The sequence below is a fragment of the Carica papaya genome, chromosome 1 (genome assembly GCF_054855325.1).
Source record: "Carica papaya isolate Zhongbai chromosome 1, ASM5485532v1, whole genome shotgun sequence".
Taxonomy (NCBI): domain Eukaryota; kingdom Viridiplantae; phylum Streptophyta; class Magnoliopsida; order Brassicales; family Caricaceae; genus Carica; species Carica papaya.
This window is the reverse complement of record NC_142309.1, coordinates 26,687,025-26,827,551: the sequence shown is the minus strand read 5'-3', so window position 1 is coordinate 26,827,551 and position 140,527 is coordinate 26,687,025. Positions and strand designations below refer to the sequence as shown.

The 140,527-nt window shown below is 34.1% G+C and overlaps 16 protein-coding genes and 1 long non-coding RNA gene across 26 annotated transcripts in view; 10 read left to right on the top strand and 7 right to left on the bottom strand.

Annotated features, from left to right (window-relative positions):
- LOC148270490 (uncharacterized) overlaps positions 1–7,765 on the top strand; it is a 13,421-nt gene extending 5,656 nt beyond the window's left edge. Inside the window, exons 2-3 of one of the 3 annotated variants that reach the window (XR_015813003.1) lie at positions 1–6,476; positions 6,688–7,765. The exon at positions 1–6,476 is cut by the window's left edge and continues 2,998 nt beyond it. This is a non-coding gene — a long non-coding RNA (uncharacterized LOC148270490). Of the gene's footprint in view, positions 6,477–6,687 lie in introns of those variants that run through there. The other 2 variants (XR_015813013.1, XR_015813009.1) reach the window with 2 other exon arrangements.
- A 32,395-nt stretch (positions 7,766–40,160) lies between these two features.
- HO2 (heme oxygenase 2) lies at positions 40,161–42,871 on the bottom strand. The gene is made up of 4 exons (XM_022056300.2): positions 42,228–42,871; positions 41,585–41,808; positions 40,796–40,903; positions 40,161–40,699 (listed from the first exon to the last, which is right to left on the bottom strand). The coding sequence occupies exons 1-4, from the start codon at positions 42,694–42,696 to the stop codon at positions 40,604–40,606; spliced, it is 897 nt and encodes a 298-aa protein (XP_021911992.1). The 5' UTR covers positions 42,697–42,871; the 3' UTR covers positions 40,161–40,603.
- A 509-nt stretch (positions 42,872–43,380) lies between these two features.
- Positions 43,381–52,986, bottom strand: LOC110825790 (alpha/beta-Hydrolases superfamily protein). Of its 3 annotated transcripts, none has more exons than XM_022056284.2 (10): positions 52,057–52,983; positions 50,258–51,391; positions 48,940–50,052; positions 48,720–48,761; positions 48,230–48,306; positions 47,903–47,987; positions 45,000–45,083; positions 44,818–44,919; positions 44,591–44,689; positions 43,381–43,854 (listed from the first exon to the last, which is right to left on the bottom strand). In XM_022056284.2, the coding sequence occupies exons 1-10, from the start codon at positions 52,813–52,815 to the stop codon at positions 43,741–43,743; spliced, it is 3,609 nt and encodes a 1,202-aa protein (XP_021911976.1). In that variant the 5' UTR covers positions 52,816–52,983; the 3' UTR covers positions 43,381–43,740. The 3 variants fall into 3 exon arrangements, with proteins under 3 accessions (XP_021911976.1, XP_021911978.1, XP_021911977.1); XM_022056286.2 differs by having other exon boundaries at positions 50,258–51,408; positions 52,057–52,197; XM_022056285.2 differs by lacking the exons at positions 43,381–43,854; positions 44,591–44,689; positions 44,818–44,919; ... (1 more) ...; positions 47,903–47,987; positions 48,230–48,306 and having other exon boundaries at positions 48,725–48,862; positions 52,057–52,986.
- Positions 52,987–57,383: 4,397 nt separating this feature from the next.
- Positions 57,384–59,745, top strand: LOC110825796 (patatin-like protein 2). 2 transcript variants are annotated; one of them, XM_022056296.2, is made up of 7 exons: positions 57,384–57,675; positions 57,861–58,063; positions 58,196–58,382; positions 58,485–58,646; positions 58,734–59,036; positions 59,166–59,338; positions 59,526–59,745. In XM_022056296.2, exons 1-7 carry the CDS (start codon positions 57,541–57,543, stop codon positions 59,608–59,610), a joined length of 1,248 nt encoding a protein of 415 aa, XP_021911988.2. In that variant the 5' UTR covers positions 57,384–57,540; the 3' UTR covers positions 59,611–59,745. The 2 variants fall into 2 exon arrangements, with proteins under 2 accessions (XP_021911988.2, XP_021911989.2); XM_022056297.2 differs by having other exon boundaries at positions 57,387–57,675; positions 57,882–58,063.
- Positions 59,746–65,727: 5,982 nt separating this feature from the next.
- Positions 65,728–67,942, top strand: LOC110825799 (patatin-like protein 2). The gene is made up of 7 exons (XM_022056299.2): positions 65,728–65,966; positions 66,109–66,290; positions 66,423–66,609; positions 66,712–66,873; positions 66,954–67,256; positions 67,378–67,550; positions 67,680–67,942. The coding sequence occupies exons 1-7, from the start codon at positions 65,832–65,834 to the stop codon at positions 67,762–67,764; spliced, it is 1,227 nt and encodes a 408-aa protein (XP_021911991.2). The 5' UTR covers positions 65,728–65,831; the 3' UTR covers positions 67,765–67,942.
- Positions 67,943–69,025: 1,083 nt separating this feature from the next.
- On the bottom strand, positions 69,026–71,373 carry LOC110825797 (patatin-like protein 2). Its single transcript, XM_022056298.2, has 7 exons — positions 71,163–71,373; positions 70,868–71,049; positions 70,485–70,671; positions 70,187–70,351; positions 69,787–70,092; positions 69,463–69,641; positions 69,026–69,362 (listed from the first exon to the last, which is right to left on the bottom strand). The coding sequence occupies exons 1-7, from the start codon at positions 71,292–71,294 to the stop codon at positions 69,272–69,274; spliced, it is 1,242 nt and encodes a 413-aa protein (XP_021911990.1). The 5' UTR covers positions 71,295–71,373; the 3' UTR covers positions 69,026–69,271.
- A 2,293-nt stretch (positions 71,374–73,666) lies between these two features.
- LOC110825793 (Mov34/MPN/PAD-1 family protein) lies at positions 73,667–78,671 on the top strand. The gene is made up of 6 exons (XM_022056289.2): positions 73,667–73,916; positions 74,614–74,791; positions 76,059–76,140; positions 77,272–77,448; positions 77,543–77,710; positions 78,231–78,671. Exons 1-6 carry the CDS (start codon positions 73,775–73,777, stop codon positions 78,420–78,422), a joined length of 939 nt encoding a protein of 312 aa, XP_021911981.1. The 5' UTR covers positions 73,667–73,774; the 3' UTR covers positions 78,423–78,671.
- A 786-nt stretch (positions 78,672–79,457) lies between these two features.
- On the bottom strand, positions 79,458–80,751 carry LOC110825792 (alpha/beta-Hydrolases superfamily protein). The gene has a single exon (XM_022056288.2). The coding sequence runs from the start codon at positions 80,560–80,562 to the stop codon at positions 79,591–79,593; it is 972 nt and encodes a 323-aa protein (XP_021911980.2). The 5' UTR covers positions 80,563–80,751; the 3' UTR covers positions 79,458–79,590.
- Positions 80,752–82,702: 1,951 nt separating this feature from the next.
- On the bottom strand, positions 82,703–86,734 carry LOC110825795 (uncharacterized). Its single transcript, XM_088206757.1, has 4 exons — positions 86,269–86,734; positions 84,855–85,834; positions 83,283–83,473; positions 82,703–83,199 (listed from the first exon to the last, which is right to left on the bottom strand). Exons 3-4 carry the CDS (start codon positions 83,448–83,450, stop codon positions 82,747–82,749), a joined length of 621 nt encoding a protein of 206 aa, XP_088062883.1. The 5' UTR covers positions 83,451–83,473; positions 84,855–85,834; positions 86,269–86,734; the 3' UTR covers positions 82,703–82,746.
- An 818-nt stretch (positions 86,735–87,552) lies between these two features.
- On the top strand, positions 87,553–90,534 carry LOC110825798 (DNAJ heat shock N-terminal domain-containing protein). The gene is made up of 2 exons (XM_088206753.1): positions 87,553–87,693; positions 89,958–90,534. The coding sequence occupies exon 2, from the start codon at positions 89,972–89,974 to the stop codon at positions 90,518–90,520; it is 549 nt and encodes a 182-aa protein (XP_088062879.1). The 5' UTR covers positions 87,553–87,693; positions 89,958–89,971; the 3' UTR covers positions 90,521–90,534.
- Positions 90,535–91,582: 1,048 nt separating this feature from the next.
- Positions 91,583–98,574, bottom strand: LOC110825791 (dimethylallyl, adenosine tRNA methylthiotransferase). Its single transcript, XM_088206746.1, has 7 exons — positions 98,277–98,574; positions 98,074–98,162; positions 97,758–97,896; positions 92,937–93,035; positions 92,684–92,806; positions 92,230–92,489; positions 91,583–92,092 (listed from the first exon to the last, which is right to left on the bottom strand). The coding sequence occupies exons 1-7, from the start codon at positions 98,431–98,433 to the stop codon at positions 91,982–91,984; spliced, it is 978 nt and encodes a 325-aa protein (XP_088062872.1). The 5' UTR covers positions 98,434–98,574; the 3' UTR covers positions 91,583–91,981.
- Positions 98,575–101,943: 3,369 nt separating this feature from the next.
- LOC110815238 (peptidase, S9A/B/C family, catalytic domain protein (Protein of unknown function DUF829, transmembrane 53)) lies at positions 101,944–106,823 on the top strand. The gene is made up of 7 exons (XM_022042922.2): positions 101,944–102,335; positions 103,677–103,734; positions 104,458–104,538; positions 104,702–104,737; positions 104,969–105,208; positions 105,287–105,428; positions 106,169–106,823. The coding sequence occupies exons 1-7, from the start codon at positions 102,154–102,156 to the stop codon at positions 106,648–106,650; spliced, it is 1,221 nt and encodes a 406-aa protein (XP_021898614.2). The 5' UTR covers positions 101,944–102,153; the 3' UTR covers positions 106,651–106,823.
- A 941-nt stretch (positions 106,824–107,764) lies between these two features.
- On the top strand, positions 107,765–109,789 carry FLDH (NAD(P)-binding Rossmann-fold superfamily protein). Its single transcript, XM_022042981.2, has 5 exons — positions 107,765–108,111; positions 108,203–108,331; positions 108,444–108,608; positions 109,162–109,467; positions 109,575–109,789. Exons 1-5 carry the CDS (start codon positions 107,857–107,859, stop codon positions 109,713–109,715), a joined length of 996 nt encoding a protein of 331 aa, XP_021898673.2. The 5' UTR covers positions 107,765–107,856; the 3' UTR covers positions 109,716–109,789.
- A 1,525-nt stretch (positions 109,790–111,314) lies between these two features.
- Positions 111,315–117,611, top strand: LOC110815222 (Protein phosphatase 2C family protein). 3 transcript variants are annotated; one of them, XM_022042901.2, is made up of 10 exons: positions 111,315–111,469; positions 112,012–112,293; positions 112,940–113,111; positions 113,374–113,527; positions 113,642–113,705; positions 113,884–113,991; positions 115,852–115,977; positions 116,214–116,449; positions 116,611–116,813; positions 116,924–117,611. In XM_022042901.2, the coding sequence occupies exons 2-10, from the start codon at positions 112,096–112,098 to the stop codon at positions 116,947–116,949; spliced, it is 1,287 nt and encodes a 428-aa protein (XP_021898593.2). In that variant the 5' UTR covers positions 111,315–111,469; positions 112,012–112,095; the 3' UTR covers positions 116,950–117,611. The 3 variants fall into 3 exon arrangements, with proteins under 3 accessions (XP_021898593.2, XP_021898591.2, XP_088062851.1); XM_022042899.2 differs by having other exon boundaries at positions 111,339–111,506; XM_088206725.1 differs by lacking the exon at positions 111,315–111,469 and adding an exon at positions 111,526–111,913.
- Positions 117,612–121,107: 3,496 nt separating this feature from the next.
- Positions 121,108–122,396, top strand: BKI1 (BRI1 kinase inhibitor 1). Its single transcript, XM_022042803.2, has one exon. The coding sequence runs from the start codon at positions 121,380–121,382 to the stop codon at positions 122,232–122,234; it is 855 nt and encodes a 284-aa protein (XP_021898495.1). The 5' UTR covers positions 121,108–121,379; the 3' UTR covers positions 122,235–122,396.
- Positions 122,397–125,472: 3,076 nt separating this feature from the next.
- PAH2 (phosphatidic acid phosphohydrolase 2) lies at positions 125,473–136,634 on the top strand. Of its 3 annotated transcripts, none has more exons than XM_088206684.1 (13): positions 125,476–125,846; positions 126,071–127,893; positions 128,113–128,965; positions 129,172–129,749; positions 129,983–130,056; positions 131,311–131,395; positions 131,980–132,066; positions 132,178–132,250; positions 134,672–134,715; positions 135,240–135,368; positions 135,465–135,563; positions 135,809–135,938; positions 136,243–136,634. In XM_088206684.1, the coding sequence occupies exons 2-12, from the start codon at positions 126,652–126,654 to the stop codon at positions 135,863–135,865; spliced, it is 3,321 nt and encodes a 1,106-aa protein (XP_088062810.1). In that variant the 5' UTR covers positions 125,476–125,846; positions 126,071–126,651; the 3' UTR covers positions 135,866–135,938; positions 136,243–136,634. The 3 variants fall into 3 exon arrangements, with proteins under 3 accessions (XP_088062818.1, XP_088062810.1, XP_088062801.1); XM_088206675.1 differs by having other exon boundaries at positions 135,809–135,942; XM_088206692.1 differs by lacking the exon at positions 136,243–136,634 and having other exon boundaries at positions 125,473–125,846; positions 135,240–135,372; positions 135,809–135,841.
- Positions 136,635–138,329: 1,695 nt separating this feature from the next.
- On the bottom strand, positions 138,330–139,058 carry LOC148270489 (uncharacterized). Its single transcript, XM_088206701.1, has one exon. It carries the CDS (start codon positions 138,978–138,980, stop codon positions 138,702–138,704), a length of 279 nt encoding a protein of 92 aa, XP_088062827.1. The 5' UTR covers positions 138,981–139,058; the 3' UTR covers positions 138,330–138,701.
- Positions 139,059–140,527: the final 1,469 nt, after the last annotated feature.

Here is a 140,527-nt window from a genome sequence, read left to right as displayed (position 1 = left end):
AGGTAGTTTATAAGATGACATCACTAGTAGAACATGAAGAAGAGTTTGGAGCATCGGAGTTAAGCAGCAGGTTAATATACCTTGCGATAAATATACTCATTTGCTGCATTAAGTGTGTGTATTAGACCCTAATAGTTTATGTAATGTGGCCTCCGAACGTATTGCAAAATGCCGCAATGAAAAAATAAATTTTTTTGGCACCCGAACTAAATCTACTGCAAGATTATATTCATGAATTTTTCAACTACATAATTTAATCAAAAAAATGCGAAATGTAGATGGAGAGCCAAGTTTTCTTACTTCATTAAAAAACTAATAGTTTTTAAAATACATAAAATTTTGCGATAGAGAAATTCTAATTTAAAGATTTATCACATGTTACCTTTACTTTAGATTTAGATTGGAGGATTATTTTATTTTAAAAGTTTAATTTTTAGAAACCTATAATTTAGAGTTATCGTTCATTTTCTTATTTTGAAGATCTTAGAAACCTAATAGTTTTTAAACCAAAACAAAAATTACATTTAGCTCTTTAACTTTTTTAGCAAACAAGCATCTCAAACACAAACGACAAACTTACAACAAACAAATTACAACTACCTTTACAAACTGACAAGGAAAAAGAGTAAACTTCAAGTATCAACCCAAAAATTGAATATCCCGTTTTTAACATTTTCATGAGTTGAAATGATTATAAATTGAAACAATTTAATATTATTTCGTCAATGAATTTCTTTGTGTACATTAATGTAGCAATACTTGAGGCTGTTTTTAATGTCATGCAAAGGACAACAAAATTGTCCTCTTTTAATGGTCGTTTTTAATGTCCATGTCAAATTGTGCATATGTTATATTTAATTGCTATTGATTCTCTTCTGATTTGAATTACAACATAAAAGAGTCTTGATCATTTATAAACTGATATACTTACTTTTGTGTAGTTGTTGTAGATTTCAAATAGCAAAAATCATGTAAATAAACATATATTCAATAGTATGTTTTTTCTTTAACTAGTTAAAATTTTCTTTAATTGTTATAATGAAGATCTTTAGGTAAAAAGTTGAAAGGAATCAATCATATGTTATCTCTGTTTTGTTCTCTTTTCTGGGTAACACTGCTGGAGAAATGTTGGGTTATGATATATTCGTGAAATAAAAGGTTTATTTTTCAATGCTTATGACATAAATTTTATTTTTTTATTACATATATTTTTTTCTATTTATAATTATTTACTTAACAATATTCTTTTTGTTTACTTTAATATAGGACTACCGAAAGTTATTATCAATTTTAGGAGCACTTTTAACGTAATAAACGTGTGTTTTTATCTTTTTGGGTAGCTAATATTTTAATATTTTGTTAGTGTATAATTCTTCGGCAAAAAGTTTAAGATGGTCCAGACGTATCATTTGTGTATTATTCTTTTTTGTTGGTAGCACTCTTTTAGACGAGAATTATAAGGTATCCGTGGAATAAGAGGTTTGGCTTCTTTCTTTTATAATATTTTTCAGTTTAGTTTTACTTTTTTTAAGCCTAATTTATTTTTCAAAATTCAATTGATGGAGTTGGGGAGAGTTAGAACACTTTCTATTTCTGCATCATCTATCACATTAAGTTTTAAAAAGGTTTCATTTGGAGCTACAAAGAGATATGCTCTATGATTACTTTAGTGAAAAAGATTTGTGGTTCGATTTGAAGGCAGATACTAGTGATGGCGGAAACTCATCTTCTTCGGTTGCAGGAGTACTTGGTTAGCGATTTTTTTTTATTTTTATTTTTTTAATGTTTCTAATAAGGTTGCATTTACTGAATTGGTAATCAGGATATTTGAACTGGTCTATTATACAGTCGTTTGGTACTATGAGCTGCTGTGTTTTATAAGGTATCTCTTTCTTCTTGTGTATCACATTATATTTCTTGAGTTTTGGTATGTTCGTCTTTTTTCTCGCGTCGCTATCAAAAGGAAGGAGATCCTATAAATGATGAAAATTCAATTTTTATTTTAATGATTTTGTATAATTACTTATTATAGCAAACCTGCGAATAGTGGCTGTCTTACTTACGCTGGCAGGTTCTCGGTATAGCCTGCGGCGTGCTTTACGATATGTGAGCGACAAAAGAGGGAGAGTGTGTACGAAGAAGAGAACCAGAGCAACAAAAGAAGCGAGTTCGTATGAAATTTTACCTCATTATTTTAGTATCTGATTAGTCAATTATTTTTATTTTTTACTAACTAATCAAATAATAATTTTTAAATTATGGTACCATAACTTAGTTGAACACTAAAAAGCTACAAAGCTACATGGATTTGAACACTAAAAAGCTACATGACGATAGATCGATATGAACAATGTAAAGCAAATAAATTATAATTAGAAACTGAAATTGGAAAAAAAATACAAACAAACTCAAATACAGTTACAAATCCAAGTATACCGAAAGAAAAATTCAATTGATTTTTTTTTTAATTCCAAATAAATGAAACAAACAACTAAGTTGGCACTGAAACTCTAGTACAATTACAAACAAACTCAAATATAATCACAAACTTAAGTAAATCAAAACAATAATTATATTTAGCTCTTCAACTTTTCCAGATAACAAACATCTCAAACACAATAACGAGAAACTACAACAAACAAATTACATTTACCCTTACAAACAAACTCAAATACAATTACAAAGTCAAATAAACAAAAACAAAAATTACATTTAGTTCTTCAACTTGCCAAGAAAAAAACATCTCAAAAACAATAACGACAAACCATAATAAACAAATTACAACTACCCTTACAAACTTACAAGGAAAAAGAGCAAAACCCAAGTATCAGTCCTGAAAATAAATATCTCATTTTTTATATTTGTATGAGTTGAAATGATTATAAATGGAAACAATTTAGCATTATTTCGTTAGTGAATTTTTTTATGTGTACATTGACATAGCAATACATGAGGCTGTTTTTAATGTTATGCAGAAGACAACAGAAGTGTCCTCTTTTAATGACTTTTCTTCTTGATTTTAGTCGGTTTTTTTTTTTAATTTGAAGTTTTGATATCCGTCCATGCCTGCATTTGTTACATTTAATTGCTATTGGTTTTCTTCTTATTTTAGTTACAACGTAAAAGAGTCTTGATCATTTATATATGCTCACTTTTGTGTAATTGTTGTAGATTTCAAACGCCAAAAATCAGGTAAATAAACACGTATTCAATATTATATTTTTTCTATAATTAGTTAAAATTTTCTTTCTTTGATACTATGAAGATCTTTAGGTAAAAAGTTAAAGAGAGTTTAATCATATATTATCTCTTTTTTGTTCTCTTTTGTGGGTAATACTACTGGAAACATTTTGGGTTATAAGATATTCGTGGAACAAAAGGTTTATTTTGTTTTGCTTATGATATAAGTTTTATTTTCTATTTAGAATCATTTATTTAGCAATATTCTTTATGTTTACTTTAATATAGGACTACCATAGGTTATTATCAATCTTAGGGAGCACTTTTAAGGTAAATAAGCATGTGTTTTTATTTTTTTGGGTAGTTAAAATTTTTATGTTTTGTTAGTATGTAACTCTTTAGGCAAAAAGTTTATGGTCCAGACGTGTCACTTGTGTTTTATTTTTTTTTGTTGGTAGCACCCTTTTAGACGTGGATTATGAGGTATCTGTAGAATAAGAGGTTTGTTTTTCTTCTTTTATCATATTTTTCAGTTTAGTTTTACTTTTTTTAATCCTAATTTATTTTTTAAAATTCAATTGATGGAGTTGGGGAGAGTTACAACGCTATCTATTTCTGCATCATCTATCACATTAAGTTTTAAAAAGGTTTCATTTGGAGCTACAAAGAGATCTGCTCTATGATCACTTTAGTGAAAAAGAAGATATGTGGTTCGATTTGAAGGCAGATACTGGTGATGGCAGAAACTCGTCTTCTTCGGTTGTAGGAGTACTTGGTCAGCGATTTTTTTTTTCTAATGTTTCTAATAAGGTTGCATTTACTGAATTGGTAATCAGGATATTTGAGCTGGTCTATTATACAGTCGTTTGGTACTATGAGGTGCTGTGTTTTATGAGGTATCTCTTTCTTCTTGTCTATCACATTATATTTCCTGGGTTTTGGTATGTTTTTCTTTTTTCTTGCATCGCTGGCAAAAGGAAGGAGATCCTGACCATTCTTCAAAATTGTGCTGTAAGTGATGAAAATTCAAATTTTATTTTAATGATTTTGTGTAATTACTTATTATAGCAAACCTGCGAATAGTGGCTGTCTTACTTATGCTGTCAGGTTCTCGGTATAGCCTGCGGCGTGCTTTACGGTCTGTGAGCGACAAAAGAAGGAGAGTGTGTACGAAGAAGAGAACCAGAGCGACAGAGGAAGCGAGTTCGTATGAAATTTTACCTCATTGTTTTATTATCTGATTAGTCAATTATTTTTATTTTTTACTAACTAATCAAATAATAATTTTTAAATTATGGTACCATAACTTAGTTGAACACTAAAAAGCTACAAAGCTACATGGATTTGAACACTAAAAAGCTACATGACAATAGATCGATATGAACAATGCAAAACAAACAAATTATAATTAGAAACCGAAATTGGAAAAACAATACAAACAAACTCAAATACAGTTACAAATCCAAGTACACCGAAAAAAAGATTCAATTGATATTTTTTTCAATTCCAAATAAATGAAACAAACAACTAACTCGAGTGAAATTACAAGAAACTAAAATAACAAATTTCAACAACAAGTAGGCACTGAAATTCTAGTACAAACATTTCAAACACAAACTCAAGTAAACCAAAACAATAATTACATTTAGCTCTTCAACTTTCCCAGATAACAAACATCTCAAACACAAATAACGAGAAATTACAACAAACAAATTACATCTACCTTTACAAACAAACTTAAGTAAACCAAAACAAAAATTACATTTAGCTTTTCAACTTTCCCAGCAAACAAACATCTCAAACACAATAATGACAAATTACCACAAACAAATTACAAACTACCCTTACAAACAAACTCAAACAATCACAAAGTCAAGTGAACCAAAAGAAAAATTACATTTGGCTCTTCAACTTTTCCTGCAAACAAACAATTACAATTACCCTTACAAACCTACAAGGAGAAAGAGTAAACCCAACTATCAGCCCTGAAAACGAGTATCTCGTTTTTAACATTTGCAGGAGTTGAAATGATTAAAAATTAAAACAACTTAGCATTAGTTTCTCAGTGAATTTCTTTATGTGTACATTAACATAACAATACTTAAGACTGTTTTTAATGTTATGTTGATGACAACAAAATTGTCCTATTTTAATGTCTGTTCTTCTTGATTTCAGTCGTCTTTTTTTTTTTTAATTTGAAGTTTTGATATACGTCCATGCCAAGCTGTGCATATGTTATATTTAATTGCTATTGATTTTCTTCTTATTTTAATTACAAGGTAAAAGAGTCTTGATTATTTATAAATTGATATGCTCATTTTTGTGTAGTTGTTGTAGATTTCAAACGATAAAAATCAGGTAAATAAACACATATTTAATATTATGTTTTTTTTATAACTAGTTAAAATTCTTTTTCTTTGTTAGTATGAAAATCTTTAGGCAAAAAGTTAAAAGAGAGCCCAATCATATATTATCTCTATTTTGTTCTCTTTTGTGGGTAACATTGCTTGAAATATGTTGGGTTATAAGATATTCGTAGAATAAAAAGTTTATTTTTCTATGCTTATGACATAAAATTTATTTTCTATTACATATTTTCTTCTCTATTTAGGATTATTTATTTGTAATATTTATCTCAAAAAAAATATTTACTTAGCAGTATTATTTTTGTTTTCTTTAATGTAGGATTACCGAAGGTTATTATAAATATTAGTGAGCACTTTTAAGGTAAATGAACATATTTTTTTTATCTTTTTGGTAGATAAAATTTTTTAAACTTGTTAGTGTGTAACTCTTTAGGCAAAAAGTTTAAAATGGTCCAGGCGTGTCGCTTGTGTTTTATTCTTTTTTGCTGGTAACACTCTTTTAAACGTGAATTATGAGGCATCCATGAAATAAGAGGTTTGTCTTCTTTTATCGTATTTTTCATTTTAATTTTGCTTTTTTTAGTCCTAATTTATTTTTTAAAATTTTCTGATGAAATTGGAGAGAGTTACAACGTTATTTATTTCTGCATCATCTATCACAGTAAATTTTAAAAAGGTTTTATTTGGAGCTACAAGGAGATCTACTCCATGATCACTTTAGTGAAAAAGAAGATCTGTGGTTCGATTTGATGGTAAATACTAGTGATGGCGGGTACTCATCTTCTTCGATTGCAGGAGTACTTGGTCAGTGTTTTTTTTTTTGTTTTTTCAATGTTTCTAATAAGGTTGCATTTACTGAATTGGTAATCAGAATATTGGAGCTGGTCTATTATACAGTGGTTTGTATTATGAGCTGATGTGTTTTATGAGGTATCTCTTTCTTCTTGTCTTTCAGATTATATTTCATAGATTTTAGTTTGTTTGTCTTGTTTCTCGCGTCGCTGGCAAAAGGAAGGAGGTCCTGACCATTCTTTAAAATTGTGCCGTAAATGATAAAAATTTAATTTTTATTTTAATGATTTTGCACAATTACTTGTTGTAGCAAACTTGCGAATACTGGCTCTCTTACTTACGTTGGCAGGTTCTCAATATAGCCTATGGCGTGCTTTACGGTATGTGATCAACAAAAAAGGGAGAGTGTGTACGAAGAAGAGAACCAGAATGGCAGAGGAAGAGAGGTCGTATGAAATTTTACCTCATGATTTTATTATCTGATTAGTCAATTATTTTTATTTTTTTTACTAACTAATCAAACGATAATTTTTGAATTATGCTAACATAACTTAGTTGAAGGATGGACTTGGACACTAAAAACCTACATGACGCTAGATCGATATGAACAATGCAAAGCAAATAAATTCTAATTAGAAACTGAAATTGGAATAAAAATGCAAATAAACTCAAATACAGTAACAAATCCAAGTATACTGAAAGAAAAATCCAATTGATTTTTTTACAGTTCCAAACAAATAACACAAACAACTAAGTCGAGTGAAATTACAACAAACTAAAATAAGTAAGCGCTGAAATTCTGATACAATTATAAATAAACTCAAATACAATCACAAACTCAAGTAAACCAAAACAAAAATTACATTTATTTCTTCAACTTTCCCAGATAACAAACATCTCAAACACAATAACGAGAAACTACAACAAAAAAATTATATCTACCCTTACAAACAAACTCAAATACAAGTACAAAGTCAAGTAAACCAAAACAAAAATTATATTTAGCTCTTCAACTTTCTCTGCAAACAAATATCTCAAACACAATAACGACAAATTACTGCAAACAAATTACAACTTTCCTTACAAACTGACAAGGAAAAAGAGTAAAACCCAAGTATTAGCCCTGAAAACGAATATCTCGTTTTAATATTTGTATGAGTTGAAATGATTATAAATTGAAACAATTTAGAATTATTTCGTCAGTGAATTTCTTGATGTGTACATTAACGTAGCAATACTTGAGGCTATTTTTAATGTTATGCAGAAGACAACAAAATTGTCCTCTTTTAATGTCTTTTCTTTTTTATTTTAGTCGTTTTTTAATTTAAAGTTTTGATATCCGTCCATGCCTGCATTTGTTACATTTAATTGCTATTGGTTTTCTTTTGATTTTAAAAGAGTCTTAATCATTTATAAATTGACTTTTGTGTAATTGTTGTAGATTTCAAACACCAAACATCAGGTAAATAAACACGTATTCAATATTATATTTTTTCTATAACTAGTTAAAATTTTCTTTCTTTGTTACTATGAAGATCTTTAGGTAAAAAGTTAAAGAGAGTCTAATCATATATTATCTCTTTTTTGTTTTCTTTTGTGGGTAACACTGCTGGAAACATGTTGAGTTATAAGATATTCGTGGAACAAAAGGTTTATTTTGCTTTACTTATGATATAAATTTTATTTTCTATATATATATATTTTTTTTTTCTATTTAGAATTATTTACTCAGCAATATTCTTTATGTTTACTTTAATGTAGGACTAGCGAATGTTATTATCAATCTTAGGGAGCACTTTTAAGGTAAATAAGCATGTGTTTTTATCTTTTTGGGTAGTTAAAATTTTTATATTTTGTTAGTATGTAACTCTTTAGATAAAAAATTTGAGATGGTCCAGGCGTGTCACTCGTATTTTATTTTCTTTTGTTGGTAGCACACTTTTAGACGTGGATTATGAGGTACCCATGGAATAAGAGGTTTGTCTTTCTTATTTTATCATATTTTTCAGTTTAGTTTTGCTTTCTTTAAGCCTAATTTATTTTTTAAATTTTTTTGAAATAGTTGGAGAGAGTTACAACGCTATCTATTTCTGCATCATCTATCACATTAAGTTTTAAAAAGTTTTCATTTGGAGCTAAAAGGAGATCTACTCTATGATCACTTTAGTGGAAAAGAAGAAACGTGGTTCGATTTAATGGTGGGAACTCATCTTCTTCGGCTGCAGGAGTGCTTGGTCGGCGGTTTTTTTTTTATTTCTTTAATGTTTCTAATAAGGTTGCATTTACTGAATTGGTAATCAAGATATTGGAGCTGGTCTATTAAACAGTCGTTTGGTACTATGAGCTGCTGTGTTTTATGAGGTATCTCTTTCTTCTTGTCTTTCACATTCTATTTCCTGGGTTTTGGTATGTTTTTCTTTTTTCTTGCATCGCTGGCAAAAGGAAGGAGATCCTGACCATTCTTCAAAATTGTGCTGTAAGTGATGAAAATTCAATTTTTATTTTAATGATTTTGTATAATTACTTGTTATAGCAAACCTGCGAATAGTGGCTGTCTTACTTACGCTGGCAGGTTCTCGGTATAGCCTGCGACATGCTTTACGGTTTGTGAGCGACAAAAGAGGGAGAGTGTGTACGAAGAAGAGAACCAGAGCAACAGAGGAAATGAGTTCGTATGAAATTTTGCCTCGTGATTTTACAACAACAAGTAGGTGCTCAAATTCTAATACAATTACAACAAAACTCAAATACAATCACAAACTCAAGTAAACCAAAACAAAAATTACATTTAGTTCTTCAACTTTCTCTGCAAACAAACATCTCAGACATAATAACGATAAAGTACCGGTAAAAAATTACAACTACCCTTACAAACTGATAAGAAAAATGAGTAAAACCCAAGTATCAGCCCTGAAAACGAATATCTCATTTTAATATTTGCATGAGGTTAAATGATTATAAATTGAAATAATTTAGCATTATTTCGTAAGTAAATTTCTTTGTGTACATTAACATAGCAATACCTGAGACTGTTTTTAATGTTATGCAGAAGACAACAAAATTGTCCTCTTTTAATATTTGTTCTTCTTGATTTTAGTCGTTCTTTTTTAATTTGAAGTTTTGATATCTGTCCATGCCAAGCTGTGCACATATGTTACATTTAATTGCTATTGGTTTTCTTTTTATTTTAATTACGATGTAAAAAGGCCTTGATCATTTATAAATTGATATGCTTACTTTTGTGTAGTTGTTGTAGATTTCAAACGGCAAAAATCAGGTAAATAAACACGTATTTAAAATTATATTTTTTCTATAACTAGTTAAAATTTTCTTTCTTTGCTGTTATGAAAATCTTTAGGCAAAATGTTGAACAGAGACCAATAATATATTATCTTTGTTTTGTTCTCTTTTGTGGGTAACGCTGCTTGAAACATGTTGGGTTATAAGATATACGTGGAATAAGAAGTTTATTTTCCTATGCTTATGACAAATTTTATTTTCTATTTAGGATTATTTACTTAGCAATATTATTTTTGTTTACTTTAATATAAGACTACCGAAGGTTATTATCAATCTTAGTTAGCACTTTTAAGGTCAATAAGCATATATTTTTATCTTTTTAGGTAGATAAAATTTTTATATCTTGTTAGTGTGTAAATCTTTAGGAAAAACGTTTAAGATGGTCCAGATGTGTCACTTGTATTTTATTTTCTTTGTTGGTAGCACTCTTTTAGACGTGAATTATGAGGTATCTGTGGAATAAGAGGTTTGTCTTCCTTCTTTTATCATATTTTTCTATTTTTTTGCTTTTTTAGCCTAATTGTTTTTTAAATTTTTTTGATGGAGTTGGTGAGATTTACAACGCTATCTATTTCAGCATCATCTATCACATTTAGTTTTAAAAAGTTAGTTGATGGAGCTTAACATGGAGATCTACTGCATGATCATTTTAGTCGAAAAGTAGATCTGTGGTTCGATTTGATGGCAGATACTGTGATGGCGGGAACTTGTTTTCTTCGGTTGCAGGAGTGGTCAGTAGTTTCTTTTGATTCTTCAATGTTTTTAATAAGGTTGCATTTACTGAATTGGTACGAGGAGCTATTGTGTTTTATGTGGTATTTCTTTCTTATTGTCTTTCACATTATATTTTTTGGGTTTTGATATGTTTGTCATTTTTCTCGCTCGCTGGCAAGAGGACGGAGGTCCTGACCATTCTTCAAAATTGCGCTGTAAGTGGTGAAAATTAAATTTTCATTTTAATGATTTTGCATGTTGATTGGTTGTAGCAAACATGAGAATACTGGCTCTCTTACTTACGCTGGCAAGTTCTCAGTACAGTCTGCTGCATGTTTTACGGTCTGTGAGCAACAAAAGAGGGAGAGTGTGTACGAAGAAGAGAGCCAGAGCGGCAGAGGAAGAGAGTGCGTATGAAATTTTACCTCGTTATTTTATTATCTGTGTTGCATACTTCTCATTTATTCTTTCAATTGTTGCAACATTTGCATCTTCAGTATGATGAAATGTTTCCTTCACTATTCAGTGATCATCCTGATATATTTCCTCCACACCTGTCCACAGACGGGAAGCTGAGAACTTGCTCAATTCTGGTTGGTGGCTTCCTAAAACACTCAGTATCTCTTCTCTTTCTCTCTCTCTCTTTCTTTAATCATTCTTAAACTTAATCTTCAATCTTAAAATGTGATTTCTTCAGTTGGAGCTACAAGGAGATCTACTCTATGATCACTTTAGTGGAAAAGAAGATATGTGGTTCGATTTAATGGCAGATACTGGTGATGACGGGAACTCGTCTTCTTCGGTTGCAGGAGTACTTGGTCAGTGGTTATTTTTTATTTTTTTAATGTTTCTAATAAGGTTGCATTTACTGAATTGGTAATCAGGATATTGGAGCTGGTCTATTACACAGCTGTTTGGTACTATGAGCTGCTGTATTTTATGAGATATCTCTTTCTTCTTATCTTTCACATTATATTTTCTGAGTTTTGGTATTTTTGTCTTGTTTCTCGCATCGCTGGCAAAAGGAAGGAGGTCCTGACAATTCTTCAAAATTGTGCTGTAAGTGATGAAAATTCAAATTTCATTTTAATGATTTTGCATATTTACTGATTGTAGCAAACCTGCGAATAGTGGCTGTCTTAGTTACGCTGGCAGGTTCTCGGTATAGCCTGCGGCGTGCTTTATGGTCTGTGAGCGACAAAAGAGGGAGAGTGTGTACGAAGAAGAGAACCAGAGCGACAGAGGAAGCGAGTTCGTATGAAATTTTACCTCATGATTTTATTATTTGATTAGTCGATTATTTTTAATTTTTTACTGACTAATCAAACAATAATTTTTAAATTATGCTACTAAAGCTTAGTTAAAGGATGGATTTGAACACTAAAAAGCTGCACGAAGATAGATCGATATGAACAATGCAAAGCAAACAAATTAAAATTAGAAACCGATATTGGAACAAATATACAAAAAAACTCGAATACAGTTAGTAATCCAAGTACACTGAAAGAAAAATCCAATTGATTTTTTTGTAATTCCTAATAAATGAAACAAAGAGCTAACTCGAGTGAAATTACAACAAACTAAAATAACAAATTTTAACAACAAATAGGCGCTAAAATTCTAATACAATTACAAACAAACTCAAAAATCCAATTGATTTTTTTGTAATTCCTAATAAATGAACCAAACAGCGAACTCGAGTGAAATTACAACAAACTAAAATAACAAATTTTAACAATAAGTAGGCGCTAAAATTCTAATACAATTACAAACAAACTCCAATACAATCACAAACTCAAGTAAACCAAAACAAAAATTATATTTAGCTCTTCAACTTTTCCAGATAACAAAAATCTCAAACACAATAACGAGAAACTACAACAAACAAAATACATCTACCCTTACAAACAAACTCAAATACAATTACAAAGTCAAGTAAACCAAAATAAAAATTACATTTGACTCTTCAACTTTCCCTGCAAAGAAACATCTCAAACACAATAACGACAAATTACCGCAAACAAATTACAACTTCCCTTACAAACTGACAAGGAAAAAGGGTAAAACCTAAGTATTAGCCCTGAAAACGAATATCTCGTTTTAATATTTGCATGAGTAGAAATGATTATAAATTAAAACAACTTAGCATTATTTTGTCAGGGAATTTCTTTATGTGTACACTAACATAGTAATACTTAAGGCTGTTTTTAATGTTATGTAGAAGTCAACAAAATTGTCCTCTTTTAATGTCTTTTCTTTTTTATTTTAGTCGTTTTTTTAATTTAAAGTTTTGATATCCGTCCATGCCTGCATTTGTTACATTTAATTGCTATTAGTTTTCTTCTGATTTTAAAAGAGTCTTGATCATTTATAAATTGATATGCTCACTTTTGTGTAATTGTTGTAGATTTCAAATGCCAAAAATCAAGTAAATAATTACGTATTGAATATTATATTTTTTCTATAACTAGTTAGAATTTTCTTTCTTTGTTACTATAAAGATCTTTAAGCAAAAAGTTAAAAAGAGTCCAATCATATATTATCTATTTTTTGTTCTCTTTTGTGGGTAACACTACTGGAAACATGTTGGGTTATAAAATATTCGTAGAACAAAATGTTTATTTTGCTTTGCTTACGATATAAATTTTATTTTCTATTATATATATATATATATATATATTTAGAATTATTTATTTAGCAATATTCTTTATGTTTACTTTAATGTATGACTACCGAAGGTTATTATCAATCTTACGGAGCACTTTTAAGGTAAATAAGCATGTGTTTTTATCTTTTAGGGTAGTCAAAATTTTTATATTTTGTTAGTATGTAACTCTTTCGGCAAAAAGTTTAAGATGGTCGAGACGTGTCACTTGTGTTTTATTCTTTTTTGTTGGTAGCACTCTTTTAGACGTGGATTATGAGGTATCCGTAGAATAAGAGGTTTGTCTTCCTTCTTTTATCATATTTTTCAGTTTAGTTTTACTTTTTTTAAGCCTAATTTATTTTTTAAAATTTTTTGATGGAGTTGGGAAGAGTTACAACGCTATCTATTTCTGCATCATCGATCACATTAAGTTTTAAAAAGGTTTCATTTGGAGCTACAAAGAGATCTGCTCTATGATCACTTTAGTGAAAAAGAAGATCTGTGGTTTGATTTGAAGGCAGATACTGGTGATGGCGGAAACTCGTCTTCTTCGGTTGCAGGAGTACTTGGTCAGCGGTTTTTTTTTTTTTCTAATGTTTCTAATAAGGTTGCATTTACTAAATTGGTAATCAGGATATTTGAGCTGGTCTATTATACAGTCGTTTGGTACTATGAGCTGCTGTGTTTTATGAGGTATCTCTTTCTTCTTGTCTATCACATTATATTTCCTGGGTTTTGGTATGTTTTTCTTTTTTCTCGCGTCGCTGGCAAAAGGAAGGAGATCCTGACCATTCTTCAAAATTGTGCTGTAAGTGAAGAAAATTCAATTTTTATTTTAATGATTTTGTATAATTACTTGTTATAGCAAACCTGCGAATAGTGGCTGTCTTACTTACGCTGGCAGGTTCTCGGTATAGCTTGCGGCGTGCTTTACGGTTTGTGAGCGAGAAAAGAGGGAGAGTGTGTACGAAGAAGAGAACCAGAGCGACAGAGGAAGCGAGAACGTATGAAATTTTACCTCATTATTTTATTATCTGATTAGTCAATTATTTTTATTTTTTACTAACTAATCAAATAATAATTTTTAAAGTATGCTACCATAACTTAGTTGAACACTAAAAAGCTACAAAGCTACATGGATTTGAACACTAAAAAGCTACATGACGATAGATCGATTAGTCAATTATTTTTATTTTTTACTAACTAATCAAATAATAATTTTCAAATTATGCTACCATAACCTAGTTGAAGGATGGATTTGAATACTAAAAAGCTACATGACGATAGATCGATATGAACAATGCAAAGCAAACAAATTATAATTAGAAACCAAAATTGGAACAAAAATACAAACAAACTCAAATACAGTTACAAATCCAAGTACACTGAAAGAAAAATCCAATTGATTTTTTTTGCAATTCCAAACAAATGAAACAAACAACTAACTCGAGCAAAATTATAACAAGTAGGCGCTCAAATTCTAATACAATTACGAACAAACTCAAATACAATCACAAACTCAAGTAAACCAAAACAAAAATTACATTTAGCTCTTCAACTTTTCCAGCAAACAAAAATCTCAAACAAATTAACGACAAAGTACCGGTAAAAAATTACAACTACCCTTACAAACTGACAAGAAAAAAGAGTAAAACCCAAGTATCAACCCTGAAAAAGAATATCTCATTTTAATATTTGCGTGAGGTTAAATGATTATAAATTGAAACAATTTAGCATTATTTCGTCAGTGAATTTCTTTATGTGTACATTAACATAGCAATACTTGAGGCTGTTTTTAATGTTATGCAGCAGACAACAAAATTATCCTCTTTTAATATCTGTTCTTCTTGATTTAAATCGTTCTTTTTTAATTTGAAGTTTTGATATCCGATCATGCCAAGCTGTGCACATATGTTATATTTAATTGGTATTGGTTTTCTTCTTATTTTAATTAAAACGTAAAAGGGTCTTGATCATTTATAAATTGATATGCTCAGTTTTGGGTAGTTGTTGTAGATTTCAAATGGCAAAAATCAGGTAAATAAATACGTATTTAATATTATGTTTTTTTTTATAATTAGTTAAAATTTTCTTTCTTTATTCTTATGAAAATTTTTAGGCAAAATATTGAACAAAGACCAATCATATATTATCTCTGTTTTGTTCTCTTTTGTGGGCAACACTGTTTGAAACTTGTTGGGTTATAAGATATACGTGGAATAAAATGTTTATTTTCCTATGCTTATGACATAAATTTTATTTTTTATTACATATTTTCTTTTCTATTTAGGATTATATACTTAGTAATATTTATCCAAAAAAAATTATTTACTTAGCAATATTATTTTTGTTTACTTTAATATAGGACTACCGAAGGTTATTATCAATCTTAGTGAGTACTTTTAAGGTAAATAAGCATATGTTTTTATCTTTTTGGGTAGATAAATTTTTTATATTTTGTTAGCGTGTAACTCTTTAGAAAAAATGTTTAAGATGGTCAAGATGTGTCATTTGTGTTTTGTTTTCTTTTGTTGGTAGCACTCTTTTAGACGTGAATTATGAGGTATCTGTGGAATAAGAGGTTTGTCTTCCTTCTTTTATCATATTTTTCTATTTTTTTTTTTTTTTTGCTTTTTTTAGCCTAATTTTTTTTTTATTTTTTTGATGGAATTGGAGAGATTTACAACGCTATCTATTTCTGCATCATCTATCACATTAAGTTTTAAAAAGTTACCAGATGGAGCTTAACATGGAGATCTACTGCATGATCATTTTAGTGAAAAAGTAGATCTATGGTTCGATTTGATGGCAGATACTAGTGACGGCGGAAACTTGTTTTCTTCGGTTGCAGGAGTGGTCAGTAGTTTCTTTTGATTCTTTAATTTTTTTAATAAGGTTGCATTTACTGAATTGGTACGAAGAACTACTGTGTTTTATGTGGTATTTCTTTTTTCTTGTCTTTCACATTATATTTTTTTGGGTTTTGATATGTTTGTCTTTTTTCTCGCTCGTTGGCAAGAGAATGGAGATCCTGAGCATTCTTTAAAATTGCACTGTAAGTGATGAAAATTAAATTTTCATTTTAATGATTTTGCATGTTGATTTGTTGTAGCAAACATGAGACTACTGGCTCTCTTACTTATGCTAACAAGTTCTCAGTATAGTCTGCTGCATGTTTTACGATCTTTGAGCGACAAAAGAGAGAGAGTGTGTACGAAGAAGAGAACCAGAGCAACAGAGGAAGAAAGTGGGTATAAAATTTTATCTCATTATTTTATTATCTATGTTGCATACTTCTCATTTATTTTTTCAATTGTTGCAACATTTGCATCTTCAGTATGATGAAATGTTCCCTTCACTATTCAGTGATCATCCTGATATATTTCCTCCACACCTATCCACAGATGGGAAGCTGAGAACTTGCTCAATTTTGGTTGGTGGCTTCCTAAAACACTCAGTATCTCTTCTCTCTCTCTCTCTCTCTCTCTCTCTCTCTTTAATCATTCTTAAACTTAATCTTCAATCCTAAAATGCGATTGAATGATTTCGTCAGTTGCTTGAAAGTAACTCGTTTACCATTTGCAAAATAATATGCACTCGTTATAACTTTGACTTTTAGCTCACAGATAATGGTTGATCAATATTATTTTTAAGAAATGCAATGCAATTAATATTTTTAGGGTAACTTGAATAAGCTAATAATTTTTTTAAGATAATTTACTTTTCTCTGTATGGTCTGTTGGTTTTTTTCCTTTGAATCATGGTTAGTAAACAGAATGAGTTGTGGTTGTTGGCAAATATATGATATCATCCTTAGAGATATATTTAAAATTAGATAGCTAGAATTGCTATTTTCAAATAAGATTAGGAATTGAATGTTGATTAACTTTAATGTCTTTTATGAGGTATCTCTTTCTTCTTGTCTTTCACATTATATTTCATAGATTTTAGTCGCTAGCAAAAGGAAGGAGGTCCTAACTATTCTTTAAAATTGTGTTGTAAGTGATGAAAATTCAAATTTTATTTTAATGATTTTACATAATTATTTGTTGTAGTAAACTTGCGAATACTGGCTCTCTTACTTACGCTGGCAGGTTCTCAGTATAGCCTACGGCATGCTTTACGGTATGTGAGCAATAAAAGAGGGAGAGAGTGTGTACGAAGAAGAGAACTAGAACGGCAGAGGAAGAGAGTTCATATGAAATTTTACCTAATAATTTTATTATATGATTAGTCAATTATTTTTATTTTTTACTAACTAATCAAACAATAATTTTTAAATTATGCTACCATAACTTAGTTGAAGGATGGATTTGAGCACTAAAAATCTATATGACGCTAGATCGATATGAACAATGCAAAGCAAACAAATTGTAATTAGAAACTGAAATTAGAATAAAAATACAAATAAACTCAAATACAATAACAAATCCAAGTATACCGAAAGAAAAATCCAATTCATTTTTTTGCAATTCCAAACAAATAACACAAACAACTAAGTCGAATGAAATTACAACAAACTAAAATAAGTAGGCACTGAAATTGTGAGACAATTACAAATAAACTCAAATACAATCACAAACTCAAGTAAACCAAAACAAAAATTACATTTAGCTCTTCAACTTTCCCAGATAGCAAACATCTCAAACACAATAACGAGAAACTACAACAAAAAAATTACATCTACCATTAAAAACAAATTCAAATACAATTACTCTGTCAAGTAAACCAAAATAAAAATTACAATTGACTCTTCAACTTTCCCTGCAAACAAACATCTCAAACACAATAACAACAAATTACCGCAAATAAATTACAACTTCTCTTACAAACTGACAAGGAAAAAGAGTAAAACCCAAGTATCAGCCCTGAAAACAAATATCTCGTTTTAATATTTGCATGAGTGGAAATAATTATAAATTGAAATAATTTAGCATTATTTCGTCAGTGAGTTTCTTTATTTGTACATTAACATAGCAATACCTTAGACTGTTTTTAATGTTATGCAGAAGACAACAAAATTGTCTTCTTTCAATGTATGTTCTTCTTGATTTTAGTCCATTTTTTTTTTAATTTGAAGTTTTGATATCCGTCCATGCTTGCATTTGTTACATTTAATTGATATTGGTTGTCTTCTGATTTTAAAAGAGTCTTGATCATTTATAAATTGATATACTCACTTTTGTGTAATTGTTGTAGATTTCAAACAGCAAAAATCAGGTAAATAAACACGTATTCAATATTATTTTTTTCTATAACTAGTTAAAATTTTCTTTCTTTGTTACTATGAAGATCTTTAGGCAAAAAGTTAAAGAGAGTTCAATCATATATTATCTCTTTTGTGGGTAACACTGCTGGAAAAATGTTGGGTTATAATATATTTGTGGAACAAAAGGTTTATTTTGCTTTGCTTACGATATAAATTTTATTTTTTATTTTATATATATATAAAATATATTATCTCTTTTTTGTTCTTTTTTGTGGGTAACACTGCTGGAAACATATTGGGTTATAATATATTCGTGGAACAAAAGGTTTATTTTACTTTGCTTTCGATATAAATTTTATTTTTTATTTTTTATATATATATAATATATTATCTCTTTTTTGTTCTCTTTTGTGGGCAACATTGCTGGAAACATGTTGAGTTATAAGATATTCGTGGAACAAAAAGTTTATTTTGCTTTGCTTACGATATAAATTTTATTTTCTATTATATATATATATATATATATTTTCTATTTAGAATTATTTACTCAACAATATTCTTTATGTTTACTTTAATGTAAGACTAACGAATGTTATTACCAACCTTAGGGAGCACTTTCAAAGTAAATAAGCATGTGTTTTTATCTTTTTGGGTAGTTAAAATTTTTATATTTTGTTAGTCTGTAACTCTTTAGGCAAAAAGTTTAAGATGGTCCAGACGTGTCACTTGTGTTTTATTTTCTTTTGTTGATAGCACTCTTTTAGACATTGATTATGAGGTATCCGTGGAATAAGAGGTTTGTCTTCCTTCTTTTATCATATTTTTTAGTTTTGTTTTGTTTTTTCTAAGCTTAATTTATTTTTTAAATTTTTTTGATGGAGTTGGAGAGAGTTACAACGCTATCTATTTCTGCATCATCTATCACATTAAGTTTTAAAAAGGTTTTATTTGGAGCTACAAGGATATCTACTCTATGATCACTTTAGTGAAAAAGGAGATATGTGGTTTGATTTGATGGCAGATACTAGTGATGTAGGGTACTCGTCTTCTTCAGTTGCAGGAGTACTTGGTCAACGATTATTTTTTGTTTCTTCAATATTTTTAATAAGGTTGCATTTTTTGAATTGGTAATCAGGATATTGGAGCTGAAATCTTATACAGTGGTTTGGTACTATGAGCTACTGCATTTATGAGGAATCTTTTTCTTCTTGTCTTTCACATTATATTTCCTAGGTTTTGGTATGTTTGTCTTGATTCTCGCATCGCTGGCAAAAGAAAGGAGGCCCTGACCATTCTTTAAAATTGTGCTGTAAGTGATGAAAATTCAATTTTTATTTTAATGATTATGCATAATTACTTGTTGTAGCAAACCTACGAATAGTGGCTTTCTTACTTACGCTGGCAGGTTCTCGGTATAGCTTGTGGCGTGCTTTATTGTCTGTGAGCGACAAAAAAGCGAAAGTGTGTATGAAGAAGAGAACCAGAGCGATAGAGGAAGTGAGTTCATATGAAATTTTACCTCATTATTTTATTATCTGATTAGTCAATTATTTTTATTTTTTTGCTAACTAATCAAACAATAATTTTAAATTATGCTACCATAACTTAGTTGAAGGATGAATTTGAACACTAAAAACCTACATGATAATAGATCGATATGAACAATGCAAAGCAAACAAATTATAATTAGAAACTGAAATTGGAATAAAAATACAAAAAAACTCGAATACAATTACGAATCTAAGTACACTGAAAGAAAAATCCAATTGATTTTTTTGCAATTATAAACAAATGAAACAAACAACTAACTCGAGTGAAATTACAACAAATTAAGACAATAAATTTAAAAAACAAGTAGGCGTTGAAATTCTATTACAATTATAAACAAACTCAAAAACAATCACAAATTCAAGTAAACTATAATAAAAATTACATTTAGCTTTTCAAATTTTCCAGCAAACAAACATCTCAAACACAATAACGACAAACTACAACAAAAAAATTACAACTACCCTTACAAACAAACTCAAACACAATTACCAAGTCAAGTAAACCAAAACAAAAATTACATTTAGCTCTTCAACTTGTCCAGCAAAAAACATCTCAAAAACAATAACAGCAAACTACAACAAACAAATTACAATTACCCTTACAAACTGATAAGGAAAAAGAGCAAAATGCAAGTATTAGTCCTGAAAACGAATATCTCCTTTTTTATATTTGCATGAGTTAAAATGATTATAAATTGAAATAGTTTAGCATTATTTCGTTAGTGAATTTCTTTATGTGTACATTGACATCGCAATACATGAGCCTATTTTTAATGTTATGCAGAAGACAACAAAATAGTCCTCTTTTAATGTTTGTTCTTCTTGATTTTAGTCGTTTTTTTTTAATTTGAAGTTTTGCTATCCGTCAATGCCTGCATTTGTTACATTTAATTGCTATTGATTTTTTTCTTATTTTAGTTACAACGTAAAAGAGTCTTGATCATTTATAAATTTATATGCTCACTTTTGTGTAATTATTGTAGTTTTCAAACGCCAAAAATCAGGTAAATAAATACGTATTCAATATTATGTTTTTTCTATAATTAGTTAAAATTTTCTTTATTTGTTACTATGAAAATCTTTAGGTAAAAAGTTAAAGAGAGTCCAATCATATATTATCTTTTTTTTGTTCTCTTTTATAGGTAGCACTATTGGAAACATGTTGGTTTATAAGATATTCGTGGAACAAAAAGTTTATTTTACTTTGGATATGATATAAATTTTATTTTCTATTTAGAATCATTTATTTAGCAATATTCTTTATGCTTACTTTAATGTAGGACTACCGAAGGTTATTATCAATCTTAGGGAGCACTTTTAAGATAAATAAGCATGTGTTTTTTATTTTTTTTTTTGGTAGTTAAAATTTTTATATTTTATTAGTATGTAACTCTTTAGGCAAAAAGTTTAAGATGGTCCAGACATGTCACTTGTGTTTTATTCTTTTTTTTTTGTAGCACTCTTTTAGACGTGGATTATGAGGTATCCGTAGAATAAGACGTTTGTCTTCCTTCTTTTATCATATTTTTCAGTTTAATTTTGCTTTTTTAAAACTTAATTTATTTTTTTTTTAATTTTTTGATGGAGTTGGGGAGAATTACAATGCTATTTAATTCTGCATCATCCATCACATTAAGTTTTAAAAAGGTTTCATTTGGACCAAAAATTCTTATGACTTTTCGAAATGTAATGACTAGAAGAGCTACTGATAATAATGATCCACATAACAGAGCGGCGTAGCCTAATACCATCATACTTACGTGCATCATTAACCACTAGGATTGGAGAGCAGGTACTAATATTACGGATTGAGACATTTTGCTACAAAGATATCTACTCTATTATCACTTTAGTGAAAAAAAAGATCTGTGGTTCGATTTGATGGCAGATACTGGTGATGGCGGAAACTCATCTTCTTCGGTTGTAAGAGTACTTGGTCAGCAGTTTTTTTTTATTTTTTTAATGTTTCTAATAAGGTTGCATTTACTGAATTGGTAATCAGGATATTGGAGGTGGTCTATTATACAGTCGTTTGGTACTATGAGCTGCTATGTTTTATGATATATCTCTTTTTTCTTGTCTTTCGCATTATATTTCTTGGGTTTTGGTATGTTTGTCTTGTTTCTCGCGTCGTTGGCAAAAGGAATGAGGTCCTGACCATTCTTAAAAATTGTACTGTAAGTGATGAAAATTCAATTTTTATTTTAATGATTTTGCATAATTACTTGTTATAGCAAACCTACGAATAGTGGCTCTCTTACTTACGCTGGCAGGTTCTCGATATAGCTTACGGTGTGCTTTACAGTCTGTGAGCGACAAAAGAGGGAGAGTGTGTACGAAGAAAATAACCAGAGCGACAGAGGAAGTGAATCCGTATGAAATTTTACCTCATTATTTTATTATCTGATTAGTCAATTATTTTTTTTTACTAACTAATCAAATAATAATTTTTAAATCATGCTACCATAACTTAGTTGAAGGATGGATTTGAACACTAAAAACCTACACAACACTAGATCGATATGAATAATATATATTTAATATTTATTTCTTTCACTAATTGAAAATATTGTGCTAACTCTGTACCCACCAAAATTAGAGTTCAGGATGTTACACTAAAATTTTTATATTTTGTTAGTGTGCAACTCTTTAGGCAAAAAGTTTAAGATGGTCCATGTGTGTCACTTGTGTTTTGTTTTCTTTTATTGGTAGCACTCTTTTAGACGTGTATTATGAGGTATCCGTGGAATAAGAGATTTATCTTCTTTTTTTATCATATTTTTCAATTTAATTTTTCTTTTTTTAAGCCTAATTTATTTTTTAAATTTTTTTGATGGAGTTGGAGAGAGTTACACCGCTATCTATTTCTGCATTATCTATCACATTAAGTTTTAAAAAAATTTCAGATGTGGCTCAACAAATTGATCTTCCTCATGATCATTTTAGTGGAAAAGAAGATCTGTGGTTCGATTTGATGGCAGATATTGGTAATGGTGGGAACTCGTCTTCTTCGGTTGCACGACTTCTTCGTCAACGGTTTCTTTTGTTTCTTCAATGTTTCTAAAAAAGTTTCCTTTACTGAATTGGTAATCAGGATATTGGTGTTGGTCTATACAGTGGTTTGGTACTATGAGCTGTTGTGTTTTATGAGGCATTCTTGAATAAACAGTTTGATTTTCTTCTTTTATGATATAAATTTTATTTTCTAATATATATTTTTCAGTTTGATTGCACTTTTTCTATCCCATTATATTTTTTTCTTTTAATTTTTTGATGGAGTCTGAGAGAATTAGGGTGTAATCTCTCTGTACCATCGATCACATTAGGTTTTAAAAAGTTTTAATATTATCCTACTTTAACATAGTTGAGCCATAGATTTATAGAAATGCATTACAATTAACAAAAATAATTTAGGAGTTAACAAATTTAACTCAAAATCTCCTACAACATTAACCAAACAAATGTAAACACAAAAAGAACCAAAACTTGCATCAAACTAGATCGATATGAACATATCAAAAGAAACAAATTACAATTAGACACTGAAATTAGAATACAGTTCCAAATCCACTCAAGCAGGACTAGAAATCTAAATGAGCTAAAAGAAAGGTCCAATTCAATTTTTTATCATTCCAAACAAATATGCATACAACCAACATGAGTGAAATTATGCAAATTAAACTAAACAAATTTTAACAACGACCGCATACTACAAAATTCAAATACATTTACAAATAAACTCAAATAAAATTACAAATTCAAGTAAGATAAAATAAAAATCACAGTTAACTCTTCAACTTTCCCATCAAAGAACCACCTCAAACGCGATAACGAAAATTTGCAACAAACGAACTATTAAAAACCGATGAGCAAAAAGAGTAAATCCTAAATATTTGCCCACAAAAAGAATATGCCATATTTAACATTGGGAAGAACAAGAAAAGCAGTATTATGTTTGTGTGAGCTGAAATGATTAAAAATTGAAAAAATTAGTATAAGGTCATTTTTAATGTTAAGCAAAGAAAAATAAAATTATCCTCTTTTAATGTTTGTTCTTCTTGATTTTAGTCATTTTTTTTTTCATTTTAAGTTTTGATATCCATTGTTCAATGTGAAACTATGCATATGCTACATATAATTTTTCATGGTTCTCTTTCATTTGAATTATAACGTAGAAAAATCAGGATTGTTTGTAAATTGATATGCTCACTTTTGTTTAGTTTCTATAGATTTCAAATGACGAAAATTAGGTATATAATCTCGCATTCAATATTTAGTTTTTTCTTTAACTAGTAAAAATATTAATATTTTATTACTATGAAACACATTAGACATAAAGTTAAGGAAAACCAACTCTTATTATTTGTATTTTGTTCTTTTTTTATAGGTAACATTGCTAAAGACATATTAGGTTATAAGATATTCGTGAAATGCAAGGTTTGTTTTTCTTGGCTTATGACATTAATTTTATTTTTCATTACATTTTTTTTTTTGTTTAGTGTTATGATACAATATTTTGTTTTTGCTCAGTTAGCTAAAATAATTAGCTTTTATTATTATGTAACTCTTTAGGAAAAAAAAATTAACTTTTTTTATAGATAGCATTGTTTTCTTACTTAAGTGGTCTGGACTCCTCTACATTTTCATCTTTTTTTTTTTTGCTCCATTTTTAATTGGCATGCAGTGGTTTATGTCCATATTCATCATATGAAATTTCTTCCAATTACTCGTTATGGGCAACATTTTTGGTCTTCACATTGCAAATTATGTAGTGGGGGAGGTCAACAGGGCGAATGATGATTTCTGGCTTAAATTTAATGGATAATATGTTGTTGATTATAAGATGTTTGCAAGATTGTTAACATAAATGCACTTGTTTTGTCCAAGGTGTAGATTATAATGCTTGGCCATTTATTTCGATGGTCTCTATTGCCTTCATTGATGTTTCTTACATTTTTTTTATGTCTTGTTATTTCATTTCTTCTTTTGATGTTCTCTTTTCTTGATTTCGTTTTTTTTTTTTAAATTTGGGGAGTGGGATAGGGATTGCATTAAGAAATAATGTCAAAAAGATATTATCAGCAAACTAAAACAACAAATTTCAATAACTACACTTTAAAATTCTAATACAATTATAAACAAACTTAAATACAATTACAAACTCAAGTAAAACAAAATAAAAATTACATTTAGCTCTTCAACTTTCCTAACAAACAAACATCTTAAGTACAATAACAACAAATTACAATAAACAAATCACAACTAACCTTACAAACTGACAGAGAAAAAGAGTAAACCGCAAGTATCAGCCCAGAAAATGAGTATGTCATTTTTAACATTTTCATGAGTTGAAATGATTATAAATTGAAAAAATTTAGCATTATTTTGCTCAATGAATTTCTTTGTATACATTAACATAGCAATACTTGAGGTTGTTTTCAATGTTATGCAGAGGACAATAAAATTATCCTCTTTTAATGTCTGTTCTTCTTGATTTTGAGTCATTTTTTTAATTTGAAATTTTAATATCTGTTGTTCCATGTCAAGCTATGCATGTAACGCCCAGAAAATTGGAAAATTTTGTTATTTTATTATTAATTATTATTATTAAGTTTTTTGAAGAAAAAAAAAAAGAGCGCCATATCAGCAGCCACGTCAGTAGACCCAGTCATCAGTCCTGGCCAACCAGGACCTGCCACGTGGCAAGACCATGTCGACCGGGGACGAGCCACGTTGGCGATCCGCGTACGCACGATCGGACGGCCCAGATCAAGCGTGCGCACGGACGGCCCAGATGCAATCGCACGGATGGCCCAGATTCAATCAAAAACGGACGGCCCAGATTAAATCAAAATGGACGGCTGAGATCAAAAGGCAAAATGGTATATAGAGAACCCCCACACCTGACCACAAAAACTCTAGCCGCCTGCCCTCGCCGGAGAAGACGAACCAGAAGCCGGCCGCCGCCACCCGCCGCCGCATCGAGGAGATTTTCGACCGCCGATCGAGGTAAATTTCATACCCCCGACTCGTTTTTCCACACTGATTTCTCCTATGGCCAAATCGGAGCCAAAATCCCAGCCAAACGGCAGAAAAACACGGCCGAAACCCAGCGCCGCCGCCACGCCCCTCCTCAGTTTTTGCCTCCGATGAGGCCCTTCCCGGCCTCCGTTTGATGCAATTTTTATATCACCATGATCACCATTCTTTTCTCTATAGGTTGATCGGAGCCGAATCACCAAAACACGAACCTCACCGGAGAGCCGCTGCACCCAAGAGCACCGCCGCCGGTAAGCTTCGGTTTTCCGTAATTTTTTGGCCCCCCGAGGGCCCTAGGGTTGTTTTATCGCAAGGACCGATGCAAGTGTGGCCGAATTCAGCTGAAAACGGCCAACTCGAGGCGAATCGCCGCCGCTTGCGCCGGAGCATGGCGGAGCCGCCATGCCGGAATTGCGATATTGGCCAAAAAGGGGCCCTGGGCCTAATTTGGGATTTTTTGGAACACGTGCAGGTACCAGTAGTGCGTTTCAGTTCCCCGGGAAAAATTCAGGAAAAATTAGGGACAACCTGTAGGCGCACTGTGAAGCCATGTTCGGACCCCGAAACGAGTAAGGACCCCTCACCCTATTTCCTATCACGGTATTAAAGTTCAATAATGATAAAATGGTATTTCTTGAATCAACGAATGTATAAAATTGCTTAAGGTCGCTAATGGAGCCCGAGTCTAGTGTGTTTGTCGGTTAACTGTTATTTGGCCTATTTTACAGTTTTAAATGCAGTATAAGGTTTGATGTTTTCATTTCATAGTTTCGTGTGCATATTTTACTGTTTTATTGATTATGGGTTGAATGACTGAGAAACCGAGGCTGTATGTTGTCTTGTTTGGCATAAATTACTGTTCTGCTTGTTGGTATGTGAATTGATGATGCTGACTGAGGAAAAGAGAATGAAAGATTATGTAGATTGATAATTGTACAATGTGGCCAGCCTGACTAGATATCCTGGGAGATGGTGGACGGACCGGGTCCGTAGGGAACCCTACCGGGATTGTGGTCTCTCATACCAGACGGGGTATGGAGACCTTATGTGTTTTGGCGCCCATACCGGACGGAGTATGGGGACGGCCCGTTTCACCCTCATACCGGACGGGGTATTGAGGTTTATAGTTTTGGCGCCCATACCGGACGGGGTATGGGGACGGCCCTAGAATCTGATTACAAGTGTTAAGGGTTAACGGGTAGCGGGACCCCTATGGATCCCCATGGATACTAGTAGGCTGGTAAATGAGGAAAATATGTTGTGTAATGATTGAATTACAAAAGGCGTGATAAGTATTATGTTATACAGTTTATATGATTTCATGATGATGATAATGTTATTGCTTTCGTATATTGTTTTATGAATTTCACCGAGGTAAGTGAATGGTAAAGGTTTTATTATTAATAAAAGGATTTGTTGTAAATCATGCTCCATTGGTCTTTTTGTATTTTCTACCCACCTTTACCTCCGTGACGGTGAGATAGTGTGATGTCTTTACTGGGCTAGTGTAGCTCATCCCTTATTTAATCATTTCAAATCAGGAAGACATTGTTCCCGAGCCCGTCCCGCAGGAAGATGACGAAGGGGACGCCTAAAGACTCCATAGTCATATTCAAAGCTTTTACTTTCGAGTCTCTCTTTTAGTTAGTTTGATCTTTTATATTTTGAGCACGTTTTTGGTTTTAGTGTAAGGGATGTTAATCGAAATTTTGACTTCGCTTCCGCATTTGACATTTTTAATACACATATTTCATTTTAAATTTCCGGGGCCGTTACAATGCATATGTTATATTTAATTACTATTGGTTCTCTTCTTATTTGAATTATAACGTAAAAAAATCTTAGTTATTTATAAATTGATATGCTTACTTTTGTTTGATTGTTATAGATTTCAAATGACAAAAATTAGATAAATAAATATGTACTCAATATTATGTTTTTTCTTTAACTAGTTAAATTTTTTTTTTTTTTTGTTATTACTAAGATTTTTAGATAAAAAGTTAAAGATAATCCAATTATATGTTATCTCTCTTTTATTCTCTTTTGTTCTTTTTTTATTTTTTTAGGTAGCTAAGGTTGCATTTACTGAATTGGTAATTAAGATATTGGAGCTAGTCTATACAATGGTTTGGTATTATAAGCTGCTGTGTTTTATGAAGTATTCGTGCATAAACAGTTTGATATCCTTCTCTTATGATATAATTTTTATTTTCTAATATATACTTTTCAATTTGATTTCACTTTTTCTCTCCCTTCATAGTTTTTTCTTTTAATTTTTTGATAGAGTATGAGAGAGTTAGGGTGTTATCTCTCTATATACCATTTTGCCTTTTGATCTCAGCCGTCCATTTTGATTTAATCTGGGCCGTCCGTTTTTGATTGAATCTGGGCCATCCGTGCGATTGCATCTGGGCCGTCCGTGCGCACGCTTGATCTGGACCGTCCGATCGCGCCCACGCGGATCACCAACGTGGCCCATTCTGGAGTGATGTGGTCTTGCCACGTGGCAGGCCCCGGTTGGCCGGGATTGCTGACCGGGCCTGCTGACGTGGCTGCCGACGTGGCTTTTTTTTTTTTTTTCGGCCCCTTTTCTCCGGGCGCTACAACTCTCCCCCCCTTAAAGAAATTTGGTCCCCAAATTTGCCTCATTACTCTTGATCAAACAGATGGGGATATTGTGTCCTAAATTCTGATTTCAGTTCCCAAGTCGCCTCCCTAGGCGTGTGGTTCTGCCACATGACTTTTACAAATGATATTTCCCGGTTGCGGAGTATTCTGCTTTCTCGGTCCGTGATACTGACCGGTACTTCTTCATAAGACAAGTCCTCTCGGAGTGAAAGCGGTTCATGAGCCACGACATGAGAAGGGTCCGGATTGTACTTGCGTAGCATAGATACATGAAACACATTATGAACCCGGGAGAGCTCAGGGGGCAGTGCAAGTCTGTAGGCAGTGGTACCAATCTTGTCTAAGATTTCAAAGGGTCCAATGTATCTGGGGTTTAATTTTCCCCTCCTGCCGAACCTACTAATTCCCTTGAAGGGGGTGACTTTAAGAAACACCCGGTCACCTTTCTCAAAGGCCAGGTCTCTCCTCCGGGTATCAGCATAACTCTTCTGCCTACTCTGAGCTGTCTGGATGTTCTTCTTGATCTTAACTATCTTGGACGTGGTTTCTTCCACCAAATCCGGGCCAAACAATCTTCTATCGCCCACTTCCTCCCAACAAATCGGTGACCTGCACGGACGCCCGTATAGCGCCTCGTATGGGGCCATGCCGATACTTGCTTGGTAACTGTTGTTGTAGGCAAACTCTATCAGGGGTAGATGGTCGTCCCAATGGCCCCCGGACTCAAGGACACAAGCTCGGAGCATATCCTCCAGCGTACGGATTGTCCTCTCTGATTGTCCATCTGTTTGGGGGTGGAAGGCAGTACTAAGGGACAGCTTTGTTCCCATAGCTTGCTGGAAACTATTCCAAAATCGAGAAGTGAATCTGGGATCCCTGTCGGATACCACTGTTACTGGGACTCCATGCAGTCTGACTATTTCCCGGACATACATTCTTGCCAACTTGTCCAAAGAATCAGTCATTCTGATGGCCAGGAAGTGGGAAGACTTAGTGAGTCGGTCAACAATTACCCATATGGCATCGTGTCCCGATCGTGCCTTGGGTAGTCCCGATACGAAGTCCATGGTGATGTGTTCCCACTTCCACTCTGGAATCGGTAAAGGCTGAAGCAACCCCCCTGGGCGTTGATGTTCTGCTTTGACCTGCTGACATACCAAGCACTTAGATACAAAGTCGGCTATATCTCTCTTCATCCCATTCCACCAGAATCGAGGTCGCATAGTTTGGTACATTTTTGTACTTCCTGGATGCATGGCGAACCTTGAACTACGGGACTCTGTCATGATGTCTCTTTTTAATTCACTGTCGTATGGGACACACATTCTGTCCTTGAAACGAATCAATCCGTCGGCAGAGATCTAAAATTCTGAGTTCACTCCCTGTTCTGCATCCTTCTTGCGGGTTACTAAGGCGGGGTCGATTGACTGGGCTTCCTTTATTCTTTGGATTAACTCGGGTTGGACTGCTAGGTGGCTCAAACATGTGGCCCTCTTCAGATCTCGCAGTCGAACCTGCTGCGTAGCCCCAATGGACCTGCATTCTGAAACCATCAGATGGGCTAGGGTGCCTGCACTCTTCCTGCTGAGGGCATCGGCTACTACGTTGCCCTTACCTTGATGGTATAGGATGTCACAATCATAGTCCTTGAGGAGTTCCATCTACCTTCTCTGACGCATGTTGAGATCCTTCTGAGTGAAGATGTGCTTCAAGCTCTTATGATCGGTGTAGATCTGAAAGGTCTCTCCATACAAATAATGGCGCCAGATTTTCAAGGCGTGTATGATTGCGGCAAGCTCCAAGTCATGGGTAGGATAGTTCTTCTCATGATTCTTTAGCTGTCTAGACCCATATGCTATAACCTTTCCATGCTGCATCAGGACACAACCCAGGCCCAGATAGGAGGCATCACTATAAACTGTATACCCTCCTGATCCACTCGGTAGAGCCAGCACGGGTGCAGTAGTCAGTCGCTTCTTCAATTCTGAAAAACTCCTTTCGCAGTTCTCATTCCAATCAAACTTTGCATTCTTCTTTGTGAGTCGGGTTAGAGGGGCCGCTAGACTGGAGAACCCTTCGACAAACCGGCGGTAATAACCCGCCATCCCTAGGAAACTACGAATTTCCTTAACTGTTGTCAGCCTTTCCCAACCAAGTACCGCTTCAACCTTTTCGGGGTTCACCGACACCCCTTCCTTCGATATAACATGTCCTAGGAAGGCGGTTTGCTCGAGTCAAAATCCACACTTGCTCAACTTTGCATACAACTTCTTTTCCCTGAGTACCTGGAGGACTTGGGCAAGATGATGAGCATGTTCTTCTCTACTTTTTGAGTAGACTAAGATATCATCGATGAACACGATGACAAATTTATCCAAAAACTCTCTGAAGATTCTGTTCATTAGATCCATAAAGATGGCCGGGGCGTTGGTTAGCCCAAACGGCATAACTAGGAACTCATAGTGTCCGTACCTGGTTCGGAATGTCGTCTTGGGGATGTCTTCTGCTCTCACTTTTACCTGATGGTAGCCTGATCGTAGATCTATTTTAGAAAAGACCTGTGCACCCTGCAACTGATCGAAAAGGTCATCAATCCGGGGAAGAGGGTACTTGTTTTTAATTGTTACCTTATTTATCCTTCTATAATCAATACACAGTCTCAACGTTCCATCCCCTTTCTTTGCAAAAGTAACCCCGGCACCCCATGGGGAAATGCTGTGTCTAATGAAGCCATTGTTTTGTAGCTCAGTGATTTGTTTCCTGAGCTCTTCCATCTCGATGCGGCTCATTCGGTAAGGAGCTACCGAGATGGGTTGGGTTCCTGGCTGTAAGTCTATGGTGAACTCGACCTCTCTGTCCCCTGGTAGACCGGGCAGTTCATCCGAAAATACGTCTGGAAAGTCTCGGACTACTGGAATCTCTTGGATACAAACTTCCTTCTTGGGTTTACCTAGTTAGGGAAAATATAATATCAAGGCACTGGGAATTAAGAAGAAAAGAATTTGTCATTAGGGAAAAAATCAGTACCGAATAATTTTATTAACTGGTAAATGGCTCCTCGTTGGGAGGATTAAATACAATCTTTTTATTAAAGCAGTCTATGGTGGCGTGATACGCCGCTAGCCAATCCATTCCTAGGATTACATCAAAATCCCCTGTGTCTAACCCTATCAGGTCTACCCTCAATTTCCTATCTGCTATCTCCACGGCACATGCCCTGTAGACAACCTCTCCTAGCAATGTCCCCCCCCCCCCCCCCGCGGTAGATACAAACAATAATGAATCAAGTCTATCAGGTGATACACAAATTTTGGAAGCAAGAACATGTGAAATAAAAGAATGTGATGCACCAGTATCAAACAAAATATGAGCAATGTGGCCAGAGATAGTATACATACCATGTACCACGTCCGGGTCTGCGTCGGCATCCTTCTGGGTAAGGTTGTAAACTCTGCTCTGGATTGGAGGCCTCCATTGATTCTGGTTCCTAGGGCACTCCCTCGCGTAGTGCTGGGCACTGCCGCATATGCGACAGGTGTTGTTGAGGCGGTAGCAGGGTCGGTCCCCATGATCCCTGCCGCAGTACTGGCAGATCTTCCCACGTGCTGTCCCCATAGCATGAGGAGGGCCCTGAACGGCAGGCCTGGGCCTCTTACTGGGTTGGACAGGCATGGTAGGCGCCGGCCTGCGGAGCGAGGCTGAGGGTCAGGAACTTCCCGCTAGCTGAGGGCGGGTGTCGAAGCTCCTTTCTATGATCTGCGCCTTTGCCAGGACTGCCGAATATGTCTCGAGCTCCATCACCAATAAGTGCTGTCTGATCGCCGGGCGGAGGCCCCACTGGAATTTCCTGGCCTTTCGGCCCTCATCCAACAATGTCTCCAGGGCATGTCGGCCCAGCTCCAGGAACTTGCGGGCATACTCCGACACTGTCATATTACCCTGGACCAATTGAGCAAATTCCATTTCCTTTAAATGTTGGATGTGTTTAGGGAGATACTCCGCATGGAAAGCCGCTAGGAACTGCTCCCAAGTAACTGGTACAGGCAGGGTGGCCCGCTTGAGCTCCCACCAGCGTACCGCTTCCCCTACCAGCATGTAGGAGGCAATGGTAGCCCTCTGCTCAGGAATTACTCCCAAGGTCTCAAAGGCTCTCTCAGTCTCTGCCAGCCAGTATTGGGCCTCTTCGAAAGAGGATCCCCCTGAAAAAGTGAAAGGGTTCAGTCTCCTGTACCTCTCTATGAAGCCGGGGTCGATCAAGGAGGGAGCGGGGTCCCGAGGTAGAGGGACTGGGGTCGGCTGAGGGTGAACTGGGGGACCCTGTGGTGGCACCTGCTGATGTGGTGGGGGCACTGGAATGTGCTGTGGCGGCACCTGTTGGTACTGTGGCTGTGGTACCGGATCGTACCGCGGCTGTGGTGCCGGGTGGTATCGTGGAGGAACAGGCTCCTGCCGGGGTGGCTCGGGATCAGCCTGCTGTAGCGGGGGCTCAACCTGCGCTAGCGGAGGAGGTCCCGGTAACTCCCTTCTCTCCTCTTGCCTTCGCTGGGCAGCTGCGAGAGCCTCCACCATCTCGAATAGTCTATCTAAATCCTCCCGAATTGAATTATCTGGGGCCGCTCGGTTTAGTGGGGGCCTTCCTCTCCTCATTCCTGTGTACCTGCATTCACAAGGAATGATTGAGTAACAATATGTCGGTGAGTATTTCTCTAAGGCACATTAGTGTAAGGGATGGGTCCGAGGAAATGCGGCTCTGATACCAACTGTAACGGCCCCGGAAATATTAAAATGAAATGAGTATTTAAATATATCAAATGCGGAAGCGAGATCAAAATTTCAGTTAACATCCCTTACACGAAAACCAAAAACGTACTTAAATTATAAAAGGTTAAACTAACTAAAAGAGAAACTCGAAAACAAAGCTATGAGCATGACTACAGAGTCTCTAGGCATCCCTTTCGTCGTCCTCCTACGGAACGGGCTCGGGAACCATGTCTTCCTGATCTGAAATGGTTAAATAAGGAGTGAGCTACACTAGCCCAGTAAGAACATCACGATATCTCACCGTCACGGAGGTAAATGTGGGTAAAAAACACAAAAAGACCAATGGAGCACAATTTACAATAAACTCGCTTATTAACATAAAAACCTTTACCATCCACTTACCTCGGTGGAATTTATGAAAACAATATAAGAAAAACAATAACATTATCATAATCATGGAATAATATAAGCTGTAAAACATAACACTTATCACGCCTCTTGTAATTCAATCATTGTACAACATATCTTTTTCTCATTTACCAGCCTACTAGTATCCGTGGGGGTCCATAGGGGTCCCGCTACCCGTTAACCTTTAACATTCATAATCAGTTTCCAGGGCCGTCCCCATACCCCATCCGGTATGGGCGCCAAAACCATAAACCTCAATACCCCGTCCGGTATGAGGGTGAAACGGGCCGTCCCCATACCCCGTCCGGTATGGGCGCCAAAACCATAAGATCTCCATACCCCGTCCGGCATGTGAGATCACAATCCCGGTAGGGTTCCCTACGGACCCGGTCCGTCCACCATCTCTCAGGATATCTAGTCAGGCTGACCCCCATAATACAATTATCAGTCTACACAATCTTTTATTTTCCTTTTCCTCAGTCAGCATCATCAATTCACATTTAAACAAGCAAATCGTAATTCATGCCAAACAGACAACATACAGTATCAGTTTTTCAGTCATTCAACCCATAATTAATAAAAACGTAGTATATGCACACAAAACTGTAAAATGAACACATCAAACCTCATTTTGCATTTAAAGCTGTAAACAGGCCAAATAACAGTAAATCACCAATCACACTAGACTCGGGCTCCATTAGCCACCTTAAGCAATTTCACACATTCGTTAATTCAAGAAATACCGTTTTATCATTTTGAACTTTAATACCGTGATAGGAAATAGGGTGAGGGGTCCTTACTCGTTTCGGGGTCCGAACACGGCTTCACAGTACGCCTACAAGCTATCCCTAATTTTCCCTGAATTTTTTCCGGGGAACTGAAACGCACTACTGGCACCTGCACGTGTTCCAAAAAAATCCCAAATTAGGCCCAGGGCCCCTTTCGGCCCAAATTGCAACTCCGGCATGGCGGCTCCGCCGTGCTCCGGCGACGGCGCCGCCGCTGGCGGCGGCGATTCACCTCGGGTTGGCTGTTTTTGGCCGTTTCCGGCCGAATTCGGCCACACTCGCATCGGTCCCTACGAGAAAACAACCCTAGGGCCCTCGGGGGGCCAAAAAATCACGGAAAAAAGGAGCTTACCGGCGGCGGCGCTCTTGGGTGCGGCGGCTCTCCGGCGAGGTTCGTGTTTTGGTGATTCAGCTCCGGTCAACCTGTAGAGAAAAGAATGGTGATCACGGTGATATAAAAATTGAATCAAACGGAGGCCGGGAAGGGCCTCGTCGGAGGCAAAAACCGAGAAGGGGCGCGGCGGCGCCGCTGGTCTTTGGCCGCGTATTCCAGCCGGTTGGCCGGGATTTTGGCTCCAATTTGGCCACAGGAGGAATCAGCGTGGAAGAACGAGTCGGGGGTATGAAATTTACCTCGATCGCCAGTCGAAAATTTCCCCGGCGCGGCGGCGGGTGGCGGCGGCCGGCTTCTGGTTTGTCTTCTCCGGCGAGCGGCAGGCGGCTAGGGTTTGTGGTCTGGTGTGGGGGTTCTATTTATAACCCCTTGCCTTTTGATCTCAGCCGTCCATTTTGTTTTAATCTGGGCCGTTCGTTTTTTATTGAATCTGGGCTGTCCGTGCGATTGCATCTGGACCGTCCGATCGCGCGATTGATCTGGGCTGTCCGATCGCACCCACACAGATCGCCAACGTGGCCCATTCCGGAGTGATGTGGTCTTGCCACGTGGCAGGCCCGGTTGGCCGGGATTGCTGACCGGGCCTGTTGACGTGGCTGCCGACGTGGCTTTTTTATTTTTTTTTTTCGGCCCCTTTTCTCCGGGCGCTACATGAACTATAGATTTATAAGAGTGCGATTACAATTAACAAAAATAATTTAGGAGTCAATAAATTTAACTCGAACTTTCTAAAACATTAACCAGACAAATCTAAACACAAAAAAGAATCAAAACTTACATCAAACTAGATCGATATGAACATACCAAAAAAAAAACAAATTACAATTAGAAACTAAAATTAGAATACAATTCCAACCCACTCAAGTACGACTAGAAATTCAAATAACCTAAAAAAAAAGATCCAATTCTCGATATGAACATACCAAAAAAACAAATTACAATTAGAAATTGAAATTAGAATACAATTCCAAACCCACTCAAGTACGACTAAAAATTCAAATAACCTAAAAAAAAGATCCAATTGAATTATCTATCATTTCAAACAAATAAACACACAACTACGAGTGAAATTACGACAAATTAAACAAAACAAATTTCAACAACTATGTACTAAAAAATTCAAATATATTTACAAATAAACTCAAATACAATTACAAGTTCAAGTAAGCTAAAACAAAAATCACATTTAACTCTTCAATTTTCTCAACAAAGAAACACCTCAAACGCGATAATGACAAATTGCGACAAATGAACTAAAACTACAAATAAACCGATGAGCAAAAAGAGTAAACCACAAATATCAGCCCACAAAAAGAATATGTCATTTTTAACATTAGGAAGAACAAGAAAAGTAGTATAATGTTTGTATGAGCTTAAATAATTATAAATTGAAAAAATTAGCGTAAGGTCATTTTTAATGTTAATGACAGGAAAATAAAATGCTCCTCTTTTAATGTTTGTTCTTCTTGACTTTAGTTTTTTTCTTTGCATTTTAAGTTTTTGAATCCGTTGTTCAATGTGAAACTATGCATATGCTACATATAATTTTTAATGGTTCTCTTCTTATTTGAATTATAACGTAGAAATATCATGGTTATTTATAAATTGATATAGTCACTTTTGTTTATTTGTTGTAGATTTCAAACACCAAAAATCAAGTAAATAAGCACATGTTCAATATTATGTTTTTTCTTTAACTAGTTAAATTTTTCTTTTTTTGTTATTTTAAAGATCTTTAGACAAAAAGTTAAAAAGATTCCACCCATGTTATCTGTGTTCTCTTTTGCAGGTAATATTGACGGAGACATTCAGTTATGAGATATTCACTGAATAAAATATTTATTTTCGTTTGCTTATGACATAAGTTTTATTTTCTATTATATATTTTTATTTATATTAGCATTATTTACTAAATAATATTCTTTTTATTTCCTTTAAGATAGGACTACTAGAGATTATTATCAATATTAGATAACACTCTTTAAAGTAAATAAATATGTGTTTTTATTTTTTTTAGTTAATTAAAATTTTTATATTTTGATACTATGTAACTTTGGGCAAAAACTTTAAGATGGTCTGATCGTATTACCTGTGTTTTGTTCTCTTTTATAGGTAGTGTTATTTTAGACATGTCAATTATGAGGTATTCGTTTAATAAAAGGTTTGTCTTCCTTCTTTTATAACATAAACTTTATTTTTTATTTCATATTTTTCTGTTTAGTTTTGTTTTTTCTCAATCTATTTTTTCTTTAAATTTTTTGATAGAGTTGGAGAGAGTTACGATGTTATCTATTTCTGCATCATCTATCACATTAGGTTTTAAGAAGATTTAAGATTATTCTACTATAACTTAGTTGAATTATAAATTTGTAAAAATGTGATTATAGTAAATAAAAATAATGCAGCAGTCAACAAATTTAAGTTAAAATTTCGTAAACCAAACAAATCGGAACACAAAAAAGAATCAAAACTTGCACCACGTAAACAAACCAAAACAAACAAATTAAAATTAGACACTAAAATTGAAATATGATTTCAACCAAAACAAGAAAATTACAATTAGAGACTAAAATTGGAATATAATTCCAAACAAACTTAAGGACGACAAGGAATTCAAGTAAACTAGAAGTAAGTTCCAATTCAATATTTTACCATTCCAAAGAAATAAAAAGACAACTAACACTAATGAAATTATGGCAAACTAAAACAAACAAATTATGACAATTACGCTTTCAAATTCAAATGTAATGACAAACAAACTCAAATACAATTATAAATTCAAGTAGTGAAAACAAAAAAAAATATTTAACATCACTTTTCAAAATATGCCAAATATCATCTCAAGAAACAAGAAAGTCACAACCAAAAAATAAATAATTAACTCGAGTGAAATTATGACAAACTAATATAAGTAAATTTCAATAATAACTACGCCCTGACGTTCAAATATAATTACAAACTCAAGTAAATTAAAACGAAAGTCAAGTTAACTCTTCAACTTTGTGAGCAAACAAACGTCTCAAATACAATAATGACAAAGTATAATAAACAAATTACAACTACTTTTACAAACTGGTAAGAAAAAAAAAAAGTAAATACCAAATATCAACCCGGAGAACAAATATGTCATTTTTAATATTTGTATGAGTTGAAATGATTATAAATTATCAAAATTAGCATTGTTTGCTTGATGAATTTCTTTGTGTACATTAACATAACAATACTCAAAAGGCTATTTTCAATGTTATGCAAAAGACAATAAAATTGTCCTCCTTTGATGTTTGTTCTCCTTGATTTTAGTTTTTTTTTTTTTTCAAATTTGAAATTTTGATATCTGTTGTTTTATGTCAAGCTATGCATATGTTACATTTAATTGCTAATGGTTCTCTTCTAATTTAAATTACAATATTGAAAATTTTTTATTATTTATAAATTGATATACTCATTTTTATTTAGTTGTCGTAGATTTCAAACAACGAAATCAGGTAAATAAGTATGTATTCAATATTATATTTTTCTTTAACTAGTTAAAATTTTATTTTATTTTTTATTATTATGATGATCTTTAGGCAAAAAGTTAAAAAGAGTCCACTTTTATTATCTGTGTTTTGTTCACTTTTGCAGGTAACATTGCTGGACACGTGTTCAATTATGAGATATTCGTAAAATAAAAATTTTATTTTTGTTCACTTATGGTATAAGTTTTAATTTTTGTTACATATTTTTGTCTATTTAGTATTATTTATTTAATAATATTCTTTTTGTTTAATTTAATATAGGACTACTGAAGGTTTTTAGTGTTAGAGAGCCCTGTTTAAGGTAAATAAGCATGAGTTTTTATTTTAACTAGTTAAAATTTTCTTTTTTTTTATTATTATTATGAAGATATTTTAAGTAAAAAAGTTAAAGAGAGTTCACTCATGTTATTTGTATTTTCTTCTCTTTTACAAGTAAGATATTCGTAAAATAAAATGTTTATTTTCATTCACTTATGACATAAGTTTTATTTTCTGCTATATATTTTTTTTTTCTATTTAACATAATTTACTTAATAATATTCTTTTTGTTTAATTTAATATAGGATCCCTGAAGGTTGTTTTTAATATTAGAGAGCACTGTTTAAGGTAAATAAGCTTATCTTTTTATTTTTTAAGTTAGCTAAAAATTTTTATATTTTATTACTGTATAATTCTTTAGACAAAAAGTTGAAGGTGGTTCAAGCGTGTCACTTGTGTTTTGTTGTCTTTTATAGGTAGCACATTTTTAAATGTGGATTATGAGGTATCTCCGAAATAAAAGTTTGTCTTCCTTCTTAAAACTACAAAATATATTTTATAAGAACAATATATTTCACTACGTTGTTAATCTTCCCAATTTTTAGTATATATCTGAATATACATATTTCAAATGATAATGCCGTTCTTAACGTACGTTATAATAATGTTAAGCAGACCCATTTTTAAAATTAGCCTAAAGTACATTTGAAATTATATCGTTACCATTAAACCTCGTATAGGAATAAATAAAGTACATCACTAATATCTAGTAGTGCTACGATATGTCTCTACTCTGAAAAGTTAAAAGTCACATTGATCTATAGTATTCTATGAAAAAAAAATTGAGTAGAACATAATATCTAATGCAACTCAATCCAATATATTCACATTACATAATTTACAATAATTAAAGTTATTTCTAATATGCAATATAATTTTCTATGTTATACCAAAAAATTTTGATTAGTAGATAGTTTATATTATTTTGTAGTATAAAGTAATTAAATTATATTAAAAAATAAAAAATTGATTATATTTTAAATATAAATATCAACACCGGAAATATATGTTTATTAGATGTCGAATAATTTACATTAAAAAAAAAAGTAATCAATATTCTAAAATGAGAGATAATGCACTTAGTTAAAATCTCATAATTTATTTAACCATTATCAATTAACCAAAACTTTAATTTATTCTTATTAATTTGAGTTAAAATTAATTATAAATATCAAAATTGTATGATTTGAATTAAAATTAAAAAAGATATGAATTTTTAAAAATTAAGTACTGTAGCATCAGACGAGAATCATATATTAATATTTCAGCCTTGTTTTATTTTTCTAGTCAACTTTTGGCTACCGAATTACTTTATTTACAATCTACACGTTTATATGCTTCTCATATTACACACAGATTGAATTGGTTAGAAGAGAATTAAAGAAGTTATAAATTTTTAAAAACATAGAATTACAAAAAAAAAAATACGAACAAAACAACAATAAGATTTCCGACTATTTTATGAATTTATTGGCTATTTTTTAGCTGTTAAACTGATTTATCCTAATCTAGATATTATAAGCTTTTCACAAAATTAAGATTGCATGATTTAAATGAGAATTAAAGAACTGGATTTCTGAAATTTTATGATTATAGCTTTCTCTTCGAAAGAGCTTCACATAAATCGACTATAAAGCATCATTCTCGGCAAAAATAAAAAAACAAAAACAAAAACAAAAACCTACAAATGAGCATCACAACAATCCAATCCTCCTTTGCTCTCCAGCTGCAAAACAAAGTCTGCATCATGTTCAGTGTCTTCGGGTAAACGAATGCCCCCAACCGGGTATTATTGCTCCTTAACCTCATGCAGCTGCAGCTTCAACATTTGAGTAGACTCCCTCAGGAACAGCCGGTCCATAACCAGGGTGTTACAATCTACTGAAGTCCTTATGGTGTTTGATTTCTGATATCAGGGGCTGTTCACCCCAATGTAGAACTCATCCTAATAGAGCAGAAGTATAATGCAGCCTTAACAAGGAACTTTACCTTCACCATAAGATGATTAAACGAACAATCTGCCCCAAAAACCTAAATGACTTAGTTGCTTCTTTTAAGCATTTGTTTTTCTCATCTCGAGACCAATGCTGCAATCACAACATTACAAATATCCAACAACAAAAGTATCAATAAACATCCAACACAAGGTAAAGAAGAAAACTATGAGACTATAAGGAATCAACCTCTCCGAGCATGTTGAGCTTCTCACGTACATTTTTCATCAATTCTTGTGTATCCCCATTCCATCTGTAGAATTCTAATTCCCTTCCATCTAAGAGCTCCTCAGAAACCTGAAGGCACTAAACCAGATAAGAGTACTTGACTGCACATGCATTCGGACATACAAACAACTATATCTAATTACATATCTGGCAATGGGATTCCTAATAATTGATAACGAAAGAAGCCTGGATAAGTCAATAAGGAAATGGCTTATTTTCCACTGAGTTAGGCTAAAGTCAGATAATTCAGATCTCCTTATTTTTGTTACTTGCAATTGTTTACCCTCTTTCCATAGAATTAAAGTTTACAAAGTCACTACTATTAGTACATGACTTCACAGGTATAATGGAACTATATTCAAATCCCAGGAACAGTTAAAGAATTTCAATGAATGTCAGCATTCACACACAAATTATAATCAATAGGAAAGCTTATCTCCCCTCCACCCCAATCCCTCAACTTCCCTTCACTCAGGGTTGAAGTTAAGGTAATATGATATGCATCTCTTCCCACATCAAGGAAAAAAAGATATGGACAGAGCACAAAATCTTGTTTTCATACAAGTGCCAACTATGGGAAAAGTAAGATTTCCAAATTTTTAGCAAGTCAATAGAACAAATTGCCGACAACAGTAGTCTATGAATCAAGTCATCGTTTTAGTAGAGCCAAAAGTCTACTAATGACAGTTCGCACTTCACAAGTCACATCACTGGAGCATGAAAATCAATGACAATGGTATGCACACGCACCTTTCTTGCTATCACTTGACCACCAGCAATATGGGAAAAATATATATTGTAAAAATGAGAAAGGAACAACGGCGCACTTCTCTCTGCCAATTCCTCCAGATACTTGGCATAAGAAACCCCCGGGTTGCTTGGCTCAGGAATCAGAAAGCCCTGTTGGCTAAACCATTCTATATCAGCTGAAAGACCTTCTGATCTCTCCAATCCAGTCTTCCTGAAGTAAGCGTCTGCGTGAATCCAAACACTTGATTGTTATGAAGCAACAGTTCAATTTAAAAGATCATCAAAGGGGACCAGTCCCGGATTCCTCTTCTGTTTTGGTTGAGAACCCAGTTTTCCTAATTCTACAAATTCAATGAACGCAAACTTAGAGCAAGTTTCTTTGCGATTCTGTGGTTGGTTTCACTGGTCAACAAGCTAAGAGAGTAAAGAAACACAAAAAAAAAATTAAACATAAAAAGTCAAAGAACTAGTAATCAACTCATTAATAGTCTGTTTAAGAATAAGATTGTGACCCCAAAACCAAGAAAATTAGTTAAATTTGAGGGTTCGATCCAACTGATTAGGCTCTCAAAGAAATTTGAAATGGAGCGACGGAGGCCCAGTTTAAATTGCTACTTTAAATAGAAAGGTTACAGAAGCTCACAAGCGACATCGTTGGATTCATCGACTATCCGCTCCACCGTGTGGAAGACAAGCTTGCTGTCGACCAAGAAATTGAGGAACCCTTCCATGCTCGGTTTCCAAGTATCATTTTCCTGGGCAGAATTCTCATCTTCACTGTCACTCTTATTATCAACAGCGACTTTTTTATCATTAAAATTGCGGAGCCTCATTGCGACAAACCTCATCTCCTCGGTGATGCCCTCGCTCTCCCCTGGGTATTGTCGTCTGTACCTCTTTCTTTTCCGTATCACTGGAGAAGCTACACTACTTGCCGAAATCACAGAAGGAGAAGAATGAGAGCAGCACAGGATTAGGTGCTGCCTATTTCTCGCTCTCTTCTGGTTCATATTTTTGCTTAAAACTATAGAGTTTAATTGGGAATGTAATGAAAAGGAATGAAGCCCAGAAGCTGAATGATTCACACCAGATAGCGAGAAGATACACTCCATTGACGCTGTTATCGTGCAAGTTCAGGCAATGATGCTGCTACGCAAAAGCACTCTGCAACCATAAAACCCCTTGGCAAGAAGATGTTTTATCAGTTTCGTTTTGGTTTTTTAGGGATTGAAAGTCTGGTGGCAATTGCTGGGCTTAATTAACTCGGTCCACTGAGATTGTGAGTTACAACATTGTCGTCGTAATTAGATGTAATTGAGATTCAATGATTGTAATTTGCTTTGTGATCTTTTATAACTATTGCAGTTTATGAGACCACGAGTAAATATTTATTTTATTCTCCTAATTTTGGCCTATTTTTAATTTAGTTTTAAAATATTTTTTTATTTTAAATTAATTTTTAATATTTTTTTTAAACACCAATATTCTTAATTTTAACTAAAAAATAAATTGGAAGCACATTTAACCACAAAAAAAAAAAAAAAAAAAAGGTTGATTCTCCTAACTGGAGAGGAAGTTATGAGACATAAAATAAAAAGAGAATTTTAGGAGATTTGACTAAGAGAATGGTTGTAAAATTTAGAGGATTTTAGGTCTTTTGAGATTTTGGGGAATATATATATATATATATATATTTTCAAATTAAATGCACATTCATTAAGAGATTAAAGACAATTTTTATAGAATTCAACATTTTCTGCTCCACTTTTGCATTTATACTTTTTTGCATCCAATGGTTCAAATTCAAAGTTGATTTTACTTGCAAGTAGGACTAGGAGACACTTCAGCTTTGTATCGTATATACAGCATTTAGAATACTACTTAACCAATTGTCTATTTATATACACAAGTAAGCAAATGAAAAAGAAAAATAATGAGGAAAAGAAATTAACATACAGCTGAAAAGCAGCTAAAGAAATAATGGGCACAACAAAATTGTTACAAATTGTTGTGAAAATACAGTAGAGATGGATGTTGGTAAGTCGTCTCTATTGGTTAATTACCAGTCCGCAGGCCCCAAGAACTGAAGATGGAGTTTATGCTCCGGCGTAAAGATTTCTCTACCAGCTTCCAAAAAAAAGGTATATTAGAACATCTCAATGTGTATACTGGGCTTTAAGCCTCCTCAAGAATTCTAATGTTTCAGTGTATGACGGATCTAAGCGGCTGAGTGGTTTGCATGAATTTATATGATCTGTAGACTCTAGTACCTGTTTCAAAATTTTGTCAGAAAGAAATGTTGTTGATAAGAAATTGAGATGAAAACAGAACATAATAGAAGTGGAGATGAAAGCAGAACAAGGTAATGCGTCTCCCCGGACGAGCATACAAGTCAAGGAAGATACATTACAATCGATACTCAATCAAATTCTTTATCCTAAAATATGATTTCCCCACTCCCAACCGAAACCTAAAACAGTATAGGCTGTTAAGGAATTAGGTGCCCTACTAGCAAGTATTCTCCCAATTCATAATGCAAATTCCAGTACATGCTGATATTGGTTGATGTTTGCAACTCCTTTACCATAACACCTTCACCATTAATACTTGGGTCTCCCCTTCATCATACACTAACAAAATCAGAGAAACTTCTTTCTTTTAACTAGAACATGTGTTGTGTAACTATACATATATGCTTTAATCAAAAACACTAACTGGTAAGAAGCAAAAAGAAAACAAATAAAAGAAAATAATCCAAACTCAAGACAGTAGCTTAAAATTTCAAATATTTGGTCTTCTTTTTTGAATCCATGTGATATGCATATGAGTCATATTTTGGGTGTTTTGGGTGTCTGTCTATATGTTAAGATACACAATAATTGTGCATACAAACACACACAGCATTATGGTGCAGAAATAACTAGAATCTATGATTAACAATTGCACCACTTTTGTCATAGAAAATCCATGAATTATTTGGGAAGCCATTATCAGAGGAATACTTACTACAAGTTCACCAAATCCTGGATATGCAGATTCAATTGGAACAATTTCCATCCGGAAGGCCCATCCTCCATAGCCTTCAACAATTGGAGTTACCTTTGTCTGCAAGTAGTAAGTGGTGATGTTGCCAGCTCAACTTAAAGAAACAAGATGATGGCATAATGCAATGCATATGGACAGATTTGCTTGGGAAAAAAGATGAGAGCAATGAAGATAGAGTGCATAAGTACCTCACAGAAACTGAGGACTTCAAGCAGTCCTTTCTTATGAAGGAGACGAATGAAGTCATTAAGTTCTACTAGTTTTGGAGAACCACTTCTTAGCTCCCCTATCTATGAAAAAGATACAATAACTGAATTACTGATAGGCATTAAAGGGCATATTAACTTAGTTCCTAAAAGTATATACTAACAGTTGGAGCAGGCCGTAACACAAGGCCCATTCGCCAAGGCATGTCTGCAAGCTTGCTGCCAAAATGTGGGCAACTATAGAATACCTGGAATTGCAGTAGAAAGCTGACATTATGAACTACTTCAAAGGTGATGCAGAATGGGTTAGCACTAAATTTTCTAAATATATTATTAAATGTAAAACAGTTATAATATTTAGGAGTTTTATTATAGTTTCAGTAATTTAGGATTTCTATTCTTATTAGTATTTATAATATCATTAGTATTAGTTTCTTATTCTTAACAGAATTTTTATTCTTATTTTAATTCTTAGTAAAGGTTACTTATAGATTATTATAAATAATCTGTAATTTTACTCATGCATTCAAGTAATTCAATAATATTTTGAGAGTTTTAATTTTCTAGTTGTGTGATGCAATCAAACTTTTAAATATGATATTTAAGATTTTTTAGATGTGATATTTAAGTTTGTTATTCCCAGACCCCTAATCGGACAAATAAATTCTATTTGTCGTACATCAATTAAATATCAGAGTTAAAAGAATCCTACATCTAAATTTTCATAACCCTATATCCAAACAGCCTCAAAGCAATCTGGAAGAAAAAAATAAAAAACCCTAAAACAACGGCCAGCATCGTTCACCAGCCACCTGATGTCAACACCTCTATCACCATTAGCTTCAGAAGGGACCGATTAGCTGAACCCGAAGCCCCCCACAAAAATCCTTCAGAAACCTCCACACTCGTTGGCACAAACTCCCACAATCGCTGCCTCTTGTGAATCTGGACTTCTGTACTGTCGCATTCTACAAATACCTCCAATATGAGATCAGCACCTCTAGTTGAGCTGCCTGTCAGATGACCACTACTGTTTGGTGATCGGAAGCCAGCACATGAAGCCCACGTGCAGCCCATCATGAGTAAATGTTATACAATCTGTTCTGTTTTGGCTTCTTCGATGATTTCCCAGTTCAACCACATTTTTTCAAGGAGAAATTAAATTTCAATAGTGGTGACTAATTTTAGACACATGAAGCAACCACTAATACCATATTGGAACCACTGCAAAACACCATCGAAGCAATCTTGAAAGAATTGAGACACTTAAGCACAATACAAGTATCTCCATCAATTCAAAATGTACAACTTGAACAAGCTGCCAATAGAAGACACATTGAAGATAATACTGAAGATATGACCAAGGGTAAAGATCGAAACTCCTGATTTCGATGGAAGAAGAGACCCTGGTTTTTTTCCTTGATTGGCTGAATTCAATGGAAGAATACTTCAACTGGTATAACATGTTAGATGCTCAAAGAGTTCGATTGCGGAGATGAAGTTGGTTAGACTTACAAAAATATGGTGGTACACCATCGATGAAAATATAACGAAAAGGAAACCAACATCGAAACATGGGATGAGATGAAAACTATTCTTTGTAAAAAGTACCTATCTCCCAACTACTTTGACAAACTTCGTGATCAAGCTTATACTTTAGTTCTGAACAACATATCAATAACTGAGTACACACAAAAATTTGAAGAATTAACGATTCAGAGTCAACTAGTTAAAGATAATAGTCAAACATCTTAATTCAAGACAGGACTAAGAGTTGATATTAATAGAGAGTTAATGCGACAACTTCTTGTAACTATAGCATAAACTTATCAAGCGGCCCTTGACATGGAAGAATATTTTGAAATACCAAATATCAAGATGGAATCCACTCCGAAAGATATTATAAAATCCAAAAATGAGTTGATCAACATCAAATTTCAAAACTCCTGAAGCAAAGAGTTGTGTGCTTTAGGTGTGGACAAAGTGGACAAATGAATTAAGAATAACTTGCATATTGGAACATAAGAAAAAAAAAGAGGAGGTGCAAGAAAGAGATGATGCTTATGTATCCTATGAGGATGATGATTTAGCTCCTAATGCACAAGTAAGTACCTCTCTTTTGTTAAGGTGCATATCTCCGTGCTCCAAAATGGAAGAGCAAGAAGAATCACTATGTCTTCCTGCTGCTCAAGATCTTTATCCAAGAGTCAATCCTATGGACGGGCAAGAAGAATCATTACGTCTTCCTATTACTCAATATCTCTCCCTAAGAGTCAACTCTATGAAAGTTCTAAGCAACAAATAATTTGACAAACTAAGTGGTTAACATGTTGACTTCATAATCCCCATCGAGATTTAACACTCGTAAACAATTACGTCTTTCCATTATTTTAGGCGAGAACAATCAAACACAAAGCTTGCTAAATTTACATGAGAAAACTCCACGGTCAAGGTTTTATATCATTTGCCACTTCAAAACTTGTGGACGAATTTTCTTCAATCAGAAGAGAATGATGTAGAATGGGTTAACACAAGATTTCCTAAATAAATTAAAAATTGTAGTTATATTAAATGTAAAACAACTATATTAATTAGAAATCTATTATAATTAAAACTCTAAAAGTCGTATTTTTATTAGCATTCATAACATTACTAGTATTAGTTTCTTATTCTAATTAGAATTAATATTCCTAATTCTATCAGTTTACTATTTCCTATTTTAATGCTATTCAGAAAAAGATGTTTAAAGATTATTATAAATAGTTTGTGATTTTACTTAGTGGAGAGATTCAAGTTATTCAATAATATTTTGATAGTTTCTCAATATTTTAGTTGTGTGACGCAATCAAACTCTTAAATATGATGCTAAGATTTCTTAGATGTGATATTTAAGAGACCCTAGGTGTGATGTACAAGTTTTTTATTCTCATATCCTAGTCGAACAAAACAATCCTATTTGTTCTATATCAAAAAGATGAGTTATCAGGGGGGGGCAGTAAATGCATCAATATGCAGAACAAACAAAACAAGAGTAAAAGGAATTGCAAATGTATCCATTGACACATACAAGTCCAATTGTGTTGTTCACTAGGTTATCAATTTTTTCTGCCTTTGCTTTGTGCAGAATCTGCTTGACAACAAGGCCTCCCATGCTGCAAAAGAGAGCAAGTAAATCAGATGAGCTTCAAGAAAAGAACCATAGTTTAGTTTCTTGGAAAACCTATAACCCTGCAGCAGCTACTGTTCATAGTCAAGCAACCCACTCATGTCAACATGACTTCTAATAACCAAGCATTATATTTTAACAAAGAAAAAAAAAGGTATTATGATCATAAAAATGTAAGAACCTAGTAAATTCATGTGCTGTTCATCATTCTTACAGCGGATCACAAACCTGTGAGTAACAAAGACAACAGGTCGATTCCCAATGCCAGCAGCTACAAGCTGTCCTAACAACATGGAGCTGACTTCCTGCACATCATAAACATGAAATTAGCATATTCAACCTTATGGGAAATTTCAAAAGGAAGCAAAGAGTAATAAGCTTGAAGTGAAAGTATTGGCATAAATGTTGATACAAGGATAAATCCATGCGACTAAACAAAAATAGCACTATTTTTTTTAACTAATCCATTAGACCTCCTCTGTCGCCAGCAAGAACTAGAATTTCTAATAGTAATTTAACATGTTTGCCGACCAGAACCTTAAAAAGAGTCCAACACTTGGTAAACAGTCGAAACTCTAAATTTGAGGTCAGCTTGAATCATTAAACTCATAAGTATAGTACAAGTAATGAGAATACAGCAAAATTGAAATCCAGGAAGTTATCAAAAGCTGCCATTTATGCTGTATGCAGGGGAGTATATCAGCCATAAACAACGAACCTGAAGAGGCAGTGTAGCTCCGGACCATTGTGTTAGATTTGTCTGCATCAAACATTCAATTAAACATGGAAGGAAGTTAGGGATCTTGCCAAAAGACCATCACATAACAGAACACCCCCATGTCTATCAAGCAATTAAGAGAGCTACATGAAAAAGCCAGCTGCTTCAGAATGGTAGTTCATAGTCAAGAACTTTCCAAAATATCGTACTTCAAAAATACCTTATATTTTAGTGTGAAAAGGCGAGCTTGAGGCAGGTCACCTGAAAGCCATTCACCAGGCCAAAATGTCCCTAGCTTTCCAGCTTCCTGATCAATCTTCTCCACAAGACCAGACTTAGTTGAATATTTGTCCTCAGATATGCGCCAAGTCTTATAAGGCCCACCACGCAGACCATGGACAAAGACAACATCTAGTAAAGGAACCTCAGAAACGGTGGCACTTTGAGGCAGATCACCAGGACTAGAGAAGTTACTAATGCTTGAAGCCGTGTTGGCGGTTGCTTCCTCACCATTGGCAGACTCAACGTCACTCAAAGAAGATCCATTCTTCCGAGAACTGGCTTGATCTGTTTTTAAAAAATACTTCCACTGGGGCAGTTCCGGATTAATTAAAAAGATCATGTCACCATAGCGAGGACAAACACGGCTTCCATTTGAGGTACCAGTCTCTGGATTACCATCATTTTCAGAGTTGCCGTTGTTCTCTTGACTGCAAAACACATTTAACAATATAGCCCTGGCATAACTCTGTATTTTAAGGTCACTGCATCCTTGGATCTTCCCATTGGCACAATCCTCAAGCCACCTACACCAAGTTTCATCCGCTACAATCACCTTCTGCACTTTCGGAAGGACAGAAAGGATAGTTAACAGCCGGGCTGCATGCCTTCGTATGTGAGCAGTAGGTGGAACCCTGATGCTGGATGGATCGTTTGTTGCGGAAGATGATTCACCAAGATTATTTGAAGGACTCCCCTGGGTCTCAAGGATTCTAGAAGCATCATAAGCTTCCATTGCAGCCAATTTCTCATAATCATCACTTAACAAAAAGCGTCGCAGCAAACACAGGACCCCAAAATCAGCTATTCTATTTTGACATGAAGAATCTTCAGCACAAACCTCAGTAAGTGCTTTGATTCCCTTAAGTGTTGCTAATGCGGAATCAGCAACATCAAATTTCAGGGAAGTAACTTTCTTCAGATTCTTAAATGGTACTGAAAAGGGTTCCAGATAAAGAAGATCTGCCAGTGGGAATGTATCAACTGAATCAGTGGTGGTCCCCAACTGAGCTGCAGCTAGATTAACAACAGCACCTGCTAACTGATTTGCAGTCTGTATCAAAAAGAATTTTGACAGTTCAGTCAGAGTTCAACCTAGTTTAATCAACTTAGCAATTTCTGGAGACTCCAAACTGAAAAGATGCATTCTAACGCTACAAGAAACCATCAACTAGAATTACTAGGACCGAAATAAAGTTTCTATTTGCAACAATATCATATCACGATACTAAAAGCAGTAGCTATGGGCATCAACAAACCTTAGCTATTTCACTTTTAACAGAAGATGCATTACTAGAATGTAGACTTTCATTCAAAAGAATAGCTAACCATCCTTGAGAAATTGGAACAGCAGATGGTCCATAGTCTTCTAGAATGCATGAAAGAATTCGTATGGCTGAACATTGGATGGTGTAGGATGAATGTTTTCCAAAAACCCAAGGAAGCAGTATGCCAGACCATTTCTGACCTTCTTCAAGAGATAAATGCATGTTTCCAGTACAAAGGAATTCTAAAGCCTTCGCCAATGCCTCTTGCAAATGCTTATGCTTTGTCGTCTGCTTAGCAATGTCCCTCATCAGATGAAGACCCTTCTCCATTACCATCTTCTGTGCCTCAGCACTTCTATCAACGGCAATTAAAAAGGCAGACAAAGCAGCTTGTGCCAAAGAGAAGTCCTCATTTTTGCTTGCATGAGACACAGTAGAAAGAAGAATGGAACTCCAATCAGAAACTGAATCACTCAAAGGAAGATTGCGATCCTCCAGCAGCAATCTAGCAACCAAACTTCCGTGCCATTTAACAGATCTCTCAGGTGCCACTAAAGCAGTCATTACAGCATATCCATCTTTATCCAGTTCCTGAATATGAGATCTATTGGTGGTTGATGCCATTGCCCAATTTGCCAATGCCCATGTAGCAAATGGCACTGCAACATGTTGGCAATGCAAATCATCCCAAAGACCAGGAACAACAGCAGATGACAAATTTCTTCGTGATAGTGAGGGATCATGTTTGCTCAGCAAAGAAACGGTTTTAGGAGTATGCTCTACAAGACCAGCATCAGAGTCACCCAATTCCATAAAGCCACTAGTTCTTGAAAGACCTATGACTGTTGTGCCTTCAAGAATTTTAATCCCAATCCCTCTGATTCCGCTTCCACCATCATCATCGTCTTCATTATTATGTGGCTCATCTAAATGCATACCGCCTTCCTCAATGACTTCAATGGCAGATGCAATGTCCCCCATCTCAGCGTTTTCTGGCAATAATGAGTTAAAGGAAAACTTCTCCGAGCTTTCAAAATTTGAAGTCACAATATCCATAATGGCAGCCACAAGCATGCTCCTACCTTTCAAAGAATCAGAAACATCGAGTGAACTACGTCTTGAGTGCTGCTCCCACAGAAAAGCTATATATCAATGATAAAACACAACTCAGAAGCATCATTAAGTCAGAAAGAGAACTTTTGAAGAACCTTAACCAAGACATTAAAAAAACCAGACTGATGAATTAATGATAAGAAAACACACGTCATATCTATTGTGTCTAACATATGATATGTTCAAATAGTATATCAATATTTATGGCTGAAAAACCAAGCTCATTTTTCACAATGACACGTTACTTTTCACAAAGAGAACAAGAAAATTAATTCCACTTATATAGATGAACACGCATGAGTGCGCCTTTCTATGCATAACTTGACAAACTTCACATCCTACGTTGAATATGAAATCCCGGAAACTCATCTGGCACTTGTGCTTTGATATTAAATTTGCTAACTAATTGGTGATGTGTGTTAATGTAAACAAACCCTACGAATGTTCTCATTTTCTTACTTAAGACGAGAATATCTAGACAGCTCTTCATTGCTAGCTACTGTTACAGCTTTACAATCCGGGCCAGGCTTGGCAAGATCAAACAAAACAACAAGGTCAATTGAATAAAACTATCTTCCTATGAACCAAATGTCATGAAGCTGAATTTTAAAAAAATATATCATATAAATTAAGATAATCACCAAAGAGAAAAGTTTATTGTAAGCACTAAAAGTCACCTTCTTTTTATTGGGTTGACATGAAAAAATAAACCTCAACAAATTGGGCACAGCGTGGGGCCTCCCAAGCACATCCTTGGAGACGATAGGATCCGCAATCAGGTAGGCAAGCGCCCTGGCCGCCTCTGCCTGGGTTCCACATCCATCCCCAAGAACCGCAACTGTCTCAAGTAGCCAATCGACCACGGCCCCACCACCCGCCCGAACGATCGCTGCCCGGCGCGCTGCATTTGCAGCCGCAATATCGGCAAGAAGTGCCGCCACTCGCAGCTCAAAACCAGACCGGACTTCTTGGTTAGCCGACGACAAGACTGACCTCAGCGATTGCCATAGAACGGAGGCAGCAAGTCCCGTCTGCTTCACGTGATGAAGAATTCTCTGGAAGGAATCGTTTGATTTATATATTGTGTGGCTAATGGCGGTTGAAATAGGGTTAAAATTAGGGTTACTGTCGGGGCGATCATTCTGCGGTGGCTTATCGGGAGGGAGGAAAGTAAAGGTGGCAAACAGAGCAGAGAAGATCGTGGCGGAGAAGAGAAAGACGGAATTTCGTGAAAGAAAGGAAGTGGTAGCGGTGGTGGTTGGGGGTTGAGGGTAGAGATGGTTTTGCGGGATTGGAGGGCATGTCGGTGGTTGTGGTGATACAGAGTGGGAATTATTGAGATTGTGCAAGGTCTGAACAGAGTTTTTGGACGAGAAAGAGCGTCGAAGAAGATTATGCTTAGAATATCGGCGGGGTGTAAAACAGAGACGAAGCATATCTTTGGTGTTCGATTTTGTGTTCCGTTTTTCCTGTTTCGTCTTCTTTGTTGAGAAACGGGCGAGTCTGGCGGGAGGAAAATTCCTGAGTTGGTCGGGAAGGAAGGAAAACGAGTTGATAGATGGTAAGATTTGTCTATAGAATGGAATTTTCTCCCAAATATGCGAACCTCGTAAATCATTTTATTTTATTTAAATAATGATGTTTATAATTTTAAAAAAAGTTTTTAATTTAATATTTTATGAAAATCAATTTTAATTTAATAATAGCTATATATATATATATATATGGTTTAGGAAATTGATGCATCCAAAACTTCTTGGGCTTAAGTGAATATGGGTTAATGAAGGAGGTATTTTTTGAGGAGTTGCAGAAGACCAACCTTCTTGAGGTGAATGTTTATGAACAGAGACATTTCTAATCAAAGGATAAGTCTTACATTGTTGTTGATCATCTGACTTTTACTCTTAGCATTTTCTCGAATAGTTACAACCGGATGCTCGTGTTCTAAGGGTCGGAGATCGTACTGTTGATTTCTCAAAAAATTAGGCCTCATGTGATGGTTTATTTTTGGCCTCTGCATATGTTTCCTGGCCTTAGTTCCGGCTCATGCTGCTGCTAATCTTTCACTCTGAAACTGCAGTACGGGAACTCTTTGGTCTCACTTGGTTTTTTCTGACTCCATGTCTGTTGGGCTAATGGCTGCTCTCTCTTGCTTATGGGCATTTTTGTATTGGACTCTCAAGTCTACTTCCAATAAATCTTTTGTCATTTTTTAAAAAGATTTCATACTTATAAATAATAAACAGTGAGTATAAAAAAGCACCCATATCCATAAGGATTCAGAAACAAAGGGAAAACAAAAAAAAAAAAAAAAAAAAAAAAAAAAAAACCCAAAATGAGTAGGCTGACATGCTTAGCATATGCAGAATTTAATGAACTAAAAAATCAAAAGGCTGGAAAACTAGCACATCAAAATGCCCAAAACACGCTTCAAGGGCTGCCAAATTCATAATGAACTTGAAAACAGTCTTGATATCATCTAAAAGTTTGTCTCAAGATTTAACAAATTCAGACATATAACCTTAAAAAAGGTTGGAATATTTTTTTGCGATTTCAAAAATTAGACAAAAATCATGCAAGAAATATGTAATTTACTGTTTTCAAATTAATTTTTTTTTTCTCACAATATATTTTCATTGGCTATGAAAATGGAAAGCTTTCATCAAGAGCTTTCAAGTTGTATATAATTTGTCACAAAAATATACAAATCGTGGGTATTTTCTATCAATGAGTATCTGAATAGGCTTGAGGCATCTCTCTATCATGAGCTCGGGGTGTTCATCTTATAAGAAGAAATCTATTAGATGCAGAAATCGATGTGTGAGTTCATATCTCTAGGGGATAAGAACACTGTCTATTACCATGCGCATACGATGGCTAGGCACTGACGCAATAGGATTATTATACTCCAAGACGAGAACGGAAATTGGATCTCGGATGAGAGTCGGCTTAGCTGTATGGCCACTGAATTCCTTTGTACCCTATATTGCGAGGAGGAGCCTGATAGGCTTGCTTTCACTATCCGGGATAGATTCCCCATTCTTAGTTCCGACATTGTCACTGCCCTGAGTAGGCCTGTCACTCAGGAGGAGATCCGGGTGGCTCTATTTGACATGAAACCCCTCAAAGGAGCCTGGGCCGAATAGTTTGCATGTTGTTTTCTTTCAGCACTACTGGGATGTTGTTAGCGATTCGGTATGTGCTATGGCTACTAGAATCTTTCAAGGAGGCAAGTTGGAGCCTAGCCAGAATAAAACCCTAATTACTCTTATCCCTAAAATGGATAACCTCAAGTCTATAAAAGATTCCCAGTCCATAAGTCTACTTAATATCTCGTATAAAATTATCACCAAGGTCATTGCTAACAAACTGAAGAATATTATGCCAAGATTAATTAGCAAAATGTAAGCAAATTTTGTTGAGGGTCAAAGCATAGCAGATAATATTATCATGGCCCAGGAGATTATTCATTCAATGAGACACAAAAAAGACAAGACAGGTTGGATGACGATTAAAGTGGACCTAAAGAAGGCTTGCGACAGGCTCAGCTGGGGGTTCATTGAAGAAACTCTCCGCGATGCCAACCTCCCCCATAACATGATTCAGACCATCATGTATTGCATCAGCTCTAGCTCCATGCAACTCCTCTGGAATGGTGTGGCCACAAAGGAGTTCACTCCTTCGTGAGGCATCTGGTAGGATGACCGTCTCTCGCCGCATATCTTTGTTTTGTTCATAGAGTATTTGTCTTAATACATCGCCATTTAATCTGTCATGGTGATTGGCACCTGATTACTTTGAGCGTGGGGAAGCCACAACTTTCGAACATCTTCTTTGCTGATGACATGATCCTATTTAGTGAGGCTTCTAGTAGTCAGGTGCAACCTATCAAGAGGGTGCTTGATGAGTTCTGCTGGAGCTCCGGACACAATATCAGCATGTCCAAAACGCACATTTTTTTCTCTCACAACATTGCTGATGGGGAAGTATCTCGTATTAGTTCTACTTTTGGGTTCTAAGTTTCTAATAACCTGGGTACGTATTTGGGGGCTCCTCTCCTGCATGGTTGAGATACTAAAGATACTTACAGGTATATTCTGAACAATGTACGTAGGAGGCTTTCTGGGTGGAAGGCTACCAGCTTGTCTATGGCTAGCAGGCATACCATCCCAAATCTATGCTCATGGCGATCCCGGCCTACGCCATGCAGATTACCGCACTCCTCAGTTTTCTGTGTCATCAGATTAATCGGTTAGTGGGGGACTTCATTTAGGGCTCCTCCAGCGGTGCGAGGAAGAGGAGTCTCGTTAACTGGCATGATATGTGACAGCCTATCATGCATGGGGGCAGTGGTATCTTGAACCTTAGGAATCTCAATAAAGCTTTCCTTATGAAAGTTTGCTTTAATATTATCGCTCAGCCGCACTCATTTGGGTTAAGGTTCTGCGACATAAATATAAGTGGGATCTTCTGGATAATAAAACCAAATATTCTAGTATGTGCTTCCATCTTTAGAAGAAGTTAAGTGGCCTTTGGAATGATGTTCGCTTAGGGTTGGTTTGACACATTGGGGATGGCATGACGGTGCAGTTCTGGGAGGATAATTAGTTGGGGGGTTGCGAGCCACTTAAGCTCCTTGCCTACTAATCCCTTAATAATTCTAATAAAGCTCAAACGGTTCAGGATCTGTTCACTTAACATGGTCAGTGCAATTGGCACTGGTTACAGAACAGGCTCCCAGCCAAGATCCTTTTGTAACTGGCCATAATGAGGGTTCTGCATGAGGGTTAAGGGGCTGATGTACCCTACTGGAGCTTCTCCTCGGATGATAAATTTTCTGTCAAAACTGCTTATCATATAATTACTGACACTTATTCAGCATGACTTTTGGCGATTGGCTCTGCACCAACTTACAGAATCAATACGGTTAATGTCATTCATTTCATGACTGGAGGACAATTTTTGGTATCACCTGCTGGTTATTATGGAAGCAATAGAACGCCCTAGTCTTTAATGGTTAAATGCTCAGTATGGATGAGCTGAGACAAGAAATTTTCAGGATGACAAAGTATACATTTCAAGTCTCCAGTTTCAGATCCAATTTGTTAGACCGCCATAGCCAGAAGAAGGAGAGGTTAGTCAGTTGGCATTTGCCCCCTGGACTGGATCAAGATCAACACTGATGGGGCCCTTCGTGATAACAATGACTTTGCGTGTGTTGGTGCATTGGGTTAGGATAGTGTTGCACATTGGCTCGGTGACCGAGTCTAAAAAATTGGGTCTTGCTCTGTTCTCCAAGCGAAGCTTTAGGGTGTCTTAGAGGGGCTCGAGCTTGCTTGAAACCTCGGATCATGCCGTGTTATCTTAGAGATGGATAGTACTCTTGTTGTTTAACTTTTAAATAAGATGATCATTAATGAGATTGTTGCCACAAATGCAAATTCTAACCTTTTACTTGCAATTAGGACTTTACTCATGAAAAACTGGATTGTTATGTTACAAACATATATATTGGGAGAGCAACAAAGATGTTGACTATTTAACGAACCTGACTTATGACGAACTCATGGGGGTCACTCTTTATTGCAACCCTTCCTATACTCTTAAGCATTCTCCGTTAGGATATTTTTAATATTTTCTTACTGAAACTGTATAATACTAATATATGATTGTTTTCTTTCACTTCTTTAATTACTTTCTCTTGAATTTTTTTTTTTAAAAAAAGTGGAAAATAATGTACCGAGAATAAAACTAGCTTTGGTGTCCACGTGAGGAGAGAGAGAATAAAAAAATTAATAATGGTCCCTTTAATGATGATGATAGAGAAATAAAAGAGGAAGCCCTTTTATCAGATACATCACCCCACTGTGGACTGAGCATCATTTTGGCGTAAAATGTGTTGTACTTTGTCGTCTTGTTTCTGTGTTGTTTCCTTTTTCTTCCCCTTTGTAACCAAAAAAACAAAGAAGCCCTTTGTTTTCCTTAAATACTATTAAGATAAACACTGGGTAAAAGTTGAAAATGGAAAATGGTGAAAAGTACTGTCCATAAATACCATTGATTTCTTGCGGAAGTGTTCAAGTTACCAAAAGACTCATGTACTGTAAACTTGACTCTCTGTACCTACGTACTCAGCTGCATTGTTACTACCATTTAATTCTATGATGGAAACTCCAAGAACACCATTACAGCCTTCAACTTTCAGAAACGTAATCACAGTCCTTAGCATCGACGGTGGTGGGATTAGAGGGATTATCCCAGGAATCGTCCTTGCTTTCCTGGAGTCTCAGTTACAGGTATTATTTCTAAAGCCTTTCCGTATGAATCCGGTTTCACACATATATGAGCTATATGAGTGTATGTTCGTGTGTTTAGTCGTGGACTCGCGCTATTCTGACACATACATATATGATAGACATATAAACTACTCCTAGCAAACTCCTAGGTTATAAATGATATATGGATATTAATGAAGAAATAGTTTTGCCACCGATGCACGCAGAAGCTAGATGGCGAGGAAGCAAGACTTGCAGATTACTTCGATGTGATTGCAGGCACTAGCACTGGTGGGTTAGTGACTGCCATGCTAACTGCTCCAGATGACCAAAACCGACCTCTGTTTGCGGCCAAGGATATTAAAGACTTCTATCTTCATCATTGTCCTAAAATCTTCCCCCAAAACTGGTAATATATCCTTAATCCTTTTCTTCTATCTGGATCACCGCCGTCAAATCCTTCCATATGGATATTATCTGCCACTACGGACAACTGATGATATGTGCACGTATTTTCTCCTCTTCTTCGTTTCACATGCAGTTGCCCATTTTCAGCTGCTTTAAAGTTGGTCAAGTCTCTATCAAGTCCAAGATACAACGGCAGGTACTTACACAAACTTGCCAAGGAAAAGTTAGGCGAAACACGATTGCACCAGACTCTGACAAATGTTGTCGTACCAACTTTCGACATCAAGAACCTTCAGCCAATCATCTTCTCCTCGTACGAGGTCGATTGATCCTCAATATATATTTTTTGGTCCTTTTTACTTATAGGCGCATGTGAAAGAATTGATTGTGAGTAACAATGGTGATTTTATGTAACACTTTAGGAGAAAAAGAACCGACAGGTAGATGCTCTTCTGTCGGATATATGTCTGGGAACTTCTGCTGCCCCAACTTATCTCCCAGCTCATCATTTTGAGACCAAAGACTTTGTGGGCACATCAAAAGAATTCCATCTCATTGATGGAGGTGTAGCTGCTAACAATCCAGTAATATGATCTACTTCTCTCTATGTGTATGTATCTTATGTCTGTGGTGAAAATCGATGAATTAAGAACTGTTTTCTGGTTTTTTAGGCTCTCGTTGCCATTGGTGAGGTGACAAAAGAAATCACCCGAGGGAGCCAGGAATTTGTCAGTATAAGAGCAAACGATTACACGCGATTTCTGGTGGTGTCGCTGGGGACTGGTTCGCATAAATGTGAAGAGAAGTACAGTGCTCAAAACGCAGCTAAGTGGGGAGTATTGGGATGGTTGGCAGCTGACGACTCCTCTCCGTTGATCGATGCGTTTACCGATGCCAGTGGTGATATGGTTGATTTCTACCTTTCCGCTGTCTTTAAAGCCCTTAAATGTGAAGATAACTATCTTCGTATTCAGGTATATATACATGTTTGTATCTAACATAAAAAAGTATATATATAGCTACATAGCACCTAGCTGTGTAATATATAATTTCACGGTTGAATAGATAAAAAATCATATTTTGAAATCGATCACATGAATCAGGATGATACGCTGGTAGGCGAGTTGTGCTCGGTGGATACTGCAACGAAAGCCAATTTGGAGAATCTTGTAAGAGTTGGAGAGGAATTGTTGAAGAAACAAGTTTCAAGGGTGAATTGGGAGACTGGTCGCTTTGAGCCTGTTAAGCAGAAGACCAACGAGGAGGAACTAATCAGGTTTTTTATTTTAACAAATGTACTTTTTAAATAATGATATATATATATATATATATTCCATGAATGGATAATTTTATATATGATACTTTTGGAGTCCGAATGCAGGATATATATACATATCATGACTCATTTGCCATGCATTTTAATTTCTCAATTTAAATATTTACTCATTTGAATGTTGTGGCAGTGTGGCGGAGAAACTTTCGAAGGAGAAGCGGCTTCGGGACTTGAAATCACCTCATGGAAAAGTGGAGGAAAAGATGAACCCATAAATAACTGAAGAATGTTTTTGTTTTTGTTCTTTGTCACCTTTTGCTTTTATTGAGGACTGATCTCCAGTTAATTCGTGCATTAATTGAAGCTTCTACTTTCATCAACCAATAAACTACATTTCATCATTGGGAAAACTTCCTTGCCTCAATAGTGAATATATATATATATATATATATATTAGATTTATTGAAATCACAAAGTTCAGTATAACTAAGAATTCTGGAAACAAGAAGAGAAGAATCCCACGGCCAGACCACCTTTCTCAATTTCCTACTAACTTTGTGGTCATTATTAAATATTTAATATAACAAACAAATAAATGTGATTGATTCATTTGAAACTTCAAATTGAAAAAAATAAAAAAATTATGAAACAAAATTTAAAGTGTATCACTTTGATATTTATTGTGACATTCTAACTCACTTATATTTACAGTACTTCAGAATTTTTTTCAAAATAACTCATTAACTAAACCTAAAAGCTTTATTAAAATCAACTACTTCAAATCTTTTATCAAGTTATAACCATCTTTTTTTTTCTCGATAAATTGTATAAATCTTCTTTATTGAAGTTTTTGTTGAAAATAATAATTTACAAATTTTAATAGATATAGACTCATTATTTTGTTAGAAAATTAAATTAAATGCATATTATGAATATAATAATTAATATGTTTTCTTTACTTCTTCTAAGTGGTTCATATATTACACTTGATTGTAGTTCATGAATTAAATTTAATTGTGGTTTATATATTTGAACATTTAAAGGTCGTAGTTGTCACTAGAAATCTTCTAGTACAATATATATACCTTTGGTTTTTATAATAATAACTATATAATCACGTATAAAAAACGAAATATGATAATGGTAAAAGTGAGAATGAGTTGTAATAAGATTGTCATTCATTATATCTATTATGACATCCTAACTCACTTATACTTAGAGTATTTCAGAATTTTTCTAAAATAACCTATCAACTAAACCTAGAAACTTTACGAGAATCAACTACTTCAAACCCCTTAACAAGTATGACCATCTTTTTTTTTTTTATAAACTATATAAATTTTTTTTATTGAAGTCTTTACTTAAAATAACAAATTGTAAATTTTGACATGTCAAGACTTTGTATCTTATTAGAAAGTTAAGTTAAATATAAATCATGAATATAATAACTAATATATTTTTTTAGTATTTATAAGTGGTTTATGCATTAAATTTAATTATAATTTATGAATTAAAGTTAATTATGATTAATATATTTAAAAGTTTAAGAGTTGTGGTTGTCTCAATAAATGTTTAAATGCATGTATCACGCACCTATACTCGATATGAATCGCAATTCCTACTCATGTCATTTTCATGCAGTGGACCTATAAAATATATATATGCATAGATCAAAAAATATAATACAACCTACAATCTCATGTGATATGTACACTACTTATATATACAAAACATGATATCAGAATTTAGAATCTAACAGAATAAAATAAAACTTTTCGAATATACACAAAATATACAAAAATAAGAACCTTTTTACAAGTTCTATTCGTCTGTCAGTGGTGCTGGCTCTTCATTCTCCTCTAAAAATATTATGTTGAAATTTAATGAGATTTACAAACTCAATAAATATTCTCGTTCTTTCAACCTAAATAAAATTTCATGCAAAACACAGTAAGAAATAAAAGTAATAAAAAAATTTTCAATGCTTCTTATTTTCACTATTTCACATGTTTCTGATCGATCTTTTAAATTCTCTTGAATATCATAAACAAATCTCGAATGTATATTCTCATACTCTCGAAAGTCATAAATGCACTTGAATATCAATCATCATTTTGAGACATAATCACCACACACACAAAAGATCACAGATACACTTAAAATGTCATTTATATGGTTTCATCATGCGATATTATTTATATCATCATCGAGGAAATGCGAAATGAATCCTTTCATTGTATGGATAGCACACACATACAAATCTTACAATGGCCATAACAAGTATGTTTATTAGGTGACCCACACTTACAAATACCTATCCACATCTAATTAGATTTCAAACTCTATCCATATGTAGGTTTATCATACTCGCTGAACTTTAGCCACACACACACACTTTCCTCCTCGATTCAGACTAAACAAGAAGGTATTTAGGGTCTCTACCCTATTCACTCCTATCATCTCATTCCAAAATTCTGATCTACTTACCTTTTATTCTGTTTTTCTCTAAATTTTATTTAATTAATCATTTCACAACTTCAATTATTTCTTTTCCTTTCTATTTTTACCTTTTTATTTTATTTTATTTTATTTTATTAATTTTTTACTTAATTATGAATTTTCTTGATTTTTAATTTCACATCAGTTCAAATAACTCTCAATCCATTGAATCTGTTTTCTGGTTTCGTTTTCTCATAGGATTCCAATTGCTTAGGTTTACTGATCATAATTTAAATTATATTTTTCATCGAAAATTTAGTCAATGTCCGTTCAAATTTCAAACTTCATAATTTTTATGAAATGAATGTAATTTTTGAAATTCAAACCCAATTTAGATTTCGAAATATTTACACTCCTACATGGCTTTTTGAATTTTTCTGAATGTCCGAACTCTCTGTACACACGATATAAATTAATTAAAAACTTTAAAATACTAAAAATTAACTAAATTAAATCACGGGTTTCAACGACCACCAAATGGAATACTTGAAATTATCAGGATGCTTACCTGAAAAATCTTTTAACTCTCTGTTTGGAAAATCGAATTTTCATTTTCGATGAAGACTTTTCAGCTTCTCGAATGGTGAATCAGAATCCCAAAAGGTGATTCAGGGCCTCCATTCTTAAGGAAGACCCTTCAGCTTCCACGGTGGTTGGGTTTTTCCATTCCTGAGGAAACCTCCTCAGTTCTCAGGCAGGTGGGTTGCCTGGTCGAGCTCGCGTGGCCAGCCCGACATCGTCCCATTCCACCACCGTCCAAACTATCACCCAAAACACATAAATAAACAATTTTACCTTTGTTGCGAGTGGTTCGGCTTTGATTTGGCTCCCGGTCGCCTTCTCTCGATCACCCTACAGTTTTCTAGCTCTCAAACCTGCACACACACACACACACACACACATGAATACCTGTTTGGTCAAAACACACACCTAAAGAGGAGGAAAAATGCACCTTGCTTGGGTGCGATGCTCGAAAAACTCGAACAATCTCGATTTTGGATTTCGCCATCACACAATGTTTCTCAGCCGCGATTCCCCTTCCTTCCCTTCTCTTCGGCTTTTCACCTCTGCGACTCTCTCTCTTCTCCTCCCCCTTATGTAACTGTTCTCGGCTTTCCTCCTTTTCCCACTCAGCTACACTTTTTTTCCTCCCTTCCTCTCTTTTATTCTCCCTTTTCCTCTTCCTTTCCAGACTCTCCCTTCTTTTTCTCTCTTTTTTCCTTCCTCTCAACTTCCCCCCGTGCGACAGTCTCCTCTCTTCCCTCTCACCTGGTCGGCTCACCCCTTTCTCTCATCCTCTCTCTTTTTCGGTTGTCCTCACAATGAAGAAAAACTTTAAACTTTTTCTTTTTATACCTATTCGTTCCAACCGTCGGATATCTTTGACTCGATCTGGGCCATCCGTTCTCTTTTTAAATCTCCTTCATCTAATGTCCTCAAGCAGTCCAATCTATGCCGTCTATTTTTTTGATTTTCTTTGCCCCATTCGACTTTCCTTTATTTATGTTTTTACCTCATTTTTTCTTTTCTACTTTCATTTAAATTCCTAGAATTAACTAAAAACCCTCCTAAATTTAAAAAATTCTTTCATTTACATCACAACTCTAATTTTATTTTATTTTTATATTTCTTTTCTTCTCTTTTTGTTTCTTTTTCTCTTTAGGTGGATATTACAACATGGATGTATGTACCTTTAATTTTTATAATGATAACTACACAATCACATATAAAAAGAGAAAAATGATAACGGTGAAAGTGAGAATGAGTTTTAATAAGATTATCATTCATATTTATTATGACATCATATTTCACTTATAGGAGTACTTCTAAAATAACTCATCGACTAAATTTAGAAACTTTATGAGAATCAACTACTTCAAACCCTTTATCAAATATGATTATTTTTTTTTTTAGAAACTGTAGAAAAAATTTTTATTGAAGTTTTTATTTAAAATAACAATTTGTAAATTTTGATATCTTTATATTTTTTATCTTATTAGGAAGTTAATTTAAAAGTATATTATAAAAATAATAATTAATATATTTTTATAGCGTTCTTAGGTTATTTATGCATTAGATTTAATTATAGTTTATGAATTACATTTAATCATTATTCATATATTTAAAATTTTAAAAGTTGTGATTGTCTCAATAAATCTTCGTACATGAATATTTATATCTTTAATTTTTTATAATGATAATCGCACAATCATATATAAAAAGATAAATATGATAATGGCGAATGAGAGAATGAGTTGTAAAAAAACATTCGTTCTCTTTTTTCATTAGCTGAAAAATGTACATTTTAACTCACTTATACTTAAAGTATATTACTCGTAGTGTTTATTATAATATCCTAACTTATTTATATTTACAGTATTTTAGAATTTTTTTAAAATAACTCATCTATTAAACCAAGAAACCTTATGAGAATCAACTACTTTAAACCTTATCAAGTATGATAATTAGTACGTTTTTTTAGTTTTCTTAAATGATTTATAATAAAACTTACTATAAAGCATAGCATAAATGAAAACTAGGTAAATTTTTCTTAATATCTTTGGATGCATTGCCTATTCTCATAGTCCTTCATAGCACAGACAAAAACTTGATAAAGAAATATGAGAAGTACATCTTCATTGCTTATGTTAAACAATTCAAAGGATATTGTCTAGTAAATCCAAAGACCAAAGAGTTCATAATTTCTTGAGATTATCTTTGATGAATTTGCATATTGGGAGTGGGAAGAAAGTTCTCCACAACAATGCCCTTATTATGAATTTCCTAGTACCAGCTCTAATCAGACCAACAATGACATATTTTATGAGGGACAAAAGTTTTAACTCCAAAATTCATGGGAAGGTCGCAGTTGAGATATACTCTACTGACTACTCAACCTAAGAGTAGATATGGTGCAAGACTTGGAAAAACAATTTCAGATTAACATTATTAAATTCTCAATATTTATTTTAGAAACATATATTTTAAATGATAAACAAAAAGTATATATATATATATATATATAAAGCACACATATCCAAAAGGATTCAGAAAGAAAGGAAAAAAAAAAAAGTAGGTTGACGATACTGAATTTAGTGAACTAAAAAATCAAAAAGGCTGAAAGCTAGCACATCAAAATGTCCAAAACATACTTTCAAGGGCTGCCAAATTCCTAATGTAAGTTGAATCTTGATATCATCTAAAAGTTTGTTTGAAGGGTAAATAGATCCATACAAGTATAACCTTAAAGAAAGTTAAAATATTTTTTCCTATTTCAAAGTTAGAGAAAAATCAAGAGTATTTTTCATCAATGAAATAGAATTTAATTAATATTCATCTGGGTTTCGTATTTCTATCCCCAAATCTCCTTTTCTTCCTACTCTAGAGCTCCTCTAGAATTTTTAAAAACAACATAAGTTTTAAAATATGTAAAATATTTACATTGGTTAAATGAAACGAGCACTTAAAAAAATAATTTGATACTCTAATATCAGAATTAGACAATTTCCTTTATAGATCCATTAATTAATTTCCTTGTTTCCTAAATCATCACGACCGCAACATCTTAATATTTCTAAACTCAGATCTGACTTCTTGCTGTGCGGAGCTGACCAAAAATCCAAGAAAGGACTGCAGCTTGAAGGAAGTCCTCAAGGAATTCATACGAATAACCTCTATCTCTCTCTCTCTCTCTGTTTTCCCTTTCTCACCATGGTACCTAATTTTGTGGTAGCTAGGAAAAAATCACTGTACATGTAGCAATTGGGACTTGAACCATGATCACGAGTTCACCAACCTGTCTTGGTGGGCGGAGATAACCCCATTAAATTAAGATAAACACTGAATAAAAATTGAAAGTGGAAAATCATGAAAAATGTTGTCCATAAATACCACTGATTTCTTGCGTAAGTGTTCAAGTTACCAAAAGACTCCTGTACTGTCAACTTGACTCTTTGTACCTACATCTTCAGCTGCATTATTACTACCATTCATTTCTATGATGGAAACTCCAAGAACACCATTACAGCCTCCAACTTTCGGAAACCTAATCACAGTCCTTAGCATCGACGGTGGTGGGATTAGAGGGATTATCCCAGGAATCGTCCTTGCTTTCCTGGAGTCTCAGTTACAGGTATTATTTCTTTATATGCACGTAGAGGCGATTCTGACACATACATATATGATATACATTTATATTACTCCTAGTTAACTCGTAGCTTATAAGTGATATATGGATACTAATGGAGGAATTGTTTTGCTATCTATTAACGCAGAAGCTAGACGGGGAGGAAGCAAGACTTGCAGATTACTTCGATGTGGTTGCAGGCACTAGCACTGGTGGGTTAGTGACTGCCATGCTAACTGCTCCAGATGACCAAAACCGACCTCTATTTGCGGCCAAGGATATTAAAGACTTCTATCTTCATCATTGTCCTAAAATCTTCCCCCAAAACTGGTAATATATCCTTAATCCTTTTCTTCTATCTGGATCACCGCCGTCAAATCCTTCCTTATGGATATTATCTGCCACTACGGACAACTGATGATATGTGCACGTATTTTCTCCTCTTCTTCGTTTCACATGCAGTTGCCCATTTTCAGCTGCTTCAAAGTTGGTCAAGTCTCTAGCAGGTCCAAGATACAACGGCAGGTACTTACACAAACTTGCCAAGGAAAAGTTAGGCGAAATACGGTTGCACCAGACTCTGACAAATGTTGTCATACCAACTTTCGACATCAAGAACCTTCAGCCAATCATCTTCTCCTCGTACGAGGTCGATTGATCCTCAATATATATTATCTGATTTTTTTCACTTATGGGTGCATGTGAAAGAATTGATAGTAAGTAGTAATGGTCTTTATATGTGATATTTCAGGTGAAAAAGAACCAAAAGATAGATGCTCTTCTGTCGGATATTTGTCTGGGAACTTCTGCTGCCCCAACTTATCTCCCAGCTCATCACTTTGAGACCAAAGACTTTATGGGCACATCAAAAGAATTCCATCTCATCGATGGTGGTGTAGCTGCTAACAATCCTGTAATATATCTCTCTGTGTGTATATATCTTATGTTTGTGTTGAAAATCGGTGAATTAAGAACTGTTTTTTGGTTTTTTAGGCTCTTGTTGCTATTGGTGAGGTGACAAAAGAAATCACCCGAGGAAGCCAGGACTTTTTCACTATAAATGCAAACGATTACACACGATTTCTGGTGGTGTCGCTGGGGACTGGTTCGCGTAAATATGAAGACAAGTACAGTGCTCAAAACGCAGCTAAGTGGGGCATATTAGGATGGTTGGCAGCTGACAATTCCTCTCCCTTGATCGATGTGTTTACCGATGCCAGCAGTGACATGGTTGATTTCCACCTTTCCGCTGTTTTTAGAGCCCTTAACTGTGGAGATAATTATCTTCGTATTCAGGTATATATGCATGTTTGTATCTAACATAAAAATATATATATGTAGCACGTTGCTGTATAATAGACAATTCTATGGTTGAATATATAAAAGATCATATTTTGCAATTGATTCTATGGATCAGGATGATACGCTGGCTGGGGACTTGTGCTCTGTGGATACCGCAACAAAAGCCAATTTGGAGAATCTTGTAAGAGTTGGAGAGGAATTGTTGAAGAAACAAGTTTCAAGGGTGAACTTGGAGACTGGTCGCTTTGAGCCTGTTAAGCAGAAGACCAACGAGGAGGAACTTATCAGGTTTTTTTTTGTCACTTTAACATACATACTTTTTAAATAAGTTTATGTATACGCCATGTATGTATAATTTTACGTATGTTATTTTAATTTCTTAATTTGAATATTCACTAATTTTGAATGTTGTGGTAGTGTGGCGGAGGTACTTTCCAAGGAGAAAAGGCTTCGGGACTTGAGATCACCACATGGAAAAATGGCGGAAAAGATGAACCCTTAATTAATTGAACAATGTCTTTGTTTTGTTCTTTGTCACCTTTTGCTTTTATTAAGGACTGATCTCCAATTAATCCGTACATTAACTGAAGCTTCTACCTTTATCAATCAATAAACTACATTTCATTATTGGGAAAACGTCCTTGCCTCAATAATGAACACATGTGTGTGTATATATATATATATATATAGCTTGGGAAAGTAAAAGAAGAACCCCTTTCTCAATTTCTTTTCTATAACTAAGAAATGGGGTTGATTCATTTGAAGCTTCAAATTAAAAAAAATAAATAAATAAATAAAGTTTAGAGTGTTCACTCATGATATTTCTTATGGCGTTTTAATTCACTTATACTTCTGAAGTACTTCAGAACTTTTTCAAAACAACCTCCGTCAAGTTAAACCTAAAAACATTATGAGACTCAATTACCTCAAAGCGCTTACCAAGTATAGCCATCTATAAATCTTCTTTATCGAAGTCTCAAAAACAGTTTTGCAAATACTTAGAAAATTAAATGTAGTTGTATTTTTGTTAAAAATAATTTGTAATTTGAAAAATCAAAGTCGGCAACGTGAAAATTCGAGAATGACCTTGAGCATCAGGAGCAGAAAAATACAGATTTACAATGAAAATTCTGGAATTACGGTGAGAATGGCAATGAAGAAGAAGAGAAGGAGAATTGAGAATGGCGGTGATGAGGAAGAGAAAGAAGAAGAATCTGGGAAAGCTTTAGTAGTCTTGAAGAAGAAGATGAAGTCGGTTTTGTAGCCTATATATATATATGTGTGTGTGTGTGTGTGTGGTGTCTGTAGGTGTACGTACGGGTGTATTGATCAAGGAAGAAACCAAAGGCTTCATGTACTACGCCTTTGCTTATTATTAGAAGCCCCTTCTACTATTTAAAACTCCATCTACAATGGTCCAGCACTTTAAACTTTTCTTATTTGTATTTTGAACCTCTAATTCTTTATATTTTGTATCTTACCCCCAAAATTAATTTCGTTTCATAATTTAATCCCAATAACTCTAACAATTATTACTTTTTCTATTTATGCAATCAACTAAAATCGGATCATTAATTCATTTGTCATAACTGTACATATAAGTTTTACCTTTCCGAATAAAATTATACATATACATATATATAAACGACAAACAAAGTATGTGATAGATTCTTTAATGACGTTATACCTTTATAGAGTACTTCATGCAAAGGGTACAGTTAGTATATATACTCCAATTACCGCAATATATATTTGATAGAGGACTGTAGGTAACGCTAAATTGAATAGAATTGCTGGTAAGAATGTGATGCAAATAGAGATTGAAAACCAAAATGGTGCATTACAATGAGAGTTGGAGATTTTTGGATATCGATCTGAATCTAGTAACATTTTTAATTATTTCTTTATAATTCTTTCTCATTATAAAACTAAAAATATACACCGAAAACAGATAATCTGGAATAATTAATCAATAAGGAACCAGTAATTTAGCTTTTAATTAAATGTAATTAATTTGTGAACTTGTTTTCTGCAGCCAATCTTCCAATTGGTGATCTCATGTCTCGAAGTCGCTTCTCTTTGGAGAGTGTTTCTGCTAACCTGCATACATGTGTATGTACGTGTACGTATACATTAAAAAAAACTCTTGAGTTCAATGAGTATATATGGCAAAGTAGATAAAGAGAGACAAATAAAGGACCTTATAAGAGCCTCTTGATTTGTTCCGTGATAATTCTCATAGGGTTCAAGATGTCCAGTCTCCAAATTCACCGTTGTAACTGGTTTTTTCAACAAATCCTCACCCACTTTCACAAGATTTTTCAAGTTTTCTTCAGTCGCAAGATCCATTGACGATACATCACCAACCAGGTTATCATCCTGCATGCATGGTGTTCCCGTACATATCACCCATAAATCAACCTTCTCTATGTGTGTATATATATATATATAGCTAGAAATCATTTTCATTCTCTAGCTACTAAGATCGTAAGTTTAGTGTGTGTATGTGCATAAATGGCAGAACCTGGATGCGAAGATAATTGTGCTGAGAGTGGAGGGCTGTAAAAAGTGTAGAAAGATGGAAATCCACCATGTCAGCGCTGGCGTGAGTAAACACATCAATCAAAGGAGTACCCGAACCGTGACCCGTCAACCAACCCAACATGCCCCATTTGGCTGCATCATGAGCGTCGTACTTGTCTTCAAATTTAGGCGACCCAGTCCCCAGCGATAAGACCATGAATCTAGAGTAGTCGTTTGCTTTTATTGGGAAAAAATCTGGGCTTCCCCGCATTATCTCTTTCGTCACCTCGTTCATGGCTACCAGAGCCTGTTTAAGACCAAGTCAAGTACTTCATCCTTGATATTTTTATGTGCATACACATCCACAAACACATATGTATGTATTACAAATCCATACGTACCGGATTATTAGCAGCAACACCACCATCAATAAGATTGAATTCTCTTGTTACTCTGCCAGTGGAGTCTTTGATTTCGAACTGATGGGCCGGGAGATAGGTTGGGGCAGCAGAGGTTCCGATGCATATATCTGACAGCAGAGCATCTATGGAAGGGTTTTGTTTCACCTGAATTAACCCATGTATCTACTGTGTCAGCAGTTTTTTCTTTGTTTCTCTTTTTGAAGTTTCTTATTTCATTTACTAATTTATAACTTAAAACTCTAATGTCATATATATATATATATATGTATATATAGACCTCATAAGAGGAGAAAATGGTTGGCTGGAGGCGCTTGATGTCAAAAGTTGGTATCACAACATTTGTTAATGTCTGATGCAATCTTGTATGGCCTAATTTTTCCTTGACAAGGTCGTGTAGGTATTTTCCATCGTAATTTGGTCCAACTAGAGCCTTTACCAATTTTGATGCAGGTGCAAATGGAGAACTGCAATGCAACTCGGAAGATTAATTATCTATATGTATATATATAACCTTATCTATATTGAGAAATAAAATAGATATTGAATAAAACAAAAACCAGGAAATTAACTGACCATGCAGATGGATGATGATAGTATATATTATATTACAGCGTAAATGATAACCTTTTTATCTTGCGGGTGATTCAGATAATTAATTACCTATCTTGGGGAAAGATTATAGGACAATGATCAAGGTAAAAATTTTTAATATCTTTGGCAGCAAACAGAGGGCGGTTTTGGGCATTTGGAGCGCCGAGCATGGCTGTGATTAAGCCACCGGTGCTAGTCCCTGCTATCACGTCGAAATAGTCTGCAAGTCTTGCTTCCTCACCGTCCAGTTTCTAGTACATGCACATGCACGTCAAACAAGATATTAATATATCAGAAACAGGCAGTGCGTGTATTATGAATGTATATAAATATTAATCCAGGTGAAGCCATTACAACATATTACCTGTAACTGAGATTCCAAGAAGACAAGAATAGTTGCTGGGATAATCCCTCTAATCCCACCACCATCAATGCTAAGAACAGTAATCAGATTTCCGTAAGTTGGAGGTTGTATGGGCGATCTCGGAGAGTCCATGCCAAATTACCTGATCTAAACACTTTTTCTTTTAGCGAGCTAGCAAAACTATCAACTTAAATGCTCGAGAATACTATTATATTATGATTTGCTTATAATTTAGCAAACTATACCCCGTATTTATACTATATTTCTAGAGGGAACTTCTAATTTTGAACTATGTCAAGTCAAGTCTTCCAAAAGAAAAAAATATATATTTATTACTCAAAGACTTTTATCCTTCTCGATTAACCTCCTCAATTGGATTTCATTTTGATTGGATGCTTTTGTTCTGGAGTCATTCCGAGCCAGAGTAATTGCACGCGGTTCAACTTGGACCACGTCAATACCTTTGTTGACTGCTACAATCCTCCAAAACCCACTTCCCTTAATTTTCTTTAACAATTAAGATGAATTAGTAAGTGTAAACTCTACCTGTGCATGCATCTCAAGTTAATTACCATTATACACATGGAACATATGGGAACGTTGCATGCCACCTAAATTAACTTTCATATATATATATAGTAACTCAAAGTGATTATATGTACTTTTAATGGCTTACACTTAAATTTCTAAAATCAATACGTTAAGCTTAGAGCGTTGCATTTGAAAAAATCTAGAGCTACCTGCTACCATAAGTCGTTTCTACAAGAAATCTACGAGCTGTCAAGTCTTTGATCAATTCAAAATTAAGCAACAGCAGTGTGTGTCTAAATGCGCACCAACGAGGAGTCTTGTGTAAATCAAATTGGAAGCTTCTAATTAATTACTTATTGCTCTATGATCTACGTATAGGTGGTGTGTTACATCAAGATGGCTGCGATACAAGCAGTTGAAGTCCTGGAATATAATATTGTGGAGGATACTATATATTATACTTCCTTTACTTTTGACACAATCAAATATTCATTGTTTTAGTCTTATTATTTCTTTTCTTTTTATTAAAGGTTGTAGTTACTTTTTGGACTCATATTATATTTTTCTATTTGTTTTTATTAAAATATTGTATTTACCAACCGATAATAAAAAAATAAAAAATTTTAATAATATATAAATAAATTAATTAAAATATTATAATTTTTTCAATCATTATTTAATTAATTAACATAATATCAAATTCTTAACTATAAATTTATTTTCTTACACAAATTTTACAGAAAACTCTTGACGAACGGAAAGGAAAGGATGAAGAATGAATTTAACCGTGGAAAATTGAAATTTATATTGGTATTAACTAATTTTCTTGTGTTTGACATATATGTTTTGAAAGTTGGATGATTCTTTTTTCATAAGATTTACTTCGTTTTTCTACAGCAATTACATTATGTTGGTAAATTCATGTGGCAAATTATATATCGCCGAAAAGATTTCGATGAAAGTTTTTCATTCGTGTCAAGATCTTAGCCAACCAATTTGTGTTTGTGAGAGAAAATTGAAATTAAAGATAGCAACTCGTAGGTCCTCCTAATAATTTTTGGTCAAATTTGGTAACACCAAAAAATACATTTCAAGTTACTGCTTGAAATGATTCTCATATTGATTAAAGAACCCTTTAAACAGGGTTTTTATTGATACCATATCGCATTATGGTTCTTTCAAAATTAAAAGATATCGTGATATAGAGTTGCGATCATCCTAATTTTAAAATAAATTACAGATCTTAAAATAAATTTCGTTCTTAGAGTGTAAAGAGTATCGTCCACCTCTAACCTCTCCACATGAATACGAAGTTGAAATATTTGTATATCATTCAAATAAATATATATTATATTTTTTATCTAATTATTTTCAAATGTTTCTCAAAGTAATATTTTAAAAAAAAAATTTGCAAATTTCATAACATTATTGTGGTTGAGAATGTATTTACTTTTTAAGATTTTAGAACTTCAAAAAATTGAAGTTCTCAAGGAATCATTTTCGATTACAAGAGGGACATTTGAAATTCCTTCTATTAAATAACCTCAATACAACTATGATGAGTCTGAACAATGAGATAAATTAATTAGAAGCCTTAATTTGAAACATCAAAATTAAATTAATTAAAAGCCTAATTCCTTCTATTAAAAACAATATTTGGGGGAGAAAAAAAAAAGCAAAAAGTATATTTTTTAAAAGATATATTTATACTTACTAAAATCAAATTTTAACGATAAAAATAATTTTAAATTTTTATTTAATTGTAATTTTAACACTGCAGAATCTGCAACAAAAAGTGTTTTTAATTGTTTTTGCTTCCTGTTGGACCGGACTGGGCTTTCCCTGGGCCTGGTTTTCACTTGTGGTATTGGTTGTGGGGAATTTTATAAATTCTCGAAAATACAAGGACAAAATTGCAAATATTGTCTAAAGCAGGGCTTATTTAAAATCGCAGTTTAAATTTGGAGAAGTTATCGTGCTGACAAAGAAAACACCCCGTAAAAATCAGGATCCGCTAGCGAGAAGATAGAAAAAAGAACAAGAAAAGAAAATAAACGAAAAAGGAAAGCCGAGGGGCTAGAATGTCAGGTATGGAGAGGTTGCAGAGGATGTTCGCCGGAGCTGGAGGTGCCTTGGGCCATCCACCACCGGACTCCCCTACCCTAGATTCTTCGGAGCAGGTCTACATTTCCTCTCTTGCACTTCTCAAAATGCTCAAGCACGGTATTGATTCTTTCCATCTCTCTTTCTGTTTTTACTCGCACCCCTGTTTCTAGATTTCGGTTTTTAGGGTTTTATTTTTCCTCTACCTAACTAAGTTTTGCTCTTCGGTCTCTTCCGCGTTTGGATTGCTGAAATCAGAGAGTCCTTTTCTGGATTCGGACCCGTCTGATATCAAAAAGTGCTCTTTAGAAGATAAATGATGTTTGGTTACTTCACTTTCAGTTTGTCATATATGCTCTGGTTTAGTATAAGCAATAGACGTTATGCAGGAGTTTGGACCTTTTGTTCCTTTCGTTTTTACTATTAATTGGAGTTTTAATTGGCTACCTTATTATGTTTCCATTTGTCCGAAGTACGATATTATCTTCAAAATCTCTGAGTTCTGAGGATGTCGAACTCATCTATATTTCATCCATATTTTTGGCAATGAAAAGTCTAAACAAGATTTCCCAAGCAGTTCCTATTTGTTTCTTAATGATTGGACCTTATTATTGGTTTCAAAGTGCTAATTTTTTACTTTTTATGCTTATTAATTGCAAAGTCTGCTGTTTTTTTTCCAACTCTTGTTGTTTTTAGTTGAGATTAATGTAGTTCTTTCAGAATGTTCTTTCTATATGCTTAAGTTTGTGGGATTTGTGTGATACTTTCCTCTGTCTATTGCTTATTTTTTCTTCCCTTTCTTGATTCTTTTCTATAGGAAGGGCTGGGGTGCCAATGGAAGTTATGGGCTTGATGCTTGGAGAGTTTGTGGACGAGTACACAGTTCGTGTTGTTGATGTTTTTGCTATGCCACAAAGTGGAACTGGTGTTAGCGTTGAAGCTGTTGACCATGTTTTCCAGACTAATATGCTTGATATGCTCAAACAGACCGGGAGGTAATCTATTACTTTGATTTATGTAAAATTGGTTTAGCTTATGGACATTCAGTGCGTCAATTTTTTTATGGCTAAGGTGGATAGTTCCTTCATGATATTTTCCACTGATTTTACCCTATAGAATTCCATCCTCTATTTGTCTTGTCATTTGCAAAATTGTTATCTAATGGACGTTGGTTGTTGCTCTGCTGATTGGGGTGTTGGGGTTCATAGTATGGTGAGAGTTTGATTTTTTTTTGTGGAAAATACAGTAAGTTTGATTTGAAACTGAGTTTGGCCTTTTTTCAATGGTAAAAGATAAGGCTCAACATTGGGAACTATGTATATTTTTCCATTTTATTTGGACTTCTGGTGGTATAGGCTGTTATATATCTCATATTTACTTGAAGTGCGATATGTCTGGATTGTGGTACAGGTACAAGATAAACTAGCTACTAAATTAGGTTCGAATGGAGTAGACTTGGTGCATAGTTTTGGTTCAAAGTTTGATTTGACCTGTCTTTAGGATCACTATTTGTGTTGTAATTAATAGTCTAGTAATACATCCTTGCTCTATTTGTTTCTGTTCTTTTGGTACGTAAAGGTATCTAGGATTCAAGTACTTCTTATAGCTAGGCAAGATTACTTCTAACTTTGATTAAAAGCGACATAAATTTCTCACACATCAAGCTTGAAAAAATATGTTACAACTTCTCCAAGAACAAGGTTAATATATTTCTGCTTTGAAAAGAATATGATCATATATTATATGTTCCAAGAAAGAGAGTGTTGTTTAATGGACTCTTGGTCTTTACTTGACATCTACCTCTTATCTTTAAGTCTTAACTAATCTTGATTTGGAAGAAAGTTTAAGCATAAACTCTTCACCCTCGCAATATCTAGATTTCTACCTACCCAAACTTCTTATCTTGCACCAATTCTTCTCCATAAATCTGGTAAGATATTAATCGAGATGGTAATGTGTTTATGTTTCTAACCAATTTGAAACACTGGATTGAACTTTCAATAGACACCTTTAGTGCATAGAGAAGATTTTTGCTTTCAGGTAACCAATATTTTTGTTTTGACTTTCACAATGTCCTTAAAAGTTGACCGCTGTATCGAGGGTGGTGGAATTTTTAGATGTCCAGTGCTTTCAGGATCAGCATAAACTTGTTTTCGTTGCAGGTTTTCTACATTAGCAAACACTTCGGTTATGCCAAGTTGTTATCCGCATTGCCTGGTGCATTTTAACTTCTATTAACAATTCTGTTAAATGGATTTGCAGACCAGAAATGGTGGTAGGATGGTACCATTCTCATCCTGGATTTGGCTGTTGGCTCTCTGGTGTTGACATAAATACTCAGCAGGTTGTATTAATTTCCATGGTTCTCCATTATTAAACAGTACATCAGCTGGTGCCTTAGTACTCTTTGCAGATGAACATCATGGATGCATAATTGTTTAGATACGCATTAGGGTGTTTATGTAGCTAGATTTTGGAATATGATTTTTGTCTAGTAAAAAAAAATAATATGCAAGCATTTAGTATTTCTATCTGATCTTACCTTTGTAATAAAGGAGAATCGAGATGTTCATGGAGTTTTTAAATTATTGTTAGTGCATTCTTGCACATTAACAATTACATCTTGTAATTGATTGTGGATGCTGATATGGGCTGGGAATTTTTTTTTAACAATTGGTAAAGATACAACACCCAAGGTAATGTTGGTCCTACCTCTGAGAGTAGACTCACTGCAATAGTCAGTTTCTGGAAAGACAAAGCCAGAGAGCATAAACGCAAAAACTGTTGGCAACATCTGATATGTGTCTAGGGTTCTGTTCAGCGGCTTGATGATTGGAGCCAATTCGAGGGATATAAGGCTCGTGTGGGACACGTGATTATTTTTGTGGTCTAGCATATGTTGTCCCTATGTTCTACAAGTACAATATTAGGATTAATGAGCTGTGGTTACGCATAAAACTATGCAGAAGCTGAACGATGCTTGTAATAGTGTGTTTTGACAGAATGCATGGTCATTATTCTCTTAGAGAGGCTAAAGCTGGAGATTATTCCATTCAGTAGGTGGGGTAGAAATAGCAAGTAAATCATATTGAATCTACTCCATTCATCCCTACCTTCTGTTTTTGAGGCTTGTTGCTTAGTTTTATTCCATTATCGTCAATTCTCACACTTGTTTAGGCTTTCTGGAACTTCCTGCTAGATCCTTTTTGAATCTTTTAGAAGTTTACGTTTTGCTATTTCCTATATTGCTTTTAGTATACGAGTTTTGTCAAAGAAAATATGGTGGAAACTCATTATTGTGTATTTCGGAATGTTAATCCTAATTGCTCATTCTAGCTGACTGTTATCCGTCTTAGTGATAAAGACTCGTGATGATTAACCATTGTTTGAGTATGTCTCTCTTAGGAGAAAGATAGAAATAAAAATTCTCATATTTTGAAACTGCTTCTTGCTTACATCTAATGTTGTCTTGCAGAGTTTTGAAGCTTTGAATCAGCGAGCAGTAGCAGTTGTGGTAGATCCTATTCAGAGTGTTAAAGGAAAAGTGGTGATTGATGCATTCCGTTTAATAAACCCACAAACTATGATGCTTGGCCAAGAACCAAGACAGACAACATCAAACCTTGGGCATCTTAATAAGCCATCAATTCAAGTGAGTGCTAAATGAATGTTCCCTCCGCTGGTTTCTTATTAGCTTATCTCCTGTTAATTTATGGTTTATCTGATACTGTTAACTTGGTTTTCAGGCCTTGATCCATGGATTGAACAGGCATTATTACTCAATAGCCATTAATTACAGGAAGAATGAACTTGAAGAAAAGATGCTGCTTAACCTTCATAAGAAGAAATGGACTGATGGATTGACACTACGTCGGTTTGACACCCATTCGAAAACAAATGAACAGACTGTTCAGGTAGCTTTAAGTTTTATTTTTTTAACTTGATGGTAACCTAAAGTGGACGTCTTTCTTCATTTTGGTAGAATGAGATATGAGTCAAATAAACCAAGTGGGGCTCATTTTAGAGCGTGATAAAAGAAATGGCTTTCAATATCAAATGCATGAGATACCTATGAATAGAGAGGTCTCTGTGGTAAGTAATTGGATTTGACTGTGATGGCCCAGGGTATTCACACCTTGCTTATATCCACAATAAGTTGCAGTTATTTGATTGTATCTAATAATCTTAGTGAATAAACACAGAGGCTACATGCCTTCACCTTGTATAACGGTTGTCTGGCTTGCCACTTGATGTGGTGCAGTTGTAGGATATTTCTTGTGGCTTCATGTATGTAACAACATTACTCAGTAGTCTGGGAGGTTTTACCGACAGACCTAATGTATCAAAATTATTAATTATGGAAACCATGCACAAAACATGGTCCTCCGCAAGGTTGACATCTCCATTGTTCATTTTTGTCTTTGCCACCTGCAGGAGATGCTAAACTTGGCCGTCAAATACAACAAGGCAGTGCAGGAGGAAGATGAATTGCCACCAGAAAAGTTGGTAATTGCCAATGTTGGGAGACAAGATGCCAAGAAGCACCTTGAAGAGCATGTCTCTAACTTGATGTCATCCAACATAATCCAGACTTTGGGAACTATGCTCGATACTGTGGTTTTTTAGAGGACTTATTGTCGTACTTCTCAACTAGGACAGTACTAAATTCATTTTCTACATTAATATGAGTTTGTTTTCTCTCAATTGCATCATAAAGGACCATTTGTTGTAGCTTATTTTCTATGTTGGAATTTTATGTAAACCAGTAACGGATGGATGGGCATCTCAACTTCTTCTTTTTGGTTTCCCCTGAATGTAGACAACGCTTTGTTTGGATTAAAATGAATGTCATAAAAACAGGAACATTTATGTGCAGATTTAATTCTAAAATTACTGCAATTTTTGTTTCCTTCTTATATTTTCAGTATATAGCACTCACAATCTTGTAATTGAGATAATTATTTTTAATTATTTAATTAATTTTTCAAGTAATATTTTCTGTACAAGTCTTACTCTCTACAGGTTGAAGGGTTGAAACGAGTCTCACCTTCTGCATGACAGGACAGTATTTGATTATAACTCACAGTGCATGTGCCCATCCATTGAGTTAAAAATTCATGGTAGTTTTGTCATGTTATGTCATTGTTGCATATAATATAAATACGTATATGCATACGAATATCTGATCTACTCCTGTAATTTTATTTTTCGCCACCTTTTTTTTTCTTTTTTGGCTTTGATTCAGGTATTGACTTCGGCGATTTTCATATCTTGGAGAACCTCGAGCTTAATATGAATTCTAGATGTTTGACTTGTAATACATGTGTTGGTGTTGTAAAAGTTATTTAAATTGTGTAAATTACATTTACATGAAAATTGTTTATAGAACATATGAAATATTTAATTATATTTGTTTTATTTTTTTCAATTATTTTTAAAAATAAATGTACAGATTCATTAATTAGATTGTACACATACATTAATTATAAGATAATATAAATTATATCTTAATATATATATATATAGTTATAGAAATATTTCATTCATTTTTCTAGGTTGGAGTTATTATCATACGGGCAAATATAAAAATTCTGAAAATTATAGATATATTGATGATTTCGAAAAGTCTCTACATTATAAACTTTTCTATCTCTACACACATGCATATAATTTTAGTTCAAATATATTTAGGTGCTCTTTCACATACTTTGAAGAAACAAAAGGAGTAAGAAAACACAGACACACATGTATAGTACATAAAGCATTTTGCCAAACAAGATACATGAATCCATTTTCAGACATGCTTAATTTGATTAACGAATAAAGCCAGACGTTTGATTAAGGCCTTGGCTTCATCGCAGTTGGGATCAAAAATATGAAACACGTGATCTTTCCCACCCGTCTCTACCATCTCTGCTCTCCCTTCCCATCCGCTCTTCTTCAACTCCTCGTAGTAAACTCTTCCTCTCTCCCTCAATATATCTTCCCCTGCAACGATCACCAACACCTCCTCACACTCCAATCCTTTCAAACTCGGAGCTCCATCCACAAACGGGTTAATCAACGGATCATCACATCCCTTTTCAGACGGGCAAACAAATTTCCACCACCCATCTACCATTTCTTTTCTAAATCTGTCTTTTATCTCCATACCAATCGGCTCTGTTCCCCAGAAATAAGGGTGGATCATCCCCATCCCCGCGAATTTTAACCCTTCACCGGCTTTCCACTCTTTCGCTCGAAAACCCATGTAGTGTGCGATGTTTGCGCCGGCACTGTCACCCGCCAAAAACACTCGATCGAAATCGACGTAGTTATTGAGCCAGTCGTCCGGACCAGTATGTCCCTTGTTGTGGGAAGCCACCCACTGAAGTGCAGCCCATGAGTCGTCATACGCCGCCGGCAGAGGATGCTCTGGTGCTAATCTATAATTGACGGAGACGACAACCACGTTTGCCTCGGCTACTAGATTGTTGAGAGAGGCATGGTACTTGGGTTCAGATGTTGTTGCGATACAAAATGCCCCACCATGGAAATATACAACGAGAGGAAGCTTTTGGTTGGTTATGGCGGAGGGAGGGAGGTAAAGCCGGGCGGAAACTCCGGTTTCTGGGACGATGACCACGTCTTTTGATAAAACAGAGGTTTGTGAATCGAGACCTGCAGGAACGGTTTCGGTTCCTGCGATTCTCTCGATATTTCCATCTTTGAGTACCCTTAGGTAAGGAAACACCTCCATGGATACCTCCTTTTCAGTTGAACCCATTTGAAAGACGGAGATGAAGTGATTAACTTCTGACACAGACGACAACCTTGGCTTTTCCTTTCTTTAATTGACTATGACAAAAGAAGATGACCGACGAAATTTGCTTCCTTTATTTCTTTATATAATATGCAGGTTGAAGATCGGTCTTATACTGTGGAATTTTTTTTTAGCCACCAACCAAACCCTTAAATCATCGCCTTCCTAGTAACTTTGCTGCCAGCCTCCTCATGTTAAGGAAGTGATTTTTTGTTTATTGGAGTGAAATACTTTCCATTAATGGCTAAAGATAATTATTTAGTTCATCTACTTTTGTAATTTGCTCAAATTACTCTCTAACACCAATTTCAGTCTAAGCACCACCGGATACTAAATTTATTGATAGTTGATACTTTTTTATTTGTCTAAATAGAAATTAGATGTTATATTAGATGACGTACAGAATCTAATTTAATGTTAAAAAAATTAAATATAAATCAGTTCAGATTGATTTATTAATTAAAAATAAATAAATTAATCAGTCTAAATAAAATTAATTACATGATAAAATCGTAGAATTAACTGTTTCACTCATAATTTAGACCTTAATTTTATATATTATTACTGAAATATAAAAGAATTTAAATTTTATATAAAAAGCTACTTGCGGATGGTATGAGTTACTTAAACAAGAATTCTTGAATAGCAAATAACTAGAATTACTACTCATTATATCAAAAATATATATATATATATATTTATTAATGAAAGATGTAAATTAATTGAAAAATAAAAAATATGGATGTTGAATAAGAAGAAGGAAAAGAAAGAAGGCTTTGGATTTAAGTATTTAGCTTATTAGGGATTTGAATTTTTTTAAATATCTTAGATCGTTTTAGAGTTTTATTTATGTATCAATCTTAACTGGTTCATATCTAAATTATTTTAATATTATGTGATATTTAAGTAACACTTAAATTAATAATAACGTGTCACATATTAATAAATTTAATATGTAACATTTAATATTAATCTACATTAAAATATGATACATAAGTTAATAATGCTAACTTCTATTAACAAAAAGAGAATAAACTAAAGTTTTTTAAGAAGTATAATAGTTAATTTGACCAACAATTGAGATGTTGACTAATCTGAAAAAAAAAAATAAATAGTAATAAAGATTAAATTATTATTTTAACGTTTTTTATTAATAAACAACCACGTAAACAATAATAAAATACCATTTCTTATTAAAATATGTAGGGTACAAAATTTAATTTTTATAGTTTATTCTTTAAAAATAAATTTTATTTTCCTATAAGAGCATTGTAAAAAAGTTTGTGGTCAACTATTGGAGGAGGAAATTTAATTTTGAAGAAAGATAATATATCTATATATTATATATATGATCATGCATAAAATATTCACACGTTCAAACTTGTGACTCATTTCTTGGACAATAAGAAATTGATGTTACATAATTGATCTCATCCATGGATTCTTGCACTCCAATTCTATTTCATTCCAATTTTATTTTTTTTTAGTTTGTTGCAAAATTTTCAAGTGAAATTAGATAGAAATTAACTTCAATTGAACCATTTTCAACAAATGAATACTTGTATTTTTATAAGCTTTTCATTAAATATTTATATATTTTAATAATTAAATACTACTTATAAATTAATAACACAACTAATAATATCATAATTTTTTTTTTTTTTTTACAAAATGATTTTAACTTTTACAATTATAAATTAACAAAATAGTGGCAACAATAATTTATTTTCTGCAGAAAAGGAATAATTTATAAAATAATATTTCCACTTGGTAAATAACTTTTATTAAATATATATATTGTTAACATTATTAAATAATAAGTTACAATTAATTTTGGCAAAAACCTAAACCAGTAGAAATTAATAAATTAATTATTTATATTAGATTTAAACCTATACAGTTATACTAAGTACATATAGAGATAAATCTCAGTTATAAATTATAACTAAGTAAAAAATATTGAAAATAGAATTTCAAATTAGCATACCATACAAAATGATAAATTGAAATCAATCATCTCATTTTTGTTCCACGTTAGAAGATTAGATTCCAATTTTGTCATATGCAAATTATATATTAAAAAATTATAATCAGTAGTAAGAAGTTAATCAAAATTAAAATTTTATTTACATTACATGTTAAGAAAACTTATTTGAAGGAATTGTAGTAAATAAAAGACATCTTAGCAGTTGCAGGGGGCTTACGCCATAACCAAGACTCCGATGGAGATTTAGGCAGAGGAGGAAGCAACAGAGCCTTCCGGCAGAGACCAAAAGGCCAACCTTCACAATGACACAATTCTTGAATTATAGACATTCTCTTCCTTAGATCTCTATCGGAGCTCACACACACAGGAAAATTTGTCTTCACCGACACAAATGTTTCTCTGCTCAGGCAACTGGAACAGCGAGAAAAGCAACTATCAACTGACAAGAATTCCTCAGTTTCCCACTCTTCCATCTGCTTAACTTCTTTTGAATTTGGATAAATGTAGAGTTCCCCCGATGATGAAGAGAGTACCCACGAAAAGCCGTCTCTCAGGAGGCTCGGTTTACGCCTCAGTTTCTCCATTGCTCCAATTCGAATGGCCGAAACAACCACCTACAGAAGACATCATCAAAACGTTAACAACGCCCAACACATGAAACTAGTACTTACAAAGGAATTTTGTGACTGCTAACAACTTCCTGCTCATCGTCAAAGTCGCTTGCTGCATACTCCTCCTTTGCACCTGGATTCGAGACTTTCCCGTTGAAAATTTGGCAATGAGAAAAGACATCCTTGAGTGCCGTGCTCAAGCTTTTGCATCTCTTAGCTTGCTGTGGTGGCTCCTCATGGTAAAACACACTCATCTTGGAAACTCGCTAACTGGGACCTGGAATTTGCAACACTGCTTAGTTCATAAATAATCTTATATTGCAATATTCAAACTGAAAGAGGCCTTGCAGCTTATTGAAAACAATAGCTTTCTGTCCTTTGGGTTAAAGTCTATAATGACACACAGACAGTTCAACAAATTCCACTTTAGATTTTGTGGCCCGTAAATTCCACTTGGGTACTTTCAGGATGTGAGCTTTATAAGCAGAAAATGCGTGCATAAAAGCATTACTTTGGGCAAAAGATAAGGTGATTTAGGACTTGATACCAAATTATGACTGCTATTTTATAAATCAACAGAACCCAGATAATATTAATTTACCGGAATTAAGAAACAATACATGGATCCAGTCTTTCTCTAATGTAAATTCAATTGTATATCTACTTACCTCAATCAACAAAACAATTTGACACAAAAAGCAGCCTACTATTCACATCAATTAAGTTCATCATATTCTCTCTTCTCCTCCCCTTATAGTGTAAGTACCTTTTTTATTTTTTTACCTTCTCCACCAGAGAATGTTGGTGTGGTCCTAAAAATGTGGTCAACTAGCAATAATTGTATAAAGGAATGTAACTCATCTACTGGAGTTACTTTGCCCACCATTATAACCCCATCTTCCAATTAAATTTCCCTTGATAATAAACTTCTTTCCGTCCTACTTTAAACCAAATCTTCAAAATCACAAAACTGATAACATATCCTTATCATGAAGGGTTCCACAAAACACAAACCCACAAATATATTTAATTCAAGGATTAACTACTAATTTAGACTTGCACATTTTATTATTATTTTTTTACATGTTGCACGGAAAATACTAATTTTACCTTCATGTTTAAGGCTAATTCAACAAAATAAAAATGTTGGGCCCTCTATCACTCATCTATGCAAGGATTGAAGCCTTAAACATGCATTTAGCCCTAGTTATCTAAGTATGAACTTTTTTAAAATAGATATACTACCTCATAGTTCATGGTACAAATGGAAATATGGACAAATTTAAACAAAAAGCATGGTAGTTTTCCTATCCCGTGTTTATCCCCATCAATATAAACAGCAGTATCAAGCCTTCCTACAGTTACTATCTTGTCAAAACACCCACTAACGAATCACTAAAAGTTACAACAGAATACCAAATAGCAGGTTCAATCAACAGAGTATAAGCAGCAAGAATTATTATTAGCTAGTATAGAAATGGTGCCAGCCTAGTTTAACTGTGAATTAGTAAGCATTAGAGATTTGGAACTAGGCTCAAAATTAGCACATATGTTTAGCTTCGGACAGTCATCAGGAATTCAATTCATCTCTTCAAATTTTTATATTGGCTTTGAACCTAACACAGTCCAGACCAAAACAACAACGAAAAAAAGAAAACCTGCCACTTTTGCCGACGACTCTGGCACTAGGATGCTTAAATGGAGATAGGAAAATACTTGTTCCATGAATTTGCTCTCTTCAAAAGGAAATTTTTTGGGGTGGAGAAAGATGGTAGGTTGTCGAGGCAAAGAATCACAAAATATTGACAGCATTATGCAAGCAAGCAACCCCAATCACGATGAGTTTGTTTAGGTCCAACAATCACAAGAGTTTCTGAGGCTTGTTGATTTCTGAAGATAAGGAAAAGGAAAGACACGGATACAACTTCCTACAGGCATAAACTTTAGCTGCAAATTACCATTGATTCCAGATTATTATGTCAACAATAATGATAGTTCATGGAGATGGACAAAGTCCAGGAAACAGTTCTTTCATTTTCACCTCTATGTTGTTTAGAGATTGAAGGGATGCAGGATAGCATGTGTTGATATGAGCGGAATAAATTGGTTAGGCCAGCATATAGCTAAATGGCGTCTGCCTATCTGGTCCAATATATAGGGGAAGCATGAGCAGAGTACAACCTGAAAATGCAAGGCTCCTCAGATGTGTGATGCAGTTCATGTGGCTGCTAGCTAAGATATGTTTACCGACTACTGCTGAAAGTCAATGAAGGCATCTCTCTCATGTCTAGTTGCTCACTGAATGGAGCACTGTCCAGTCTGAGATTGCTCCAAACAGCAATACAATGTGGGATGTCCTAGTCTATTACAAGCTTGACTATTTTCTTTTTCTACGAAACTACACCCTGCAGGATTGGATCGAGTTTAAGAATGGAAGAAAGTGGCATGTGTTGCTGGCCCTGGGTGCTTGCAGGCAGTTACCCATTTGCTCCTTTTGGATGATTTACCAACAGAGGATGAAAAGGTATTGACTTCTTGCGTGTAGAAAAATAGCAGTGCTTGCTGATTGGCTGGACGCCTAGTGGCTTACAGGAGACCAATACTCCGTCCCCTTTCAAAACAAAACAAACACCCTGACCTGCCAAAATTACACAAACTAAATTTCATGCCCAAACCTCTTGCAAAAACCAAAAACAAAAGTATAACATTCCATCTGGTTTGGATGCCCAAACAACACACTGAAATGAGAGGAGCAACATGATCATTCAATCCAGAATTGTTAAATGATTGGTCCAAAAAAGGAATCTAGTAATAAACAAAATTTATACAACTCAAATTAAAGGCAGCAAGACCCACTGTAGGAACAAAGATTTACACCACTATATTATTTCTATAACTGACTCTTTTACCAAATACTCAGAAGAACTGCAACCCATACAACTTCACTACATTGGAAGGAGTAACCATTGAACTTATTTTTTTTTTTTAGCATTTCATTTATTGAAAAGATGAAATTGAAAAAAGAAAACATTATTCTTAACAGCATCTTTAATCAAATTAAAAAATTAGTACCAATCTAAATGAGGTTGTTTTTGGAGGATCTCCGAAGCTGCAGCGATGCATGAGAGATGAGAGACTGAAGCTTGGAAACAGCAGAGGTGCGATCAGGGGGACATTTAGCCAGCGAAAGATTCAGCGATCGAAGAGCCTCTTCGAACCTGCCGGCAGCCAAGGCGGCACAGCCGGCCTTGTAAGCCTCATCGGCCATTCGAGTGTCGTATTGATGGGTCGCAGCGGTATCAGAACCCTTGTTCCTTGATGATGATGCAGAGTCGAGGAAGGCAGTAGCACGAGCATACTCGAGATTAGAAATGGCCGTGTTGATTTCTGCCATTAGAGATTCAGGCGTTGAGGGGATGGTCTTCACCCCGTCAAACACGCTCCATTTCCGGTTTTCTTCCCCTGAACCCATTGGCAATTCACTGCCTTGCCCCCCAACCAGCAATGAGGGAACCCATTTTTTTTTCCAAAAAAAGGATATTATTATTTTTCATGGTTCTGATAATATTTTAAATTAATTTAAAAATATAAAATTATGAAAATATTACAGGTCTAATAATACTTCCAAATAAATAAATTATTAGGCGATTTTGGAATATTTGTATTTCTTACCTTCGAATTTTATTAAAGCATCTCAAATTTTTATCACAAAATTATAGGAACAAAAATATAATTCCAACGAAGTTAAAATATGAATGAAAATTATATTGTAATTTAAATTTCTTGTATTTCTATAAATCTCTTGTACCCAAACCTAAAACCCATTCCATCCCAATTCAAAACCCAATTATTGCCTAGATTACGCTGAATCCAATGGGTTCAGAATTTAAATTTATCAGGCCCAAATTGCAAGCCCAGCCCAAGAGAAAATAACCTCGTCCAGATCAAGGAGGTTATTCCTTCTTCTGGTCTTCCCAGGGGGCGAGGTTATTGGGTTTCTATGTTGGAATTTTCTACTCTGAGGAAGAAGACAAGAGGCAGAATTGCCGTGGTGTTGCAGAAGCACAGAGGAAAGAGAGACAAATAGGGGTGCGCATAAAGGAGAAGGACACGTTTTGAAGTCGGAGAAGACGACGAGGGAGACAGGTGCGCGTGCTCGGGTCACGTGCAACGTACAGGCGACAATCCTTGCAGTGGCCTTGGGAGGAATCCGTTGGGAAGACTCCAAAGCCGAGCCTAGCTTCTGAAATTGATGGAAAAGAGGAGTTTGGGATTCAGCGAAAGAGGAGGAAAAAGGGGATTTTGAAGAAGGAAACCAGAAAAGGAAGGTGAGAATAGAGTGAGGAGACACGGAGAGGCTGCATAACAGAAAGACAGAGAGAGGGTTGTGGACGGAGCAAAGGAAAGGCGAGTAAAAGGACGAAGAAAACTGAAAAGGAGGGCCGAGAGGGTCACCAAATTTGAGCAACCTAGGGATTTCCAATCTGGGTCCCTTTGGTAAGACTTCGAAAATCTTATATTAGATTGTAACTGTGGATTGAATTAAACGAAAGAATGTAATTTAAATTAAATTTAGGGGATTGAACATAATATTGTCTTGTTATCCATTTCTGTGTGATGAATGTAAGGAATAGTTATGGTGTAATCTGATTGAGGTTGTTATCTGAAGTATGTCCGTTTTAAGTGGAAAGAAAGATGAATTTTAACTTAATAATCTGATCAAAGCATTTGTTGAAATGATGAATTAAAAGGGATGTTTGGTTACCTACTTCACTGTCTTGAGTTGGAATAGAAACTCATCCTGCACATTTTTTTCATCTGGTTTCTATTGATGTTTTGGGCCGCCGTTTTAGAACTTCAAGTCTATTTACTCGTTTGAGTCCCATGCTTTTGGTTATTTTTGGACATCGTTTTTGTTTTCTTTTCAATTCCTTGTTGCACTCTTAGAGCTCTTTGCATGTAATCTACTTCATGTACATTTATATGCTCTTTGGCTTTCAAATCAGTATTGGCTTTGTTTTTCTTTGCTTAAATGACATGTTCAGTTTTTCCATCTCAAGGCTTTCCAAATCTGTTTGGAGGCACTAAATCTATTTTGTTTCACCACTTTACTATTTCCTAAAAACGAAAAGCAGATATCAATTTCTTTTGGGGAGTTTCACGTCTATTTAGGGTTTTCAACCTATTGTTTCCTAAACCTGGATTATGATTATCCTAAGGGGGTTTAAAGGGGCTGTTTAAATATATTTTTGTTATTTAAACTGTTTCTTGAGTCTGTCAGCCTTCATCTTGTTCTTCAAAATCTGGTCATACTTTCTTCCAAAGGCATTTTAAACCCGGTTTCAAGTCCTACATTTCTAGTGGCCTGTCTATTGAGATTTGACAACCATCCATATGAAATGATAGAGACCTGTTTAGTGCGTCAAATGTCTTTGTTGGAATTTGAATACTTCTCAACTTCTGTTTTACATGGTCTAACAATGTTGTTCTGGTTCTCTGAGAAGGGTTTTATAAGGGCGTTCTTGAGTGTTGTCATCTCACAAAACTGAGAATTTTATAGCAAGTTAAATTGATTGCCATTATCACAAAATCCTTTTAAGTCAACCCTGTCCATCATCTGTCGGTTTTTTGGCTTTGGGTTCTTGGTAATGGTAGAATTCTTCACTGATGGATTTTTTGGCTCTTTAGTTTCTTTTGCTAACTTCCATATTTATCACTTTTTCTTTGAAATTGCATAATGTGAAATTTGTATTCTGTGTGCAACTGGAGCCCCAAAATACTGATGGTAGATTTCCCAAGCTGTGCAGCTTCAGTGGCAAAACATGTTCTATGTGAGCTTTATATCTATGGTTCAAACTCCATCACAAATCTTTTAGGGCAAATAAGAAAAAAGTGATATGGGGTTCAATATAGTAAAAACTTGTTGCAACGTTCTAGAAATAAATACCATTTTGTGGAGCACGGTTTCGGCTTTGGATATGGTTGTGCTTGATTTATTGCCTGCGCATGTTGTTGTTGTTGTTCAAAATACGGTCCTTCAGTTGATTCATCATTGTCTTAACTGTTTGCTGCATCAACTGGATATTATAATTCCCTCTTTTTTGCAAACACCATAATTTTTATTTGTTGCTGATGAGTTTTTCCTGGAAAAAAAAGAAAAAGATAAGATCGAGGTTTGATTTCAAACTTTGATGTTGAAATTAGAGGTGGAAAAGATTGGCAGGGTATGTTACCTAGTGGCTGGATTTTTAGGAAAGCTGATGTGTTTCATTGTTGGATCTCAATTTTTGAGATTCTATGTTTTGAAGAAGAGGTCAAGATTTGCTTGGAGTTGGATAACCAGGATTTCTGTAGTCGGAATTTGGTAATAGAAGGAAGGAATTTTGACTTTGGTACCAATTTGAAATTTCTGTAGAGAGAATTGAGTAACTCAGAATCACAAGTATTGTTGGTTAAGCATTATAGTTAAGATTTGATTGCATCGCACCTTCCGTAGATATAGCGTATTATTCAATATGAAAGAAATAGGCTCCAACTTTATGCTACTTTAATTAGGAGTAGAAACTGGAAATAAAGTAATAATACCATTCAACTATGATATTCAACAAACACCAGATTTGAAATAAAAATGATTCCTAATCCATTCAGAAAGCCTAAGTGACTAAACTTCTTTTTCATTGTCCGGGTGATTAGTTTATGTTTCTTTTTGCCACACTTCTTTATTCTGGATTTACATTTATACCTAGTAAATTTATCTGCAGTCAATTGTCCGAGAATGCTTCTTGGTAGAAACTCAATACAGGAAACCCTTTACGATATTCTATCTGTGAAAGAGGATGCAAGCTATGAAGACATTCGTGCAAGTTATCGATCTGCTGTCCTGAGTTCTCATCCTGATAAATTAGAGAAGAATTCCGAGGAATCTCGTGCTGACCGCAAGTCAGATGATAAATTTCTGAAAGTACAGAAGGCTTGGGAAGTTCTCAGCAACTCTAGGTCTCGAGCACTATATGACAGTGAGCTGCAAGCGCTAAGACAGCATGCAATAACTGCGGAAGACGTAAGTTTAGAGGATATGATGATTGAGGATGGTAGAGAATTGTTAGAATTTTATTACCAATGCCGATGTGGCGATTACTTCAGTACTGATTCTTTAGAGTTGGGTAAGTTGGGATATAAATTATTGAGAGATGACGGGGAGATATGTTTAGCTACAGCAGATGCTTTACCAGTATCACTGGTTCTCCCTTGTGGTTCTTGTTCTCTTCATATTCGGCTATTCATCAATGCGGACGTTAAGATTACCATTAATGATCACCTGTGAATTGCTTTCCTTTTTCTTTTTCTTTTTTTTCGTTCCAAATGTTAATGATAAATTGTGGTTGATTGAGCTCATTACTTTTTATGGTGGTCTGATGCTTCGTTGTATTGCTCTCTGCTAAGAAAAGCATGACTCATGACTTCAATTTTGTAAGAAGCTTGATTTTGTTTTGACTCCCTGAAACAGTTTCAATTCTTTGGATGTTTTAATAATTTCTTTCTAGAAACAGGTTTTTTAATTTTTAATTACCAAACAAGTTTCATGAAATTCTTATTTATTTAAAAATAAACATAATTTTTAGGTAATTAAAATAAAAAACTAGTAAATATTTTTCAGAAACTTCTTTTTCAAAGTATGTGGAAAATGTTTTTTAACTTCTACTTTTTAAATTTATATATCTTGACCCATAAAAATATAAGATAGTTAAAAATAATAATATTTGCAAAATGATAATATTTTTTTTTACTTTTATTTTTAAATTTAAATAAAGTTATAAGTAAAAAGATGTGATGTAGTTAACCCATGCTGTGCATGGGATTAACTTGAGAAATTAACAAAAAGCCTACTAAAATATTAAAAAGACCGAACCTTCGTTAATATAATAATTGTTTAAATATATGATTTAAGCATTACATATTTATAAGAAGAATATCTAAATAATTATTATTTGATTAAAAAATATAAAAAGACATTTAATAATATGTCAGCAATAAATTTTTAAAATTATTCATTTTAGAAAGCAATACAAAAAATTTCACATATATATATACATACATGCAGAGAGTTGGATGAATTGATATTCCAAAGTTTGAATTAAAATTGGATCTTTTTAATCCGGAGTTGCGAATGGACTCAAATCGTAAGGATCTAAAACACAGATTTACTGTCTTTCATAAAGGAAACAAGTTGAAAATTAAAATATTTTAGAAAATTGTATATGAACATGAATATTTTAAATATTGTTCTATCCACTGTATTCAAACAAGATAAAGAGCTAACAACTCATATTAACGAGAGATATATATATATATACACACACACACACACACACGTATTACCCAGTCAGATAATAATGCTCAGAAATTCACATTTCTACGTGATTGAGTTACAACATATCCGGGTTTCTCATTTTCAAACAACCCACAGAAGAACCAAAAAAAAAATATGCTTTTACCATCTAAACGTAGAAGAAAGGTTCTCTCCGTCCTTAACCAGAGGCTTCCTCATGTAAAGAACAGCTGACCCATTAACAGGCTACAGGAGATTGACACTTGTCACACCATCCCCTGTCCAATGATCACCACATGGAAAACAGAATAAACAAACTTCAAAATTCGTGGGAGGTAAAAGAGTGCCATAAACTCCTTCGTATATCCATCTTCTTGAATGTCTTGAAGAAGTTTTAATGCAATAATATGTCAAAATGTTGTTCGAATCAATTGCCTATTTCACTGAGAATCCCATTCAATTGGTCACAACACCAGACACCCATGGAACAATCACCGGAGATGTTGGGTGGGAGTTTCTATAAGACTCAGAATATCTATCCTTGAAGTTCAGCCTGGGATTTTCCGCCTGTAGTTTTCACCATCAAAACCAAGAATATTATATTACACCAGTCACCAAGTCCAAATGATGAGTGGAAGTCAATATACAAAATACTCTTTGCTAGATATGAGAGAACGATTTAAGAATAGATAGCCAATGCTTACATGTTTCAACCAGCATTCCCCAAATCTGTGTTGATAAATATCAGGAGAATAGCAGCCAGTTTCAGAAGGGCAATAAACCCATATGTTGCAGTTCATTTCACCAGGTTTAGCACGTTTTGCCTGATCTAAGCATGCCTGGCAACAGTCAGCAGCACTTTCTTTATGGTGAGTAAGGCCCCATCTGACAGCAGCACCATCATAATCCGTATGAAGTTCGGCATGGCATTCAGGTGGAAGGGGCCTGCCAGCTAAGACTTCCTCTATACAAGAAAAAGAACACCTCATTAAAACATTAGACAAACTCATGGCCCTTTCTAACCACTAGAGAAGAAGTAACTGGGAAAAGGCACAGGATAATGAGTTCAGTTGTAAAGTCTAAACATGGCAAAGTTACTACAGTTCACTGAACAGAGGAAAAGGGGGAAGAGAAAGTAAAGGAAAGTTGATTAAATACCAGGCTCTTCTTCATCCTCAGGTTTATCATCATGTTCTCGGTTATTCATATCAGAAGGCATCCAAAAGCCAATATCTTCTGATAACACAGCCCAATCAGACTCCAAGGCTCTGACAAGCATTCCTAGAAAATGGTCATTCACACTGATTAGCACAAAAATACTATTAAACAGTGACATTAAAATGCCTCGAGGTTTCTAAAATCAACTATTCAGTAAAAAATGCGAATGCTAGACAGTCTAAGTGGCAACTACCAGCTTCCTCCTGTAAAGTAGTTAAATTCATTCCCTCTCTTCCGAGAGCCGACTCTTTGGCTTCTTTCAATTTTTCCCTTCGCCAGTTTTCAACTGCTTCTGTTACCAAGAAAGAATTCAAACAAGACGATCAGCAAGATAGAGCCAAACATATACATCCAAATCTGAACCAACAGATTTGCAACAGCTGATTACATGCCAAAAGAGTAGATTATCCAGACTATGAAAGAGTTAAGCCCTTCTCCACACAGATACTTAATATTCCCTGCCATACAATGGATAGTAACTGTTTCTAGAGATCTGAATGTTAACACTCCAAGGTACTCTCTGCAGGGCTAGTTTTTAAGTTTTTGTGCCAACTAGAAGCCAACAGCCATAAGGTCATGGCTTGTGCACTAGAATTGCATATTTGCCAGAACTAGACCGTTAGAGGCTCATGTTGTATTTAGACAGAACAGTTTATAACCTTACATAAAGAAGTGTAAGAGGAGGAATATTTATGGTTGACAGTAGATCAAATTCTTGCTCAAAAGAAAACATTTCTATCAATGCTACTTCAGATCTGGATCAACTAATATTAAATAAAATGAACAAAAGAATTCACAACCAGCATAGAAAATCAAATAAGATATATTTTTTTAAATAAAAGTATAGAAATGTATTGGTGTGTTGGCGCTACCCATTTACAAAAGATTTACAAGTCAATAAGCATATCAACAACGGAACCAAGATCAACCAAGTTATCAAGGTTATGTCCTAGAACAATAGAACCATAATAGTGAAACCATCTATCCTTGATATTAACAAAATTATTTTCTTTCCCTTCAAAAATTCTATTGTTTTCTTTCTTTCCAAATGACCCTATATCAAATAAGATAATAATATTGTGTTGCATGAGGAATAAACTTTAATAAATAAAAATATACTTTTGACTGTATATATGCCAGAAGGTAACTTAACTCAAGAAACAAATAGCAATATACAACTGTTCGACATAATTAAATATCAGCCAGTTGTGAATTTACTTAAACCTTCTTCAACTACCTATAAATCCATCTTTGAAGAGGAGAGGCATTAAAAGAAAAACCTTACATTTTCCTTGGGTTTTCTTCCGCTACTTCCCTAAAGTAAAACACGATAAAAAACACAGTTTCTATTCCAATTCAGGCACTTGCTGTCTGTACCTAACTTAATCACCTGATGTACAGAACACTATACTGACTACCTGTTGTTAGTTCCCATTATCATCCAATCTTTCACATAGGCTTCAATTTGTGACCTCCTAACATATTTCTAAGCCAATCTTTTGGTTATTCTGATTTTCCATCACAACCAAGCCCCGGAGTTTGTTCTATTGACCATCATCCTACTTACAGTCTATTAATCAGGATTCATGAATCTCAAATGAAAGGGAAAAAGAAAAACCTCTTTCCAATTGATGATTGCCAAACATTTCAACCACCAGCCAGAACTTCATTAAAAATAACAGCTAAAAGCATATTTAACCAAAGATGGTCCTTTCATAACCATATCTGGCTTTTACTGAGATGGTTAATTCCTAGATTTCCTTTGCAGGGTTGTGGGTTGATGTGGTTGGAGAGGAATGCAAGGCTTTTGAAGTACGGTGTCTTGCTCTTTCAGTTCTGTTAAATAGGATGGTACTTTTTCCATCTCTTTGGGCCAAGGTTCACGGGCTTCATAGCGACATCTTTTCAGCCGCCTTGCTGAGAGATTAGGCAGCAGTTGTTTGAGAGAGAGAGAGAGAGAGAGAGATTAGCCAGCAGTAGCCAGCAGTGTTCGCTAAGACATCCTCCACTAATGCAATTTCTTCATTTCTATCTCTAATAATACTTCTTTTTTATCTAAAAAGAGGAAATTAGATAAATTTTCAAAAATAATTCTTAAACTCTAACTTAATTAATATATCCTAGATCAGATATGCAGTCCTAATAAAAGATAGAAGATAATAAATACATCTTATTTTGATAACCATTTCTTACTATTACATCTATTCCATTGTGATGTCCTGTTCTGAATTACTTCTTCATGTAGATCAAATTGTATAGTCCCAAGTTAAGGTCAATTATGATTGAAATATGTAGAATTTGGGGTTTAGGGATTGCCATGGAGAACCTACCTAGCTCAAGATTTAAGGCACTTTACACCCTGTTATTAATTAAATATTTTCTTAATTTTGATTTATGCTATCTGTTTAAATATTTACAGGTACTCTTTGTGGGTTCATCTTCAGCCTTTCTTGCATGTTATCGACTATAATACATGTTAGTCAAATAACTCAACAGTTTATTATTAAAAAAAGCATATGAACTTATATACTATTGGAAACTTTACAAGTTACATACTTTGTAAGCTTCTACAAATAAGGTAAGCCAAACACTTGCTTGTCAAAGTTTGATGGGGCCCTGGCAGTAGTATCCCTTATTGTAAAAATCTGTCTCTTTTGGCCAAATAGCTTCTCAAGTTTCCTTTTGAACCTAAGTCTTTGTAGTGCAGGGTAATTAACAGCATTTTTGGTTTGCATCATGATGGACAGCGTTCTGAAGCCATTATTTTGAGGACATATAAGATCCCCAGCCTTTCTGATTCATTCTTACCCTTGCTCAAATTGAGGGTGGTGAAGGTTCTCACTTACCCTTTTGAGAGGATCCTTGACATGATAACATTCCTTTAGCATCCCATTTCCCTCGTCTGTAAAGTATACCACCAAGTCACCATGTCAACATTTCTTTTCTTGAGTAGTCCTTTAATGATTCCATCTGTTGGAACAGATCTTTTAGAAACTTTAATGACTGGGAGGTTAATGAGATGAAGGTTTTGCTTCACCTACTTGATTCTGTTCTTATAACCCTGATCATAGAACCTGGTTTTCGGAAACCTCAAAGCCTCTAGTCATGCAAATCATATTATACTTTTTCTTCAGTTTACCGTCCTGCCTCCTGTAATGACACTTTAAAATAAAATTTTTTGGAAGATTTCCACTCTCTCTAAGATTGAAGTTTTAGTTTAGTCTGCAGTTTTCGGCAAGCTAAATACTAATTATATGCTCCCAGCTTGTTGACCAAATTGTGAATTGTACTCAGGGATTTGTGATGCGAAGATTCACAATCATCTATTTTTGCATTGTGATATGGCCTAGAGAATTTAGTGTCATTTGTTTGACACTTTTGGCATTTCTTGGGCTTCACCAAAAAAATAGGGCTGTCTTAATGTCTTTTCTTTGTTCCAAATTTGAAGAAAGAGATTAGGCTTCTTTGGTGCAATGCCTTCTTTGCTAGGTTATTTGTTGCAAGAAAACTGAGGGACTACTCTTCACCAATAATGATCCTTTGGGAAAAGTTGCCTTTCTTAGCTTCCCTTTATTATAAGGCATAAGATCACTTTAAGGATTTATCTTTATCTGCTTTAAAGAAAAACTGATATGTAGAAGAATTATCTAACCTTCATTTTTGTTTGTTTTTTTTATATTTTTTCTTTTCTTGAGGATTTCTTGTCCTCCTTTTTTGGTATGTTTTTTCTTCCTTTCTTTCTTAATAAGAATTTGTTTCTATCAAAATAAAAGAACTTTAGATCACCAATAGCCTCCTACTCTGACACCAACCTATTATGGTCCCAAGTTTCAAAATACACTCATAGCCTCCTACTCCGTTGTTTCAATCCCAACTTTAGGATCAGGTTATGGGTTCAAATATGTGGAATTTATGGTTCAGGTTTTACCGGAAAGAGATCACAGATCTCTAGAGTTAAGGTACTTTACAAACTGTTTTCAATTAATCATTCCTTATTCCTTTTATTCAAGTGAATTTTTTACATATTTATTGATGATCAGATCATGAGCCTTTCTTTTAACAGAGGGCCTCCTAGTCTGCTCCTAATAATGCTAAATGCAATAAATACCAAATTCCTAATTTTAAGGATCTTTCGTGACCCTATTTCTTACTTACTTCCACACTCATCCACTGAATATCCTCTTTTCCCAAATAAAATATTAAGTAAAACTGTTTAAGGAGTTCACTCTCCTGCATGGGGCCCACTCTTGAACTCCCACATTTTTCCTTGTTCTGCTTTCTTCTTTTCCTTTATCGGCTATTGGGCCATAAAAGAAATACAATGTGGTAAGATGGAAGATGTCATAACAAGGCCCAAGCTTTCTTATACTAATTCCAGCAGTTTTCATCTAAAGATATGTAGGTTCTAGTGATTCAGACAGTTTCCAAAAAGTTAAAATAGCAACAGTATCACTGCACTAAATCAGGATAGAACTTGAATATAGTAACTTGACAAAACTGACAAAATTTATCTGGGTTGGTGAAACATAAAAAAATTAGTTCTATGACAAAGAGGAAGAGAAGAAGTTAGAGCATTTGTTTGATTCACCAGTAACAACTTACGAGCATCATGATGTTAATGAATAACACATCCACTCTTCCTAAAGAAAGCAAAAACACACTTCATTCAACAATGAACCTAGAAGAATGAGAAATGATCACTGGAAGCTTATGGATCGGGTGCTACATGCAATCTTGATGCATCAAATAATGCCTAAATATTCCCAAAAATAATTATGGAGTAATTCCAGAAGACAACAGTAAAATCGAACTAAAAATCATGAGTATAGGACTGAAAATGTGTCAATTAGAACATGTTTCACTACCATCTAGTTCATTTGCAGTAATCTCTTCATTTGACTTACCCTTCCAGCCTTTACTGCTTTGCTAACCATTGAAAGAGCATTTAATACTATTTTTAAGTTTTTGTATGATAAAGATAAGATACTTAAATTGAGGTTAAAGGTGCACCCACCTCGCCGCTGAGTAGCATTCACGCTATCATCTAAACTCCTTAAGCGCTCCAGTAACTCATCAGTTAGTCTCTGTTTCACAACCCGTGATATCTCAATTACTGGCTCCTCGCTGGAAAGCTCATGCCTCAGTTTCTTCACCTTTAAGCCATTGCAACAAGTGATTCAATAAACTAAATCGAGTGACACAACTAAAGAAGTCGCACGTCAAATAACAAGATCATTGAGATACCCAGATACAATCATAAGCAGCCTCAAATTTTTACTAAAGAAAAGAGAGGAGAAAAATAAATACAAAGACACGGGTATATTATTTACCAATTTAACAAGCTCCGCAGGTTCTTTCGCTCTTCGAACCCGTATAGATTCCTCCATTTTCCTAATCTGATCCGGGGTGTAGTTTACAACTATAAAAGGAATAGAAAAATTAAGTGATAGTCTAAATGGCCCCATTATTAAGCTAGCGTCCAAGCAATTTCCTATATATATACATATATCGAAAAGATGAAAGAGATACATACCGTTGTTGCTACTAGAATAGATATAAAGAGAAGCATAAAGAGAACGAAGAACGTAAAGAGCAATGATAATGTTGACGGAGCAAACAATAAGAGTGGTCCTCTTGTACGAACAACCGCTCCCTCTCCCCCCTCCATATCCCCATTCTCCCCTCGCCATCTCTCTTCTTTAACCTCATTCCACCATATCTTCCTCCCTCTCTCTCTCTCTATCTCTCTCTCTCTCTAGAATCTTCTCTTTTCTGTCAAAACTCGCAGTAATTTCCCCCAGACTTTGTTCTCATTCGGCCCAACTAGATCGGTACACAGATCGCAACAACTAAAGAAACACCCGAAGAATTGCCGTGGATGCAACAAAATTCCCTAGAAAAATTGGGAGACGAAGAGAAATAGAAAGGGGCGGGTCGGTTTCGTCAAATCTGAACCAACAGACAAAAAAACTAAATTGGTTCGCTTGCTTTATTCGGGGGGTGTTGATTTTTTTTTTTTTTTCTGCGTCATGTAATTTAAAATGTTAATAAGAAAATCCACGTGGTTTGATACAGGTCAATGTCATCTTCCATAAGCGTGCTTTTTCCCCCTCTTTATAATCGAGATCAGAAGCAGAAATTCAATATTATAAACGTGGTTAAAGTACCATTAGTTGATAATTAATAATTAAGTGGGTAATTATTAGGTTCAAGTTATGTTTTTAATTACGATTCAAAAAAAGTCAAACTATGAGTTAATAAACTTAATCCCACCAACATGTGCAATATTTTTTAGAGATATATTGTGTTAACTATTCATATTCCTTCGTTAATCATTTAGAGAGAAATGAAAATTTTATATTAACTATGAAATATTTTAATATTACAATATAGTTTATTCATATAATTATAAAGTGTTTTTTTTTTTTTTGTAAATTTCATGGTTTTAGTGAATTTGACAATTTTTAAAAAATTAAATTAAGAAGAGTTTTAATTTTGGAGTACTAAAACAGACCCGAATATATATCTTATCTATTAAATAAAAATATATATCATCTCAATTTGTCAAAGGTATATACTTTATTATTTTTTATATAAGATAAGATATTGGTTATATTTTTTTCTTTTAAAATACACATAAATATCAGCCCTTAAACATGTGGACTTCCGTTGCCATGCGATGATTACTTTGTTATCTGGTGTCGTCCACTTGATTGTTAGATATATAATCTTGCTAATAGTCGTGCCACGTGTACATGTATACTCTTTATTTTTTGATGTACCAATATTAAATAAATTTTATTACTACTATAAATTTTATTATTATTAAACATATTGAGATGTTTATATTTATACAATGTTTTTTTTTTTTTTTTGTAATTTGTTGGGAGCATCTTAATTAAAAGAATTTTACTATCATAACATGTTCTTTTTTGTCGGCATACATTATAATTAGATAGAATAAAATTTAATTTGATAATTATAATTTTATTAAATTATAAGTAAATTAAGTTTTATATCATATTAAATTAAGTATTGTGAGTTAACCATTGATTACTATTAATATGTTTACAAAAAACTAATTTCAACGTTATTAGTAAAATTTAAATTCATGATGTTTAAAGTAAATTAATAAATTTTATTTATTAAATTATCGTATAAATAATATATTTTTATAATAATTAAATATACTTTTTTGTTATATATGTATGTGTGTATATATATATATATATCGATGTAACAGAAGAATATATACTCGAATATAAATTTACTCTATGTACTATTTTTTTTCGTATGTTTGGTTCCAGCCTCAATTTTGTTATATATCTATATCAATATAATAAAAGAATGTATTATTTATTTTTATTATTTAATTATTGTCTCAATTTTTCATTCATTTAGTTCATGTGTTTTCAAACAATATTCACATTAGTCCAATTCCATTATTAACATTAAAAAAATTGCTAGTCCATATTGATATATATATATATATCATGTTTATTCATTCCCTCTAGCCTTTTTTTTTTTTTTTTACAAATTGCTCTATTTTTGGACTGAAGCCTTAATGGCTCTTTTTGATCAAATATAATAGGGTGATTTCCTATACACCATTTGCAGTACACCAACTTATATGACATAAGAGATTCGCATAAAAAGAAAATATATAAGTGATAATGTTGATATATAATCATGTAGTGTTATCGACCTCATCTTAAAGATTTGGTATTTATTTTTTAATGTTCTAAATGTTATGGAATTATATGAGAATATCTATAAATGTGAATATCAATTTTTTAAGTTGATATCTCAAAATCTCAAGTATTTCATATTTCATATTCATGATACGAATCTCAAAATCTAAATTATAATTGACAAAATTCCTACTGACTCTTGATTTTTTTTTTAAAAAAAAAACTGACCAAATTTTATGACGAAACAATAAAGGTGGATAAATAAGATAAAATCGAACACATTTCAAACTTTAATACTTTTTGTCTCATATCATTATCTAAATTAGATTTATTTGGTCTATTCGATACGTTTTACAATTTAGTAGTGATGGTTAACGATTCTTCTCATGATATTCTGAAAAAACTGATGGAGATGGTGGGATGGATCACAAAGACTTAAAAAATTCAGAGTTAAGAAAAATAAAAATTTGGACATTATAGTGAATGAGTATAATAGTAATATATGTTACCTATAATAAATGTTCATTAATCAATATAATAGTGGGTCATTGTGAAGATAAAACAAAAAACTAGAAATGAAAGTTCATATAAAAAGTTTTTGAGGAACAAACTTAGGGCATAACTTATAGGGCAATAGGAAACTTAAGTTGCCAGTGGCAAATATCTCAAGTCTTGATTATCTTATGTGTGTGAAAAGAAGACTTTATGAAAAAAACAGTAAAAATAAATAAATATGAGATATTAATTTTTTTTAATAAAATGTGGACTAATTTGAATCATTTTTACATATAAAATTTGTTGTGATACGCATGTGACGTAAGTTAATGTATTTTCTAAAAATACCAAGTATAAAAAATGTTTGCACGTGATATTTGTAGTTAATGATGTTAGATGTTGATAACTTAAAAAAAAAGTTAATAATTTATTAGAAGATGTTATATGATAAAAAATTTTACACGTAACATTCAAAGTTAATAGTATTAAATATTAATAATAATTAATTATTTATTTAAATATATTTTGAAAATGTATTGATTATATTAAATCAAAATTGAAATAGAAACCAAATCGAAAAACAATAAATAATATAAAGACTAAATTTGTGTTTTAACGTTAAATATATATATATATATATAAAAGTAAAATGTATTATAGAACTTTTCAAAAAGGAAATAGAATAAAGTTCTAAACTCATAATGAAATAATCATGACGAAAAGTACTTTGGACCTAACGCACCACAAACAAGAAAAATAATTTAACTTCAGAATTAATCCCTCAAATAAATTTCTTATTACCAAAGGAAGAATATATTAAAAGAAATTTCCAAAACAAAACGAAACAGTTAAAAGCAGCAGTAGTTATCCCGCGCCCGACTATCCCATATTTTGAGGATATTTTTGTTACATCAGACACAAATCAGGGGCAATTTAGTACTTTTACCTGATCGCGACGGCCATACCGAATTATGGCACGCTATCAAAACCCACACGTGGCCAATTACAAGAACTGTCCGGGTGAATGATTGTAGAGAATCGCTCAGACGAACTTCTCTCCCACCTCTCTCTTCTCAAACCAAAATTCGGCAGACACGAAAACCAGCACCTTCTGCATCGTTTCTATGAATTAAAGCGGATTCCCTGCAAATCCCCTTGGTTCCGTCCACCGGTGAAGAAGCGCTTTGAGAATCGACTAGAATCCGAGATTCTTGGGGAGGGGAAATGTGGGGATTCGGAAGCAGGTACTATTGGTGTAAGAAGGAAAGGCGAGGAGGGAAAATTGAAGGGATAATTGTGGTGTTTACTTGGATGTCGAGTCAAGAGAGGCACCTGAGGAAGTACGTAGAACTTTACTCGTCTCTCGGCTGGAATTCGCTTGTTTGCCACTCTGAATTCCTCAACATGTACGGTCTTCACCTACTCTTTTGGCTAGTAATTTATAGGCTTCTTGTTTTACTTTTGATTTTCTTTTCACTCGTGGTTTATTTATTTATTTATTTATTTGGCTGCGGTTGGCTTTTCCTTCAGGGATTAATTTGGATGAGGCTTTTTTTTCTTTTTTTTTTTTTTTTTTTTTTTTTCTAAAAACCTGGGTGTAAATGTGACTTTTGGCGCTCTGTTCACTTTTGGTCTCTGTTTATGTTGAATAATTGTGCTACAGGGATTGGTTTGATAGTTTGGTTACAGTGGAAGAACTTTATTGATCTAATTTTTCTTCATTGATTTGGTTTTATACAGACTACAAAATTTATACATGCTACCGTATTTAGAGTGCTGAGAGAAACGGGCGATTCTAATCTTCCAATTTGTCGATAGTTTTATACTAGGCCTACCTAGAGGTGCCTAGACATACATCTTCAGATAGTTTTGAAAGGAAGTGACCCTATCGAATTAGCAGGTCCATTTTAATGTTCATGCTGCAACGGAAACAGTTGAAATATTTAGGCTATGAATATCTTCCTAGTTTAGTGAGTAGGCGAAGCTTGCAAGATTATTGTAGGAAATAGGATATTCAGATGCACGAGTTTGTGACTCAACTCCAATGTTGTAATCCCATGGCCCTGGTTTGTATTTGTTGTTTATTTATCACTACTTAAGAGGGACCAGCACCTCCGATTTGCATCTTTTTCTAGGGATAAACAAAAACAAGTAGCAGCAATATCTTAGGTTAAGCTCCAACTTAAAATTGGGGGTGTTTCAATCTAAAGCTATAACATGTTCTGGTACTCACTGAGTACTGAGATTATGGTTTTACTCGTTTCCTTTCTTTCATTCTTCTTGTACCTTACCTTTTGGCCCTTTTTTGCAGTCATTTTCCTCAACTATCTCATGCATACCTCCTTTCTACACTTTTACATGTGTACACTCCCTATTTTGTTGCTCCTTTATGTATTTTATTCTCTCTTCTGAAAAAATGAAAAAGAAAATGCTGTTAATCGTAAACTTTCCTGGGATTGTTTCTGGTTGTAATTTTACTGTCTTATTGATATTTTCATTACCTTGAACATCAGTCTACACCTGTCTCAAACTAATTAAATCAGCTGATAGATGTTTCATTATTTCCTGGTGGGTAACTTAATTATTCCGATTGAAAAATTGGACTATAAATATATAGCTATTTGGCTGTGTTCTTTGTAAATTGTGATGCTATCTATCAAATTTTTCACCATAAATCATGCAGTTAAAAGTTGCTTTCTTCAATGCAAACAAAGGTACAAATAAAACACAGTTAATGTTTTCTGCAGGTTCTTCCCTGAGAAGGCTGCAACAATAGCTTCTGCAGTTCTCAATGAACTTCTGGAGGTCAGCACTATTATGTTTGTTTGAGTAGAATTAAGGAGTTTACTTTGGTAGACTTGAATGGAAATTATCTGATTATCTACCCAGGAATCATTTGTCTCAAATCTTGTTTATGCCAAAAGATACAAATATTTGGAGGGAACTTAGAGGGTGTTTGGATTGCTGAAAGAATGGGCGTAAAATAATTGTTCAGTTTAAACCACGTAAAACGGGCAGATACCTAGTTAAAAGAGTACTTACTAGTTTGGATAAATATTGATTGCAAAATATAAGTAGTTATTTTTGGTAAAAATTAAGAAAATATTTCATAAGTTACATTATTATATGGATATTGTTAATTTAAGTGAATATCAAAAAGTTGTTAAGTATTGCTAGATAAAAAAAATATATAAGAAGCTAAAAAGTTAATAATGAGATACTTATTTTGTATCTTAATAAAGTTACTTTTAAGAACCTAATAAACATCTGCATACCATCTTTTAAGAATTCCTTTTCCCCTTCAGATTTGAAGTTGAATTTAGGAGTTGGATAGTATGGCACTTCTTTATCGTGCATGCTAAGCACTAGTCAGTTCCATTGCTAGAGATGGCCTTTTATCGTAACATGGCATTCTCATCTTTTTCATCTTGATCAAGTTTTAGCATTAGACTAGTTTCATATTGGTTGAAGCTTGATGGATAAGTTTGTTCCCCTTAATGATGGTTACCTTAATAATTTGGCATGCAGGAGCTAAAGGTTAGGCCATGCCCAGTCGTCTTTGCATCATTTTCTGGTGGAACAAAAGCTTGCATGTACAAGGTTCTTCAGGTAAGCTTCTAAAATTTTTGCAATTTCTTATTTCTGTGCTTTAGGTTTTCATGTCAATTATACCCATCTTTTCTTCCCAATGTAGAATTGTGTACTATCAGTTTTATTATCCTATTTAATCAATAGATTATGTTATTCAGTGACATTTTTTCCTCTTTCCCAGATAATTGACAGAAAGCATGAAGCACAACTGAACAAGGTAAATAGTTCTTATGTAATTCAATAGGCATTGGGTTTTCTTTCTTTCTTTTTTCTTAAATTGATAACATAGGTTATTGTTTGTGAGGGATTTGCATAAGCTGACAAATTGGCCTATGAAATTAAGATTAATTATTCGGTTTCTTTAGGTGTTGAAACTGTTCCTATCTCACTTTTTCTGCCTTTCATATGGTTCTCCTTAATCTGCAAATTTGATTTTTCTTTGGTGAAGGATGAATGCCAATTGATTAGAGACTGCATTGTGGGGCACATTTATGATTCCAGTCCGGTGGATTTTACCAGTGATTTAGGGACTCGGTTTGCTGTTCATCCATCTATTCTCAAAATCTCCCGTCCACCGAGATTAGCTACATGGATAGCAAATGGTATTGCCTCTGGCCTTGATGCTCTCTTCCTCAGCAGGTTTGAATCTCAGCGTGCTGAGTATTGGCAGACTCTGTACTCCTCGGTTGTAAGTATAATTAGACTATTGCTATACAAAGAGTTACGCATGGTCTTTTGTTATCATTTGATTTCAATTGCTGTGCAGAGCATCGGGGGACCATTTCTCATTTTTCGCTCCGAAAATGATGATTTGGCTCCTTATCAAATCATCGACAATTTTGCTCAACGACTAAAAGAACTTGGTGGTGATGTAAAACTTGTGAAATGGAGTGTCTCACCTCATGTAGGTCTGTCTTTCAATCTAATGTGGTACTTCTCCACCTCCATAGGAGTGCCTATGGTTTGCGTGTCGTTTGGAAGTGTGCTTGAATTTTTTTTTATAAAAAAGAAATCTACCTTATATATATTTATCTATAGAAACCATCTTCAGATTACTTTTACTATACACAAAAACATGTTTGAAATATTTCTTGTGTCCTTAGAATTGAGCTTGAATTGTTAAAAAAAAAGGCATCATATATATTTCTCTTTAGCAACCATCTTTGGGTTCCTTTTATGACACACTAAGATATATTGGAAATAATAATCTCTGCCACCTCCATTACCGAGGAGCTTAGCCCTCAACCAAGAGAAAAGTAGAAAGAGAACACATTGAGACCAATGAAGAACTGGTTTTCCTGTGTAATATCAGCTGTTCATATTGTAATATGCAACAAATGTTCTTGCACCATGTCTCATTAGAAAACACTGCTAATTGTGGAGTTTTCTCATTATTAAGATCCTGGCGTGAAAGAAAGTGCATTCCTTGTTTATCATGGAGTTTTAGGCCCAAGCGAAACAAAAGAAAAAATTTGAGATGAAAATTCTACAATGTTTAATTTTTATTATCTTTAGGTACTGGAAAACCAAATTTAAATATGTAGTTCTGTGAAGTCCTAATTCAAGAAAGTTTGTTGTCTTCTATGTTTGAATTATTTACTAGAGTGGGTTACATAAATTTAGTTGATGTGATTGAATGTTGTTACAGGTCATTTTTTGCAGTACCCAATTGACTACAGGGCTGCTGTTACTGAACTGCTTGGTAAGGCATCTGCACTTTATTCCCAAAAGATTCGACGACTTGAAGGAGAGAAGGCAGAGTTAGAAGGAATACATGATGATGTATCTGAGCCAATCCATGAGCTGAGGAAAGCCGCTGTAAGCCCTCGTCAGAGCTTCAGGGGGACAAGTGACAATTTCCTCCTGCCTAGCTCTATGGAGTATTATGAAGGTGGAGATGTTGGATCAATGCAAGATGAAAGCAAAGAAGGTGTTATTCATTTGCCTAACCCGCCAACCATGAATCCACATGGAGTTCTCGGCCAAATCCTTTTTGATGTGTGTGTTCCCAGGAATGTGGAAGGTTGGGATATGAGGTCATCAGGTTCCATGAATGGACGCCCATATGCTTCTAGGCAGAGGCATGCTCCGTTTAATCCCATTAAGTGCATACGTAGATCTAGATTGTAACATCTAAAACTGATAAGTCCCAGAGGAGAGTTGTCCCTAATTCATGGAAAGTTGAGTTGGTAAATCTAGATGAAGGGCAAGTAATCTTAAAGGTACTTAATATTCCAGGAACATGAATAAATAAGGCAATATGGAATCCTCTTGCCGGAGAATAATAGCACTGCCTTGGTTTAGTCTTCTTGTCAAAATGTGTAGATACTATTGTACAGATAATTGTAAAAATGAAAGAGAGTAAGGCGGATACTATCCATCTTGTTTCTACAATGGAGTAATCTTGGGTGCAGGCAGAGTCCATGAAAGGCTATCCTTGGGTTATAAGGCATTTGCAAGGTACATTCTACTTTGCTATTCACAAACTTGAAAGAAAATTATCAGAAAGCTGTGAGGACTTCAAATTAATAGATGAGGATGCGAGTTTCGTAAAAACCTAAATATACATTTTTAAGAGTTATATTAAGGGTAAATTACCTAAACTTGGAACTTATAACGTGACCTGCTGATGCGGCTTATATAAAGAACCCATGCAGGACAGTTGGTTGAAATTCGTCTAGTATTTATGTACCTAATTAGTCCTTAAAAAAAAATCAAAATCAAAATCAACCAAACTATGACCAAATTAATAAATCTCTTTGGATTGTTTAGAATATTAGATGATGTAACTTAACTATAATAAAAACTGTCACTATATAAATATACGTACTAAATTGGCAAATAATCTATACGCCTAGTATTTAGCCTCTATATTTTTTTAGTATCTAATTACAATATTTAACAATTTTGTGTGTTATTTCTCTAGGGGTGAAGAATTTACGGGTTTGTTTTTACTTATTGACCATTAAACTGAAATAAGAAATTAGACTATTCAGACTATTGAACTCTGAATTTAATCTACAGTCAACACTTTACTACAAATGAATTATTATTGTTAATTTTAGTTTTTTTTTTTTTAAAGATATCTCCTATTTTTCCCCAAAACCAATATTTATTATTTATTAGTTTAGCTACAAAACTCCTCACTTACCCTTATAATTTTGCTGTAATCAAGTTCTTAATCTTTTACTTCTAGTTAAATAAGCTATTTACTTAATTTGTTCTCGTGTATTATCTCTGTCGTTAAAAATTATTAACGTTTGCCCATTGGATCTTCCTTATTTGTTGAAGCACCCCGACCATCGACCACCGACACACTACCGACAGCGATACACTATGAAGATATTGGTCACTGGCGCTTCCGGCTACATTGGAGGAAGACTGTGCCACGCCCTCCTGAGCCAGGGCCACGCAGTCCGGGCCCTCGTCCGACCTACCAGCGACATCTCTGGCCTTCCAGATGTTGAGCTCGCTTACGGCGACGTCACCGATTACCAGTCTCTCCTCGATGCCTGCTCCGATTGTAACGTCATCTTCCACGTAGCAGCCGTTGTCGAACCGTGGCTTCCTGATCCTTCCAAATTCTTCTCAGTAAGAAAACGCACTAAATTGTTTCCCAATTCTCTCTCATTACAATTCATTTAAGCTTAATTCGCCCAATTTGTTGAACCGTTGTTTTTAGGTTAACGTCGGAGGATTGAAGAACGTGTTGCAAGCAGTTAAAGAGAGTAGAACAGTCGAGAAGATTATCTATACGTCGTCGATTTTCGCTCTTGGTCCAACCGATGGGTACATTGCAGACGAGAAACAAGTATGAAAAACGCAGTACAAAATTCGAATGTTCTACTTGGTTTTGGTTATCATTTGCTGATGAATTTATTTTATTTCGTTTTGTTTGGATTGAAAATAATCTGTGGGGTAAGGTACATCCAGAGAAGTTCTTCTGTTCAGAGTACGAGAGATCAAAGGCTGCCGCCGATAAGATCGCGTTGCAAGCTGCTGCTGAAGGGATGCCCATAGTGCCCGTTTATCCCGGCGTTGTTTACGGCCCAGGAAAACTCACCAAAGGCAATTTTGTTGCTCAGTTGGTAAAATTTGTTGCCTGTTTCAAATCAGTTGTCTTTGTTTTCTTTCTGGGTCTGCATAAACTGTTAAGCACAGTGGATATTTGATATTTCGGATGATAAACGAGGGATATGCCAATTTATGAAGAAAGGTCTTTCTCTTTTTTGGGTAATTTTGGCAGGGCTGATGTTCATACTAACATTGACATAGTTAACTCTGTTACTCCTTAACTATATTAACTGAGATTTTGCTTGTGACTAGGTGTATATTTTTGGTCTTAATGCATTTTTTATTCAGGTTGTCAGTCCCTAGATTTGATTCCTCCAGTTTATTTTATGTTTATATTTGGAAAGAGAAGGAAAATTCAATTCCTTGTAGCCTTTAAGCTCTGCCATTCTTTAAACTTTTTTTCTGCTATTGATACTTCATTTATAATGGAGAATCCTTTGCGATGAAGTCTGAATTTCACTTGGTTATTCCTTGATATTATGTGTTAATTCTACCTAATGTGCATCTGCAAAATTTTGATCTTGTTCACTAACGACCAGTGGTTCTTCATAACTTCAATGCTTTCAGATTATTGAACGGTTTAATGGGAGATTACCTGGATACATGGGCCCTGGAAATGAAAAATTTTCCTTTAGTCATGTAGATGATGTGGTAGAGGGTCATGTTTCAGCAATGGAGAAAGGTCGTCCGGGTGAAAGATACCTACTTACTGGAGAAAATGCATCAATGATGTATCTTTTCGACATGGCTGCTATTATCACTGAAACTAGAAGGCCTGGATTTAGAATTCCATTGTGGTTGCTTGATGCTTATGCCTGGTTGTCGGTTCTTTTTTCTCGAATAACTGGAAAGCTTCCTCTCGTCAGTCCTCCGGTAGATTTTCTCTCTGTAATTGGTTAAGCCATCATCGATTGTTTTGTTGGTTTCTGTTGTTTTCTGGGTGTTGTTTCTTACAATTAGGGGTGATCTATTTTGGGCAGGCTGTGCGTATTCTGAGACATCAGTGGGCGTATTCATGCGAGAAGGCAAAAGCAGAGTTGAATTATAATCCCAGGAGCTTGAAAGAAGGACTGGAAGTGATGATTCCTTGGTTGAAGAACTTGGGCGTGATAACTTACTGAAGGGAAAAATATGTTGTTGCTTGCCCAATTTGGGGATGGACTGAAGAAACAAAATAAACGAAATGCATCTTACATGTTCTTGTGCTAAATAACAGTCGAAATTTACTTTATAATATGTAAAAAAAAAAAAAAGAGGTAATTTCTGGATCAACCAATTGTAGAAATTAAAAAACAAAAAAAAAGGAGAATATGGTCGAAAATTAAAATTTTAAAAGACTTTGAATATATTTATTTTCAACTTATATATATTTTAAAATATATACATTTTAATTAACATACCTAATAATTATAATTTATGATGACGTTTACAATAATTAATTCTTGTATGTTTTACTGCAATAAGTATTTAACTAAAGTGCTATGATAAAAGCGATTAAATTTTATTAATAAAAAAAGATAACAATATGAACTTAGAAAAAAGAAGGAAAAAAAAAATAGAAGAGATAAGAGAAAAATAAATGAATTTATATAATAATATCAATGGAAAATAAAACAACTCTAATATTATTATTAAAATAAAATTTTTCATCATAATTTTGTTTTTGAATTTGTAAATTATTTGATTCATTATATATATATATATATATTTTCTGTAAAATTACTAAAATTTTGAATAATTTTTTGTTCATATTTTGTTGCAATTGAAGTTTAAAATTATAATAATTAAAAAATTAACCTTGATAAAAATAATCAATACATTCTGTTTAAATTATTTAAGATGATAATAGTAATAGTAGAACAAAGGTTTCGAAATAATTACTTATTGAATTTTCTGAATTAGAAACACTAAATTTACTATTTTTGTAATAATTTTAATAGAAAAATCTCATTTGGAGATTAAAATCCCTACCGTGTACTTTAGTTAGTCACTTGATAATTTGCATCAACTGCTGGGATTCACAGATTCAACACATGAGTTCATGGTTTTATTGGGCATATACCCTTTAATAAAACCTTTTTAAATTAATTTTGACAAAAAACCATATATATATATATATCCTTTTGATAATTCTCAAGTATAATTTTATAGTAAATGGTTTTATAACACTTGAAAAATTAAGTAACTTTTTTCTGTTGTTGATAAATTTACCCATAATTTTATGTAAATGAAAAAAAAATTAAACTATTAAAAAATTGCAGAAACATTAATTATTTAAAGAAATTTTGATTCATAGCCGGCTAAAATTGCGTTTTCTGCAAAAATATTATTTGCACAATTTGCCCGTCCCGTGAGGAGCTGTATTTGACTCGGTTCATGTGCGCCTCTCACTATCGTGCGCTTCCAAATCTAACCTCCATTAACCTACGCCGCCTCCTATTAAAAAGTAAAAAAGAAAAACCGTCCGGCAACTTGTCCCAATTGCTCCTCGATCCGACTTCGGCTTGGTTCTCTACAATTGGGCCCACTCAACATGCGCCACGTCACCTACATCTGCGAACCGTGATGTCTGATCCAACGAGTAAGAAACAGCTCATCGTGTAAATTTGTGGGACCCTCTTATTTCGTCTGATGGCGGCTCCAAAACGGCTTTGGGCGCCGATTAAACGGAACTCTGCGTTTTTTGCCACGTCACCGAAAGAAATAAGAGATGGGAGGAAAAAAAAAAAAAAAAAAAAGGGGGGGTGAAGAGCCAGCTGCATTTGCGCATTTGTAAAACGAGAGCTTTCTCTCTCATGGCTTCAACAATGGAATTTTTGCAGGGCGCCGGGATCCGCGTTTCTCGATCGTAGCGACCTTCTCATTCTATTAGCGCGTAATCTTCATCGCCTTTACTACGATTCTTTCTCTCTGTAACTCTTTCCTTATTCTTCTTCTTTTCTTTCCTTTTTAGATTCCCTGCGATTAATTTTCTCTTCCGCTTGCTATGTTATCCCATTGATTTTACGAATTTAGGCACCGAATTTGAAATACTATAATGTTACATTTACGTTTAGGGTTCTTTTGTCTTCCACATTGACTTTGGAATTGATAGATGTAGTAATGTTCCTCTGATTTGTTTCCTGATTATTTTTTCGCTTATCTGATTAACATCTTTCACGGTTTAGGTTCCTTATTTTTCGGCAATAATGTGATTTCTTCTTTTGTTTTGGTTATTTTTGTCGTTTTCCTTACTTTCTTGAAGATCTCGATCGTTTTGTCGTAACCGTGGCCGTCCGAGATATTGATTTTGCTGATTTAACGCTTAATATCCGCAAATGTGAACAGTTCAATTCGATTTGATTTGGCGTTTAGAACTAAGAAATGCTATGCGCGTTCGAACTTTGATCCCTGTAATTGGCTTTGGTTTTATTTCAGGATTTTAGCTAGTGATGCGGGACTAGGAGAATTAGAAGCAAGTGCAGGATTATCTTTGATTGGGATTTTTAATTCTGAAAAACAATGTCATCGAGGGGGGAACATCACACTGTCCCACTTTCAGTGCTTCTGAAACGAGAATTAGCGAACGAGAAGGTTGATAATCCGGAGATTCAGCATGGACAGGCCAGCCAAAGCAAGAAAGGGGAAGACTTCACGCTGCTTAAAACGGAATGCCAAAGGGCCAGGGGAGATGGAGTCGCCACATTCTCTGTTTTTGGGGTAGGTGTTGGTCATCGATAGTTCTCTCGTTCTCGTTATTTTTCTTTTTGGCATTTATCGCCAATCAGTATGTTGGGTATGTCTAATTTGGATATGGCAACCTATTCCATGGATGCAAATTTTGAGATATTTGTCTTATCATAGAGGAGGTGTTCCGGGAGAAACCTTGGATCAATTTAAGGAAATGAAAACTATTGATAACTTCTTGATGTTCCATTAAACATGGAAAATTGGAAGTCACATGATATGCCTGGCATGATAACACTTCCTGCGGCAGATGCATGATCCATGTACTGTTTTATGTATTCTAGATTTGGATAAATTGGAGTATATAATTGTATTTTGAGATTTAATGAATTGAGGATGGTTTATTCCAAAACCCAATTTTTACCAGCTAGGATAGGTTGGCAGTTGTGTTTCAGTAGCTTTTGTCATCTAAAAGTTGTTTTTGGAGTATTTCATTGCGGACAAGGCATTTAGAGATTTGGTTTGCTATGGTTGAATCATGACATGGCACCATATGTATGTCAGTATAGTTATCAATAAACTACTCTAAACTGTATTTATGATTGAATTGATGTATTTTGTACATAATCCGTAATTTTGTTATGTCTGCTAAGTTGTTTCTCCTACATATGCTTTGCAGTTATTTGATGGGCACAATGGGTCTGCAGCTGCTATTTATACTAAGGAGAATCTCCTAAATAATGTCTTAAGTGCTCTTCCCTCAGATCTTAACAGAGACGAGTGGGTTGCAGCACTGCCGAGAGCTTTGGTTGCAGGTTTTGTTAAAACAGATAAGGATTTTCAAGAGAGAGGTATGCAGTGTTTCTGTGTAAACTGATACTGTTTAAACTTTTTTTCTTAAGAAAGTGGCCTTCTAAGAAATGTGAACAACAGTATATTAGTGTAAATTTTGAGCACATGGTATTGGAAAATGTATGCCCTAATAATAGAAGGAACTCATGACTTTTTGGTGGTGGATCTGGAGTTTATCATACTTTTCTGAGTCAGTTCTGTCTAACATATTTATTTATTTCAAATTATCGATGCTATTGCATATTGTTATGGGCATTTCAGCTCGAACATCAGGAACTACTGTTACCTTTGTCATAATAGAAGGATGGGTGGTGACTGTTGCATCTGTTGGGGATTCCCGTTGTATACTTGAACCGGCTGAAGGTGGTATTTATTACTTGTCAGCAGATCATCGGCTCGAGTGTAATGAAGAGGAGTAAGTAATTTATATGTGCTTGGTAAACATTTGTAAATAATCTCTTGCTATATTGTCCTCAACCTTTTGTTATGTTTCGTTCTTTGCTTCTTTAATTTTCTTTACACATTTTAGGAGACAGCGTGTTACTGCTAGTGGAGGGGAAGTTGGTCGGCTAAATACTGGTGGTGGTACGGAGGTAATTTTCTCTCTTTACAAATTTGTATTCTTTGTTCTTTTCATGTTTCTTAGCAGGCAACATAAAATATTCTCTTTTAAGTTTAGCACTAAAAATTTCCATTTTCCCTGTAAATTATATATACTGCTTTCAATTTAAAAAGGAAGGTTGTCTAAATAGAAAACTGATTCTTTTACAGATTGGCCCATTGAGATGTTGGCCTGGTGGCTTGTGTCTTTCACGATCCATTGGAGATATGGATGTCGGCGAGTTCATTGTTCCTGTTCCCTATGTAAAGCAAGTAAAGGTTAGTCTTTTCTTCTTTTTGTGATATTCAATGTGTTTATCTGCTTTGGCTTATGTAGTTTATTTGTTCTACCAACTTCTCTTCTGTATGCTTTGCTTTGATCATTTGTCCATTTCTCTTGCATAATTATTACGTGGAGTACCTGGTTAAATAACATATTATTCATGTTTTCAGACTTTGTTAAAATATTTTTATTGTTGGTTAATTGCCTCTGGAATGAGAGTGAAGGGGTTCAAGTGCATGCTTTGACTTCACTATGCATTGTGTAAGGCATCTTCAATAGGTTCTTCTACCATTCCTTTGTACTTATGTGGACTTGCATCGCTGCAAGATTTATGAATTTGATACACAAGTTGTATTTTCTGTAAGGCCAAGGTCTCATGACAAAAATTTAATTAAGCAGGCTAACGTCGAAGTGACAAGCCAATCAACTTGAAAGAAATCATGCAGATCTTTGTTTTATGATTCTTTTGGATTGAAAATTAAATTTTGAACCAACAGAGCAAGCAAAAATGGTTAACAATTTTTATAATAACTTTTCAGAAACACCTATGGGCAGGAATGAACCTTTTGTCTTTTCCTAGGCAGCATTTCAATTTTTACTTTCAGGACCTTCAAGGCAAAAGCTTTCTGAAGAGCTCCTTATGGCAAACCAGAATGCATGTTTCTGACCTAAGAAGAGTCTAACATGCAAACCTTAATGACTACCACCCATGGAGAATAAACCATGTTTAACTTAAAAATGTCCATAGCATTAAGTCTAATTCATATTGTTGTGTTCCATGGTGTTTCAAAAGTCTTCTACTTTAATTTTCACTGTCTTTCACTGTTGCACAAGGAGCACCATTAACCAAAATCTTCCTTCTTTTTCTCAGTTAAATTGTATTATTCTTTTTGATCATTCACAACCTCATACATAATTCTGCAAGCTTTGTCGAAACATACAAATTTTTGGGTAGAGATGCATTACGATGTTTACATATAACATATTGTATAGTTGTATTTCCTCATGTCATGATATTCTATGTCCTAGATGTTCCCTCGTGGTCCCTGCAGAATAACTTGTATAGTTGAAGTGGATGCATAAGAATCAAAACCTCCAGAATAACTCATGTCATGATATTTTATGTGCTAGATGTCCCCCTTTGGTCCTGACAACTCCTCCTAAGAAGGAAAAAAATAAATATAAGGGGCAAGGGTTGCCCTTTCATTTCAGGAGAAGTCCTCAATGACTGGATCCCTGGCTGAAAGAACAGTGGTGGGACTTCACACACAAAGGACCCTTCGTCCTAAGCCTCCAAACTGGCTTGTTATTCACACTGGTGTAGACTTTAATAATATAAAAAATTAATTAGCATCACCCACATATTGAAAATATTCTGTTGTAAAAGAAGATGACTTCATTCTGATGGAAGATGTATATCCAATAAGTTGAGGACTTTTCTTGTTATAGTTCTTGCCCCTTTATTCACATCTCCATCCCCCATATTGATTTCTATGTTGGATAGGTGAGGTATTGAAGTCAAATAATTTACTGTGGTTTCTCTTAAAAATTATTGATGGGACACCAAGAACATGACTTGAACTGGACATAAAATTATCTAGTTGCTCTGTGTTTCCTTGGTGCTTTGGTCAAAATCCAATCGATCTATTTGTGACTATTAATCATGTTGTTTTGATATATTTAACAATATGACCGATGCTAATATGGTTAACTAATATCTTTGTGACAATTCGGATAGCATGAAATGTAAGTCTTATGTTTCAGATGTTAATTCATATTCTATTTGCAATTTATTTGGTTTAAATTTTCTCTAATGAAGTTCTTAGCAGTTATATTTTATTTGGTTGTCTTTGCAGCTGTCAACAGCTGGTGGCAGGCTTATTATCTCAAGTGATGGTGTTTGGGATAATTTAACTGCTGAAACAGCCCTTGATTGTTGTCGTGGCATGTCGGCTGAAGCTGCAGCTGCCCAAATTGTTAAAGTATGCACTACCTCCTAGTCACCTTAAATGTGTGGTTTTGCATTGTTTGCGTGCATGAGATTGTGTCCATGCTTGTCTTTATTTATATTGAGACGTGTATTATATATATTATATAAATATGCCCATATACATGCAGTTGTGAAAATGGTGATGCTCCAATATTATTGACACGGTTGCACTGGCAAGATATATTCTAATTTACATACTTTGGCTTATCCTATGTTTTCTATGATTAGGAAGCTTTACAGGCGAAGGGTCTCCGAGATGATACAACCTGCATTGTAGTTGATATACTACCACAGGAAAAGCCTCCTGCTCCTTTGCCTCCCTCAAAGAAGCAGGGAAAAGGAATGTTCAAGTCCATGTTTCGCAAGAAATCCTCTGAATCGTCTTCTAATATTGATAAAGAATATATGGAACCGGATATAGTGGAAGAATTGTTTGAGGAAGGGTCTGCTATGCTTTCAGAAAGGTTGTGGTCTGAAAACCTAGCAATTTAAATCTTCAGACCATATCTGTCTATCTGCCATTTCTGGTTGCCCTTTGCAATTTCAACTTAGGCAGTCTATAGGACATGAGAAACATTGTTTCTAGTGTATTATCTTTTGACAAGCCTCTTTGTGTATAATGCAGGTTAGATACAAAATATCCACTTTGCAACATGTTTAAATTGTTTGTTTGTGCTGTGTGTCAAGTTGACACAAAACCTGGTGAGGGAATTTCAATACATGCTGGCTCATCAAATTCTGGAAAGCTACGTCCCTGGGATGGTCCTTTCCTTTGCTTAAGTTGCCAAGAGAAGAAAGAAGCCATGGAAGGAAAAAGAGCATTGTTAGGTGTGATGCACTCCCACTTTTCTCTACCGCACACTTCCCACTTGGTGGCTGTTTGCTGCAAATAATTGTGACTAAGGCATACTTCGTTTTCTGTGTTTTTCTTTTTCCAGATAGACATAGTAGTGAGAGTGACTAGACAACGCTCTGCAAGGCGTTTCGTGTGCACTAACAATTGTTTTAAATGTGATCGGAAGATGAAGCTTTCTAACGATATTAAATTCCCTTCACTTTCTCATGGTGGATTTGAGAAATTTGATCATCCTGATGTTGACTTCTGCACCCATTTCACTTTCTTCCCAGCTCATGTTCTGTGCGCGGAAGACCAGGGTTAGAATGTGGCTTAACCATCTGTTGCTGTTTCTGACATCTGGAATGATAAGAATTATGCCTGCATGTTCAAATAGTTTATGGAAGGCTCCGAAGTTTCCATTGTATAATTAAATGCAAAGGTAAATCAATTCTGCCCCGGTCCTTTCCCATTGCATGCCAGTTCTTCCTGATCACAGAGCTAACATTTAATGATAGCATCCTACAGTGTAATATTATAATATTATAGGGAGTTTGATGAACAGATACAGATTTGTTCCACATTAGGAAAGCCCGAACGATATGAATTTGTTCACGTAGAGTTAATTTGAACCTTCCTTTTGAGAAGTTGGAAGGTGAACCTCTGGAATAGGAAAATAGCAGATTGTTTGTGATTTTTGTCAAATCAGTGGCTGCGTACATTGTTTGTGATACTTGTTTCTGAAAAGTTCAAATGTTCTAATTGTAATGTTTGATATCTTAGGCTTTAAATTATTTCTATTTCTTTCTAGTGTTATTGCCGGGGGAAAACTGATGTGACTCTAGTTTTTCTTTTACCTGAGTTGGTCAAAATGTCAGACAAGGCATATTTCGTATTTATTTATTTTTATTTAATTGTTTCCTCCTTAAATATAAATATGTATACCTTGGTAAATATATAAAAAATCCACTCTATCTGCCATGATAGAATAAATTTGCGTTATTCACGCCTTGGGGGGGGGGGGGACCGGCCACTTCAGAGACAGATGGATACACAGCTTGGGCTTCTCTAGTCAAATACGCATGGGAAGTCGCTACCATCTCTGTGCTTGGAAATTGAGCTAATTAAATTTCAAAATAGAATACATCTCACACGTTAAGACGAGGCTAAATCGAAAGAAGATGGTAGATATTTTGTTGGGCTGATAGAGAACCACAACATGCCTACAGTACGATCAAAAATGAAAGGTCCATAAGAAAGACGCACAAATGAGGAAAGGGATAAACATTCTATAATACAATCCTAGTATTTTTTTTTTGGGTAGTGTTATAGCAACCTTATTCTCTGTGGTACGAAGTATTGGAAGGTTTTGTTTGGTACAAAAATTAATATTTGAGAATACCAAACACACCGAATGTTACTATATTATCTTGTACTGATTGAAAAACAAAAAAAAAAAAAAAAAAAGGGAAAGAAAGAAAGAAAGAAGAAACATGTGAGAAACACATGCGGGCAGCGGAGGCGGAAAGTGAGAGTAAAAGTAGATCGAGTGGAAAGAGTAATACGAGTCTGGAGTCTTATCTGGAAGAGAAATTAGAAGGAAGAAAAGATTAATCGAGTGGTGGAAGGGAAGAAGGAAAAATAATGGGTGCATGATTGAGATGTTGACCTGAACTAAAACAACAAAAATGGTCTACTTGTACACGTGTGTGTGGGGCTGCCATAACTCCCACACTCTTGTTACTATCTTTTGTCTACAGAATCCATCCTTATCGTAGTCAATGTGGGATTAAAAAATGACTCACCTCATTCACGTGCACACTCACCTTGCTTTTAATCCTTTTGCCTCAATCCCTTTATTCTTAAATTGACCCATCACACATTCCACTCTCTCTCTCTCTATATATATATATATATATATGTGTGCATGCAAGAGAATGCTTTTTATATGCAAAGGGATTATTGGTTATGCCATAAATATCGATGTTACTTCACTAGACAAGGATATTGTAAAATGTAAATGAAGTAAGTTTTGTTTTTTTGTTTTTTGTGAAGATATTCACTGTTCAGTGTTTTTACTGGGTTTTCATTAATTTGAGCTGTAACAGTTTAATCATAGGAGGGTCTCGTCACCTCACCTCAACCACGTCCTTCTTCAGTCATTATCTTCAAATCACAGCTAGCATCGAATGAACCTCCCAGCACAACATTGAAAATAATATATATATACATATATATCATTCATGCATCAGATCATACTACTATTCTCTATTATTTTATACACCGATATACAGGTATAATTCAATTACCACTCAGATATTAAGACTTAATATCACATTCAAATAATGTTATTAATCTATTACGACTTGTTGGCATTTTCCAACACTTGATGCAGACACATATATTACATTAATCTTCTACTTGGTATATGTGTGTGTGTGTGTTTATGTATATATATATATGTAATCAAGATGGTGACATTTAATTATATATTGAAGGGAAAAAATTATCTGCCGAATCAGGTTGGTTGAGAGGAAAATTTTGTCAAGATTTTTGATCAAGACTAGCAAGGGAAAAAATGATAAAGAAAACACGATTTCAAACTGATTGACTCACGAGAAATGATTTGGAGGTTTTCATATATATATATATTTTTTGTTCTTAAAGAAAAGTTGATAAACACATTCCGGTGGAGAAGATAAGAAACTAATGGATGACTGATATTACTTTTCTTCTTCACTAACTGATGACATTATTATTACTATTTTTTCTTATTCCTTAAAATAACACAAAGGATATGACTTTGACTTCTCATAATTTTATCTCTTAAATTATACTTAGCAATGGCATCATTTGTTTTTTTATTTTTAATTTTTTATTTTATTATTTACTATGATAATTATTATTATTATTTTTTTAAAAAAAAATTGACTAAAAAGATAATGAAAATTTTTACATTTTTTCCGTCAGATCTTAACAGTACAGTTTTTCATGTTATCAATTTCATTTCGTTTTTAGAATAAGATTAATTTCAGCAAAATTTCATACAGTGTCTGTTAATAATTTAAATAAAATAGTTTTCTTAGAAAAAATTAATGTATTTCTTTTAAACCTATGATTGTACTAGAGATATATTTATTTCGAAAAAATAGTATAGTTTTGAATTTATAAGCTATGAACATATAATAAGATAGCAGGCAATCAAATTTGCTAAAAGAGTCTTCTTTAAAGGAGAAAGATTGTAGGAAGCTTTTGGGATAGGAAGCCTAGAGAAGAAGACTAAACTCTACTTTTAGTATAATATTGAAAATTGAATAGTTTTGGATAAAATTTTGTCTTTTCCAAATGAATTTACTTTTAAGAATCTATTATATGATACAGTGAAATTTAAAAGAATTTTATTTTTTTTACCAAAATTATGATATTTAAAATAGAAAAAAAGAAGTATGACTAATTATACTTTTATACAATTGAGACGAAGAAGAGTCTTGAGTTTTCTAGTAATTCTTTGGTAAATCTTTTTTTCTTCTTTTTGATAAATACTTGATTTATTTTAAGAAACTCCAATTATATATATATATATATAAGAAAAAGAACATTTAAGTTGCTTGTTTAGATAGGAAAAAGTTAAGTTTAAGATAGTTTGTAAATTAAGTAATATTAAAGATTTATACTATCTTTATATTTTATTAATAAGAATGAGATTTAACTGTAATTAAACGTTAAACAAAAATAAAGTTAAAAAGATCGAAATAATTTTTTTTTTTTTTTTAGAGTAAACATCTATCATTCAATCATAGATTATTCACGATACGAAAATAATATCTAAATTAACAAAATATTAAAATTTATCATTTTTAAAGAGTATAATACTTTATTTTTTTCATATTAGTAGATAAATTTTGATTTTATACTCTTAATGCTATCTATAATAATGGTTTTATTTATAATTTTAATATCAAAGTACTTGGAAGAATCAAACCAAAGTTATGAAAAGTGGAGAACCATCTTAGTATTCTTTGTGGGTTAATTACCCATTTTTGTCACTTTCTTGTCATTTGCCATCCTTTTATTAATTATTATTATTATGTCTTCACACAATTTTTTGGTAGAGAGGTGACAAGCAAGAGAGACATGACCACAAAGTATGTAGGTTAGATGTATACATACATATTCCAAATATCATTGTTGAAAAAGTAGTACATATATACATACAACTCCCACAAGGGAGATGCATATATACACAACCAAAACAAGAAATATATGTGTGTGTGTGTTGGGCTTTTGTAAATTTGAATAGCTGTTGCATTGGGTTCATGGATTGGACAGAGGACCCACACCAACCTTTACCATATACTGCTAAATATATCATCTCATATTGCCATGCCCACCACACCCTTTTCTCTCTTTCAACCACAGTCACTCACAACCTCTTCAAACTTTTCAAAATAATATTTTTTCCAAAACCCAATTCTCAATTCTCTCTCTCTCTCTCTCTCTATCCCTTTAGGCCTTATCCTCATTCTTCCAGATCTTAACTATTTTACTGGTTTTCAACTATGGACACCCACGAAAAACGCAGAGACAAACAGCGCGAAGAAGGTGATGAAGAAGCTAAATTACCCTCCGCCTCTTCTTCTCCTTCCCATGAATTCTCCTTCACCATCTCACTTCACCCTTCTGCAGATAAAACCAAGTTATCCCTGCAACCTTCTCAGTTCGCCATAGATTTATCTCCTGCAGATGACATTTTCTTCCACGGTCACCTTCTTCCTCTCCACCTTCTCGCTCACCTTCCTCTCTCTCCTCGTTCCTCTACCAATTCCACGGACAGTTTTACTCTCCCCATCATCAAAGACGATACTCAAAGACCTAACAACACCAACCTCGAATCCACAAACTCCGTTGATAAAACAAATAAGCTACCTGAAACTACCCTGGAGGAATCAACAAGCAAGCCCAGGTCTAATTTCTCTTTTTTGTTCCGGCTGACCAGATGGAGAAAAGGGTTGGAAGGTAAACAAGAGGAAGAGAAGGAGAAGCAGGGGAAGAAGAAGAAGTTAAGATTAGAATTAAGTGATGTGATAAAGAGGTACGTGAGAATGGTTCGGCCATTGTTGTTCTTCAAAAGGAGAGAGAAAGTGCAGCTGCGCAGGCAGCAGGCTTACTCGTTTTCAGGCAATCTGAGTAATTCAAGAAACAAGGCAGAGTTGAGGGGAAGAAGAGGAGAATATAACTCTGCACCCGCATCCATGAGAACATCTCCTTCAAACAGCGGTCTTCTTCTTGCAACCACAAGTATTACTTCTTCTTCTTCTTCCTCCGACAGCACCATGGAAGAGTTGCAGGCTGCAATTCAAGCTGCAATTGCTCATTGCAAAAACTCCATTGCTGTAGAAGATAAACTAAAATAATCACATTATACACATATATATATATATATTATACACACTTGGTCTCTTTCTTCTTCTTCTTCTTCTTCTTCTTCATGTTGAGCTTCTTTTAACGGTCGTTCCAATTATTATTTCTTTTTGCAGTGTATAAAAATGGAACATATATAAACAAGTATTCTATCAGTCTTTCAAGACTCAATTAGAATTAGTCTTTTTAATTCTTCTCACTGCATTCTGTGAATCATATGAAAAACTTTGTATGGTGTATTTATTGATTTGATTTTATTGTCTGCATACACTGAAAAAGTAGAAAAAAAAAAAAAAAGAAAAGAAAAAGATTTTTGACATAATCTGACAGGAAAATATACCCTGAAAAAGTAGAAGCAGAAGAGATGAGGGAAAGGGTTCAATAATTCCTCGTTTTTGCAATAATGAGGCACACGGTTGGCTAATCTCATCCCACAAACTCTCTCAGCCCTTCCTGTCTCATCTTCCTATATGAACAGTGTGGTTCTCATTTTGCATTCCTATGTATCTATACATTCCATATACATACATACATACATACATACATACTCAACACCTTCTACTCCACCTAAATGTACACACACACACACACACACACACACACTATTACTACTACTATTATCTTCATCAATCACCAAAAAAAAAAAAAACATTTATTTCTATGATAAATTACCAACCATTAGCTACATTAAAATTTAATCTTAATTTTTTCTTTCATAAAGATTTAATTTTCCGAATAAAATTTCTAGAGTAAAAATTTTAAATTTTTCTCGTATTAAATCGAACAATATAAAAAAATTAAATAATTAAAAAATTTAAAATAATTATTACAACTTTTCTTTAAGTAGTTAATATATGTTATTATTATATGCATGGCTTTGGCAAAAATAAAATAAATGTTCTTGTAATTTTATTAAGATAAATATTGATACAATTAAAAAAAAATTAAGTTCATTTTCGTCAAACTGTTTACAGTAAAACAAAATATCACTAATTAAAAAAATTATAAGATTAATGACTAAAATATAATAAATAAATTTGTCCTGTTCCTAGTTAATTATAATATAAAACAATCAGTTTAGGAACTAAATTACTTATACTCTTCTTATTATATTTATTATATTATTTTTTGTCGTCGTCATCATCATTATTATATAATCTAATACGTATGTTTATAAAATCACCCCTAATTAAGTATATATATAAAAAAAAAAGATTTATGATTGAGTTATGTTTTAATATTTTCACTCATTCTTGTTGACTTTCACTTGAGAATTAGTAAACGTATACACATATATATATATATATATATATACACACACGCACATATACACATAGATTTATAGCGATAATAATAATGACGTAATAATAATAGAGAGAAAGTATGCTTAGTTTGACCGGTGAAAAAAACCAGTCAGGCATGGATGGTCAAGTTGGAATGCATGATTATAATGATTAGGGTCTTTTAGTTAACGATGTTTTCTTTCATCCCCATCATAATTACGATAATCACATCTCATATTCTATATCTATATATGTATGTATATATTTCAGTATCACAACTAGGAAAAATGGCTAGTTGCATTCCACCCATTTTCCTGTTAATTCCGGTACGTGTTTTTATTTTTAGAAAAAAAATATAATATTAAATATAGTTTTAGATTGTAAGATTTTGTTTAAAACTGATAGAAAATTATAATTAATTTTAATGCAAAAAATAAATAATAAAATATTTATTTTTCTACTTACAATTTTTAATTGTCTATCTTTTTTTTAAAATGTTATTAGACTTTTAAATAATTTTCAAGTCTTAAAATTAATATTTTTTATGAATATTTTTAATTTTAAGCAAGAAAAGCCTTTTAACATTATTTTGAATAATTAATGAAACTATTCTCCTAAGAGATACAAAATTAAATATAATATAAATAATTAATAAAATTTGGAGAAAATTGCTTATAATAAAAAAAAAAATAAGAGCTTTTTTATTTTTTATTTTTCCCCGAAAACCCAAATAGAAAATAGTCGATGTTTTCATTGGAAAAAGGAACGAATTAATGAGTAGTATGAATGCGTACACGCATCAACCAAAGTCATGATCAAGTGTTTAATTGACCATTTGGTAAACAAAAAACAATTAATTAATTAATTAAGGAAAATAATTATTAGGTAGTTCAGAATTTTATTAAATATATTTTATATTTTATTTATATATATATATTTAAAATAATAATAATAATAATAATCAAATCAGTTTGATGAATCATTGAAAGGAGAAAATACCCCACAAAGAAAAAGACTTTTTTTCTGGGTTCAATTCTAATCACACTTTTTTTTTTTTTTTTTTTGATCAACCTCCTTAAACTAATTGGAGAACCCATCTGTGCTTTAGCACCTTCCATGTGCTCCTGGGACATTACCTCAATCTTAATTAGTTTATATATGTATGTATATATTTAATAACTATACATGCACATAATACTAATATTTGTTTTAAGAAAAAGGAAAATTTCAAGATTCCACCTTTATATATTTGGTTTTGTTAATTTTGATGCACTAAACAAACTACATTTATATTATTATGGTATATTTAGTGTAACTGATGATTGTGTTTGTATCATGAACTGATAATATTATTTTGAAAAAAAAAAAAAATAATTTTATATATTTGATTTTATTAATTGTGATGCACTAGAATTGTAGTTGTTTAAATAATATACTATTTTGTGTTCTGAATTTATAATAATATTTTGAAAATAATTTTTAAACAAAAATAATATAAAGTAAATTTTTTTTTTTAATACGAAATATTATATTATATTTAATTAATTATATTATTTTTAAAACTATTAATTTAAATTATTTTAAAAAATATATTTAGTTTTTAATGTAAATATTAGCTTCAAATGGATATAATGTTAATAATTTATGATACTTAATCTATTAAATTTAATAAATAATACTTCGATAAAAATATTATTAATTTTTTCACAGAGCACAAACTATTTTTCAAAATCAACTATTTACAGCTTTTTTATTTCATATTTATAAGTATATCAAAATATATTAAATTAATATAATCATATAACATTTATTCTGTCTTGTTTAACTGCTAAATGTGGATATATTGTTTTTCTATTTAAAAAATTAAAACCAGCTCATACTCTTTTTATAGAAAATTATGTTCTAAATTGAAATTGTAATAAAATTACGAAAAATAATTTTAATTAGGAAATGTTGAATTATTAGCTAAAAACTTATTCGTGTGTAAAATTCTGGAGGCAGAAGAAAGAATATTCTGAAATTTTTCTGTTAGTGAGTTGGTGGTGGAGGATTGGGAACCGATCCTTTCTGAAGAATGAGATGAGTGGGAAGAAGGGTTTGTTTTGTTCCGAGTCCGGCTGGCACACCTAACTCGGCGGATCAAACACGAAGACATGCCCATGCTTACGTGTCGACTCAGTGCTCCTCGTCATCGTCGTCGTCGTCGTCCGATCTCCATCTCTCTACATTTACAAGAAAACACCAAATTCATCTCTGTTGAGATCGTGAAACTGTTGGCTCCTCTTGGCCGTTTCTCTCTCTCTGCCCTTCTCCCCAGTTCAGGTCTGTTTCATTTTTCAATTTTCGTTTTTATTATAGCTTGACGAAAACACGATATATTAATTAATTAATGAAATGATGATCGATTCCAAAATCTCAAACCGAATATGCTTTTATTGCGCCAACTACCCTTCTCTCTTCGCGCCTCGGCTGCTTGATCTTTTTTCTATTTGCCTTTTTCTTTTCGTAATCGATCATGATATTTTCTCATTGTATTCAACTCACAGGTGAGGAAGGGACAGAGATTTGGTCTTCTCATTCACGCTATATTATTTTCAGTTGTCGGGCTTCTCACGATTCATGAGTTTGGTCCCTTTTTTCCTTTCTTTTTTTTCTATTTTGTTTCCATCCGAATACTTTTCTGTCTCCCTTCTATTAAATACTTTCTATTCTTTTGAGCTAAAACGCACTGCCTACATCTAGTTTCTTTTTCTCTTAAAATCACAACATTGATTTTTCTGATCACAATTTTGCTTCTTGAGATCATGCTGCCATGTATTGTTATATCTCTCTGCTTGGCTGCTGATGGTATATAATATTAAACAATAAAGCTTCGTGAGTTTTCCTGGCCAAGGTTGTCCAGTTTCTTTTTCTCTTAAAATCAGAATTTTTAATTTTCTGATCACAATTTAGCTTCTTGACATCATGCTGCCATGTGTTATTGTAATCTCTCTGCTTGGCTGCTGATGGTATATACACTAAACAATAAAGCTTCATGAATAATCCTGGCCAAGGTTGTCGACACCCTTAGTTATGGTTATCTGAGCTGTTGTGATCTGGGTGTTGTGAGAAATCCATATACAGGACCATGTATGCAGTGGGAAGGTTAGGCAGCTACATCTCCCGTGGAGTGTACACCGTCTCTGGCCCCTTTCACCCGTTTGGTGGTGCTGTGGATATAATTGTAGTCGAGCAGCCAGATGGGAGCTTCAAATCATCCCCTTGGTATGTCCGGTTTGGGAAATTTCAAGGGGTTTTGAAGACAAAGGAGAAGGTGGTTAGTATTAATGTCAATGGTGTCGACGCGGATTTCCACATGTATCTTGATCATAAAGGGGAAGCTTACTTTCTCAGAGATGTAGATGGACAGGAAGAGGAATCCGTGTTGCATCCTTCCTCTTCTGGTGATGAGGCTGATTGGCAATCCAATCATGTTAGAAGGCCAATTAAGTCCAAACACTGCGTTGATATGGCCAATACGGAGATAGTGCCTGGGACTAACTCGGGCCAGACACCGTTACTTGGGCTTGTTTTTGGACGGAGGTCAATGAAACAAGATAGTGCTAAGGAAGGAGAGGGTGATGCCAGCGTTGTTGTCCTGAGAGCAAGTTCTTTAGAGAGTGCTGAGATTGCAGCTGATCTCTTGGAGGTGAAGTGGTCGACCAATCTCGCATCCAGTCGGCCGAGGAAGGACAATGCTGGCCATTTCTCTGCCGATGGCATGCGTGTTGATCAGGATGAAATAGATATGCACATTAACGTTAAGTCTAGCCAGATAACCTCATCTGAGCATGATACTGAGGAAAATAGTGCTGATGAACAACTGGCTAACAGTTCTTGTTCTGGCCTTGAGAATGCTGAGTGTTTTGTTGGTGAAGATTTTGCAGAAATCTCATGTTTGAGCAGCAAGGGCCAAGTTGTCGAGAGTTCCTCAGCAGGCCAAAGTACATCGGACGATAAACCTCAGGCATTATCCACCTTATCAACCAATACTGTTGAGTTTAATAAGGGGAATCATGATCATAATTTTAATGTTGAAGATATTGTCTCTGAGATCACTAGTTCTGATTCCCAAATTCCTCATGAGCTTGAAGCATCTCCAAGCATGCAGTTTGTTGAAGAACAAAATTGTAATGGAATCAATTCTGAAGAGAGTGAATCATATAGAGATCAACTTTTTCATTACAGCGAAACGTCAGACAGAGGCGTATTTGTCTTTGATGGTTCCCGTGAACAAACTCATGATGGGATATATATTGCTTCTGGAGGACATGGCGAAGTCCATTCTCATGTTGAATCCTTGTCTGTAGCATCCATGCTTCTACCAGAGGTAAGTTGCTACTTTAATGTTAAGACTAATTAACTTTAGAACATTTTTTATGTTTCAAGGGATAAGAAGGATGATTTCAATTAATTTTGTAGTGTATGAACTTCTGAAAGGGAGGGAACTGCTGTTAAACACAGTACAATGACTGGACCATATTTTATTATTCATATGTAAAGTTCTTGTCACTTTATTTGAACTGAGATGTTTGAAGGTCTTCATCAGGGTGTTGTAGCTGAACAAGGCAAGGATGCAGATTTGGGACTTGAAAAACTGATTACTTTAGAACAATCTATTACCAATAATATTAGTGGTGAACCTGCTATTAGTTCAGTTGAAGAATTGGAATCAGGGGTCATTGACATTGGGTCTGGTTGCATCAACTTGGATGATCAAGTTCAAAGTGAGAGCAATTGTACAGCAGATATCCATTCTTCTTTGCTAGTTATTCACAATTCTCAAAGACCTGATGGTGACTGTGACTCAACCAATGCAATAAGTATCCCACCATCAGAGAGTTCAGAGGAAGAACAGTTCCTTTTCAGTGACCTAGATGAATCTAAACTTGGTGAGATTGAGCATGTGGAGTCTATGCCGAAAGATCATCTAGACAAAGACAGTAATTCTTCTTTTTCCAAGGAAAGCAATGAAGAGATGATAGATGGTGAGTTAAGTGTGATTTCAAACAAGTCTATACTTGATAGCACATCCAGTGATCCTGACAACTTTGTAGAGAGGTCAAGTATGTCGTCAAGTCCCATTAGTGTTCCTCCAAGTCATTGGGTTGCTAGTGGAGAGGATGGGAGGCAAGCAGAGTCATTGCCCAATTTGTGGTCTCACATCCACAAGTTTGATGTGCGTGACAATTATCCATTAAGCCATTCACTGGATTCAGATACCAAGTCCATGAAATGGCCATTGCGTGGCAAAGATGACTTGAGCTTGGTAAAATCAGATTCAGAGAAACATCAGTTAGTACAGGACCAGGAAGAGGACAGATTGGCACTGGAGCAGCAAGATATTGAAGATAGTGACTACTCAGAAAAGATGAAACATGTTTTTGCCAATCCTGAAGTCGGTAAGATAATTTGAATGGGAACTGGTATCATTTTTATTTTGAGAATTAATTTTGCGGGAGATATTGTCCTATTACATGTGATCATTTTATGATGGTTGAATTCCCTTGAATTTTCAAAATGGACTTTTCCTTTTTGCCCTTTTCAGCATGCAAATGCTCCTCAATCGGCCAACTGTAGAAAGTCACATGCATTATACTTTGTGCAGAGCTTTCTCTTTGCAGGCACTTGTTACATGAAGGAATGGGAGGTGATGCTGCTTCCCAAGTGTTTGATGCTGAAAAATTGGATATAGAGACATTCACTTCTCTAGGCCCTTCAATTGTGAAGGATAATAAGCTTGTTGTCAGAATTGGTGGTCATTACTTCCCATGGGATGTGGCTGCTCCAACTATTTTAGGGATGGTTTCATTCAGGACTGCTGATATATTTGAACGAAAGGGCATGATATCTGTTGATCAGGTTGAGAAATCCCCTGAAGCAGATCAATCCAAAGCCATTGTTTCCTCTGGTGGAAGCTGGCTTTGGCCTTTTTCTTTCAAAAGGTCAAGATCTAGGAAGATTCTGCAGCCAGCTCTGAGTGATGCAAGGAGTTATTATCCAGAAAATACTTCAGAGCATATGATCAGAAATGCCACAAAAGAAAATCCACTTCAGCCAAAGGTGATTAAAAAGATAATAAGGGAACTCACACCTTCATCAGACCAATTAGCATCCTTAAATCTGAAGGAAGGCAGGAATTCTGTAAACTTCACATTCTCCACAGCAATGCTGGGGAAGCAGCAGGTGACATTTTCTTGTCCTTCAATCAAAGTATTTTTTGTCTTTTTTTTTTTTTAAATAAAAAGTGTGATGTATATATTAACATGGTACCAAAAGAGAGGGTACCACCCATATACAAAAAGATTTACGAAAGTATTTTTTGTCTTTAGCTGAATTATGCTTTTGCTTCTTTTTGTTTTGTTTTTGTTTTTCATCTTCTTCTCTATCTGTGTTCACTTCTTTTGTGTATTTAACAGGTTGATGCCAGAATTTATTTGTGGAAATGGAACACTCGAATAGTAATATCAGATGTGGATGGGACAATTACGAAGTAAGGGTTATCTGGTTATTTTCTGCATTAGAGATTTAACTTCGTGTTTTAGATAGCTATTTAAAAAAAAAAAATTGTTTTAGAGTAGCAAAATTCTATTTCTTGCATTCTACATGGTATGGATTTGTCCTAAAACAAACTATAGGTTACTGTTTCCAGGCCTTCTTAAATGATTGTTATCTCCATCTCTTTGGATTCTGTCATCAAGGAAGGGGTTGTGAGAATGGAGGCATCACCTCTCTTTTGTAGCTTATGCAGGAATTTGTGTTGAAACAGAATAAGTTTATAACAAGATCAGATATGGAGACAACTGGTAGACTAAAACAAAATTGTAACTATAGGTTGTCTAGTTATTTATATGCAATAGAGGTCACAGTTCTGTTTTACTTGGCTAAGTTCTATTTCTTGCCTCTGCTTGGAACTAAATACCAGACAAAAACAAAATTATGATTTAACTATTTCCAGTTCCTCGATCCCAAGTATGAATTCTTCTCCTTTGAGTCAACTCATGGAGGGAGGGGCTTATGTAAGACTTGAAGATTCTTCCGAGTGATGCCTTATGAGCCTAGTGTACAACAGCAAGCATAGAGATTGTTTTTAGATAACCAAATATAAACGCCCAGTGGAACATGCCTCGACTTAGACCATCAACTTGTTGGTGCATATAACAGGCATTAGTTCCCCAAGAACCATATTCATTCAAGAAAGTTGAATTACATTGTCAATTACTTGAGTCTTATGATTGCATGCTGCTGTGTCATTTTAAATGAACAACAAGAACCTTTAAGTATATCAGAATTGCAGCAAGATACCACGTTAACAGAACTTGAATTTTTGGCCTTTCCTGTGTTATATGCTATCACTTGTCAGATAAGGCCTTTGATAGAGCTGTTATTCATAAACTGTATTTGTCTGATGAGTTTTTCATTTTCTTTTTCCCTGTTGAATCTTTTGTTTGCTTTTCAATTCTGTGTATAATGTATCTGGCTTTATTTTGCTACTTGAGAAACCAAGGCCAACTTTTTTCTTCAGATTTAGAATTCTATTGTTTTTCCAAAACAAAATTTCCTTCCATATTTCTACTTTTTCTCATTAGGGATTGGAGTCAACTTGCATTATGGAATTCTGTTATTGCTCCTAGTAATGGTTGCAGTGGATTTGTTTCTGTTTCTCTTTGTTTCCACTCACTTAACAAGCCCATTCATTATGTTTCACATTTCTGAATCTTTTTTTTGCCTTGCATTCTTTCTGCAGATCAGATGTTCTAGGCCAGTTCATGCCTTTAGTTGGGAAGGATTGGTCACAAACTGGTGTGGCACATTTATTTTCAGCTATTAAGGTTGGTTGCTTCTGAACTTACATGGTAATTTCATGTGATGATGTTTCATAAAGGCAAGCCCATCATATATTACAGAAACATTTGATAAAAGCAAGCTAGCTGATCGGAAACTCCAGACTTCATTATCAGGAAAAACATCGTTTATATCTAGCATAATGAAATGTCTTTCTTGTTGTCTTGCAGGCAGAGCCAGTGCTACTATATAAAGAGTGGGGTCAACAGACACCACTCATTCTTTTTTTTTTCCTAATTTCTATAAATTTCTTATAAATAATTTATATATCTTTAAAATGTTCAAATAGAGAATTGTTTTCACACCACATATTCTGTCACTATAGCTTTACTTGGTACAAAAAGTAGGATCAACACAGAATCCCCATATATTTTTGTTTTGAAATAACACAAAATCCCCATATACTAAATGAAATTTGAGATACAGAATTTTCTAAGAAGTAAGAATCCCAGAAAAGATCAAAAATGTTATCTGAAGAATTTTGATAACCTAAAGAGTTATTTGTATATGAAAATAATATTTTTATTATTGCACCCACCACCTCAATGCTCTAGCTTCGCTCTGCTTGCAGGAAAATGGGTATCAACTTCTCTTTCTTAGTGCACGAGCAATCTCTCAAGCCTATCACACTCGGCAATTCCTTGTCAACCTTAAGCAGGTGATTTGCCTGTAAATTGTTCCATTCTCATTTTATATTATCATCTCTGAAACTTCCTCTAATGTCAATTGATTTCCTTTATCTTTACCTAATATGTCCTCACATATATAGGATGGGAAAGCATTGCCGGATGGGCCAGTTGTTATTTCCCCTGATGGACTTTTTCCATCTTTGTATCGGGAAGGTAACTTATTTTGGAACTTAAGTAGAGTTTTCTGTTTTTACTTACAGATAGGCCAGTTTATTTTTGTGCTGAACCAAGATGCAAAATTCTTGCTAACTGTAGTATAGCTAGTGGTTAACGGGAACTCAGACATTTACTTAAAAAAAAAAAGAAGCAAACAGGAAGAACAAAGTCAAATAAAAAGAATAAAGTCAGAAAAATGAATTGAATCTATGTAGTGTAGCATCCAGAATTCCAAATTGGTTCTGTGATGGAATTCTTGATATATATTTATGATCCAATCATATCATCAAAATTATTAGAGAATAACTTCTATCATGAACTTGTGGGGTTACGATTGTATCATGACTGAGCAGAGAATGAACTTTGGTTGGTAAATTGGTGATTTATAGATTAGTGACTTGTTTTCCTCCTTCTCCGGTTAATAAAAGAGAAGAAAAAGCAGATCAAATAATTCAAGAGCATTAATGGTAAATTTTTATGATGGGCCCTTGGTATTAGTCACAAATTCGGTAGTTGGATAATATTTCTATTTTGAGATATATGCATAGAAAAGCGGAAGACCATATAAACTCAAAATATTCATTTGCATATAAATTTGAAGGCACATGGTGAATTCTGTCAATTAGTTTTATACTGTGTTGTGATCTCTGGTGATGTACTGGTACCACCAATATTCTCCTTCCTTGTTCATGAACCTGAGTGATCATAACAATAAGAGTATAGAAAGAAAGAAGAGGCTCAGAAGAGAAAAATAGAGAAGAAGAATAGCAGTGAAGTCAAAGAGAGTTTCTTAATAATTTTATTACTTTCTGATTGTTAAAGGAAAATTAGGTTAAAGGGGATAATGGTAAATTATATCCTATATAATTAATTCTCTCTATCCTTATCCATCATAAAAAAAATGTATATATATGGTTTAATATTCTATAGAATACATATCAAACTATGTTTGACATTGTATTAGAACTTAAAGTTAAAAAAACTCTAGACTCTCTTACAAATTCTCTGTCTTTCACTGCCAAAATAGAAAAGAAAAAACCCTATAAATATTAGGCCAGCCTTCATAGCCGGCCACTATATACTAGCCGCCAGCCACCAGTAGCAGCCAGACTGGTCTTCATCCCAGCGCCAGGACCTTCAGCTGCGCATCTGGTCACGTGCATTCTAGACACGTTTTCTGTGCAGTCGCGCACGTTCCCTCTGCCACGGCTGCTGGCTCTTTCGTGTGCATTCCACTCTTGATTTCTGGTGGTCACACACCTTCCCTACTCTCTCTGCCATAGCTGCTGCGCCTTTCGGCCTTCTCTGCAGCCATGACAGAGGTACCGGCTGCCGGCATGCACGCGTCTGTGTGCAGAGTTAGACTTGTGGACAGCTGCTGGACGCACAGCTGGACACGGGAGTGCGGAGGGAGTCACGGCTTGCACCTGGTGACTAGCGGCTGCAGGGAGCAGCAGCTGGTTCTGGCCGAAACGGGAGGTACACTACGCTGGGTGGCGGCTGCCAGAAGCAGCGGCTGCTTCTAGGGTTGACTATGAAGGCCAGCTAGTAGTAAAGGTGGCCAGGTCTGTGGTTGCTGGGAGCAGGAGGGTGGTGGCTGGCTTTGAAGGCTGATCTCTTTTAGGTTTTTTTTTTGACAACGAATGTTGAATAAGATTTGTAAAATAGTTTATAAATCTTTTAATTTAAAGCTCTGACATCATGTTAAAAATAGTTTTTTGTTTAATATGTATTCAATTGAATATTACAGCACTATACGTACAGGTTTTTTTAGATGGAAAAGGAAATAAATAATGAATTACAAATGGTGTAATTTTGCCCTTTAGTCTAATTTACTTCATTTCTAACACCCCGATTTATTTTCTCTTTAACAACCTTATATTCATTCACCAGGCTATTTAGTCTCAATCTCTATGTATAAAGCAGTGAACTTGGGTACTGATCTCTATGTATAAAGCAGTGAACTTGGGTACTGAATTAAAACCGAAAAAAAAGAGGTCTCAGTTTGACAAATGCTAAACTGCATGAAACTGTTGTATTCTCTAATTTTTATGTCGATATTACTATAAATTAGCTGTGTCAATCTTCTTCTAGGAATCGTTTTGGAGAAAATGAAGAGGGAATTAAACCTCTCTCTACCTTTCCTTAGTGAAAGGAGCTCTGGAAATTAACTAAACAATGAAGTCCTTTATGGTTTATTGCATAGTCATCTGTGAGCATATTTTTAAATTCTTTGAATCGCTTCATTTTTTAATTGAAACTAAATGATAGCTAGAATTCAGAGTTAAAGGAGTTAAAATTGTATCATTTGATATCTACTGTTGTAACTCTTGGAGGCATTGAGGATTGGTTGTATATACATAATCTGTTCCTTTTCAAATTACAATTTGTGGGCTAAATCAATCCTTTTTTTTTCAGTAATCAGAAGAGCTCCTCATGAATTTAAAATAGGATGCTTGGAGGTTAGTTCCATGCCTTTCCATGTCTATTCGATATACTAGGCTCAGCAATATGGTATCTCTGTTTTTATGTAAATATTTGCTATATGTGCTAATACATCATATTCCATCTTTGAACTGGGTCTTTGCTTTTTGCAACGCATGAACTGTATTTGCTAGCTTTCAAGATTTTCTTTCACTTGGAAAGGATGGACTTCTGAAAGGATGGTTTCTTTTCTTCTTTCTTCCTTTTGTTTCTTCCTCATTCTCCCGGAACTTCTAATTTCTCTTTTTTCCACCTTCCCACACACTCTTTTTGCTCCTCTCTACCCTTCTTTCCCCCTTCTGTCCCTTCTGCACCTTCTCTTTCTTTCTGCTGCCCTTATTTCTTACAAATCTATTCTCAGATCTGTTGTTCTAATTTTATCAGCTCTTTTTCTCTTCTATGAAATAGATCAAATGTGTTTATTTTTTTGGATTATGTTTCCTATATCTTGAAGGTTAGAATTATTTCAGTTCTTGAGGGCTTTAATTCTTTCAATATCCAGGATATCAGAGCATTGTTTCCATCTGATTGCAATCCATTCTATGCCGGTTTTGGAAACAGAGATACTGATGAAATCAGCTATCTGAAGGTTGGGATCCCAAGGGGAAAAATATTTATTATTAATCCCAAGGTAGGTAAGAACTTGATGCGTGAAATGTACAGGAACCTGGATTCCAAAATATTGATGTCATTTAAGGGGTTTTTTCCTGATGCTTTATGTTTGCAGGGTGAGGTTGCTGTGCACCGCCGCGTTGACACAAAATCATATACTTCACTTCATGCACTTGTTAACGGCATGTTTCCAGCCATGACCACATCTGAGCAGGTTTTATTATGCATCCTCTCTTTTGCCTGCGACCTTTTGCAATCCCATTGTTGTTGTGCCTATCAGTAGTCGTAATTTTTAGCAAACCTTCTTACCTTTGGCATCTATATGATTGACACTTAAAGAATTATATGTTTTCTTGAGTTCTTTTCTGGAGTGACTCATTTTTTTCTGATCTTCTGTTTTTCCTTATTAAATCTTTTTTTTTTCGCACTCAAAAAAAAAAAAATCTTTTTTCATTATAGGAGGATTTCAATTCGTGGAATTTCTGGAAGCTACCTCCTCCTGTTATTGATATTTGAAGGGTCATCCAAAAGTTCGATGCTTGATCCTAGGGATGCACAAATGTTTGATGTTTGCCATGCTTGTAACCAGGCAGGTATAGTTTCAGTTCTGCATAGTTCTTTCACATGTTGTAGAAACTTAGAGTAGTTCTATGATGTTTAATCCTTCCATCAATTCTTAAGAACAAGAACACCACAGGAGTTATTCTGAGATACTACTACAAAAACTGTGAAGGGTGAATTTTGAATAGATTCTTATACTAACGCAGATAATATAAAACGGCAAAGGGCTATCAATCAAAACTTTCTGTTTAATCATCTGCATTTTTCTAAATCCTATTTGGTTATCTTTTTCCAAGTTTCATTCATAATTCTATTTTACTGACAAATTTCAGGTGTAGCTTGGGTATGGTAGAAGTTCCACCTATTTGTGCTGGGATATATCTCAACGCCCTGGAAGTACTTGATAAAGATTTTGTTTTATTTAACATATGTCCTGCTTCAAAGTCAGGTCAATTTATATTATTTTACAGTGTGATCAGGTATCCCATGAACAATGATCTAAGTGTTTATTGGGAATCTGGTGCAGGAAATAGGCATGGCTGGAAGGAAAGCCATATAGTGTAGATAGTTTGTGAATGGAGAAAATTTGTCATCATTAGTTCATTGGTGAAACCTGGTTGCTGTGTATTGGTTGTGCAAAACGACTAACAGAACATTACAAGCCTTCCCCCCTGTAAATTGCAAAAAATTTACGGATAAGTTCATTCAAAGTATTTCATTTGAATTTATTCTCCAATTACAGTTCAAATGCACAGTTCATGTAACAGCAAAGGAAATATTAGGAGGAAAAGAAAGAAGTGAAGGAAAATGAAGAGAAGAATTACAGCATCCTGGTTACCATAAATGCAAAATTCTCACGTTCAAGTGCTTCTCCGCAAACTCTGCAAGGTCTTTTATCTCATTTTCATCGATAGAGCCATTGCCGTTGGCATCGACTGACCTTACTCCACGCTTGCTCTTCAAACTAGCAAACCATCCTCCTGCAAACCGGATGGCGTCTCTGAGCTCTTCTCTGCTAATCTGCCCATCTTGATTTGTATCAAATTTCTTTAACCATCTCTTGAACTCATCTAGAGACATTTCACGTTTTCCATCTACCGAAATGTTCCTTGTTTTGATTGCCATAGCTAACCTGATCAGAACTTGAAGACTGTATCTAATTTCCACACAAGGAGATGGTCTTGAAGGTGTTGAGGATTCTCAACTTATAGTGTTGATCTTTACCTCCTTTACAACACATTAGTGAATATAAAAACTAATTAGTGTTAGTGCAGAATAAGAATCTCAATTTTTTTTTTTATCTGAAGTTGCTAAATAAACGTGGTGTTTCCCCTAAAATAAACGCGGTGTTCAACGTCTTGCTTTTTCTTTGTTGATTACTTTACTGCCTAACAACGTTGCTTTAGGTTTTTTCTCATGCCATTTCCATGGAAATAATTAAAAGAAGTGACAGGAAGGAAATGGAAGAAAATGAAATATACATATTTATATGTCTAATTTTTTTCCAAGCGTTTTTTGATCCACCCAACAGTCGGCTTAAAGGCTAAGTTGGCAAAATTATTTTGATTATTTTCTTCTTATAAATTATCTTTTAGGCCAGGTTAGGCAAATAGATGTTCTCTCCAGCTCAAAACTCCACTTTTATCTGAAATTTAGATTTTGTGGTCTGCGAGCTTATTGAAATCCTTTCCACCAAAGCAATATCAAATTCTCTTCTTCGAAAAATTTCCTTTGGATTGAAATGGTCGACCATTTTATGGGGACTTCACACACATATATGAACATCAAATTTATAGGATTGTATTTCTCCTCCGCACATAACCAGAATTTTCATCTCAATATGATTATCTTCTTCGTGAACTTTTCGTAAATACTTTTCCTATACACGCTCGTCTCGTCAAACCAATCATTTAATTTCTAGAAAATTTTTACTAAATATTTTGCGTTTCGTTCAGGAGGCGGTTGGTTTGTTTAAGACGGCACAAGAAGGGGGTTTAATTAGAGAAAATAGAGGAAAGAACAAGGATGAAGAACAGCAGCCACAAGGGATTACGGACAATTTGATACATTTATCATCTGTAAATTGAAGTTTCTACTTGAAATCTGGTTTTGATGGAAAGGAATTCCATTCCAAACACTAGATTCTATAGCTGATGAGAGTACAATGAACAATCTAATTATAACTCAAATTTGTGCTAGCTTTTAGTAATCAAAATAAACACCCAATTAATTCTGATAAACGCTTAACAATTGTCCTGCATCTCAATCAAATTATTCGAGATCAAGATGAGATTTTACCCAAGTAGAACTCTGATTATCGTTCATCAAATTCAACCAACCTAATAAGATGCTGTTTATTATAACCCCCTCGAAAGTAAATCGCAAGAATATCAGGATAATAAATTTGATCAGGCGCACATGAATATAAATAGATGTAGTTTTTATTTTTTTATTTTTTTACTTGCAAAATTAAGAAAATACAAAGACACATATATGATCATCAGGTGGTCTGGGAGCCAGTAACGTGACCTTCAGCTCCTTGTTTTTACATTATTACAGCGGAAATCACATATATACGTAAATAAAGCTACGTAGTTGGAGGAGAGTGTACGAAGATCTGTTTATTATATAAGTAATGCATGAGCAGGGGAGAATTAAGTATGGATGGTAAAAGGTAGATGAAAATAATTAATAGTTTAGTTTCGTACAAATGTGCGCGGGTAGTAGAAGATGGACGGACGGATGGGTGGACGGATAGAGGATGAGGGCCTATATATGTATATATATGAGTTTAAGTTTTAATGGAAATGCCAAACTGGGGAGCTTGAATTAGGAGATCTTTGAGCTCTTCGAAGGAGATTTTGTTTTCTCCCTTTTTACTGCCGTAGGCAATGGCACGTTCAGCCATGAAACTTGGAGTAAGAGCACCCAGATCGTCGAACAGCTGCTTCAGCTCTTCCTTGTTTATAGTTTTGTCGTCGTTCGTAGCCAACCCTTCGAACATCATCTTCAACTCGTCAATCTTCACGTTTTGGCTTATCAGTGCCCGTCTTCTTGCCAAGCGAGCCATTTCTTCTTCGTCTCTTCCTTAATTCTCTCTCTCTTTTCTTTGCTTATCTAATCTTTGCCTGATTTGCTGTATACTTGCATGGCGCAAGTCTTTATATAACCATCCTCAAGTGCATGCATCAACGTTACTTTCTAAATTTCTAAGCGGAAGTCTCTAGAAGATAAGTTTAAATTTTATTACACGCATACATTAATCATAAAATAATTATTTAATAAAAAATATATAAATAAAGTATTATTAAGTGTTAAATATTAGAGATAAAGTGAAAATTACGTGTTTTTATCTCTATTAAATAAAGTATTATTTAGTATAGGAGGGAAGTAATTTAAAAATTTAGAAAAAAAATAATAATAATAATATTTTAAAATATTATTGTAATTTGTAATTAATTATATAATCTGAATTAGAAAAGAAACGTCGCCGTTTGATGTTATTTGTCGAAGTTGGAAAGAATAAAAAGTAGAGATTAGTTTTGTGAAGTGAGAATCTTAGAAAAAGCAGATGCTTGAGTTACTTGTTGGAACAAGTGGAGAGGAGGTGGCATCATTCATTGCGTCCTCAACAATATTACTCCATCCCGAAAAGAAATTCCAAGAAAATTAATCGCTCAAATCTTATTTAAGCAATTAATTAATTAAAAATAAACCTTCTAGAACAGTTCTCACATAGTATATAACAGTTTTTACTTTTAACTTAACAATTTCTATATAATAATTACGTACAAGAGATGATATAGACATGTAGGAGAATCCTTTGGGTGGAGAATAATTAAAGGTGCACCGAGTTGTTGTTATCTTGTAAGATTCTTTCATCACCACCTTTCGGTTTTTGTATTTTTTTGTTTGATTTAATTTGATTCTATTCGATTATAAAGATATCATTTTTTTCGGTTTAATTTTGTAGACACGAATAAATAAATTAATTGTCACTATCTATTTCAGTATGCGATTTTTAAGAATGAGTGATTCAAATAAATTTACTTAAATAATAATATAAGTAGGATTTTTTTGTAAAAAAAAGAAAATACAATCCTAAAGTATTATAAACTCTTTCTAGAAAAAACAAGTTTGTAATTTGATTATAAAATTTATAAAAACTGAATATAAAAATTTACTTCACTAAATTAACGTAGTAATTTAAGTATTAAGTGATTTTCAACCAATTTAACAATGTTTTGCACTTTCTGCGATTTTTACTAAATTATGAGTTAAAATTATCCTTATATTCTATACATATAACTTGACTAAAGCAATCGAGATATATTCAACCATATCGATTAATTGAAGCATCAAATTTCAATTTGTAAAACTCCATTTGACTGAGGAGACCATACTCATTGGTGGATCGATGCCTTTACTTGAACAAGCATCCCCTAAAACAAATCCTCTACCCAAAGGCTTACCCCTCCATAACACTAAGACAGATACACATACGTGAAAGATATGATCGATGGTCTCTAACCCTTCCCCATGCATCAAACATATAGGGTTGACTTGGACACCTTTTTCATTCAACCTAATTTGCACTACTAATATGTCTTTGTAGAG

Bases quoted from the DNA above. Each gene is read 5' to 3' on its own strand.
- LOC110815222 (XM_022042901.2), top strand. From the start codon at position 112,096: ATGTCATCGAGGGGGGAACATCACACTGTCCCACTTTCAGTGCTTCTG. The intron at 113,112-113,373 runs GTATGCAGTGTT...TGGGCATTTCAG, and splicing joins TAAGGATTTTCAAGAGAGAG to CTCGAACATCAGGAACTACT. The intron at 116,814-116,923 runs GTGTGATGCACT...TTCTTTTTCCAG, and splicing joins AGGAAAAAGAGCATTGTTAG to ATAGACATAGTAGTGAGAGT.
- LOC110825797 (XM_022056298.2), bottom strand. From the start codon at position 71,294: ATGGACTCTCCGAGATCGCCCATACAACCTCCAACTTACGGAAATCTG. The intron at 71,050-71,162 runs GTAATATGTTGT...TGCATGTACTAG, and splicing joins TCTTGGAATCTCAGTTACAG to AAACTGGACGGTGAGGAAGC. The intron at 69,642-69,786 runs GTTCTGCCATTT...CCATGCATGCAG, and splicing joins ACAATTATCTTCGCATCCAG to GATGATAACCTGGTTGGTGA.
- LOC110825792 (XM_022056288.2), bottom strand. From the start codon at position 80,562: ATGGGTTCAACTGAAAAGGAGGTATCCATGGAGGTGTTTCCTTACCTA.
- LOC110825798 (XM_088206753.1), top strand. From the start codon at position 89,972: ATGCTTCTTGGTAGAAACTCAATACAGGAAACCCTTTACGATATTCTA.
- LOC110825791 (XM_088206746.1), bottom strand. From the start codon at position 98,433: ATGGCGAGGGGAGAATGGGGATATGGAGGGGGGAGAGGGAGCGGTTGT. The intron at 98,163-98,276 runs GTATGTATCTCT...TTCCTTTTATAG, and splicing joins CTATTCTAGTAGCAACAACG to TTGTAAACTACACCCCGGAT. The intron at 97,897-98,073 runs GTAAATAATATA...AATGGCTTAAAG, and splicing joins CTGCGGAGCTTGTTAAATTG to GTGAAGAAACTGAGGCATGA.
- BKI1 (XM_022042803.2), top strand. From the start codon at position 121,380: ATGGACACCCACGAAAAACGCAGAGACAAACAGCGCGAAGAAGGTGAT.
- PAH2 (XM_088206684.1), top strand. From the start codon at position 126,652: ATGTATGCAGTGGGAAGGTTAGGCAGCTACATCTCCCGTGGAGTGTAC. The intron at 132,251-134,671 runs GTAACTTATTTT...TTTTTTTTTCAG, and splicing joins TCCATCTTTGTATCGGGAAG to TAATCAGAAGAGCTCCTCAT. The intron at 134,716-135,239 runs GTTAGTTCCATG...TTCAATATCCAG, and splicing joins TTAAAATAGGATGCTTGGAG to GATATCAGAGCATTGTTTCC.
- LOC110825795 (XM_088206757.1), bottom strand. From the start codon at position 83,450: ATGAGTGTGTTTTACCATGAGGAGCCACCACAGCAAGCTAAGAGATGC. The intron at 83,200-83,282 runs GTTGTTAGCAGT...TGTCTTCTGTAG, and splicing joins ACTTTGACGATGAGCAGGAA to GTGGTTGTTTCGGCCATTCG.
- LOC110825790 (XM_022056284.2), bottom strand. From the start codon at position 52,815: ATGCTTCGTCTCTGTTTTACACCCCGCCGATATTCTAAGCATAATCTT. The intron at 51,392-52,056 runs GTGACTTTTAGT...CTGTGGGAGCAG, and splicing joins GTCAACCCAATAAAAAGAAG to CACTCAAGACGTAGTTCACT. The intron at 50,053-50,257 runs GTTTGTTGATGC...TTTTTGATACAG, and splicing joins TTAAAAGTGAAATAGCTAAG to ACTGCAAATCAGTTAGCAGG.
- LOC110825796 (XM_022056296.2), top strand. From the start codon at position 57,541: ATGATGGAAACTCCAAGAACACCATTACAGCCTTCAACTTTCAGAAAC. The intron at 58,383-58,484 runs GTCGATTGATCC...GTAACACTTTAG, and splicing joins TCATCTTCTCCTCGTACGAG to GAGAAAAAGAACCGACAGGT. The intron at 58,647-58,733 runs GTAATATGATCT...CTGGTTTTTTAG, and splicing joins GTGTAGCTGCTAACAATCCA to GCTCTCGTTGCCATTGGTGA.
- HO2 (XM_022056300.2), bottom strand. From the start codon at position 42,696: ATGGAGTGTATCTTCTCGCTATCTGGTGTGAATCATTCAGCTTCTGGG. The intron at 40,904-41,584 runs GTGCGTGTGCAT...TAGTGCCTTCAG, and splicing joins GTCAAGTGATAGCAAGAAAG to GTTTCTGAGGAGCTCTTAGA. The intron at 40,700-40,795 runs GTTGATTCCTTA...TTGTGATTGCAG, and splicing joins AGCTCAACATGCTCGGAGAG to CATTGGTCTCGAGATGAGAA.
- FLDH (XM_022042981.2), top strand. From the start codon at position 107,857: ATGAAGATATTGGTCACTGGCGCTTCCGGCTACATTGGAGGAAGACTG. The intron at 108,112-108,202 runs GTAAGAAAACGC...CGTTGTTTTTAG, and splicing joins ATCCTTCCAAATTCTTCTCA to GTTAACGTCGGAGGATTGAA. The intron at 108,609-109,161 runs GTAAAATTTGTT...CAATGCTTTCAG, and splicing joins GCAATTTTGTTGCTCAGTTG to ATTATTGAACGGTTTAATGG.
- LOC110825799 (XM_022056299.2), top strand. From the start codon at position 65,832: ATGATGGAAACTCCAAGAACACCATTACAGCCTCCAACTTTCGGAAAC. The intron at 65,967-66,108 runs GTATTATTTCTT...CTATTAACGCAG, and splicing joins TCCTGGAGTCTCAGTTACAG to AAGCTAGACGGGGAGGAAGC. The intron at 67,257-67,377 runs GTATATATGCAT...TCTATGGATCAG, and splicing joins ATAATTATCTTCGTATTCAG to GATGATACGCTGGCTGGGGA.
- LOC110815238 (XM_022042922.2), top strand. From the start codon at position 102,154: ATGTGGGGATTCGGAAGCAGGTACTATTGGTGTAAGAAGGAAAGGCGA. The intron at 102,336-103,676 runs GTACGGTCTTCA...TGTTTTCTGCAG, and splicing joins CACTCTGAATTCCTCAACAT to GTTCTTCCCTGAGAAGGCTG. The intron at 105,209-105,286 runs GTAAGTATAATT...ATTGCTGTGCAG, and splicing joins AGACTCTGTACTCCTCGGTT to AGCATCGGGGGACCATTTCT.
- LOC148270489 (XM_088206701.1), bottom strand. From the start codon at position 138,980: ATGGCTCGCTTGGCAAGAAGACGGGCACTGATAAGCCAAAACGTGAAG.
- LOC110825793 (XM_022056289.2), top strand. From the start codon at position 73,775: ATGTCAGGTATGGAGAGGTTGCAGAGGATGTTCGCCGGAGCTGGAGGT. The intron at 73,917-74,613 runs GTATTGATTCTT...TCTTTTCTATAG, and splicing joins TCTCAAAATGCTCAAGCACG to GAAGGGCTGGGGTGCCAATG. The intron at 77,711-78,230 runs GTAGCTTTAAGT...TGCCACCTGCAG, and splicing joins CAAATGAACAGACTGTTCAG to GAGATGCTAAACTTGGCCGT.